Below are 144,179 nucleotides of genomic sequence, written 5' to 3'. Positions count from 1 at the left end.
CTATCTATACCTTCCTTTATCCTTCCATCAATCATACACTGAACAAAAATATAAACGCAACATGCAACAATTTAAAAGATTTTTACTGACTGGCAGTTCATATAAGGAAATCAGTCAATTGAAATAAATAAATTAGAACCTAATCAATGGATTTCCCATGAGTGGGACTACAGATATGCATCTGTTGGTCACAGATACCTCCAGCTTCCAGGAATTGTGTACAGATACTTGCGACATGGGGTCGTGCATTATCATGCTGAAACATGAGGTGGATAAATGGCACGACAATAGGCCTCAGGATCTCGGCACGGTATCTCTGTGCACTAAAATTGCCATCAATAAAATGCAATTGTGTTAGTTGTCGGTCGCTTATGCCTGCCCATACCATAACCCCACTGCCACCATGGGGCAGTCTGTTCACAACGTTGTCATCAACCAACCGCTCGCCCACACGACGCCATACACTCTGTCTGCCATCTGCCTGGGTACAGTTGAAATAGGTATTCATCCATGAAGAGCACAATTCACAGCTTCATCAGCTGTCGAGGGCTGGTCCCAGACGATCCCGCAGATAGAGAAGCCAGATGTGGAAGTACTGGGCTGGCATGGTTACATGTGGTCTGTGGTTGTGAGGCTGTTTGGACATACTGGCAAATTTTCTAAAATGACGGAGGCGGCTTTTGGTAGAGAAATTAACATGAAATACTTTGTAAACAGCTCTGGTGGACATTCCTGCAGTCAGCATGTCAATTCCACACTCCCTCAAAACTTGTGACATGTGGCATTGTGTTGTGTGACAAAACTGCAAATTTTAGAGTGGACTTTTATTGTCCCCAGCAAAAGGTGCACCTGTGTAATGATCATGCTGTTTAATCAGCTTCTTTATATGCCACACCTGTCAGGTGGATAGATTATCTTGGCAATTGAGAAATGCTCACTAACAGGGATGTTAACAAATATACATAACATTTTAGAGAAAAAAGCTTTTTGTGTGCATGGACATTTTTGGGATCTTTAATTTCAGCTCAGGAAACATGGGACCAACAATTTACATGTTGCTTTTATATTTTTCTTCAGTGTACAATACATCCATCCGGATACAGGTGAAGTCAGAAGTTTACATGCACCTTAGCCAAATACATTTAAACTAAGTTTTTCACAAATCCTGACATTTAATCCTAGTAAAAATTCCCTGTTTTAGGATCTCCACTTTATTTTAAGAATGTGAAATGTAAGAATAATAGTATTCTTTTGTTAATTTAAATGGCCTCTAAATTGTTTCTCTTGGGTCAAAAGTTTAGGGTAGCCTTCCACAAGCTTCCCATAATAAGTTGGGTAAATTTTGGCCCATTCCTCCTGACAGAGCTGGTGTAACTGAGTCAGGTTTGTAGGCCTCCTTGCTCACACGCGGTTTTTCAGTTCTGCCCACAAATTTTCTATAGGATTGAGGCCAGGGCTTTGTGATGGCTACTCCAATACCTTGACTGTGTTGTCCATTTTGCCACAACTTTGGAAGTGTGCTTGGGGTCATAGTCCATTTGGAAGACCCATTTGCGACAAAGTTTTAACTTCCTGACTGATGTCTTGAGATGTTGCTTCAATATATCCACGTAATTCTCCTACCTCATGATGCCATCTATTTTGTGAAGTGCACCAGTCCCTCCTGCAGCAAAGTACCCCCACAACATGATGCTGCCACCCCTGTGCTTCATGGTTGGGATGGTGTTCTTTGGCTTGCAAGCCTCCCTCTTTTTCCTCCAAACATAACGATGGTCATTATGGCCAAACAGTTCTATTTTTGTTTCATCAGACCAGCGGACATTTCTCCAAAAAGTACAATCTTTATCCCCATGTGTAGTTGCAAACCAGAGTCTGGCTTTTTTTATGACGGTTTTGGAGCAGTGGCTTCTTCCTTGCTGATCTGCTTCAAGATATGTCGATATAGAAGACTCATTTTACTGTGGATATAGATACTCTTGTACCGGTTTCCTCCAGCATCTTGGGATTGATTTGTACTTTTCCTAACAAACTACCTTCCTCTTTAGAAGACACAACATGTCTCCTTCCTGAGTGTTATGACGGCTGCATGGTCCCATGGTGTTTATACTTGCGTACTATTGTTTCTACGGATGGACGTGGTACCTTCAGGCGTTTGGAAATTGCTCCCAAGGATGGACCAGACTGTGGAGGTCTACAATTCTTTGGCTGATTTCTTTTGATTTTCCCATGATGTCAAGCAAAGAGGCACTGAGTTTGCAGGTGGGCCTTGAAATACATCCACAGGTACACCTCCAATTGACTCAAATGATGTCAATTAGCCTATCAGAAGCTTCGAAAGCCATGACAACATTTTCTGGAATTTTCCAAGCTGTTTAAAGGCACAGTCAACTTAGTGTATGTAAACTTCTAACCCAGTGGAATTGTGATACAGTGAATTATAAGTGAAATAATCTGTCTGTAAAACAATTGTTGGAAAAATGACTTGTGTCATGCAGAAAGTAGATGTCCTAACCGACTTGCCAAAACTATAGTTTGTTAACAAGAAATTTGTGGAGTGGTTGAACAACGAGTTTTAATGACTCCAACCTAAGTGTATGTAAACTTCCGACTTCAACTGCATATTAATCAGAGCTTGAACTCTGCAGTACAGTACATCAGCCTCTAACTATTTACACTACCATAAACAATCGGGAACTTTATATTTTCTTGTAGTCACTTAAAAAATAAAATAATGGCTAACCTGGCGTCCAAACAATTCAAGAAAATACATATTTCTAGATCAATTTGAAAACAACTTGGCTTACATGATGAATAGTTCAAGGTCTGTCATGCGCTTGTCTCTATGAATGCTAAATTGTTTCTTTAAATTGTTTTATGAGCGTGTACGTGTGTGGTGAATGTGTACATGAGGGTGCACCATCAATCGGCGTGTCTCTTGCGTCTGTAATGTCATCCATGAGCACACGTGTTTGAAAAGTTTTCAAAACATATGTATTTGTTTATTTATATTTTGTTTAACCAGAGAAGTCAAATTGAGATTTATATACTTTTCAATTGAGCCCTAGCCAAGAAAGCAGCAAGCACATAGTAACACATGCGTGATGAGTCACAATGCCTGTTTGCCTGTATTGTGTGTATAGAGGTGTATACAGACCGCATCTGTGTGTTTGTGTGTGTGCGTGTTTGTGCGTGTGTGAACAAGTGGTTGACATTCACAAGGGAAATGTACACAGCCGTAAAATGACCTTGGTCTCCAAAGATGTGGGAAAAGAAATATGACCGCGCTTGGTAACCAAGGATATGTGTGCTCCACTCATCTTTAGAACAGTGATATCAGAATGTGCTTGAGCTGTGTTCTGTCCTATTCTCTCGTCTTTCGTGGCCGTCATGAAATCCTATCAAATAATTCACTCAAAAGGGCTTGTTTCGTTACCCATTACAACAAAAATGTTGACAGACAACATATTTATGTTTGCTGCAGCTAAAGCAACTTCTCAACTGCCTTACGTCGATAATATTAAATGATGTTGATATGGAAGGTTGCATATAAAAGGCAAAAGTGGGTGTGTTCGTTTTCAAGAGTCAACACCACACGCTCGTCTTTCCAATTTCCAGTATTCCCGCATGCTCGTCTTCTGACATGCTCGTCTTCCCACTTGTCCAAACAATTTCCGGGAAATCCCATCGGTGGGTTAGAAATCAAATAAAACATGGGGAGGGGTTTCAACTTACTGTTGAGAGTTAGAATAGTAGAATACACAAGGTGGAACGTCAACTTGGTTGTGCATCAGCAGTTTTCTTCTTCTTATATGTCACTCACTAGCTAGGTTTCCATGAACTTGTCCAGTGATTTTTTTTTGGTAAACATTTTGAAAGTTCCAATAGAAAATAGATGTGTGTGCATATGGTTTTGATATGGTTCGTTTCCATTTAACATTCTTGAGTCGATAAAAACAGCTGGAGGCAATGACGTCACACCTATAAAAAAAAATGTTCTCGCAAAAACCTAAAGTGTTGAATAAAAATGTAGTGGTTGAAGTTTTTCCATTACCCATTTATGCAAATTGCGCATGAATAAATTGGTGACAGCCGTATGCCCTCCCCAGGCAGGTCACCTGTGATACAAGTGCATATTTGACGGCACCCTCCCACCTATCTGTTTTATGTCTCAGGTAGCCCACAAAAGCCAGCATGAACAGAATGCCATAATTGACTCACAGTATTTGCCATATTCTAATAATTATCATATGCCAACGTATCGCCAACGTTCCTGCCATGGTGAAAATTGCACTCCTGTAGAGCTGAAATAATTGGATGGTGAATCTTTGTCCTGCAAAAAAACATATTTTTTGTAGTTTAACTTTTTTGTTGTTGCAAGCAGTAGGCATTTAGCATTAAATGTGGAGTGGAGCTTTATAGTTATGTGGTGACATAACGGATAAAAATGTTGTGGATTTTTAGAAAATGTATCCTTTGTCTTTAGTTTCCATTACACGTCACAACGGTTATTTTTGCGACATTTGCATTTGACGAATAAACCTTGGTCAACAGAAACATGCCTACTGACAGTCACTCAATTAGCCCATGTCACCGACCGGTCATGTGTGACACGTGCCCAGGGGCCCTCAGATATCGTAATGGTGTGACATAAGTAATGGCAAAATGTGTAGAATTGCAAGAAATTAGCTTTCAAACGACAAACATTTCTCCCCACTCCATGGCAAAATGTGCATAATTGGAGTATTCGCCTCCCTGCGGACCTGGCATCCTTTCACTCCCTCCTCTCTACATTTTCCTCCTCTGTCTCTGCTGCTAAAGCCACTTTCTACCACTCTAAATTCCAAGCATCTGCCTCTAATCCTAGGAAGCTCTTTGCCACCTTCTCCTCCCTCCTGAATCCTCCTCCCCCTCCCCCCCCCTCCTCCCTCTCTGCAGATGACTTCGTCAACCATTTTGAAAAGAAGGTCGACGACATCCGATCCTCGTTTGCTAAGTCAAACGACACCGCTGGTTCTGCTCACACTGCCCTACCCTGTGCTCTGACCTCTTTCTCCCCTCTCTCCAGATGAAATCTTGCGTCTTGTGACGGCCGGCCGCCCAACAACCTGCCCGCTTGACCCTATCCCCTCCTCTCTCTCCAGACCATTTCCGGAGACCTTCTCCCTTACCTCACCTCGCTCATCAACTTATCCCTGACCGCTGGCTACGTCCCTTCCGTCTTCAAGAGAGCGAGAGTTGCACCCCTTCTGAAAAAACCTACACTCGATCCCTCCGATGTCAACAACTACAGACCAGTATCCCTTCTTTCTTTTCTCTCCAAAACTCTTGAACGTGCCGTCCTTGGTCAGCTCTCCCGCTATCTCTCTCAGAATGACCTTCTTGATCCAAATCAGTCAGGTTTCAAGACTAGTCATTCAACTGAGACTGCTCTTCTCTGTATCACGGAGGCGCTCCGCACCGCTAAAGCTAACTCTCTCTCCTCTGCTCTCATCCTTCTAGACCTATCGGCTGCCTTCGATACTGTGAACCATCAGATCCTCCTCTCCACCCTCTCCGAGTTGGGCATCTCCGGCGTGGCCCACGCTTGGATTGCGTCCTACCTGACAGGTCGCTCCTACCAGGTGGCGTGGCGAGAATCTGTCTCCTCACCATGCGCTCTCACCACTGGTGTCCCCCAGGGCTCTGTTCTAGGCCCTCTCCTATTCTCGCTATACACCAAGTCACTTGGCTCTGTCATAACCTCACATGGTCTCTCCTATCATTGCTATGCAGACGACACACAATTAATCTTCTCCTTTCCCCTTCTGATGACCAGGTGGCGAATCGCATCTCTGCATGTCTGGCAGACATATCAGTGTGGATGACGGATCACCACCTGAAGCTGAACTTCGGCAAGACGGAGCTGCTCTTCCTCCCGGGGAAGGACTGCCCGTTCCATGATCTCGCCATCACGGTTGACAACTCCATTGTGTCCTCCTCCCAGAGCGCTAAGAACCTTGGCGTGATCCTGGACAACACCCTGTCGTTCTCAACTAACATCAAGGCGGTGGCCCGTTCCTGTAGGTTCATGCTCTACAACATCCGCAGAGTACGACCCTGCCTCACACAGGAAGCGGCGCAGGTCCTAATCCAGGCACTTGTCATCTCCCGTCTGGATTACTGCAACTCGCTGTTGGCTGGGCTCCCTGCCTGTGCCATTAAACCCCTACAACTCATCCAGAACGCCGCAGCCCGTCTAGTGTTCAACCTTCCCAAGTTCTCTCACGTCACCCCGCTCCTCCGCTCTCTCCACTGGCTTCCAGTTGAAGCTCGCATCCGCTACAAGACCATGGTGCTTGCCTACGGAGCTGTGAGGGGAACGGCACCTCAGTACCTCCAGGCTCTGATCAGGCCCTACACCCAAATAAGGGCACTGCGTTCATCCACCTCTGGCCTGCTCGCCTCCCTACCACTGAGGAAGTACAGTTCCCGCTCAGCCCAGTCAAAACTGTTCGCTGCTCTGGCTCCCCAATGGTGGAACAAACTCCCTCACGACGCCAGGACAGCGGAGTCAATCACCACCTTCCGGAGACACCTGAAACCCCACCTCTTTAAGGAATACCTAGGATAGGATAAAGTAATCCTTCTCACCCCCCCTCCCCCTTAAAATATGTAGATGCACTATTGTAAAGTGGCTGTTCCACTGGATGTCATAAGGTGAATGCACCAATTTGTAAGTCGCTCTGGATAAGAGCGTCTGCTAAATGACTTAAATGTAAATGTAAATGTGAGTAAATTAGCTATAAAACTGCAAAAAAGATCTGCTAACATATCCCTCTGTATGTATTAAAATATTGTTTTTAATCCCGGTGCTGAGGTAATGTGAGTTAGTGTGTAGCGCCTAATTGTATATCTAATAGGCTATCCATTTTTTGATCGACTGAAATGAATGAAACTACAGCAATCAATGTGTGATAATGGCTGGGTAAATTTTAGCTTGTTTTGCTCTTCTCAATAACAGCATTTTAAAGTTTTTAAATTGCATAGAAATGCCTTGGTAACCCACTGGCTCTGCAAACCATAGCCAAAGTGTTACGGTTGTGTACTGGAGGCAAAGTCAGGTGCAGGAGAGCAGAGTGTAGTTAACAGGTGCACTTTTTATTCCGGTCCAAATAAAAGCACATAAGTACATAAATGTGCCCAAAACACGGAACATAAACAAAAGTCTGCCACATGACAAAACTCACATAACATAAAACAATTTCACACAAAGACATGGAGGGGAACAGAGGACTAAATACATGCAGTGTGATTAGGGAATGAAAACTAGGTGTGTATGGAACAAGACAAAACAAATGAAATATGAAAAATGGAGCGGCGATGGCTAGAAAGCCGGTGACGTCGACCGCCGAACGCCCCCGAACAAGGAGAGGAGCCGACTTCGGCGGAAGTCGTGACACAAAGAACTGCCATGAAAAGGCTTTGTAAAAAAAATAACAAAAAAGGTATATTTGATCACTGCTTCTCTGTTTGAGACATAGGCTATTCATTCTCAACCGTATTGTTTTGAATCTATATGGCAATCCCAAGGAAGCCTCCAAAGTGCCATATTGTATGTTACACCCAACCCAATGTCAGTAGCACACGCCTGAGGAAGACACATGACGATTGCAATCATAACACATTTAACTGAGAATTCCCCCATGAGAACCTAACAGCAGACTAAAAACAAGTCACCCTCTCCCCCCAGTTGAAAAAGGACAGAGGAAAAAGAAGAACATCCCCCTCAATATTATTTATGGTAATGGTGGAAATTCATTCTTAACTGCTGCTATGGTTACCTTCACACATGAATAAAGTTGTTGCTAATGCTTTGCTCTACTTTAAAACGCACAAGTTTCTCCCAACAGACTTAGTTCATTGCTGGAGGTGCTAAATGAGGAGGAGTCAGGGAGGGGGCGGGAGAAAGAATGACGTCAAAGAAATCACCATGTAACATAGCATGTCTTGGATGACGCCGTAGTGCTGTGCTGTAACTATTTACTCACGTCAATATCATGGTGTGTTAAAATCTAATGTAGGCTACCTTGTTGTTTGCCTTTTCATTACTTCTACAGTAGGATATACTGTGGACCGTGGTCACCCACGTCTCTTTCGAAATACTTTTATACTAATATTTAGTGAAAAATGCACTTATCAAACTAGCAATTCAGTACATCAACAATATACAGGTAACTGCAAATATAAAGGAAACACTTGAGTAAATGAGGGATATAAAGTATATTGAAATCAGGTGCTTCCACACAGGTGTGGTTCCTGAGTTAATTAAGCAATTAACATCCCATCATGCTTAGGGTCATGTATAAAAATGTCCAATTAACCATTACTTTGGCTACAAATGGCTAGAAGAAGAAATCTCAGTGACTTTGAGAGGGATCTCAAAAGCCTTTTTCACCCTGCAGGCCTATAGTGCTAAATCTGTTTTGTTTTTCAAATCCGTTTTGCAATACTGACTGTCCAAACAGCAAGTTACAAGGGACCAAATTGGATGCATGTGTTCAGACAGCAGTCATTTACTGACATAGCTATGCTGGTTGCCATAGTAACAACAGGTGTGTGCACTGTGGTGTTAGCTGATTGGTGGTGGTGCTCTTGCTTCCTATCACTCCTTGCCTGCCAATGATGTTTCCCAGTTGCTTTGGATGTTCAAAATCATAGCGTAAGAACACTTTCAAAGCCTCAAAGGATAAGATGATCCAACTTTTTGGCTAGCCACAGCAGTGGTGTGGTCACTTAGCGAGCTAGCTAGGTAGCTGTTTAGCTTTCGGGCACATTCACTCATTTGTTTGTAAACAATTAACAAGCTAGTTAGCTACCACATGTGCTTGTCAAACTGTAAACAGAGTAGCTAGCAAGCAGCAAGATATGCCAAATAACAGTCTAAAAACCACTTGAGGGAAAATACATCAGATTTGACCATTCAGGCAAGTTGCATGGCCAGGAATCAGATTTGTATCTGACTTCAAACCTACAAAGGTGGTTTGAAATGTTGCTTGAAATATCTGATTCCATGTGCTTTTTGGCAGTTCAGACTTGGAGTTGTCAGTTCATTGTTCGCCGATAGGGGATCCTGCGTGTTCTGGGCGTTACCAACACTTATGGGAGATTCTGGAGCACCACCTGAGACAGCGTTTTCCAGTACCATCAACAAAACACCAAATTATGGAATTTCTCTTGAAAGAATGGTGTCAAATCCCTCCAATAGAGAGTTGCAGACACTTGTAGAATCTTGCAACAACAAAAAATATCTGTGGGAAACAGTACGTGTGTAATGGCAGAGATATGTCTAGCTTGTGGGAAGAGCAGAGTTTCATTTCAAATGCACGTGTTTCCAAGATACTGGAGAATGTAAATGTAGATCTCAGCCAAAGACACAACCATTCACACACACAGAGAGAGAGAGAGAGAGAGAGAGAGAGAGAGAGAGAGAGAGAGAGAGAGAGAGAGAGAGAGAGAGAGAGAGATATGAGGCAGTATAATAACCAGAGCCAGAGGCACATATATCATCCAGTATCTTGTTTGGAAAGGCCTGAGGAGTGGATTAATAATTTATTTAAAAAGCAGCGTTGACAAACAGAGCCAACCCTACTGGAGAAATAAAATGGTTGTTTGGATACCTAAGCCGGAAGCTAATGTTTCCAGCGGCATGCGTCAAGAATGTTAGTCTATGTGGCAGGGGCACAACTTTGGTTTAAGAAGTCGTGGGGGAAATAAGATTTTATTTTATTTCCAAACAGCCTACCCGACCGCTCGGAGGCATCCACATGTTCCTAAAGTCCACCGTTGCCTTGTTTTGTATCACATTCCAATGATAAAACTGGGGGGGACCAAAATACAATTTCTGAATGTGGGGGGACATGAAAGTTGTGCCACTGCTATGTGGTGTCCATGACTTTAGAGAACCCCACTCTTCTCAATAATTTTGTGGGATCCACTCAACCATCACTCATTGCGTCAGAGGTTTTCACCCCCCAAGTGGAATATGGTCATTATTACATGACATGAGCCTATGAATTTGAAAAACGTGTTGTTTCATGAAGAGTACTTTGAAAGAGATGGGATTAATTGAAGAGTCTGGCGTCGGACAATAGTGAAGCGGTGCGCACACACTTATCAGTCGCCTCTCGTTCAGACTCTCCCCTGATAACGTCGGTTTGGGAAGTAGAGGCGCGCCGAGGCTCAGTGAAAGAAATGGTGCAAATCAAACAGCAGATCAAGACATCAGAGAAAACATGAGAATGCCCACTCAAGGTTGCCTAGGGAACGCTTTGCCAATTTGATTGGAGCTAATTAAAAATGGGACGACGCATCACATTATCTTCATCCAACATTATTGCTCCAATTTATGTTACGGTCATTCTGTAGAAGGGTATCATTTGATGTGTCATAAGCAAAAACACTCAAATGATGTTTGGGTTAAAGCTGCTTAGAGTTCATTCTCATACGTCATACACGAAAAATCACAGAAGATACAAAGGTTCTGTCTACTAAAAAGCCAATATGGAACAGCGTTAATCGGTGCAAAATAACATTTCTCACAAATCATTTCTCAGGAATAACTGGGGAGTCCATTCACTCACACCTGCCAGATACTCATTCCCACTTTGCATGCTTCTCTGGCAGTCCTTTCTGACAAGACAGAATGTTTCACTAATTTGAAGTATATGCTACTTCTCTGCTCGTGACCTACTTTGATCATCAGATATCGAAGTTATCACATTAACTTCTTGCTTGGATTTACACAATACATTTCGAATAATTAAATGTAATTAAATTAGTATTATTGTTGCTCAATACATGTATTTTGGATTCATGTATTTAAGCATTTTTATGAGGGCCAAGATGCGTAGGCCATTGTAAGACCAAGCATGTTCGTTAACTTTTTACAAAATATATATTCGGGCATTTTATTTTATCATGTAAATATTTCAACAACAAAAAACTATTTTAAATGTGTTCTTGAAATCCTACTACCGAATTTGTCATATTTATTATGGTATTGGTTCAAAATATATATATATAATGAAAAGATAGGCCTATATCAACACATGACAGTCCAATTCAGTTGATGGTCTTCGGGAGTGGTCAGCTGTCCTGAATGTTTGTTACAACTCCAAGGTTTCTCCCCGATTCAAATAAATAATGTGAGGGGAGACCATTCTGCATCCTTGCTCTTTCAATGAGCTCCAATTACCAGGGTGTAATCTTGAAATAAAGCTCATTGTGATTTCTCTATATTGAAGACTTCCTGTTTACACTACTTGACACAAAGAACACATATGCGGTTATGACCATTCAAGAACCCTATTGAAAGTGCAACTCCTCGCAATTACCTATTGTAACCCAATAACCTCTATGAATGTGCTAGAACGTGTGTGATTATTGAGTTGCCAAGTTTCTGAAGCGAATGTTGAGTGGGCGTCAGAAAATAGAGAGGGGGAGGGAGAAAGGCGGTGACGGGCACGAGTGGGCTTATTTGCGCAATATTTATCTCCCATTGGTCACTTAATAGAAGCTATTCTGATGTTCTTCAGTGACACGACGAAGATTCCGTCAATAAAAAGAAAGACGACAAGCCAGTCAAAAGAAAAATAACTTGGGGAAGAACATACACTGACTTGCATTATATGCGTTCCAGTTCCACCTGCACCTCTCCACGCCTGGGTTGAAACAATTATCCAACATTACTGCGGTATTTATATTTTATTTATTATTCTATTTTTGTCAGTCTGGTTATTACCGTGTTGTACTGGCGTTATAATATTTACAAATAATAACATTTGTTAGTCGTGGGATTGCAGCTGTTACTCGCAATTACTGTATTTTATCATCAGTAATGGACTTGCAAATGTCCTGTTTATTAATCGAAATGCTCCCGTGAAGAATTATACTAGCCTATAACAATTTGGTAAACTGTTGGCAGTTAACATCGTAGACTAATTGAATAGCGTGGTGGCCACACCATTACGCATGGTGCTTGATCAATCAAAAGAGAGAAAAGTTGTGCCACTAACATGGAATTGAAACAAAGACTAATCAAAGTTCAAAATAAATACATGCTTATTGTCGAGGGATATTTAAAAACAAATCTGTGATAAGTCTAAATCTCATAGGCAAGTGTTACATTTTCCCTGGCAAGTGAATATGACATTTTCTTCGGGTTTTCTCCTTCATTTCAGGGATTTGGCAAAATGGAGTGGTATGTCCTGGTGTTGATACTGAGCTTGCCATCTTCGACCCAAGCAGACTGCTCTTCCCATTGTCTGCAATGCGCGCAACAAATCCTCAATACAGACATCCCAGTCAACAGTCTGGTAAGATTTGCTTTACATCATGACAAGATAACTTTGCTTTTATCCAATGGAAACAAACAGAAAGTGTTGTTTTACGTTGATGTGTGTTTATGTATTTATGATGGTGTAATTTTTGTTAATCAAAAATCGTAGAGCGTTGAGCTTGTTGTGGCGGTGCGCAAAGGCTCGTGGCCCATTTCAGCACCATGGAGAGCACGCGTGGATTGTGGAAGCGAGTGAGAATTGTCTCCAGACAAACTTGCCATTTATCCCAAATGTGTTCTACAGAAGCCTGTGGGCACAAATTAATGACAAAAGATGAAACGTTTTCTGTAGTAAACAAACAAAGACATAGAACTGAGTGTAGGTAAATATATTATTTTTGTTCTGCCTAATCTTTTTCTTTTCTAGCCTTCTCATAATGTGGTTAGTAAATTGGCCGATTTTTACTCATTGCTCTTTGCATTTTCCTTTCAGACTTGTACCTTGGAATGTGAGGGGACTCTACTGACCACTGCCGAGTTAGACAAATGCGGGAACAGCGTTGAAGATGCGGGTCTGCGGTCCACGCCAGAGAGGGAGGACGACCAAGACGCTTCAATTGCAAACGTGGTCAAGCGTTACGGTGGATTCATTAAACGAATTGACAAAAACAAAAACAAATTGTTAACCTCTCCGTGGCGTGAAAATGGCGTTTATAAAGGAGCATATGCATTCCCTAAGAAATACCAGGACTTGTTTAGAAAATTTGGAGAGAGAGACCTCTCTGAGTTTTCGGAGGACTATCAGGGCGGAGATGTTGATTCTCAAAACGAGATGGGAATGTTCAATGATGATGAAGCTGCAGCAATAAACAAGGTCAAACGTTACGGAGGGTTCTTACGCAAATTTGGTCCAAAGACAAAGTCAAAGAGAAGTGACTCCAGGGAGCAAGGTAGTCGAGAGGAGTTACAAAAGCGATATGGAGGTTTCATGCGAAGGATTCGGCCAAAGTTGAACAACTTGAACACCTTGAAGTGGGACAATCAGAAAAGGTACGGTGGCTTTCTACGTCGCCACTACAAATTGTCCGTTCGTTCAGATGAGGAGCCTAGTTCATATGATGACTTTGGTCTATAGAAAAAAACGAACTTCTTTCGCTAATTCACTTGAATTCTCACGATTATCCGTATGTGTGCTACCTATAGCCTACTGCTTACCTGGTTGCACATTGTTGCGGCAGATTTCATATCTGCAAAGCAAAGGCCAATAGGCCTATCTGCTTGTGTCAGTCATGTTTAAACGCTTTCTGTGTTACGGACTTACCCGTGACGAACCAATTCATTTCTGTGTTATTAGTAAAATATTATTTATTACAATATATGATGCTTGTTTAATAAATCATTGAATAAATACTTTATTTGTCAAAGTCGTAAGTAAAACTTGTTTGTGTCGCTTGAATGAGAAAAAAATGTCGAGGCGAATTGATTATCAAACTCCAAAATGACTCATTGAACGCAAGCACACAACCATCCAGCCACCCACACGCACGCCTGATTTATGTACGTAGGCTACCATACAACCTACTCAATTGAAATTGACATCTTGCCATTCACCTTGTAGCGCCAAAGGTGACCAAACGCGTAAAGACGCAGACACATCCTTGGCCACCACCTGTTACCATTCGGAGAGAAAACAAATGCATATACTAATGAGATAACTGTAATATTTCAACAAACATAAAGAATAACAACAGCAAAAACTAGGCCTACAGCATAGCGTACATAGAGGATGATATGGACCTTACATCAGTGATCTCATTTTTAACATGAAAATACATTTCTTAATTAAAATCAATCACCCTAAATTGAGTCGTGAGGATGAGTGGAAGTGTACTAGCACCATCTTGTGGACGAGTAGCCCAAGAGTAGGAGTTGCCAAGAGGACAGCGCGGAACGTTGAGCATTGGGAGCGCCAATGCTGCAATGGAGTCCGCTCGAATGCTTTACATTGAATAAAACATTGAATAAAATGTTGTAGCCTTTTGAAGTTCACTGATTGCAATTGGCTATTCTAAGAATCCATCAAACATTTTAAGTTGAAGCATAATATTCCCATCAATTTAAATCAATGACATGGATACAAGGACATATCAAACTCACTGTTGAGCGGTCAGCATTGAGTCCAGCAACTGTTATCCAGGTTTGATGTCATCTGACTTCATATGCCGTAGTGCACCCAAAGCCAACGCACCTGCCAGCAGTCGCTGGCCAAACATGAATATACGGAGAAACAAAGTTAAGACTTTAGTGCCCCCTATCGGTAAATTCTGATATCAAGGTAAGGGGCTAGTGGAATAGCGACACGTCTGAGAACTTGTTTAGAAAACGTATAGGCAGGCTATTGTAACATACCGATGAAATAATATAACAGACTTCCAAGCAGGTAACGAAGTTAAAAAATAAATAATATTGACTGTGCTAAAACACGCCATATTTCAACATCAAAACGTCAAGCTTACCTATTTCATTGCAGCACGACTAGCCAGGTAACATTTACGAGTCAAGTATACTAGCTTGCTTGAATGCTTGCCAATCAAGCTGGGGTATGATCATTTGGTGAATTAGAGAAGACAAGTGATGAATTCTCGCACAAAACAGCTCTAAACCCTGTTTCTGGTCAGAAGAAAAATACAGTACCAGTCAAAAGTTTGAAAACACCTACTCATTCAAGGGTTTTTCTTTATTTGTACTATTTTCTACATTGTAGAATAGTGGTGAAGACATTACAACTATGAAATAACACATGGAATCATGTAGTAACCAAAAAAAGGGTTAAACAAATAGATTCTTCAAAGTAGCCACCCTTTACCTTGATGACAACTTTGTACTCTTCAAGCACATCATGGCACTGAAAACAATGGATACACTCTACAAGAGAGCCAAGGAAATGGTTAGGTATGTGAAGGGTCATCAAGTTATAGCAGCAATCTACCACACCAAGCAAAGTGAGAAGAATAAGAGCACCACATTGAAGCTGCCCAGCAACACCCGTTGGGGTGGTGTTGTCATCATGTTTGACAGTCTCCTGGAGGGGAAGGAGTCTCTCCAAGAAATGGCCATATCACAGTCTGCTGATATGGACAGCCCCATCAATATTATCCTCCTGGATTATGTATTTTGGGAGAGACTGGTAAGCAGCCTGAAATTCCTGAAACCTAAAGCAGTAGCCATTGCACGGATTGAGGGAGACAATGCCATCCTGTCTGATGTTTCAACTCTGCTTGCAGATGTAAGAGAAGAAATCCATACTGCCCTGCCCACTTCACTGTTGCTCCAAGCAGAGGAAACTGCAGTTCTGAAATACATAAAAAAGCGTGAAGACTTCTGCCCGAAGCTCATACACACTGCACTGTACATGTTGGACCCCACGTATGCTGGCAAGAGCATCCTGTCTGGTGCAGAGATCAACAAGGCCTATGGTGTCATCAATACCGTGTCTTGCCACCTTGGCCTGGATGAGGGCAAGGTTCTTGAGAGTCTGGTGAAGTACACTTCCAAGCAAGGGCTTTGGGATGGAGATGCAATATGGCAGTCGTGCCAACATATCTCATCAGCCACCTGGTGGAAGGGACTTTGTGGATCTGAGGCTCTTTGCCCTGTTGCCTCCATCATCCTCCAAATCCCACCGACATCAGCCGCCTCAGAGTGCAACAGGTCCTTGTTTGTGAACACACACACACACCAAAGCACGCAACAGGCTGAGCAATACAAGGGTGGAAAAATTGGTGGCCATCGGGGCAAATTTTAGGCTTTTTGAGCCTGACAATGAGCCATCCTCAACAAGGTTGGAAAGTGACATTGAAGATGAGGACTCTGAGTCTGATGTTCAAGAGGTGGACATTGAGGAGGTCCAGGGAAAAGACATGGAAGCCTGAGGGGAAGACAACCAAAGCTTTGTTTTCTAGACTATCATTTTACATACAAATCATTAAAATCCAGAAAGAAAATATTTTCACAAGAAGCAACCTAATATCACACAGTCAAACTCTGTAATTTAGTAAATTCACCATTCTGCGATTCTCACTGTTAAACATCGTGTTCAACACAATGCTCTTTATATCACCATTTGATCTGATCAGTCAATGCCATTTTCTTCTAAAGTAATCTGGTATCATTTCATTTCAACCCAATAAGCCAAAAATAAAACTGCACCAATCTTCATGTTAAACTACTTTTACAAATAAAAAGCAGGAAGAAAAAAACACTATATTTACATGAAACTCCCATATGACTTTGTCGAGTAATCTTCTGAATCGCCACAACAGAATGAATTAACTGTTTATGTTGAATGTCTATGTTTATGTATGTTGAAAACGTTTTTGGGAGATGCGATGGATCAGTGGGGATCATTCAATATTCCCTTCCTTTTGTTGTTCAATGAAATCATCCCATGTGAAGAGTCAACTCATTTAATTAAAGTTCAATTTGTAACTAAATAGTTTTTTTTCTATTGGAAGGATTTCATCATTTGCAATTATGTCTACTTATGATAAGCTAAAAGGTTTATGTTTGTTCCATATGATATGGTAAATATATCCAATGCAAAAAACATCTACAGTGGGGCAAAAGACTATTTAGTCAGCCACCAATTGTGCAAGTTTTCCCACTTAAAAAGATGAGAGGCCTGTAATTTCCATCATAGGTGCACTTCAACTATGACAGACAAAATGAGAGAAAACAAATCCAGAATATCACATTGTAGGATCACTGCCAAAGTTGCTTCAACAAAGTAAAGGGTCTGAATACTTATGCTGATGTTGAGTTCAGTTTTTTTATTTGGAATAAATTAGCAAATATTACTAAACCTGTTATTCTTTGACATTATTGGGTATTGTGTGTAGATTGAGTAAAAAAAAAAAACGATTGAATCCATTTTGGAATAAGGCTGTAACGTAACAAAATGTGAAATAAGGGAAAGAGGTCTGAATACTTTCCGAATGCACTGTAGACTTCAGTCATTTCAGAGCACACTACAGTGGAAACACGACTAACATTGAACTGTTCTAATCGACAAAAACTCATAGCCCTAACAAATTACAAAGATTGAAGAATTTAGCAAATTTATTTACAAAGTGTACACTCTTACAAGTCCAACAAAACAACCAGTTTGTTCACTTTCAATTTGTTCAAAGCTTTAAAAAGTAGACTCAGCGATATGACATAGATGCATTAAGTAAACAGCATTGTGGGTCAATTTCCGCAACCACTAAGAGCGTTGAAGCACGAGGCTCAACTTCTCTTCTGTTTTGGTTCCCTGGCTGCTACGCTCTAACAGCCTGAGGCGAACCCGCGCACATGCGCTGATACTGTGTGTGAGCAAAGTCTTGTATCTCATTTTCAGAAACAAACATAATTAATATTGTAATATTCAACAAAAAGATATATACAGTTAATTCATCGCTGAAATGAAAAATAATTCTGACATTGAAAGATGAGCATTTGTAGAATCTACATTTTTAGCATAATGTAAAGAAATAATGTGAACATGGCACGTACACCCCTGTGAAAATTGACACCTGAGAAGAGCTAAGATCATGACTTTTGAGCAGGGATGGCATCTACTTGCATGTTGGGAAAAAACATACACACGTGATGGTTCTTACGACTAAAACGGGCAGTGCATGTATACGTTGTTAGAAATGTTTTAATTCATCTTTATAAAGTTTTACTGAGATGGGTGCTTCATAGTTCACCACCACTAGACCTACACTGGTTCCAGCACTTAAACCAGTGAGGACAAACGGGGCCTCAGTTCCTGCTGTGTGTGTGTAATAATATAGGAGTAGTACATCTCTCTAACTCTCCACCTCCACCGTCTCCTTGGCTTCCTGCACCTGAACGTCCACCTGTGTATCCAATGCCGTTATTGCTGCCATACCCTGCAGCGCATTGTTACCCATGGGCATTGCCACCATGGTGGGGGTGCCCTGGAGCGTGCCCCCTGCAAAGCCCTGTAGCTGGGTTCCCAGCGCGGCAGGCAGCGTGATTAGCTGGTAGCCCGGGCTGACCATCTTGATGAAGGCCGTTGTGGCGGCGGCGCCCTCCTGAACGGCGGCGGCTGAAGAGAGTACCGTCAGATTGGAGGCATCTGGGCCCAACTCGCCCACGGGGGATGTCAGCACCGTGTAGGTCTGCTGGCCGGCACCAACCGCGCCACCCATCGAGAGAACTTTGCACCCAGCAGGCAGGCCCGTGAGCTGGGTGAGGGGCAGGGTGATCTGGGTTGGGGCGCTGGACATAACGGCGGGGCCTGAGACGGCGCGGGTGAGGCGGGGGCGTTTCGGCGTGGGTGGCGTGGCCACGGGAGTCAGGTTCATGAGGACATTGTTGAGGTGTTGGGATTTGCTTTTCAGCTCCTTGGCACGTTTCCTGTGCTCGTCACACTGCTGCTCCAGAGCTACGGCAAGAGAAAGCGGTCAAACTTAATACACACCTAGGTCAAACAGTAACATTTCCCATTCTTTGCTCAAGGAGCTGCTTCTAAGCCAGTTTCAACAAAAATAATGATGTCTACAAAAAATAATGTAAAGACTGTCTAGAAAACCCCATAAAAACACAAAACAAGGACTCAAAGACACAATAATGAAGAATGTTATTGTGAGCATTTAACTCACCGACAAGACTGCGTGAATACTGCTCCCTATATCGGTCCATCTGGCTCTTGTGACTGGCCAGCACCTTCTTAACCAGGTCGAGCATGCCAAAGTTCTGCACTATGTTGTTCAGCAGCACAGCGTCTGAGAAGTCAAGGTCCAACACAGAGAGTAGGGAGATGAAAAGACAGGATTGAAGTTAGAATGGCATTAGGATCAGCTCCCCCATCAGCTCCCACATGACTATGTTCAATAAATGGGGGAAACATACAAGCTAGTATAGCAATATTACAGAGTGAAATACCGTAATGAATACATTTTATAAAAATATTTGAGTGAAATATCCCTTATGATCATCCAACAATATGAAACTGACCATTAACTTGCAGGGGAGGCTCGGTGATGCGCTCCTGCATGCCCTTTAGCACCTCCTGGATCTCCTTCTGGAAGTCCTCCACCACCTCCTCCAGCAGCCCTGCCTCCTTCAGACCCCTCCAGAACGTCACAGAGTCCTCTGGAAAAATGCAAACACACACCATGGAGTTGCTTCTATACAATCAACTATATAGTCTCAAATAGATATTCAAAGAGTTGGATAAAGCACTGTTTAAACCAGATTGCTAGACTTGTGAATTGCCAGTATATAGAGAGTCAGTGTACAACATGGTCACAATTATAACAGTCAATGGATCTAAGTGCTTTAGCACCGTCTCAGGTGATTAGACAAATAGTTGGTCCATTACCTGATTGCTTGTCTGATTATTGAACTTTGAGCGGTCACCTAGCCTCATTTCTAAGCATAGTGGTAAGTTGGAAGAAGAAGGCAGGCTAAAAACTTTTGACATTTAAAATGATAACTCAGAGTTCAAACTCACCTCCTATGGCCGTGACCCATTCTGTGGTCTCGTCTGATGATACTTCTGTTGGAAACGTGGCCTGTGATCCGTTCACTAGAACAACAAAATCGTAAGCTTTGAATAACTTACAATTTTACACAAAAAAATGCCACACATAGGAGAGTTTGAGGGAATCGAGGCGTGTGTGTGTGCTTACTGTCAGCTGAGGAGGGGGTGACAGGGACGTAGTCGGTGGACTGCTGGCTTCTGAGTGACACTCTGGTCCCCACTAGGTCAATCTTGGTACTGCGGCATGTGTTGGAGCACACTTTGGAGTGCTGGTAGAAATCCAGCTCGCCAGAGTCCATGATTTTCCTATGGGGAATTGTATTATACACCATTATTTAGCTGCAAGACAGCATCAGAGAAAGTATTTTTTCTCCAACAAAGTGCAGTGTCATGTTCATTAGGGAAGGGTTTTCCAAAGTCGGTCATGAGGCACCCCTCGGGTACACGTTTGTTTTTTTGCCCCAACACTACAACGCTGATAAAAAATAAAATAAAACTTGATGATGAGTTGGTTATTCAATCAGCTGTGAAGTGCTAGGACAAAAACCAAAACGTGCAGCCAGGGAGGGGCCCAGGACAGATGTTTGAAGCCCCTGCATTAGGGCACACAACGTTAAATGTTTTAAAAGGTTTTGCAATGGAAAGCGAAAATAAGCATTTCATATTGGATAAGTCCAGGAAGCCCCTCCTCGTTTTAGTCCAATTTAAATGTTTTTCTTCAGTTTGGTGCCCAATGAACACTACCCAGGCCAGCCATACTGAACTAGTGCCCTAAAAATCACCTGATATCATGTTATGGCATAGTGCCATCTTGTGGCACATTTGAGAATTGCACAATGATTACATGCACAAAGGACCATGTTTTGGATAACTTGGGCATGAGTACTTTGAATGCTTCAACTTTTTGATCTACATTTCCACTTTGCTTAGCAGTGGGAACTACAAGAATTCTAAATTACTTGCATGGAGGGCCATGTGATTCACATTATAAATGTATTGTGCAAACCCAAATATGCATCCTTTCAAAGCCACAGACCTGATCATTGTGCCGTTCACTCGGATGGCTCTCTTCCAGTCTTTCAGTGTAGATTTCCCAGCCATATAGACAAACTCCTTGGGACTGATGAGATGCTCATTGAACTGGAACACAGATAAACAGACAGATGTCATCAGAGTTGTTTTCATTAGTGCACATCGTCGCAAAACGGTGTGCACAAAAAAAATTAAAACAAACATTTCTTATTGGATAAGTTCAGGTAGTGTCCTCCGTTTTGTCCCAAATGAACAGGAATCAGTACCTCCACAGGTTCTTTCCTTGGTGTGCACATCAAAGGAATAGGTAACCTCAAAATCATGATCCAATAGGACTGAGTTAAGTTTTAAAAAATTGCTAGAGTTAATCAGACTTACTTGGACACATTTGATGTTGATGCCTGGACAAACAAACTTCTTCCAGACCAGAGTGGCCTTCACGTCCCCACAGGTGACCGGGTAGACCACGTCAGCCTCCACATCCATCTCACCTGACAGCTTCACTGAGAAGACAGACACATAACACTTCAGTCCTTTTATTTGATTGTTTCAAAACACAAATACACTACGGATGTGCGGGTCAGCTGTTTGTTCACACGCACCCACCAGCAATTGCTAATAACCCGTCCACAACTGCCCAAATGTGATAAATTGAAAATCTGAGACCTGCACCCGACCCTTACCTGCGAATTAAAAAAAATGCACTGTACAGTTCCCATTTTTTTCTCTCTTGAACATTTATTGAACAATTAAGTTTTACTTATTTCTTCACTTGTTTTGTTGAAGATTTAGGTGTATTTAACAGTAGCCTAATGTTTTTCTGAAACATAACAATTCTAACAATGACACCTTGTGCATAATTTTGTCTTATTGAACTATACTCCGACATTATCCTTTTTGCCTCAGTGGATCGACGTTAACTTCCCAAAAGCATTTGGTGTGTATTTGGAGTGACTACAGTTAGGACTTAAAGCTTAGGCTTACAGTCTAATGCCAGATAAAGAATAATTCAAGAAAAACTCTACAAAGTCATTGAAGCTTTCCACAGGGCTGCTGGCCCATGTTGACTCCACTGCTTCCCACAGTTGTGTCATGTTGGGTGGTCGACCATTCTTGATACACACGGTAAAATGTTGAGCATGAAAAACCCAGCAGCATTGCAGTTCTTGACACAAACCGGTGCACCTGGTACCTACAAAAGGGATTGAGGGATTTAAGTGCTTTGAACAGGGTATGGTAGGCGCAACGGTTTGTGTCAAGAACTGCAACAATGCTATTTTTTTCACACTCAAGAGTTTCCTGTGTATATCAAGAATGATCCATTATTTACAGTACATTCGTAAAGTATTCAGACCCTTACACTTTTTCCTAATTTTGTCACGTTACAAACTTTATTCTAAAATTGATTAAATAAATGTTTTCCTCAATCTACACACAATACCCTGTAATGACAAAGCGAAAAAAGGTTTTTAGAAATGCTAGAAAATGTTTTTTTTTAATTAAAAATCCTTATTTACATAAGCATTCAGACCCTTTGCTATGAGACTCAAAATTAAGCTCAGGTGCATCCTGTTTCCATTGATTATCCTTGAAATGTGTCCACAACTTGATTGGAGTCCACCTGTGGTAAATTCAATTGATTAGACATGATTTGGAAAGGCACACACCTGTCTATATAAGGTCCCACAGTTGACAGTGCATGTCAGGGCAAAATCCAAGCCATGAGGTCGAAGGAATTGGTCTTAGAGCTCAGAGACAGGATTGTGTTGAGGCACAGATCTGGGGAAGGGTACCAAAGTATTAATGCAGCATTGAAGGTCCCCAAGAACACAGTGGCCTCTATCATTCTTAAATGGAAATTTGGAACCACCAAGACTGGCCGCCCGGCCAAACTGAGCAATCGGGAGTGAAGGGCCTTGGTCAGAGAGGTGACCAAGAACCCGATTGTCACTCTAACAGAGCTCCAGAGTTCCTCTGTGGAAATTGGAAAATCTTCCAGAAGGACAACCATCTCTGCAGCACTCAACCAATCAGGCCTTTATGGTAGCGTGGCCAGATGGAAGCCACTACTCAGTAAAAGGCAAATGACAACCAACTTGGAGTTTTTCAAAAGGCTCTTAAAGGAGAAACAAGATTCTCTGGTCTGTTGAAACCAAGATTGAACTCTTTGGCCTGAATGCCAAGCGTCACGTCTGGAGGAAACCTGGCACCATCCCTACGGTGAAGCATGGTGGTGGTAGCATCATGCTGTGGGGATGTTTTTCAGCGGCAGAGACAGGCAGACTAGTCATGATCGAGGGAAAGATGAAGGGAGCAATGTACAGAGAGATCTTTGATGAAAAACTGCTCCAGAGCACTGGACCTCAGACTGGAGCAATGGTTAACCTTCCAACAGGACAACGAGTCTAAGCACATAGCCAAGACAATGCGGAGTGGCTTTGGGACAAGTCTCTGAATGTCCTTGTGTGGCCCAGCCAGAGCGCGGATTTGAACCCGATCGAACATCTCTGGAGAGACCTGAAAATAGCTGTGCAGTGACACTCCCCATCCAACCTGACAGAGCTTGAGAGTATCTGTAGAGAAGAAATGGGAGAAACTCCCCAAATACAGGTGTGACAAGCTTGTAGGGTCATACCCAAGAAGACTTGAGTCTGTAATTGTAATTGTAAAGGGTCTGAATATTTATGTAAATTTGGTATTTTAGTTTTTTTATTATACATTTTCAAAAATGTCATTATGGGTTATTGTGTGTAGATTAATGAGAGAGAAAAAACGATCTAATACATTTTAGAATAAGGCTGTAACGTAACAGAATGTGGAAAAAGTCAGACTTTATTTTTATTTTTTTTACCTAAGATTGCCTCCTTTGTCAGAGTGGTGGTGGCATCGGTTTCAGACTCAATGCTTCCATCTGCAAGTTCCTCCCTGAATGGCATAGATAGAGAAACTCCAATGAGTCTACAAACCATAGACAAACTTCAGTGAGTGCTAAACCAACAACAATATGCAGCACCCCAGATGAGAGAGTACAATCAAGCGTACCACTACCAAAGACTAGTCTATAACCATCTTTGGTAGTGGTACACTTTATTACAAACCTACTACCACTAGTAGGGTTGAACTTTTGAATATATGTAACCTGACTAGGAATAACTCATCACTAAATAGTGTTATGTAACATAAGGTATCACTGACTCAAATGACTGAGGTGTGTGTATGGTAAACACACAATGAACTAATTAATTGTGTATCAGGCTCTAACACTTCCCTGGCTGGGCTGGAGAAGCGGTCATGGGAATTCACTGATCCTCATACATCGCTCTAGTGTGTCCACCACTCACCCCGGTTGTGTCAGCTCTGTAGCCACCAGCACAGTCTTCACTTCGGCAGCTGAGCCCTCCCCTGCTCCATCCGGCGTTGTCACGACTACCACCTCCTCCACATGAACATTGACCTCAGATGATGCCATGAGGGAGGTTGAGGTCTCACTAAGTGATATGAAGACACAGTTGTGTGCTAATGATAACATTTGTAATTCAAGAGCACATCTCCCTTCAATGTCTTCAAGGCTGGTTTAGCTTGCATGAGATGAGGTGGGCTATTGGCAATTAACAGAAGCTATTGGGCACTTCATTGTGGCTACCACCAACTGGCCTTACAGGGGTGATTATGGCGGTAGGGATCATAAGCTTGGCTTTAATAGGCCCGTTTCAATTGGCTACGTAGCTAAACACGCGCAGTTAGTGATACATGTTGTGGAGAGGGCCTGGCTTACTAATCAATATCACACCAATGCTATTATTGAGCGAGTTAGTTGTTACCTACACAGTTCTCATTGCAGCTTGTTCTGTGCTGTAGCTAGCAATAGCAATATTTATGGCGTAAGAAGTTTGCTAAGTAGCTAGCTAGCTAAGTGTTTAGCAAGCAAACTAGGCCCAAACAGGGCATGCCGATACAGATAGGGAGACGTATTCAGCTGGATATTTTACAACGTTAGATAAACCATACATTAGAAATTCAATTTCACAGGCTGTAGCTACGTTTTTGCTTGGCAGTTCACGTACAGACAGCGAACGCTACGTCGTGGTGATAAAATAACGTAATCTTTACCGAGCACGGCACGCACGTTACGACGACGGACATATTGAAGCATCCAGTGTTTACGGTCTGCTACTAGCTAGCTTGCATAGTGAGGAGCAGTGGGTTGCTTGTTAACTAGTCACAGAGGCACCTATCTGTCTGTTTTTATAGTAGCTAGCGAACGTGATACTTTTTGAATAGATTCTCGTCTTACCTTTTGTTTTCAGATTTCAGAAATGGCTGCTACTGTTGCAGTGCTCAAGAGTAAGGCTAGTTAGCTGCTTTCGCTAACGTTGACCTAACGAGATGTTTACGGGCGTCGGTTTTGCGCAGTCACGGATGGTGCTATCGCAGAGTTCCATAGTCGTGATAGAGAATTTGGCAATCGATTTGGAGTAATATAATTAATTCGATATTGACATATCATATATATTACATTATAATATCACAAGAAACACAATAAATTAAGCAAATATATTTGTCTTTGCCAGTATTGAATATTAACTGGTCTGTAAAATACCATTCAAGAAAATGCCCGTATTTAAGTAATTAATTCATAACAAACACCGTGTGTTAGTTACCACTTTCATGTTTAACTGCAACTTTGACAATATCAATAACTATCTGACAAAGATGGACAGATGGGTCAGTTAGGACAATAGTCAATCATGATTGTTCCTGGTTACAGATTATTGAGCTATTGGCCTAGTTGGTTTATGGGTGCTGCTGGCCTGTCGATTAACCTAGTCCATAAAATAAATAAAATACAATGCATAATGTGCAGACACATTACTCCTCTGTATTGTTGGCTTACAGTGCATTCGGAAAGTATTCAGACCCCTTGACCTTTTCCACATTTTGTTATGTTACAGTCAGTGGTGTAAAGTGTTTCATTAAACATGCTTTAAAGTACTACTTAATTCGTTTTTTGGGATATCTTTACTTCGCTATTTATATTTGACAACTTTTACTTCACTATATTCCTAAAGAAAATAATGTACCTTTTACTCCATACATTTTCCCTGACACCCAAAATGACTGATTGTATTTTGAATTGCTAGCAGGACAGGAAATTGTTAAATTCATGCACTTATCAAGAGAACATCCCTGGTCGCCTCTAATCTGGTGGATTCACTAAACACAAATGCTTAGTTTGTAAATTATGTCTCAGTGTTGGAGTGTGCCCCTGGCTATACTAAATAAAAACAAGAACATTGTGCTGTCTGGTTTGCTTAATATAGGCTATTTTAAATTATTTATACTTGTACTTTTGATACTGAAGTATATTTAAAACCAAAAACTTTTAGACTTTTACACAAGTAGTATTTTACTGGATGACATACACTTTTACTTGAGTAATTTTCTATTAAGGTATCTTTACTTTTACTCAAGTCTGACATTTGGGTGCTTTTTCCACCACTGGTTACAGCCGTATTCTAAAATGTATTAAATCACTTTTTTCCCTCATCAATCTACACACAATACCCGATAATGACAATGCAAAAAAAGTGTTTTAGATATATAGACAGGCACGCACCTTTCTATATAAGGTCCCACAGTTGACAGTGCATTTCAGAGGAAAAACCAAGCCATGAGGTTGAAGGAATTGTCCGTAGAGCTCCGAGACAGGATCAAGGCACAGATCTGTGTCAAGGCACAGATCTGGGGAAGGGTACCTACCCAAAAAATTCTGCAGCATTGAAGGTCCGCAAGAACACAGTGGCCTCCGTCGTTCTTAAATGGAAGAAGCTTGAAACCACCAAGACTCTCCCTAGAGCTGGACGCCCGGCCAAACTGAGCAATCGGGGGTAGGGTCTTGGTCAGGGAGGTGACCAAGAACCCGATGGTCACTCTGACAGAGTTCCTCTGTGGAGATGGGAGAACCTTCCAGAAGGATAACGATCTCTGCAGCACTCCACCAATCAGGCCTTTATGGTAGAGTGGCTAGACGGAAACCACTTCTCAGGACTCAGACCATGAGAAACAAGATTCTCTGGTCTGTTGAAACCAAGATTGAACTCTTTGGCCTGAATGCCAAGCGTCACGTCTGGAGGAAACCTGGCACCATCCCTACGGTGAAGCATGGTGGTGGTAGCATCATGCTGTGGGGATGTTTTTCAGCGGCAGGGACTGGTAGACTAGTCAGGATCGAGCAAAAGATGAACGGAGCAAAGCACAGAGAGATCCTTAATGAAAGCCTTCTTCAGAGCACTCAGGACCTCAGACTGGGGCAAAGATTCACCATCCAGCAGGGCAACAACCCTAAGCAGACATCCAAGACAATGAAGATGTGGCTTTGGGACAAGTCTCTGAATGTCCTTGAGGGGCCCGGACTTGAACCAGATCAAACATATCCATCCTGACGGAGTTTGATAGGATCTGCAGAGAAGAATGGGAGAAACTCCCAAAATACAGGTGATCCAAGCTTGTAGTGTCATACCCAAGAAGACTCAAGGCTGTAATTGCTGCCAGAGGTGCTTCAACAAAGTACAGAGTAAAGGGTCTGAAAACTTGTGATATTTAACTTTTATAATAAATCACCAAAAATGTTTAAAAAATCTGTTTTTGCCTTGTCATTATGGGGTGTGTGTAGATTGGTTAGGGGAAAAAACTATTTAATACATTTTAGAATTAGGCTGTAAGATCAAATAATCAAGGGGTCTGACTACTTTCCGAATGCACTGCATGTGAAAGGAACATGAACAATGTATCATTATGGATAGGCTACATAGTTCTCGAAGGAAGTTATGGATCCCATGAAATCATCATGGAATTGTTATTCAGTGTGTATTTATTCCTTGTGTCACTATTTCTATTTTAGGTAGGTCTATATCTATCTTTAATTCTGCATTGTTAGAAAAGGACCCGTAAGTAAGCATTTTACTGTTAGTCAATTCCTGTTGTTATTCCTCTATGGAATCGGTGTCCTTAAACCGGGACAGTTGTTGCTAACGTGCGCTAATGTGACTAGAATGACATAAGTAACAGCCAACTTTCCAGGACGTAGACATGTCTTATATGAAGATAAAGCTTAAATTTGTGTTAATCATTGAACAAATACCATGCTATTGTTTGAGGAGAGTGCACAGCAACAAAACACATTACAGCAACTGGTTTGATACATTCACCTCTAAAGGTAAATAATGTACTTACATTCAGTAATCTTGCTCTGATTTGTCATCCTGATGGCCCCAGAGATAAAATATAGAGTCGTTTTGTTTGATAAAATCAAATTTCAAATGTAGGAACTTGGTTCTACAGTTTGAACCCCTGCTGTCTCTGGAAAGAAAGAAAGCGCATGTTTTTTGGTTTGTATTATCATTTACCTGATCTAATGTGTCATATTATCCAACATTAATTTCACATTTCCACAAACTTCAAATTGTTTCCTTTCAAATGGTATCAAGAATATGCATATCCTTGCTTCAGGTCCTGAGTTACAGGCAGTTAGATTTGGTTATGTAATTGTACATGAAAATTGAAAGAAATAGTCCGATGCTTATTAAGAAGCATGTGACAAATAAAATTTGATTTGATCTGTTTTTCCTCCCACCATTATGGCATGTATTGTGGCATGCCTGACTGCATGTTTATGCCAAATTTAGCACGAAATTGAAAACAAAGACTAAACGTTGAGAATGTGACAGCAAAGATATTGATAACTAACCACAAATTATAACTATAAATAGGTTTCTCCTATTCATCTGGGGGTGACAGAAGGTCACTAGGTTTACATCCAAACGTTTTATGTGAGGAAAGTACACGTCGGATAAAACATGTCCTTACAGGCCTGATAGAAACGGAACTTTCCAAATGTTGATTAAACAAAATATGCTAGACAAAATTAGATTTTTTTTTGTGCCAGTAAATTAATTCTAAGAGAAATGCTTATGCGCCAATATTGATATAATAACCATCATATAGAAGTAAAGTCACGCAATGACATTTTGTGTGGTCCTCCCACTAAGACTCGTCAGGAAAGCATGCAGTTTATTAAAGTACAGATTGAATAAATCTGGGGGGGAGTACAAGGGGATGAGCTTGATTCTCCTTTCCCACAAGGTGGTGAAAGTGCAAGGGGATGAGCTTGATTCTCCTTTCCCACAGGGTGGTGAAAGTGCAAGGGGCTGAGCTTGATTCTCCTTTCCCACAGGGTGGTGAAAGTGCAAGGGGATGAGCTTGATTCTCCTTTCCCACAGGGTGGTGAAAGTGCAAGGGGATGAGCTTGATTCTCCTTTCCCACAGGGTGGTGAAAGTGCAAGGGGATGAGCTTGATTCTCCTTTCCCACAGGGTGGTGAAAGTGCAAGGGGATGAGCTTGATTCTCCTTTCCCACAGGGTGGTGAAAGTGCAAGGGGATGAGCTTGATTCTCCTTTCCCACAGGGTGGTGAAAGTGCAAGGGGATGAGCTTGATTCTCCTTTCCCACAGGGTGGTGAAAGGGCAAGGTGATGAGCTTGGTGCTCCTTTCCATTAAATATCTAGGGTCTTATTCTGGTGACATGATTATCAATGCTTGATTGCCGTTTGAAAAATGTCAGGGACAGATTATAATGTTTATGCATTATAATATGCATAAACATGCATATTATAATCTCATTATAGACTATAGGCTATGTGTGCTCTAGCGGTTGGCCAACAGTGCACAGATAACGCTGTTGTCTAGAGCGCACTTGCCGGTACCAGAGTGGGGACACACCAGAGTGTGGACACTTGCTATATAACGCAATATTGGATGGAAACATAGCTTCTTTTTTTGTGTGTGGCTATAATAGACTTTCAGCTGTATTAAAGTTATTCTACTAGCGGGTCATGTGGATAGAATAGGGTAATAGGGGGAAAACTAGCTCCCTAGGGTAACTGCCCTCCCCTGTAAATTCACAAAAACATAAATTTAAAAAAAGTTGTAGATATATTCTAGTGAAGGTAGATCTATATATATATATATATATTTAAATATACAAGTAGGAAAGCCTTAAGATAAATAATCCACTTGTTTAAAGAGAAACATTTAGATAACTGGTTATATGTTGGATGAGTGTGTTGGGGCAACCTGCCCCAAGGGGCTAGTTACCCCTTTATGGTTATGAATGTTTTTCTACCTATCATTTAGACAATGACTATCTCAGTTAGCACTCGTTTATGCTAATTTAATAACTAGCAACTTCACAAGCAGTAAATGCTAGCCAGTTAGCTAGTTAGCATAAGCTGCTAGGAATACTAGCTAGCAACCTTCACGTAACTTCATTTCAGTTGTAAATGTTTCAACTAGTGACTGATAACTTTACAGTTAATTTCACTTTATAGCCTTTTAGCTATTTTACACAGCATTTTATGTCAAATAGCTAGATAGCTATCTACATTTTTAAGAGAGAGCTTTTCAATTGGCATCTCTCCCCGTTCTCAGTCACAGGTGGGGCTGGATTAGGTATGAGCAGTGCAGAAGGTGGGCTCATGAGTTGTGCTCCAATTTTCCTGGGGATAACTTTATTTGTGACCTACAGGCACAAATTAGAAGCATAAGAGAGTTGCCACATCAATGTTACACTGAGTTAAATAAGGTATTGTTATTACATTTTATATTCTAATGTTATTATTTATATTCCATTCCAATATTATATTCCAATGAATTATTGTTTTTATTAATTAAAAACAACTATTGAAAACATTTTGCTCTTGAATATAATTTTAAAGACTGCTGTGATTTAAAATATTGCATTATTCCAAACACATTTAGTGGAATTGTACATAATGGATTGTATGGAAAAGTAACAAAGAAACTTAATGTGCAGGTGAGTTAAAAAGAGGGACTTACATCAAATCTCCTCATAGTGCAGATATTAATAGTGACATGTCCCATTTCCCTGCATATTATTTGACAACTAGACTTCGCTTTTAAGTATTACTTTCTAAAGAATTTGTAAATAAAACTGATTAAATTGATTTTAACACACTTGTGTGAAACCCCATGCCATAATCTTCTACCGGGGTAACTTCTAAAAACAACATTTCATGAAATAACTAAAAAAAAAAGTGTAAACTGTAGCCATTTATTTCCCTTTATAGTTTATTTGCCTAAGCATGTCCTTCATCCACATAACAATTTCTTTCCAAACGTAGCTTTTCTTGTGTCAGCAATAAGACATTGTTCTTAGGGGAGAGGGCTAGTTACCTTTCAGTACTTATGTCTTACACCCAAAAGAACATTGACAACATCCAGTACACTCACATTTTATTAGTCTAATACACAATTAGATCAAGACAGACTCCCCTTCAACAATCCATGCCATTTATGTAAAAAGCGATGCATGTCAGTGTTTGAGTTTATATGTGTGTGAATTGTATGTATGTTTGTGTCTGTGCATGTGTGTGTGGGCGTGCGCAGTACATTTGAAATTCCAGCCATTAGAATGTATTCCAACCATTTAGAAATGTTAATATCTACTGTTTGAAATGCTGGTGGTGTTGATGTTTTAGTGAGAAAAAAATGTCATACTGTAGGGATGTGTAGAGAGATGAAGAGCTATGACAGTTGTGATATCTTGCAGGTAAACTTGTTCCCTATTGAATGACAGATGAGATTGCAGGATGTAGAGCAGAATTATGATTTTTGACACAAAAATTCCTCGCTAAAAACACACTTCACATAAGCTGGGGAAATGGGAATTCCTTTCAGTAAAGCCTTCTTATCCAGAAAGGTCTGCTTGCAGCTCCTTGTTCCGGCGCACTTCGGCTGCATGCATCTCCTATGAAAAACCATTAACACCACAAAGAGAAATCTGTCAAGACACAGGTGACAGGTTATGTAGTCTACAGTCTAGAAATATGTCAGAGTACTTAGCTAGTTCTGTTCTGAGCATATATCTTTATTTCTCTGACCAAGTAAAGGTGGGGCGTCAGACTTCGAAATAGAAAGAGAGAGGAGAGAAAACAAAACAGGCCCTCACCTTCTCACGGAGCCGCTGCTTCAGTGAGTTCAGGTATGCCTCCCGGTTCGCTTTCTTCGCCTCCATTTTGGAGTTGAGCTTCTCTTCCGCCATCTTGCTGAAGTTGTTGTTCTCTTCCATGGCCTTGTGCAGCACCTCCTTCTCATGCTCCCTCCGCTCAGCCAAATGCCTCAGCACCTGAGCCTCCTGGGACTAGGGAGCAGAGAGAAAAAGTGCACTCTTTTCATGCACAGATTTTGTTAGCAGTGTATATTTACTGAAAATGAATGTCAGTGTACGGCAGTAGTATGCTAACCCAATGCTAACTTTTATGATTTTCCCTAACCCTAACCTCACTTAAATTAACCTAACCCTTGTCCCTTAACATAACCTTGACCCTAACCATAACCAATTGCTATCCCTATGCTAAAGTGTTTGTTTGCTGGTAAAATATCCAGTTCCTATTATGTTGTAGGAAAGACTGATGATAAAATCATTTCCCCAATATCAGGGAATTGAATCAAAATGCTACTGAGTAGCCTGATCATTTCTTGTCAAAGCATTCAACCACATTTTGCAACTCCAATTTGGATTTCTGTATTAACTGCTTGTCTCGCCCCCAGACTTCCACATACACTTTTCCCTCCTCCCTACGGTATATTCCAGCAGCGATGACAGGCTCTCCCCATTCATTACTTTTCTTTCCCTCAGGGAACCTAGTGACAGGTCTGGCTGGGTCTGTCTGATACGCAGTGATTAAGCATTGAAGCAGTTCTCACCCAACAACGATAATTAGTCATCAGTTTTTCTATGTAAGTGGAAATGCAAGGTAGAAAAAGGCTCACAGAAATCCCAGGAAATCCCCCTAACTGAACTAGGATAATGAAGCGATGGGTTGCTAGTTATTTATGTTTTCATGAAATGTCAGATATCAGTCTATTTTTCAAGGTTGTGTTCATTAGGGCATGCGACAGAAAACGTTTTGAAAAGTTTAGCAATGGAAAAAGACAATAGGTATTTCTTATTGGACAAGTCCAGGTAATTTTCCTTCCATTTGTTGCCTAATGAACACAACCATGTCATTCATGTGTGACAGCTCTGGCATTTCAGTAGAGAGCCTGGATGTCTAGAGAGAGACTGGTATTTGTTTCCCCATCTCATTTATCTTTCTTTCTTCACCTCCTTCTCCCCATTGAGTGATGATCTTTTCCTCATTTCACTTAATCTCCTGTTAATTTCCTGTCTCTTCTTCCGTCTCTCCTCAGCAAATTCAATAGCCCTTTACCTCACCAGCTTTTTATCTCTCTCCTCCTCCTTTTCGTCCCTCCTTTCTCTCCCTCTGTTTTCCTTGCCTTGCCTTGCCTTCCCTTCTCTTCTCTTACCTTAAAAATGTATATAGTTCTGCCTTGAGCTGTTCTTGTCTATTGACCTTCTGTATTATGTTTCATATTTTGTGTGGACCACAGGAAGAGTAGCTGCTGCTTTTGCAACAGCTAATGGGGATCCTAATAAAATACCCAAAACATACCTCTCAGCAAACTAAATTAACATACTTCACATGTTTCTCTCCCCTCCTCCCTGCCTTCCTTCATACACTTGCATCTGTCATCCTCTCTTACCATCCTACTCTCCTCAACAACATCCATGAACTCTATGAACCTGAAATGCTTTTTCCCTCCTCACCCCCCCCGCCCTCACTTCCTTCTCTTGCACTCACCTTCCCCTCTGTTCCCATCTCTTACATTCCGCCTGTCCTCAGCAACCTCATTGAACTTCTTACTCTCTCCCTATCCTCCCTTTTCTTACTCCCTCCCTCCTTTCCCTGCATCCTCTTGTCTTACCTTCCTCCTCTCCTCAGCGGCCTCCAGCCTCCCCTGCAGCTCATCCAGGGAGATGTCCCTCTTGGGGGGTGAGGTCAGGGCGGGGGGAGAGGCAAGGGGACTGGGCCTGTCCGGGGACAGGTCGGTGGGGGACTTCAGGATCACCTCAAAGGACTGGCCCGACAGTCGCTTGTTGATGGGCTTCACCTCCAGGTCTATTGAGAGAGAGACAAGACAAATAAGACACAAAATGGCTGTTGTGCATTACCCTAGATGGGTGGATGCTACACATTGGTGGTAGATAGGATGAATTACCGGCCATACAATGTAAAGTGTTTTGAGACTAAGAACGAATATAAAGCCAAAATACATTACATTAATACAATACACATTAAAAAACAAAGCACACTTTTGGCTGACCTCCAAATTGGTAGTTGGTGGTGGGGTATGATGTCTGGGGGTATAGGCAGGAGCAGATGAGAGACATCATGGACATTTCCTTGATCTTCTCTGTGTAGGCTTTAAGGAACAAAGAAACAGCGAGAGACATGGTAAGATATTCCAATGATATACAGGGTAAAAGAATCGTCCTATTTTTATATATTTATTTGCCATATTCCTTTGTGACCATGGCAACCATGGCCCCAGGTTTTTAGGAGGAAATGTTGTTAAGAAGGCTAGTATTTATTACAAGGCTGTATACAGTGCAGCTGGGATGAGATTGAAGGTGTGTCTGCTATAAAAACATGAGAGTGCAGTAATGGCACTTTCACATCAGATTGAGTTAGAGACTATTGCATTACCTGCCAACTGGACTAGTTTTTAAATTTCAGCACTTTGGCAGAGTCATGTGGGTGGGTGGGTGGGTGTGTGAGAGAGAGAGAGAGAGAGAGAGAGAGAGAGAGAGAGAGAGAGAGAGAGAGAGAGAGAGAGAGAGAGAGAGAGAGAGAGAGAGAGAGAGAGAGAGAGAGAGAGAGAGTGTGAGAGTGTGCCTGGCGCTACCCATACTGTAATATCAATGCTAGAGATACTTCTAATCTACTTTTACCACTATGCATTGTTATGCAAATCCAATAACCAGGGTCGGATTACCGAACGGACACGCAGGGATATGTGTGTCGTCTCCCACCCAGGTAGCATATGATAGCAAAATGTGTAGAATAGCAGGACATTTGCTTTAAAAGGGCAAAATTCTGTCTCAGCCTCAATGCAAAATTGTGCATTCGGAAAGTATTCAGACCCGTTGACTTTTTCCACATTTTGTTACGTTACAGGCTTTTGATAAAATGTATAAAATTGTTTGTTTTCCTCATCAATCTACACGCAATACTCCATAAGGTTTTTAGAAATGTTTTTGCAAATGTATTACAAATACAAAATTGAAATATCACATATACATAAGTTCAGACAATTTACTCAATACTTTGTTGAAGCACCTTTGGCAGCGATTACAGCTTTGAGTCTTGGGTATGACACTACAAGCTTGGCATACCAGTATATTTGGAGTTTCTCCCATACTTCTCTGCAGATCCTTTCAAGCTCTGTCAGGTTGGATGGGGCGCGTTGCTGCACAGCTATTTTCAGGTCTCTCCAGAGATGTTAGATCGGGTTCAAATCAAATCCAGGCTCTGGCTGGGCCACTCAAGGACATTCAGAGACTTGTCCCGAAGCCACTCCTGCATTGTCTTGGCTGTGTGCTTAGCGTCGTTGTCCTGTTGCAAGGTGAACCTTCGCCCCAGTCGGAGGTCCTGAGTGCTCTGGAGCAGGTTTTCATCAAGGATGAAAACATCACCACAGTATGATGCTGCCACCACCATGCTTCACCGTAGGGATGGTGCCAGGTTTCCTCCAGACGTGACACTTGGTAATAAGGATAGAGTTGAATTATGTTTACCAAAAGAAGGCAGTATTGACTGTCAATAGTATTGACTATTGACTGTCCACATGACCGTGCTCGGAAAAAGTCTCAGGTAGCTTACGCCAAGTGCATTCCTGTAATGTTATTCTAGGTTCAAATTAAATACTAAAACGTACTTACGTGTCCGGTGTCATGAATATAAGAAGCATTCTAAGATACTACAGTATCCTTCCCCAGATCTGTGACTCGACACAGTTCTGTCTTGGAGCTCTACAGACAATTCCTTCAACTTCATGGCTTGGTTCATGGCTTGGTTTTTGCTCTAACATGCACTGTCAACTGTGGGACCTTATATAGACAGGTGTGTGCCTTTCCAAATCATGTCCAATCAATTGAATTTACCACAGGTGGACTCCAAACAAGTTGTAGAAACATCTCAAGGTGATCAATGGAAACAGGATGCTCCTGAGCTCAATTTCAAGTATCATAGCAAAGGGTCTGAATACTTAGGTAAATAAGGTATTTCATTTTTAGTAAACATTTCTACAAACCTGTTTTCACTTTGTCATTATGGGATACTATTTGTAGATAGATGAGGGAAAAATGTATCCACTTTAGAATAAGGCTGTAACATAACACAATATAGAAAAAGTCAAGGGGTCTGAATATGTTCCGAATGCACAGTATAGAATAGCAGGAAATTAGCTTTAAACTGAAACATTTTCTCTCAGCCTCATGACAAAATGTGAACAATAGCATGAGATGAGCTATAAAACAGCAAATGTTTCTCTCTGACCCATGGCAAAAAGTATAGAATTGCAGAAAATTGGCTTTTAAACTGCATCCTTTTCTCTTTGCCTCAAGACAAAATGTGTACAAGAGCATTATAAAACTGCAACATTTTTTGCGGTGCTGAAGGTCAGTTCCCCAGGACCCCAAATGCGGTAGTCCGGTCCTGTCAATAACTCTTGTAAGACCAAGCCCAAAGTTAACCCACCAAAGATTAAGATGGCTAGCTTTGATAATAGACAGTATTGGGTTGGGTTGTGTTCATGAGGCACCAAACGGAGAGAAAAAAAACAGACTGAAACAGCGAGGGACTTTCGTTCTAGATTACTATTCAAAAAAATAAAAAATTGCTGTGACACAAAGCAACTGTTTAGCATTCTGTCCCTCTGGGTAATGAAGCTCTGTCTAAGGTTCACACCCAGATCAGTCAGCAGAGGCGAGGGAGAAGACGCAGCCTACAGATCACAGTTACACTTAATCAATACAGGTCTAATTACTATTGTGTTTGTTAAAGGTCAGTGTTCTCATTATCTCTGGTCTGAGATATGATCAGCAATGTGGGGGACATGTAGCTTTTAGGCTTGTTTGTCAGAGGGGAATTTCATTTACGATTTCTAGGCTGAAGGCAGGGTTTGTCTGGAGGTCGCTGATAGGACACATGAAGGGATTAGCCAAGTGCCAGGATGTACTGTAGTCAGGTTTTGGGGAGTGAACTGGGGCTGAATGGTTTTAATACCATTGAGGTAGAAGGTTTGGTAACACTTTACTTAATGTAGCTTCTTATGAAGTGTTATTTTGCCATATGGACATTCACAACACCTTATAGATGCAGTCAACATTATGAAACTGTATAACAAAGCAAACAGGTATGAGAGGCCGTGATATGTTGTGAATATATCACAGCTAAGAGGCCTCTCCTGTAGTTTTATTATCCCGTTCATCTTTAAGGTGTTATATGAATGTTTATAAGGCAATGTATAGTAACACCTCATCAGAAGCCACTTCAAGGAAAGTATGACAGTTTTTCCTTTCACATATTAAAAGGAAAAGTTCACCTGCACTCTCCGTAGCACACCAAAAAAAGGGAAAGACCCACTAGTATGGGAGTGCAACCTAGTATGGAAATATCCACTAACTATCAATCAAATCAACTAATAGAAGACTGGTGACCTTTCACCATTTGAATTGCCTTATTGTGTGACTACGCCACCTTCTCTTCTGATGATGAAGATACTGTACTTTACAGCTGAGTATGTTCCCCTTCCTGTCACTCCTCCACAGCAGCACAGAGACTTAACATGTAATATTAATCTCACCCAAAGCAGTACCCCCGCCCCCTCACCCCTAAGTTTCCACATGGTCCCTCCCTAGCCCCTGTAGGAACCATGCCACTGAATGCAACCACTGAACAAGTACGGGTTACGTAAGTAGCGTGTGCTCCGCAGTCTGTGTTCAGTGGTTTGCATTCTGCAGTGTGACTTGTTTTATGCTTGGCAGGGTGTGTGAGCCATTGGAGTGAATTCACCAGCACCTGTCTCAAAGTACTGCTCAGTTGTGGTGCTTTAAGAAACTCATGCCAACCTACATATTGTATATGAAAGACACCATCTTCTGTAGTATTTCACACCAGTGGTTCAAAACCTGGGGTACGTTTAACCCTAAGAGCAAGGAGAGATAATTGGGACGCACCCTATGACTGCCTGTGTGTTGGTCCTGTCTGAAGTCAGTCTTCCTTTAATGCTAATGAGGCAGGAGCCTGAGCATGTCTAGACGATTAGCCCCCAGAAATACTACTTCCTCTTAAAGATCAATGCCTTTTAAGGTGGCTTGCTGCTGCTGAATAGATAAGCAGGCAGTGGCCCTCATTGTTGGAGCAGATATACCGACCTGCTCTAACTCTCATGGGTACATGAGGAAAGTGGGCACAGCACGCACCCTGGAGTTTAAAAAAAGGATCCTTTATTTAAACATTTTTCAAAGTGCCGTTAATGTTTCAGTTATGTTAGCCTTGCAAACCCATGTAAGGTCCCTTTCCATCGCAGTCGTGTAACACAGTGTCGCAGATGATCAGATCCATAAATCATACTGATGGGCTTCCTGCCATGTTAAACACTGCTTCCACATTTGCAGAGATCTGCTACGAATCTGATTTGTCTCAGATCTCTACTAATTACAACTGGGTGTGATGGATTTCAATGCAAGAGATAATTAAGCATGTGTCTCTAATGTATGTGTGTAGGTGGACAGCACCGTGATGCTGAAAGGGCTTAAGCCCGAATATAGAATATGTGCAGGATAGAAATATTATCCAAATGTGAGAGTCAGCAACTGCGCAACTTTTTCCAATGCTCATTCAATTGTGTAACATTTACAGTGTAAATGGCAAAGCGAGAGGGGTCAGAGCATTGTCAAATCTGAAAAGGGAAAGATTCTGTGTTATACCTTTGCTGTCATCCCTGCTCTCATTGCATAAATTGCTATGTTCTGTGAATATTTTGTAAACATTCTTCCAATGTCATCTCAAAGACAGTGTGCAGTACCTTAGAGCAACTGTACATTTGATGTATTTTGTATCTATTGTATTGTGTTTACCCCAATTGTGAAACTGACTGTATAAATAATGGTGAGAGAGAATGAGAGAAGGAAAAGGGTCTGCAGGTGCAAGTGCCCCCAGACATATTTTACTTGGCAGTTCTATTCAGGAAGAAAACTGCGTCCTGCATTGAGCAGCAGACATCTTATTCACAGCAGGAAGCCTCCATCCTCCCTTTAAAGTTTAAAGTTGCACTGTAAAGGTCTAGGATCAGTTTGCCCTCCCCAAATGCTAGCCTTGTGCATTAGTAGAGGAATTGGACCTTTAAAGAGAAGGCACATTTTCGACAACGAGGCTGGGTCGCTAGGGTAATCTCAGTGGCTGTTTTTTGCCTGGTCATGTGCTGAATTATTGAGGAGTGATGTCAACTTCCATCCTCCTCTTCCTCCATCCATTTGCGTGTGCGCGCACATCACACAGATATACACACACACAGCTAAAGCCTCACACAGATACATGCACACCGCACAGACACACAAAGCTAAAACTACATATACACACACATCAGTATACGCACACCTAACACACACCTTTAACGCACGCACATATAGTATGCACACACACACACACACACACGCAAGCCTCCCTCCTGCTGTGCACACACACGGTCTTCCATGCTGGTGGGCGTGCATTGTAAATTATTCAAATGCTCTTTTTTTAGAAAGGTATCCTTGCTTGGTTTTCTTCTGAATAATAATCCCTGTGGACCCCCCAAAAACCATCAGTCTACTCCTGCAGTGGAGAGCCAACAAACCCTTAGACCCCCATAACATGGCTGACGTTGCAGAGGCTGAGAGTTCATCTCTACAGCAGTGCCAGAGCCCTAAGTGCCTCAGTAGGAAAGGTAGGTTCATCAGAGAATGTAAGGAACTGCTGATATTTACCAAGGTGCTGAATATGTCTATGGAGTGTGGCGCTTATTCCAACAGCTCCATGAAGGGGTTCAATGGAAGCAAAAAAGTCAATGCTCTGTGATCTATTACATGAGCCCCCCCAATCACACACATACGATCACACAAAATAAGTCTATGATGCATAAACGATTGGATTAATCAACCATTTTCACTGTAACCTAGGAGAAAACTAAATCAGACTTTTAGTGGCACAATTTCAGGAAATCCTATTTATTTCACTATATGCCCAATCCACAAAAAAAGAAAACACAAAATATTCCCAATCCACAAAATACTGTGCCAAAAGCCCCCCTTCTACAGTAATAGAATAGTATCTCCTCCAATTACACTGCCTGACTAACTCGGTGTCGCTTGGGAAATTAAGTAGTTTGAGGCCCTCACATATTTCATGTGCATGCTTCCAGTTGAAACCTTAATATGATTTCTCCTTTGGCTCAGCAGCACCCCTCCTCCCTCCCTCTCTCTCTCTCTCCCTCTCTCTCTCTCTCTCTCTCTCTCTCTCTCTCTCTCTCTCTCTCTCTCTCTCTCTCTCTCTCTCTCTCTCTCTCTCTCTCTCTCTCTCTCTCTCTCTCTCTCTCTCGCTCTCTCCTTACCTTAAGCTCTTGTTACCCTGGCAGCCTCTGCAGATTTGTTTATCACTCTATTTCCAGATCTCTCCATCCTACTATATTTCCTCTCTCTTCTTTGTAAACACTTGCCTTTCTTGTCTTGATCTATTCACGGCTACACAATATTTATTTTCAGTCTCTCTTTTCAGTCTCTCCTCACAGGAGACTAGGTACAACTTCAAAAGAACAGACTTTGATCAAAAAAGAGCTAGCATGTAACGACATACCACTGGTGGGAACCCAGCAGACACAGAACACCATAGGGGGTTCACCTACTTTCGAGACCACTTAAGAAACAGATACAGATACACAAGCTGTGATACCTCCCCCAAACATTCCAAGGGAAGGTTCCAATAAAATACCTTGTTCCCTTCCCATCAACATTATGTATCCCTTTGTTATAGATCTCAAACTTTCTGGATAGGCAGATTATGTTGGGTGTAAGCAAACATATGATTATAGCTCCACATAGGCCAGCTAGTCGGCTATATTGCTTAACCCTATTTGATACTTTTAGATCCCCGAAGGAGAATCAACCAGGACAGAAGAGAAGGGGGTGAATAATCAGAACGGAATTGGGCCATTGATTGGAACAGAGCGCAACGGTCAAAGCAGTTAAATTTTGACAGGAACTGCGAGCTTGTTCTTTAACCTCCCTCTTTTGATTCGCTCAATTCTCTTCCAGCCGGACAGAGACAATGGCAGTGACAACAAATAAGGACTGACTCTAGCTAGTCTTGAGTTAGGTTTTAATGTGCATTATCTCTATCTGTCCACCAAAAGTGCAACAGTAAAACCATTGTACAAATGTATATACATTAAGTACTGCATTTGAGAGTATCATCTTTATAGTAGGCTTTCAGTGAAAAATGGGCATAAAGCATGTGTTTAGCTGAGGAGTTAGCTAATTTTTTATTATTATAAGATAATACACTGTACAGAAAAAAATAACCTGTATTCCTGTAATACAACTGAACACATGGACTGCTGTTGTATACCCCCCTGATTCTCTGTCGCTAAGGGTGTGGCCGCTACTGCTCAGCACTGAGCTATTGATCCACAGCAAGACACACACACACACACACACACACACGATATAGGCCAGCTCTACCAGGAAGAGGGGTGACAATGTGTTTAATCTGCAGAATTTAGATATCACACTAGTGTCCAGGTGTCTTTCCTTGAGGCTTTTTATATTAGCTCCAGTTCTCTCTCTCTCTCTCCCCACTGACTAGGGTGGAGGCCTTAGAGGCTTCTCGCTCTCCAATATTTCTCTCTCTCTGTTTACCAGCTGAGCTCTAGTGAGCAGGGTGCTACTGCTGGCCCTAGTGGCTAATGTCTGGTGTCGGTCTGCAGTCAATACACATGTGACATTGGCTAATTGGGACTAGGCCAGGCACAACACACCTGACAACCTTTTACATGACATAGACATAAACCATCCAGATTTCAAACCATTTAAGAATGTAAGAAAGGTTTTCTTTGTTTATCTAGTGTGTGTGTGTGGTTAACCAATATTACTGCTGAAGACTAAAGATGTAGTGGTTTGGTTCCTGTTTTGTTCTATGAAAACCCTGCGACTACTCCTGTGTGTCCTTTAGAGGACAGTTTGTTTGGGTTACTAGAATAATGTTGGTATATGTATAATAGCAATACCAGCTAATCTACAAATTTGACGAATTACTTGTCATTTGTTGCATAGCTGTCTCCTAGTGATTTATCCTTCTGAAGAAGATAATCCTTTATATAATTAAATCTCTCTCTTCACACACACACACACACACACACACACACACACACACACACACACACACACACACACACACACACACACACACACACACACACACACACACACACACACACACACACACACACACACACACACACACACACACACACACACACACACACACACACACACACACACACACACACACACACACACACACACACACAATACAATCATAATAAGACATGTTCAAACTTTGGATGAACATTTACACTCATTTTTGAGTAAGTTGCAAGCAAGAAAACCGATGACCAAAATGTTACCTCCCCACATCAGTAGCCTATTCAGCAATTGTATTGCCACAATTGGCCAAATCTATATCATTGCACGTTTTTATTATCTATGACTCCTTTGCTTACTTTTTTTTATTTAACTGGATAAACATTTCAGTTCTGAGCTTTGATTGGTGCCCATGGGATGCATCCATCAAAGTCTATTCATTTCCTCAAATTAATATTGATCAGAAATTGCTTACTGTATGTCATATTGGGGATCTTACATGATTTGAAATGACGCAAGTTGTGCTGTAAAACATAACTCGCGCTAAGCGACATTGTGACAAAAGGAGTGGTCTCATCTGCATCAGGACCAGTAACCGTTCGTCAATATCACAAAGACTGTCGTTTATACAACGTTTGAAATATTCCATCGAAGGCTTTACTGTTTGAGTGTATATTTTGCGTAATCGAGCCTAATGTTTAGTCGATAGGTAGGCTAGGGGTCTCTATATGGTAGCCTCGTCTGTAACATGAAGTGAGTGCATCCACATGGGTTGCTACTAGTCAGACAGGTCGCACCTCGAGACATCACCAAATCTACAGTAACGCAGCCGACTTTGCTTGAAATAACAAAGATTTTCCCCGACTCTTACCTGATACTGTGCTCGCCATGGTAACTGACGGGAAAGGCGATGAGGGAGAAGAAATGGTTGTGTATCCGTGTGAGGGTGGAAGCTGTCCGCTGCTGCGTTAATGGACAATGAACAACGCACTCTAGTCAGATCTAACGGGCTGCGGTCTGTCAAGAGGAGGGGTTGAAGAAAAGAGGCGGAGGAGTGAGCGCTTGAAGACACATACGCATGCACGCACACAGGATATGGGTGGCTTTTAGGATGGACAGAGGCAGATGGATGGGTGTATAGGATTATTATCTAAGACTAACAGAAAATGGTAGACTTCACTTTTGGCACCTTAAGAGGCATGGGCATAGGTGTGGATTAAGGACACCCCTTCAGCACCACTGGCAGTGCCAACGACCACCAACCAATTTGTAGTCTATTTTCGTGTATTCAAATGGCGAGTTGTTTGCAACTGCTTGTACATCTATAGCCAATAGTAAAGTCAGTAAAATGTCTTTGTCTCTAAGTTCACACTCCTAAAAGCTGTCTTTTTCTTCCCACAAACCAAGTTGCATAACCCAAACAATCTATGCCATACTGTATCTATCTACTTTATATGGGCAAAATAATGTGGACACCTGCTCGTGGAATGTCTCATTCCAAATTCATGGGCATTAATATGGAGTTGGCCAACCCTTTGCTACTATAACAGCCTCCGCTCTTCTGGGAAGGCTTTCCACTAGATGTTGGAACATTGCTGCAGGGACTTGCTTCCATTCAGCCGCAAGAGCATTAATGAGGTCGGGCACTGATGTTGAGTGATCAGGCCGCAGTCGGCATTCTAATTCATCCCAAACTTTGGGGTTGAGGTCAGGGCTCTGTGTAGGCCAGTCAAGATATTCTACACCGATCTTGACAAACCGTTTCTGTATGGACCTCACTTTGTGCACGGGGGCATTATCAGGCTGAAACAGGAAAAGGCTTTCCCCAAACTGTTGCCACAAAGTTGGAAGAACAGAATCATCTACAATGTCATTGTATGCTGTAGCGTTAAGATTTCCCTTCACTGGAACTAAGGGGCCTAGCCCGAACCATGAAAAACAGCACCAGACCATTATTCCTTCTCCACCAAACTTTACAGTCGGCACTATGCATTCGGGCAGGTACCTTTCGCCTGGCATTTGCCAAACCCAGATTCGTCCGTTGGAATGCCAGATGGTGAAGCGTGATTCATCACTCCAGAGAACATGTTTCCACTGATCCAGAGTCCAATGGTGGCAAGCTTAACACCAGTCCAGCCGACGCTTGGCATTGCGTATGGTAATCTTAGGCTTGTGTTCGGTTACTCGGCCATGAAAACCCATTTCATGAATCTCATGACGAACTGTTTGTGTGCTGACATTGCTTCCAGAGGCCGTTTGGAACTCGGTAGTGAGTGTTGCAACCGAGGACCAACCATTTTTAAGCACTACATGCTACAGCACTCGGGTGTCCCGTACTGTGAGCTTGTCTGGCCTACCACTTCGTGGCTGAGCCGTTGTTGTTCCTAGACTTTTTCACTTCACAATAACAACACTTACAGTTGACAGGAGCAGCTCCAACTGAAAGGTGGCATCCTATGATGGTGCCACGTTGAAAGTCACTGACCTCTTCAATACGGCCCATTCTACTACCAATGTTCATCTTCGGAGATTGCATGGCTTTGTGCTTGATTTTATACACCTGTCAGCAACGGGTGTGGCTGAAATAGAAGAATGCACAAATTTGAAGGGGTGACCACATACTTTTGTAGTGTATCTATCTTTCTATCTACAGTTGAAGTCGGAGGTTTACATACACCTTAACGAACTTGGGTGAACTTCGGGTAGCCTTCAACAAGCTTCCCACAATAAGTTGGGTGAATTTTGGCCCATTCCTCCCGACAGAGCTGGTGTAACTGAGTCAGGTTTGTAGGCCTCCTTGCTCGCACACGCTTTTTCAGTTCTGCCCACACATGTTCTATAGGATTGAGGTCAGGGCTTTGTGATGGCCACTCCAATACCTTGACTTTGTTGTCCTTATGCCATTTTTCCACAACTTTGGAAGTATGTTTGGGGTCATTGTCCATTTGGAAGACCCATTTGCGACCAAGCTATAACTTCTTGACTGATGTCTTGAGATGTTGCTTCAATATATCCACATAATTTTCCTACCTCATGACGCCATCTATTTTGTGAAGTGCACCAGTCCCTCTTGCAGCTAAGCACCCCCACAACATGATGCTGCCTCCCCATTTTCTGGAATTTTCCAAGATGTTTAAAGGCACAGTCAACTTAGTGTATGTTAACTTCTGACCCATTGGAGTTGTGATACAGTGAATTATAAGTGAAATAATCTGTCTGTAAACAATTGTTGGACAAATTACCTGTGTCATGCGCAAAGTAGATGTCCTAACCGACTTGCCAAAATATAGTTTGTTAACAAGAAATTTGTGGAGTGGTTGAAACATGAGTTTTAATGACCCCAACCTAAGTGTATGTAAACTTCTGACTTCAACTGTATCTACAGTGAATTCGGAAGGTATTCAGACCCCTTGACATTTTATTACATTACAGCCTTATTCTAAAATGGATTCATAGTTTTTTTCTCTTCAATCTACACACAATACCCCATATTGACAAAGAAAAAAACATTTTTAAAAACTTTTTGTAAACTTATAATGAATAAAAAACTGAGATATCACAAGTATTCAGACCCTTTACGCATTACATTGTTGAAGCACCTTTGGCAGCGATTACAGCATTGAGTCTTCTTGGGTATGTCCCTACAAGCTTGGCACACCTTTATTTGGGGAGTTTCTCCCATTCTTCTCTGAAGATCCTCAACATGCTGCTTGGTATCCAATCTTTGCACACTCTTGGCATTCTCTCAAGCAGCTTCATGAGGTAGTCACCTGGAATGCATTTCAATTAACAGGAATTTCTTTCCTTCTTAACACGTTTCAGCCAATCAGTTGTGTTGTGACAAGGTAGGGGTGGTATACAGTAGATAGCCCTATTTGGTAAAATACCAAGTCAATATTATGGCAAGAACAGCTCAAATAAGTAAAGAGAAACGGCAGTCCCATCATTACATCATTACATAAAGGACAGTCAATCCGGGAAATGTCAAGAACTTTTAAAGTTTCTTCAAGTGCAGTCGCAAAAACCATCGACTGCTATGATGAAACTGGCTCTCATGAGGACCGGCACAAGAAAGGCAGACCCAGAGGATAAGTTCATTAGTTAACTGCATCTCAGAAATTGTAGTCCAAATAAATGCTTCACAGAGCTCAAGTAACAGACATCTCAACATCAACTGTTCAGAGGAGACTGCGTGAATCAGGCCTTCATGGTCGAATTGTTGCAAAGAAACCATTACTAAAGGAATCCAATAATATGACGAGACTTGCTTGGGCCAAGAAACACGAGCAAGGGACATTAGACCGGTGGAAATCTGTCCTTTGGTCTGATGAGTCCAAATGTGAGAATTTTCGTTCCAACCGCCGTGTCTTTGTGAGACGCAGCGTATGTGAACGGTGATCTCCAAATGTGTGCTCCCCACCGTGATGTATGGAGGAGGAGGTGTGACGGTGTTTTGCCGGTTACACTGTCAGTGATTTATTTAGAATTCAAGGCACACTTAACCAGCATGGCTACCATAGCATTCTGCAGCTAAACGCCATCCCATCTGGTATGCGTTTAGTGGGACTATCTGTTTTTCAACAGGACAATGACCCAACACACCTCTAGGCTGTGTAAGGGCAATTTGACTAAGAAGAAGAGTGATGGTGAGGCATCAGATGACCTGGTCAGATGACCACAATCACCCGACTTCAACCCAATTGAGATGGTTTGGGATGAGTTGGACCGCAGAGTGAAGGAAAAGCATCCAACAAGTGCTCAGCATATGTGGGAACTCCTGGGAAAAGGATGTTGGACAATCATTACAGGTGAAGCTGGTTTAGAGAATGCCAAGAGTGTGCAAAACTGTCATCAAGGCAAAGGGTGGCTACTTTAAAGAATTAAAAATATAAAATATATACAGTGATGGAAAAGGTATTGGATCCCCTGTTGATTTTGTAGGTTTGCCCACTGACAAAGAAATGATCAGTCTATAATTTTAATGGTAGGTTTATTTGAACAGTGAGAGACAGAATAACAATTATTATCTACTTCTGTCTGGCTTTTTGAGATCAACTTCTAAAACGAATACATTATGTCTAATTAAGCAATAAGGACCAAGGACTTGTGGTACTGTCTATGGCCAATATACCATTGGGTATACATGACACAATGCAGAGTAAGTACCTGAATGCAGCCATTAGCCTTGGTATGTTGGCCATATACCACAAACCCCGGAGGTGCCTTATTGCTATTATAAACTGTTTACCAAAGTAATTAGAACAATAAAAGTATTGTTTTGTCATACCTGTGCTATAACACTGTTTCAGACAATCAGCATTCAGGGCTCGAACCACCCGGTTTATAAGGCGCTTTTGATCATTTCTGAGTGCTCTGCTAATTTACCAGAGAGAGAAAGAGAGCATACCTCTTAGCATGTTTGTCTGTCTTTGAGTGTGGTTGTGTAGTCTGCAAGTGTGTGTGTGTGCGCAAAATGTCTTTGATTTCATATCAATGACACTGCCGGGAAAATATCACAGACATTATGTTGTGAATAAAGACTATAAGCATTTGCCACTATACAAATTCAATTCAAGCAAACACATCAACAGTCAGAGCACATAATAATCTAATGTCCATCGAGTTAGTAGATGAGCCTATCAAGAGGCAGCAAAGAGCCATGCCTTTGCGCATGTGTGAAAGCACTGAGTTCGCGCCAATCATGAAAGTTGAACCGCACTGACTACTGTCTTTAATTCCGGTGATTTGAATTCGGGGAGATACATCTTCCATACGGCTTTAGTTATGTTTCAGGTGATGACCAGTTCTGTCTGTGGCTTGACAGCCGGTACTTGTTAGGTTGCTTTAGCTAAAGAGCTCGTTTACTAATCTGCTAATGTAGCCAGCTAGCAAGCTGCGCGAGCCTGCTGAAAAACGATGCCTCCCCTGACTTTGAAAGGGATAAATGTGGATTTCCCTTTCACCCCATACGAATGTCAGAAGGATTATATGAGCAAGGTGATTGAGTGTCTACAAAACGTAAGTATTCTTTATGGACCCTCAAACATGCCCATTTTGCTATCAAAGTTTGCAAGCTATCCAGGAAGTGCATTTTTTTGTAAAATGTCATTGGCCGTCGGGACAGATTGAGGTTGGTCAACATGTTCAGATAAATACATTAGCTAGCTATCAACCTGAATTAGTAAATGCAGGAATTGATACAAATGAATACTTTAAAAAAGTCTAATGTAAACAACCTAGCGACAGTGGAAATGTAAACTCTTAATCCCCATGTATGGACAGGTGCCGCTACACAAACCAACAGATTCTCAGCAGTGCAAGGGGAACGCTATTGAAACTTTTTGGTTGAAACACATTTTAATAAATGTATTTCAGAAGGTAAATGGGGTTCTGGAGAGTCCGACAGGCACGGGCAAAACCCTATGCCTTCTGTGTGCCACCCTTGCCTGGAAGGACTACTTCAAAGACACCATTTCTGCCAGGAAGATAGCAGAAAAAATGGGAGGAGCAGAGCTTTTCCCCAACACACCATTGGCATCGTGGGGGACCACTGCAACAGATGGAGACACAACAAGTATGGGCACCACACACATAGCATCTGTTCTGCATGAAAAACGGCTAATCTATCATATAACTGCCATCCCGATGTTGCTGATTGCAAAACTAGGCTAATCCAGCAAAATATGCAGTCCAGTTCACATAATCTGATCAATACTGATACAAACTATGTCGTTTCTCTTAACACGGTTTATACATACTACATTTCGTTTTCTTTAGTAGATCACCATGCTTTTATATTTACACCTGTATGTTAATACATTTTGTAAATCCCTTTTATGATGTCTTTGTCCCTTGTAGCTTATTATACTGATATTCCAAAGATCATTTATGCATCCAGGACACATTCTCAGCTGACCCAGGTCATTAATGAGTTAAAGAACACTTCCTACAGGTAAGGGCCTTCTTGTTAATCCTAGAAGACTCACACCCTCGTGTACGTTGCAATTATCGTCAGTGTTAAAATGGTGTTGTTTTCTGACGTTCAGGCCCAAAGTGTGCGTGTTAGGATCCAGGGAGCAGCTTTGTATTAACCCGGAGGTGATGCGTCAGGAGAGCAACCACCTTAAGGTACAGAAAGGATAGGAATAAAGTTGGAGAGGTCAACACAGCTTGTGATGAATCAACCATATTAGGGTGGACAGTAGAGGTGCAGTGAGCTTCTGTCAATGTGCAATTAGTAGATATCAAGTCTGAATGTGTGAGGCATCAAATTAGTTTGTGTTCTGTCTTTACCAAATCAGTCTATACCCTGTTCTAATCACTTTACCAAATCCATATGTTTTGCTTCTATAATACATGATTTACAGTTTTCAATCTTTACGGTATAAATAACACATTCTGTCCTTTACAAATTATTTTTATCCATAAATATACATGTTAGACATTATTTGGGGATTTCAGAGCCTCAGTTGATATATCCTGAATCTGACTGACATGGTATCCTCTTCCCAGGTTCACATGTGTAGGCAAAAGATATCCACCAGGTCTTGCGTCTTCTACAACAATGTTGAAGGTATGTGTGTAAAGAGATTGAGAGAGGATGGCTCATACCACAGAATTAAATAGAACACTACTATAATATAGTAAACTAGTAATATGTGTATCTTTATGCCTGGTACTGTCTTTAAGCACTGACTTTTATTATCCTCTATGATTGAGGGCATTGACAAAATCTAGTAAAAACAGAAGTTCATAAGCTGTTGTGTACAGCTGTCTTCCCCCAACATAGTAATTGTCATTGACCAATAGTTTAATTAATTAAAATCCCTGCAATTAATTGTGAAATCGGATCTTTGATTTTCTCCCATCTCCAGAGAAGAGCATGGATAAAGACCTGGTGAACTCCATTTTGGATGTTGAAGATCTGGTGAAAGCTGGCAACAAGCAAAGGTATGAAATCTCCCATTCCACCTCTTCTTGTACTATTCCACCCCTTCTTCCACTATTCCACCCCTTCTTCCAAACCCCTAGCCTCACCAGCTTGGCTACAAACCGGTATCATTAGTCTTGTTTGTGGAGGGCATATTGGAATATTAATGTCTCTGGAGCATTTAAGCTGCGAAGGCTGTTTCAGGGGATGCCGGTTGCCAGATATGAAGGCTTTCAGTTATAGCTGGAGCTATCAGTTAGAGTATGGCAGCCTACTGGATTCCCTCTGATGTGCCACCCCCACTGGCAACTAATAGAAACCTGGGAAACAGGAGGATGTATTTTGAGGCATTATGTTTTGTAATTAATTTGTCTTGCAATTCAGATAGGCAGGGGGTGTAAGGACTAGAGGCAAACTTTTGGATGTAGCTATATGGGATTTGTAATTATTCACTCAACTACCGTTTTGCCAGGGAGGTTTAGTTTGAAACTTGTGTTTTTACAAGGTCAATTATTTTCATACTTATTAATGAAGATTCATTGAATTCAGTCTTTAACCTGTGCCTATCATCTTCATTCCAAATCACACTGAACTCATCTGTTTTTTTTCTCTCTGCCATACTCTTTCTTCATGCAATCATTGACTTATTTCTGGAGAGGACTTTTTAATATCCCTTATTTGGAAATGTATTTGTTTCCTGGAGTATCCCATTTTCTTTGTCTCACAGTTGCCTTGTTTCCATAGGGTCTGCCCATACTACCTCTCACGTTCCTTGAAACAGCAGGCAGAAATCATATTCATGCCTTACAACTATCTCCTGGACCCAAAGGTGAGCCAAGTGTTCCTCTGTGATTCTGAGAATGCGAGGCCATATGGGTCGTATTTATTAGTGCACACTGTAGCAAAATGTTTTGCACAAAAACAAAGGTTTCTTATTGGATAAGTTAAGGTAGTCCCTCTCTTTCCAAGTCTGTTGTCTTCTGTTTGGTGCCGAGTGAATACGACCCTGATGTATGAGGAGGCACAATTTCTCCCTGAAAATGGTCTTGACCGTTCTTTAGCTTTATAGTATTAGCAAGTCATTTACTTAATCAAACAAGAATTTAGAGGATCATACAGTATATCCAATGCTACTAAGTTAGATTGGTTGACTTGTCGGTTGACTGGCTTTGTTGAATCAAATATAACTGCTCGTTATGATGTATTATTGTTGAATCACACTAAAGAAATGTGTGGTCTCTTTTCTCTCTCTGCAAAGTTATAATACAATATTTTAGATTTCAGTTTCAGTTAGTTGCTTAATAGTAGTACAAATATAGGCTTTGTTAGAAACTGCTGTGTCATGCCTGCCTTGAAAGAGTCTGTAAGTGCTGCTTTTAGGTACTTGGTCAATCTTACTTACTGCACAGGTTTCTCATGTGCTAGCCATTAAACCCCTGTCAGGCTTATTTTAGACTGCTATATTAGCATGTTTTAGTCATGACATGGATGCATACAGACTACATATTGGCTTTTAAAATCTTGTAAAGTATATTTTCACAAAATTGTGCCCTTTTCACAATTCATTTTACATTTCTTCCTCAATGCTTGACAGAGTCGCAGGGCGCACAACATCGAGTTGAAAGGGGCAGTGGTCATTTTCGACGAAGCGCATAACGTGGTAAGTTGGACTGCAGGTCTCCTTGGTTTATTCATGAGCAATGGAGGTCATTGATAATTGATGATCCCCTTCTTCACCCAACACCATTTTGAAACATCCAAGTTCCATGAAGATATAAAGCATTCTGCCTCTCTTAAAGGAAAATGTTAATACAATTTTAAGGGAGTCGATTATCCAAAGCACTTTTTTTGGCTAAATGCCTTCATCGGGGCACAATAGGAAGATACATTTTTTTATAAGAGAATGTTGATGGGGCACATTGCCACTTGTGCACACAGTTCTGCAAAAAATATATGTAAAACTGCAAGTTGCAAAAAATACCACCAACACATTTCATCAATATACACTCCCCTATGTATTTATTTGGAAAGTAAAGCTAAATAGTTTAATTTGTCTCTACTTCAGCATATTTGATTTGAGATCAAATGCTTCGTGAGTCAACTGTACAGAATGTCACCTTTTTTATTTGAGGGTATTTTAATACTTCTCTGTTTTATCCCAGTTATTTTCTATCCTCTACCTCCAGGGTTGTGTTCACTAAAGCACACTGTAAAACATGAAAATCAAAAAAGTATTACTGGACAAATTCAGGTAATACCTTGCCTTTTTACAACCTTTTCTTCCTACTGAACAACACTATCCTGGTGTGTCCTATTAAACCGCCTCCAGCCAGAGCCAGTGTGGCAGCCTTCCGTGAGAGAGCCTGAGAACAACCTGCTCTCCTCTGGGTGTTATGCAATCTGGCCACTGCCTGATCACACACACCGCACTGCAGTCAGTGTACAGCCTCCCTGCCTGCCTTTTTAGACCACAACCAGATTGGAGTGGGGTACGGAATAGAACATGGGGAGGCGATGTGCAAGTCACGCAAGGCTGTTGTTGCCCAGCCTCCCAGCACTAATAGGAGCTTCTGACTTTGCAATAATAACCCGGCAGTCATATGCTCTAAAACCAACTCCTCATGGCTACCAAGAACAAACGTCGCACAGCACTATAACATTGTGGAACATGGTCATGAATAGAGTCAGAGAGGCATATTTGTTATAAATAGTACATTTCTATCCACAATGTTTGCCTACTGAACGTTGGCCCTGATTGGCTTCTTCCCCTGTGAGAAAAATGTCCATTATCATCATTATAGCCCTCGTCACACAGTTGGCCTTACCTTTACAACTATTGTTTTTCACTGTGTGGATAGAGAGTTTAGATATATTTATTTCAGTAAGGTAGCTGTAGTCTGCTTTTGTGAAACTAAAGAGCAGCCATAAAATGACTGCCAGACAAACAGAAACTGCAGAGCACGAGCATGACTAAGCCAAATAATCGAGATCTGCATCCATAGTGTGTCGACACTGCCACCCTTAGTCCCCCCAAGCCCCAACCTCAATCCATTTTATAGGTTGGAAGAAAAAATGAGAACCAGCCACGTTGATTTATTTATTATGTCTCCATTTTAATTTCAGGCAAAACTGGTTTGCTTTCAGTGGCAGCCTCCTGTCTCTCTGTGTCTTCCTCCAACCCCCCGCCCCGTCCAGGAGTTTGGAGTTATTACAACTTTGTTCTCAATCTGGAAGGCTGCCAAGTGGCTGGCTGCTGGCTGTTGTCTCTACAGTCTCCCAACTCTGATTGCCTACTGCAGTACTATACAGTGCATTTGGAAAGTATTCAGACCCCTTCACTTTTTCCACATTTTGTTACGTTACAGCCTTATTCTAAAATGGATTAAATAAAACATTTTCCTCATCAATCAACACACACAAACCCATAATGATTAATTGAAAACAGTTTTTTTTCTTCAAATTGTTGCCAATTTATTTTTACAAATTATATATTTTTTACATAAGTATTCAGACCCTTTTGCTATGAGACTTTCATTGATCATCATTGAGATGTTTGTACAACTTGATTGGAGTCCACCTATGGTAAATTCAAGTTGACAGTGCATGTCCGAGCAATAACCAAGCCATGAGGTCAAAAGAATTGTCTGTAGAGCTCCGAGACAGGATTGTGTATAAAAACATGTCTGCAGCATTGAAGGTCCCCAGTAAACATGGTGGCCTCTATCATTCTGTCATTGACACTGACCCAACTCCAGCCATTTTAATAATGGGAATTGATGGGAAATGATGTAAATATATCACTAGCCACTTTAAACAATGCTACCTTATATAATGTTACTTACCCTACATTATTCATCTCATATACATATGTATATACTGTACTCTACAACATCGACTGCATCCTTATGTAACACATGTATCACTAGCCACTTTAACTATGCCACTTTGTTTACTTTGTCTACATACTCATCTCATATGTATATACTGTACTCGATACCATCTACTGTATGCTGCTCTGTACCATCACTCATTCATATATCCTTATGTACATGTTCCTTATCCCCTTACACTGTGTATAAGACAGTAGTTTTGGAATTGTTAGTTAGATTACTTGTTGGTTATCACTGCATTGTCGGAACTAGAAGCACAAGCATTTCGCTACACTCGCATTAACATCTGCTAACCATGTGTATGTGACAAATAAAATTTGATTTGATTTGATTTAAATGGAAGAAGTTTGGAACCACCAAGACTCTTCCTAGAGCTGGCAATCGGGGGAGAAGGGCCTTGGTCAGGGAGGTGACCAAGAACCCGATGGTCAACCTGACAGAGCTCCAGAGTTCCTCTGTGAAGATGGGAGAACCTTCCAGAAGGACAACCATTTTCGTAGCTCTCCACCAATAAGGCCTTTATTGTGGAGTGGCCAGACGGAAGCCACTCCTCAGTCAAAGACACATGCCGGCCTGCTTGGAGTTTGCCAAAAGGCACCTAAAGGTCTCTTAGACCATGAGAAGAGGCAGGGACTGGGAGACTAGTCAGGATTGAGAGAAAGATGAAGGGAGCAAAGTACAGAGAGAACCTTGATGAAAACCTGTTCCAGAGCGCTCAGGACCTCTGACTGGGACGAAGGTTCGCCTTCCAACAGGACAACAACCGTTAGCACACAGCCAAGACGTGGCTTCGGCTGCAGGAGTGGCTTTGGGACCAATCTCTGAATGTCCTTGAGTGGCCCAGCCAGTGACCGGACTTGAACCCGATCTCTGGAGAGACCTGAAAATAGCTGTAAAGCGATGCTCCCCATCCAACCTGACAGAGCTTGCGAGTATCTGCAGAAATGATTCACCAACATCCTAATATATTCCTCCATTGGAAAGGTTTAAGCATGGCGGATTACGGTTCAACCGTTACCATGTATTACGAGACCATTTTTCAGGTATTTAGCACTTTGTGCAAAACTCATGAACAGGAAAATATCCATTAGTCACTAAATGGAAGAAAACTGACAAACAGGGATGGACTACCTGGATCTTTTGAAAACAAAGTACTCCTTTTCATTTGCAAAACAAAGGAAACTGTTTCTGTTGTTTACCCTTATGAACATGAACCACTGTAAATTTTTCCTCTGACTGCTCTGACCACGTAAAATGCCCACAGGAAAAGATGTGTGAGGAGTCCACATCCTTTGACCTCACTCCCTACGACCTGGCATCAGCTATTGATGCTGTGGACAAGCTGCTAGCGGAGCAGGCCAAAGAGGCCGGGCGAGGAGACGTCTCAGAGGACTTCAATATGGAATCCATAAATGGGGGTCAGAATAATTATTGTCCACACAATTTGCAAACTCATTGTAAGGACAAGCATTCATGATTCCCCCCCCCCCCCATATTCATATGCAGAGATCAATGAAGTAATGTCCTCCTGGTTCCATTGATTGAGTAATGTGTGAATTGTATTATGACAATAATTTTACTACATTGTTCAATTTGAAACGGAAAAGGTTTTTTTTTATTTGAAAGTGCCACCTTTAATAATTCTTTCATTCCAGGTTTGAAATTGGACATAACCACCATTGCTAAAATAAAACGTAAGTTATTTTATCCTGTTTGTCATGCAACCATCATACACTCCTCTCTTAAAAGGAACATTCAGCAGTTGCTACATCCATTTTTGGACTTATAAATGAATTATATGTACCCAATGATTCATGAAGAATTTAACTTATAAATGCCTTATGAGCTTAGTCGTACCCCATCAGAACCCAAAATATAAGCTTGTTTTATGCCAATGGTTGTAAACAAATAACATTTTAAACAAAAACTATAGATATCTTTTAACGTTAACCTTTATTTATCTAGGCAAGTCAGTTAAGAACAAATTCTTATTTACAATGACGTCCTACCAGGGAATCATGCCTTTGTTCAGGGGGTTATAATGACAGATTTTTACCTTGTCGGCATGGGGATGCGATCCAGCAACCTTTCGGTTACTGGCCCAACTCTCTAACCACTAGGCTACCTGCCGCCCCCTATATAGCTTCAACACATGGTTAAAACTATCTTTTTGATATTGATGGTCAGTTCTTGCATCTCTAGCCCTATGCATTTGAGAGTGGTTACATTTTTCCAGCCCCATCCCTCAGCTTTTTACCAAACCAGGGCAAGGGAGACTGCTTTGTTATTGTTTCTACTGCTGATTGCTGCTTTAAGAAGAATGGGATTTCACCAATGAATGTGTCTAATGTTTTAAATGTGTAGTATCGTAGAGATTGCACTGCACAACTCCCTTCTTACATAAATGGTTTTTGCAGAGATACTTCTCGATCTGGAGGCGGCCATTGATTCTTACGACGTGCCGGACAAGGGGATCACCAAACCTGGAAGGTGTGTGCTTCTGGGTTTTGCAGAGGGTATACGTGATATTAATATTGAGAGGTTTTTGATTATGGCTGTCATCACCGCCCAAAAGAGAATTAAGGATAAATTTGGTGCATTTATTTTGGAACTCACCTCATAGCACCATTGCAAAAGCACTTGACAGGCTACGCATTTGGTTACTGCTGTCATCTCCAAAGATAATGAAGGGTAAAGCACATTTTACACTTCATGCCATTAGTGTATTTTTTTGTAATGCCCTTCAAAGCATCATGCTTGCATTTACAGTGCCTTCAGAAAATATTCACACCCCTTCACTTTTTCCATATTTTGTTGTATTTAGAGGCTGAATTTAAAATGGATTAAATTGAGAGATTATACACGCCATAATATCAAAGTGGAATTATGTTAAAAATGAAAAGGTGAAATGTCTTGAGTCAATAAGTATTTTTTTTTCTGTAGCAAGCCTAAATACAGTGCATTGGGAAAGTATTCCAACCCCTTGACCTTTTCCACATTTTGATACGTTAGTCTGATTCTAAAACTGATGAGAGAATGTTTTTATTTAATCCATTTACACACTACCCCATAATGGCAAAACGAAAACAAGTTTTTAGAAATGTTTGCGAATATAATAAAAAAGCAGAAATAACTTGCATAACTATTCAAACACTGCCAAGTCTGTGCAGAGCTGTCATCAAGGCAAAGGGTGGCTACATTGAAGAATCTCAAATATAGAATATATTTTGATTTAACACTTTTGGTTACTACATGATTCCATATGTGTTATTTCATAGTTTTAATTTCTTCAATATTATTCTACAATGTAGAAAATAGTTTTAAAAAATAATGAAAACCCTTGCATGAGTAGGTGTGTCAACATTTGACTGGCACTGTATACACAGTGCCTTTGGAAAGTATTCAGACCCACTGACTTTTTCACATTTTGTTACATTACAGGCTTATTCTATAATGGATTAAACAAATATACATTTTTACAAATATATTAACATTAAAAAACAAATGCCTTATTTACATATGTATTCAGACCCTTTGCTATGAGACTCGAAATTGCATCTTGTTTTCATTGATCATCCTTGAGATGTTTCTACAACTTGATTGCAGTTCACCTGTGATAAATTAAATTGATTGGACATGATTTGGAAAGGCACACACCTTTTTAGAATAAGGCTGTAACAATGTGGAAAACTTTCTGAATGCACTGAACAATTATCTGTGAGTTCCCTCAGTCGAGCAGTGACTGTCAAACACAGATTCAACAAATGCCTTGCAAAGAAGGGCACCTATTGGTGGGGGGTGGGGGGTGGGGGGCAGACATTGAATAACCCTTTGAGCATGGCGAGGTTATTAACCACACTGGATGGTGTATCAATACACCGTCACTACAAAGATACAGGCGTCCTTCATAAATCATTTGCCAGAATGATGGAAACTACCCAGTGATTTCACTATGAGCCAATGGTGACTTTAAAACAATTAGAGTTTAATGGCTGTGATAGAAAACTGAGGATGGATTGTAGTTACTCCACAAGCTAGCTAAATAACAGAGTGAAAATAACTACAGAATATGAACAGAATATTCTAAAACATGCATCCTGTTTGCAATAAGGCACTAAATTAAAACTTTAAAAAATGTGGCAAAGAAATGAACATTATGTCTTGAATACTAAGCTCAGGCAAAATCCTAGAGGAAAACCTGGTTCAATGTGCTTTCCAATAGACTCTGGGAGACAAAATCAGCTTTCAGCAGGACAAAAACCTAAAACACAAAGCCAAATATACACTGGAGTTGCTTACCTAGATGTCATTGAATGTTCCTGAGTGGCCTAGTTATAGTTTTGACTTGAAAATGGGTGTTTAGTAGTTGCCAACAACCAACTTGGCAGAGCTTGATGAATGTGCAAATGTTGTACATTCCAGTTGTGCAAAGCTCTTAGACTTACCCAGAAAGACTCACAGCTGAAATCTCTGCCAAAGGGGATTCTATCATCTATTGACACAGGGGTGTGAATACTTAATGTAAATGAGATATTTCTCTTTCTTTTTCAATACATTTGCAAACATTTCAAAAAGCATGTTTTCACTTTGTCATGATGGGTTATTGGGTGTAGATTGGTGAGGATTAATTAATTAATCTGTTTAGAATTCAGGCTGTAACACAACAAAATGTTGAATAAGTCAAGGGGTATGAATCGTAGAAAGCGCTCATCCACATTCTGTACACTTTAAACCATCCCTCTCAGCTTCATCTACGAGTTGTTCCAAACGGCTCACCTCACATTTGACACAAGGACGCCCATCTTTGAAGCCCTGGAGCAGATCACTGGATATCTGGCTGGAAGTGAGTCTCTGTTCATATGGCTTCCCCTTTATTCAGCCATTCTGATGTGATATCAAGTTCAAATCTGAAATAACATTTTGAAAGCTAATTCAATAAATTCTAAAACGTTATTATTGAGCTATTGTATGTCCACTTGTCTGAAGTCCTGAATCATTGTAGTTTTAGGATTTAAGTTACGCCTTCCATTATTTGCTTTCACTTTTCACTGCCTTTTCTAGTGCTGTACCTTACATTGCCATTTGAATGTGGAGTGTCTGAACATAGTTAGTGATGGAGGTGATACTATAAGTGTTTATTTCTTTTAACAGAACCAGGCATATTCATGAACACAACTGGATTACAGAAGTTGGCGGACATAATTCAGGTTTGGTGCACTTTTAAATTATTATTTTTTTTTTTCATGTATTTTTTTTTAATAAAATTTTTACACTAAATATGCAGATGTAAAAACTGCATTGGAATTGTTGAGCACTTTTCAGACCTAATGATTTTCAGAGTGTTTCCTGTCCTACAGATGGGACAGAGGGAAGTAAAGAAACGGGATCAGGGAAAGAAAGAAGAGGGGGATGATATAGTGATATAGAGGGATTAGAGAAGGGAGATGTGGTTGAAATAAAGCAAAATACAAAGCATTGGAACAGGAACAATGTCCTTGTTTTAAGTCTATCAATGTATGTCCAATGTGAATACTGTATCATGTTCTTTCTCTTCTTTTATCTCACTAGCTGGTGTTCTGCGTTGATACACAAGAGGGCAACAAAGGTGCAAACATGCCGCTCAACATGCAATCCAGCACCACTAAATTTAAGGTGTGTAATAGTCACTGTAGTCACTATTTCATCTGTATCTGGAAATACAAATGCCAATCAGAATTGTAAATTTGAACCATGGTTTTAATACTGTTTTGGCACATATCCTCTGTCACAGGTCCATATCCATAAAGACACCAGCCATCATAAGAAAAAACAAAATACTGATGTGTGGTCTTCATCTTCCTCCAAAAAACAAGGTAACAGTCTGTGTCAGTCTTTGTTGAACAAATACATTTCTTCAAAAATGGAGAAGAGATTTCATTTTTCACTTTCGCTTACTTGGCGAATGCAGCTAGCTAGTTTAGCCTACACAAACACCCGGCTCAGAGAGAGATGCTATGTTCGCTACCTGGCTATGGCTATCCAAAACTGAAACTCTTCTAAGTCAAGCTGAGCTTTTGGTTTTCTTAATTTATTGCCACAGGCCCGCCGGTGTAAATGCTAAACTGTTTGCCGACTGTACACTCTACTGCATGATTGTATGGGTTTACTAATGCGTCAGTTCTATTAGCTATGCTAACTATGACGTTAGCTAGCTAATATGTTGACAACAATGTAGGCTGTGTAGCAGTTATGATATGAATGTTCGACTTGGAACGTTTTTTTTGTTGTTGCCTGGTCACAGACCACTAATGTGTTGTGCACTGAAGTCCACAAGTGAAGGAAAAATGCGAGAGAGGAGGATAGCGCATAGATGTGAGAAGGAATTGCAATGAGCAAAGTGATCATGCTGTTTGTATGCGGCTGCAATGAAAGTGAACTGTTTGCATGTGATCAGGGGTGTATTCATTCCGACCGATTCTGTAGAAAAACATTTCTTAAACGGAAGAAAACCGAACGAAACAGCCATAAACATACCAGAATTTGTCCAAATGAAACTCCAATGATTAGACTAATGATTACAACTTAGATCAGCAAGAGTGTGCAAGGCAATATAATGTGTCGCTGTCTGTCACTTTGAATGTTTATCTCAACCTGTGCACCTACATTGTAAAATTTCATTCATAGGCTAGGTTGTAGCAACCTCATGATGGCTATAGGGAATATTTGAGTCTCATGTAGTAGCCCAAACATATCGATGTTACATTGAGCTGGGTGAATGGAATATGAATGATATGCTGTACAAGAAATAAGGTCATGCTCATTAAAAAAAATATGAATAATTGTCCTCATCTTAAACAGTACCGACCACCACAAGTAGATATTTCCTTCATTATAACAAAATATTCTTCAAACATAAAGGTAAGTATTTTTATATACATATCCTTTTTTATTTTTCAAAATAATTAACAGGCCTTTTCATAAACTGCTCTAACAGTAACACTATGAACACTGATCTCAAGTTGCCTAGACAAATGGGTTAATACTCCGTAGGACTACAGTATATAGCACTACGCAGTGGTGAATTAGAGATACATCAATGTGAGGTGGCCTCTTGAGGACTCCATTGTAACTTTTGATTGGTAGCTTCCAATCATGATTTACAGTGCATTCAGAAAGTATTCATACCCCTTGACTTATTCCACATTTTGTTGTTACAGCCTGAATTCAAAATGGATAAAGTATAAAAACCCATCTACACATAATGACGCAGTGAAAACATGTTAATTAGCTAATTTATTGAAAATGAAATGGAGAAATACTACATTTGCATAGGTATTCACACCACTTTGCAAATTGAGCTCAGGTGCATCCAATTTCCTTTGATCATGTGGCAAATTCAATTATTTAGACATGATTTTGAAAGAAACACACATGTCTTTATAAGGTCCCACAGTTGACAGTGTGTGTCAGAGCAAAAACTATACCTTACCAAGGAACTGTTCATAGGTCTCAGAGATAATTGTTCTGAGTCATATATCTGGGGAAGGGAATAAATCATTTCTAGTGTTGAAAGTTTCCAAGCGTACATTTACATTTACGTTTAAGTCATTTAGCAGACGCTCTTATCCAGAGCGACTTACAAATTGGTGCATTCACCTTATGACATCCAGTGGAACAGTAACTTTACAATAGTGCATCTAAATCTTAAAGGGGGGGGTGAGAAGGATTACTTATCCTATCCTAGGTATTCCTTAAAGAGGTGGGGTTTCAGGTGTCTCCGGAAGGTGGTGATTGACTCCGCTGTCCTGGCGTCGTGAGGGAGTTTGTTCCACCATTGGGGGGCCAGAGCAGCGAACAGTTTTGACTGGGCTGAGCGGGAACTGTACTTCCTCAGTGGTAGGGAGGCGAGCAGGCCAGAGGTGGATGAACGCAGTGCCCTTGTTTGGGTGTAGGGCCTGATCAGAGCCTGGAGGTACTGAGGTGCCCTTCCCCTCACAGCTCCGTAGGCAAGCACCATGGTCTTGTAGCGAATGCGAGCTTCAACTGGAAGCCAGTGGAGAGAGCGGAGGAGCGGGGTGACGTGAGAGAACTTGGGAAGGTTGAACACCAGACGGGCTGCGGCGTTCTGGATGAGTTGTAGGGGTTTAATGGCACAGGCAGGGAGCCCAGCCAACAGCGAGTTGCAGTAATCCAGACGGGAGATGACAAGTGCCTGGATTAGGACCTGCGATGCTTCCTGTGTGAGACAGGGTCGTACTCTGCAAATGTTGTAGAGCATGAACCTACAGGAACGGGCCACCGCCTTGATGTTAGTTGAGAACGACAGGGTGTTGTCCAGGATCACGCCAAGGTTCTTAGCGCTCTGGGAGGAGGACACAATGGAGTTGTCAACCGTGATGGCGAGATCATGGAACGGGCAGTCCTTCCCCGGGAGGAAGAGCAGCTCCGTCTTGCCGAGGTTCAGCTTGAGGTGGTGATCCGTCATCCACACTGATATGTCTGCCAGACATGCAGAGATGCGATTCGCCACCTGGTCATCAGAAGGGGGAAAGGAGAAGATTAATTGTGTGTTGTCTGCATAGCAATGATAGGAGAGACCATGTGAGGTTATGACAGAGCTAAGTGACTTGGTGTATAGCGAGAATAGGAGAGGGCCTAGAACAGAGCCCTGGGGGACACCAGTGGTGAGAGCGCGTGGTGAGGAGACAGATTCTCGCCACGCCACCTGGTAGGAGCGACCTGTCAGGTAGGACGCAATCCAAGCGTGGGCCGCGCCGGAGATGCCCAACTCGGAGAGGGTGGAGAGGAGGATCTGATGGTTCACAGTATGGAAGGTAGCCGATAGGTCTAGAAGGATGAGAGCAGAGGAGAGAGAATTAGCTTTAGCCGTGCGGAGCGCCTCCGTGATACAGAGAAGAGCAGTCTCAGTTGAATGACTAGTCTTGAAACCTGACTGATTTGGATCAAGAAGGTCATTCAGAGAGAGATAGCGGGAGAGCTGGCCAAGGACGGCACGTTCAAGAGTTTTGGAGAGAAAAGAAAGAAGGGATACTGGTCTGTAGTTGTTGACATCGGAGGGATCGAGTGTAGGTTTTTTCAGAAGGGGTGCAACTCTCGCTCTCTTGAAGACGGAAGGGACGTAGCCAGCGGTCAGGGATGAGTTGATGAGCGAGGTGAGGTAAGGGAGAAGGTCTCCGGAAATGGTCTGGAGAAGAGAGGAGGGGATAGGGTCAAGCGGGCAGGTTGTTGGGCGGCCGGCCGTCACAAGACGCGAGATTTCATCTGGAGAGAGAGGGGAGAAAGAGGTCAGAGCACAGGGTAGGGCAGTGTGAGCAGAACCACCTTCTTTTCAAAATGGTTGACGAAGTCATCTGCAGAGAGGGAGGAGGGGGGGGGGAGGATTCAGGAGGGAGGAGAAGGTGGCAAAGAGCTTCCTAGGGTTAGAGGCGGATGCTTGGAATTTAGAGTGGTAGAAAGTGGCTTTAGCAGCAAAGACAGAGGAGGAAAATGTAGAGAGGAGGGAGTGAAAGGATGCCAGGTCCGCAGGGAGGCGAGTTTTCCTCCATTTCCGCTCGGCTGCCCGGATCCCTGTTCTGTGAGCTCGCAATGAGTCGTCGAGCCACGGAGCGGGAGGGGAGGACCGAGCCGGCCTGGAGGATAGGGGACATAGAGAGTCAAAGGATGCAGAAAGGGAGGAGAGGAGGGTTGAGGAGGCAGAATCAGGAGATAGGTTGGAGAAGGTTTGAGCAGAGGGAAGAGATGATAGGATGGAAGAGGAGAGAGTAGCGGGGGAGAGAGAGCGAAGGTTGGGACGGCGCGATACCATCCGAGTAGGAGCAGTGTGGGAGGTGTTGGATGAGAGCGAGAGGGAAAAGGATACAAGGTAGTGGTCGGAGACTTGGAGGGGAGTTGCAATGAGGTTAGTGGAAGAACAGCATCTAGTAAAGATGAGGTCAAGCGTATTGCCTGCCTTGTGAGTAGGGGGGAGGGTGAGAGGGTGAGGTCAAAAGAGGAGAGGAGTGGAAAGAAGGAGGCAGAGAGGAATGAGTCAAAGGTAGACGTGGGGAGGTTAAAGTCGCCCAGAACTGTGAGAGGTGAGCCGTCCTCAGGAAAGGAGCTTATCAAGCTCATTGATGAACTCTCCGAGGGAACCTGGAGGGCGATAAATGATAAGGATGTTAAGCTTGAAAGGGCTGGTAACTGTGACAGCATGGAATTCAAAGGAGGCGATAGACAGATGGGTAAGGGGAGAAAGAGAGAATGACCACTTGGGAGAGATGAGGATCCCGGTGCCACCACCCCGCTGACCAGAAGCTCTCGGGGTGTGCGAGAACACGTGGGCGGACGAAGAGAGAGCAGTAGGAGTAGCAGTGTTGTCTGTGGTGATCCATGTTTCCGTCAGTGCCAAGAAGTCGAGGGACTGGAGGGAGGCATAGGCTAAGATGAACTCTGCCTTGTTGGCCGCAGATCGGCAGTTCCAGAGGCTACCGGAGACCTGGAACTCCACGTGGGTAGTGCGCGCAGGGACCACCAGATTAGGGTGGCCGCGGCCACGCGGTGTGGAGCGTTTGTATGGTCTGTGCAGAGAGGAGAGAACAGGGATAGACAGACACATAGTTGACAGGCTACAGAAGAGGCTACGCTAATGCAAAGGAGATTGGAATGACAAGTGGACTACACGTCTCGAATGTTCAGAAAGTTAAGCTTACGTAACAACAATCTTATTGACTAAAATGATTAAAATGATACAGTACTGCTGAAGTAGGCTAGCTGGCAGTGGCTGCGTTGTTGACTTTGTAGGCTAGCTGGCAGTGGCTGCGTTGTTGACACTACACTAATCAAGTCGTTCCGTTGAGTGTAATAGTTTCTTCAGTGCTGCTATTCGGGGGCTAGCTGGCTAGCTAGCAGTGTTGTTTACGTTACGTTGCGTTAAGAGAGAACGACAATAGCTGGCTAGCTAACCTAGAAAATCGCTCTAGACTACACAATTATCTTTGATACAAAGACTGCTATGTAGCTAGCTACGATCAAACAAATCAAACCGTTGTACTGTAATGAAATGAAAATGTGATACTACCTGTGAATGCGACCGGGTTGTTGAGTGCGAAGTTCTATTCGGAAGACGTTGGCTAGCTGTTGGCTAGCTAGCAGAGTCACCTACGTTAAGGACGACAAATAGCTGGCTAGCTAACCTCGGTAAATTAAGATAATCACTCTAAGACAACACACTCTAAACTACACAATTATCTTGGATACGAAGACAGCAAAGACAGCTATGTAGCTAACTAACACTACACTAATCAAGTCGTTCAGTTGAGTGTAATAGTTTCTACAGTGCTACAGTGCTGCTAATCGGTGGACGTTTGCTAGCTGGCTATCTGCTGGGCAAATAGCAGTGTAGACTACGTTAGGACGACGAAATACGATAATTACGCAATTATCTTTGATACAAAGACGGCTATGTAGCTAGCTAAGAAGAAATTGCTAAAGATTAGACAAATCAAACCGTTGTACTATAATGAAATGTAATGAAATTTAATGAAAAGGTTATACTACCTGTGGAGCGAAATGCTGATGCGACCGCTCGCTCCAACCCGGAAGTCCATCGTTCCGTACCGTTCCATTGGGAAATTGAAAAAATATGGATCTACCCAGACTCTGCCTAGAGCTGGCCATCCAACCAAACTGACCAACCGGGCAAGAATGACCTTGGTCAGGGAGGTGACCAAGAACCCAATGACAGAACTACAGAAGTTATTTGGCTGAGATGGGAGAACCTGCCAAAAGGACAACGGTTTTTGATTAGAGAAATGTTACACTTTGGCCATAATACAAAGCACTTTGTCTGGAGAAAACCAGGCACAGCTCCATGCTATGGATGCTTTTTAGAGGCAGGGACTGGGAGACTGAAAAGGATAGAGGGAACAAGGGAACAATGAATGTAATCAAATACAGGCAAATCCTTGATGAGAACCTGCTTCAGAATGCAAACAACCTTAGACTGGAGTGAAGATTCAGAACAAGAATTTGAATGTCCTTGAGTGGCCCAGCCAAAGCCCAGACTTGAGTCCTATTGAAAATCTGTGGGAAGACTTGAAGATTGCTGTTCACCACCACTCCCTATCTAATTTAACCGAGCTTGAGAAAATCTGCTAGGAAGATTGGGAGAAAGTCCCCCAATCCAGTTGTGCAAAGCTGATACAGACGTACACATACAAGATGACTCAAAGCTGTAATCGCCGCCTAAGGTGCTTCTACAAAGTATTTCATTTAAAATAAATGTTTCTAATATTTCTAAAAACATGTTTTCCCTTTGTCATTATGGGGTATTGTGTGTAGATGGGTGAGAATGTAATCCATTTTGAAAGCAGGCTGTAATAATAGAACAAAATGTGGACGGGTATGAATACTTTTTGAAAGCACTGGCATTGGGCGATGTTACGATACAATATCGCCCAACCCTTTGAGAGACACCGTCGATGGTAACGTCATTGTGATGTAACAGACGATAGTTTTTATATATTTTATTTTTACAGAAGATATTTAAACCTATTTGTACATGACTGGCACCGCTGGAGCCGGGCAGTGCACAATTCTGACCCAGCCGGGTGACTCGCCAATTCACCTTCCTATTCCCATTTGCCATTCCCTTTTTCTATATATATATATATATATATATTATGTGTGTGTATATGTATGTGTGTGTGTGTGTAGACTTAGCCTACTATTAACATAATGCAAGAGTAGGCCTACAATGTATGTAGATGGAGCGGAGAGTGCCAAAAGCTGCGCAAAATGTCAGATGACATTTATCTCGCTCACCTCCAATGTCGGATGATCATGGGCCTTTTGCAGCAGACACTCCTTTTTAATCTGGCTTGTTTTAAAACACTTCATTTCCCATTTTTGTCCCAATCGCCATTCTGTTTGAATCTGACATGTTGGTCTATGCATATTTTTCATGATTAACTTTAAAACGGACATAGCAGGCCAATACAGAGTTAGAAAGTTATGTTTGTGAATAAAAACATGATATGGTAATGAGAGCGAGCGAGACTACCAACAATTGCAATATTGAATAATTAAATGGGAAGTTTAGACAAACCTTATAAGTTTCTGGCTTCCACCTGACAAGTTGTGTGCCGCAGGAAAATCCTTGCAAAACAACAGCCAATAATATAGGCCTGCACTAAATATAAATTGTATTTAATAAAGTTTGCAGTAAACGTTACATGTACAAGTTAAACTTCGAAATAGATATTTATATTATTGTGGAAGTGTTTATTCATATCCCTGAATTGCGCAACAGGTGTTATGTAAATTCTCACAGCAGCACTTTTAATAACCGGGAACAAAAAAATGTATGTCTCCTATAAAAAGAATAACCCACATTTGGATAGGCTACAAATTAAGCTAATTCGCTCTCCCAAGAAGACTGTCCAGTGATTGTCTTCTATGGTGAACATGTGCTCTCAGTTGAAATCGTCCGAAATCACCATTTGAAAGGGTCTCGTGTCACATCGTAGGGTTGAGTTCCAAATCACCATTCAAAGTTATCGGTACCACATATCACAATATGATTTGGTTTATATTTATTCATTTACACACAAGAAAATACAATATTGGTAAGATGATTTCCACATTGTAGTCTAATGATTAGACTTTCATCGGTGGTTTGTGCATGACACAGGCTGCATTACAGATCGCTTCCTGCAATGCTAGGCAACGCAACGACGCACCCCAGGTAAAAAATAAATAGATGATACAATTGCATATCAGTGATGTCTGGACAGGTTGATGGGACAATGTGTCATGCCAGACATCGCCCAACCCTAGGAGGCACTGTGTCTAATGGAAACAGGATGTTTCATGTATGTATTTTGAACACTGAGATCTGTCTATTCACAAAGCGTGTCAGTGTAGGAGTGCTGATTTTAGGATCAGTTTGGCCTTTTCGATCATAATGAATAAGATTTATATTGATGGGGGACCTGGGGCTTTATGTACCAAGCGTCTCAGTGATCAGCACTCCTACTCTGAGGCAATTTGAGAATAAAGGCCTTTGTACTACAGGTTGACATTGAGATCCCTGTACATTATAGAAGAGAAGTCCACTGCTCTCCTCGAAGAAAATCTGAATCAACTGGTCACTTTAGATCTAGCAACAGGCAGTGTTGCTTGGCCATTCTCCATCTAAATTCTGTCTGCAGTTAACTGAGCTAGACAGAGTGTATTATGGACATCTGCGCTCATGTTTGGACAGAGTTCCCCGGTTGAATGATGTACCATGGTGTTTTACGATTTTAAGAAACCAGTGGGGATGTGGTTTATTCCAGGAAATGTTCTGAGTTACTGGTGCTTCTCGCCTGGGTTCAGCATGCAGGAGCTGGTGAGGCAGGGCGTGCGCAGCATCATCCTCACCAGCGGGACCCTCTCCCCTCTGTCCTCATTTACCTCCGAAATGGAAATGTGAGTGTGTCATTTGTCAACCACACACACACACATGGGGGAAAAAAGCTATAGCAGGATATTAGCCATCAACTTTGTTACTTACCTACTTGTCTTGTCATTCACATGTTGGTCATTTAGCAGATGCTCTTGTCCATAACATAAGAGACAGTTCTGTTTTTGTGTTTTTTCTACTGACCTTTGGTTTCCTTTTTTGGGTTTCACTTCTCTTGACCCCTTGCCTCCCCCCCACAGTCCCTTTCCAGTATGCCTGGAGAACCCCCATGTGATTCAGCATGATCAGATCTTTGTCAGCATAATTGACCGCGGTCCAGACAGCGTGCAGCTCAGCTCAGCATTTGACCGCAGGTGGGCACCTCCACCGCTGTGACTACCCTCTCTGGGGGGGGATATACAGTGCCTTTGGAAAGTATTCATACGCCCTTGACCTTTTCCACATTTTGTTACATTACATCCTTTTTCTAAAATGTATAAAGAAAAATCACTCATCAATCTACACACAATACCCGATAATGACAAAGCAAAAACAGGTTTTTAGAAATGTAAGAATTTATCAAAAATATAAATGTGAATTTCACATACGTATTCAGACCCTTTACTCAGTACTTTGTTGAAGCACTTTTGGCGGCGATTACAGCATCAAGTCTTCTTGGGTGTGACACTACAAGCTTGGCACACCTGTATTTGGGAAGTTTCTCCCATTCTTCTCTGCAGATCCTCTCAAGCTCTGTCAGGTTGGATGGGGAGCATTGTTGCACAGCTATTTTCAGGTCTCTCCAGAGTTGTTCGATCAGGTTCAAGTCCGGGCTCTGGCTGGGCCATTCAAGGACATTCAGAGACTTGTCCTGAAGCCACTCCTGCGCTGTCTTGGCTGTGTGCTTAGGGTCGTTGTCCTGTTAGAAGGTGAACCTTCGCCCCAGTCCGAGGTCCTAACCTGCTCCACAGTGCTTTTCATCAAGGATCTCTGTACTTTGCTCCGCTCATCTTTGCCTCAATCCTGAGTCGTCTCCCAGTCCCCGCCGCTGGAAAACATCCCCACAGCATGATGCTTGCCACCACAATGCTTCACCGTAGGGATGGTGCCAGGCCAAAGAGTTCAATTTTAGTTTCATCAGAGTCTTTAGATGCCTTTTGGCAAACCCCAAGCGGGCTGTCATGTGCCTTTTACTGAGGAGTGACTTCCATCTGGCCTGATTCATGGAGTGCTGCAGAGATGTTTGTCCTTATGGAAGGTTCTCCCATCTCCACAGATGAACTCTAGAGCTCTGTCGGTGAGCATTGGGTTCTTGGTCACCTCCCTGACCAAGGCCTGTTCTACCGATTTCTCAGTTTGGCCAGACGGCCAGCTCTGGGAAGAGTCATGGTGGTTCCAAACTTTTTCCATTTAAGAATGATCTAGATCACTGTGTTCTTGGGGACCTTCAATGCTACAGAAATATTTTGATACCCTTCCCCAGACAATTCCTTCGAACTCATGGTTTTTGATCGAACATGCACTTTCAACTGTGGGACATTCTATTGACCAGTATGTGCCTTTCCAAATCATGTCCAATCAATTGAATTTACTGCAGGTTGTAAAAACATCTCAAGGATGATCAATGGAAACGGTATGCACCTGAGCTCAATTTCAAGTCTCATAGCAAAGGGTCTGAATACTTAAGTAAATAAGCTATTTCTGGGGTTTAAAAAATAATAATTTTGTAACTATTTCTAAAAACCTGTTTTTCGCTTTGTCATTATGGATTATTGTGTATATTGTTTTTAATCCACTTTAGAATAAGGCTTTAATGTAACAAAATGTGAAAAAAGTCAAGGGGTCTGAATACTTTCCAAAGGCACTGTATACATGATAATATCATTCTAGTTTAATTAACACACACTCACTATTTGTTTCAAAGGTTTGTCCCTGAAAACATGGCATCTTTAGGGAACACTGTTGGTAAGATGAATATATCCTACAAATTCATATCTGTGCGTTCTTGATTTGCGGTGGCATTTGTGTATCTTGCCTTTGCAACCATGAGAGAAACTAAGTTACACATCATAGATGTTTTTGAATATATTGCAATGTTTATCAATGTTAAAAACATAATGCTACTCCTTTTTATACTGCAAAACGTTATTTGTGCATTGTTTAAAGTACTTGTGGTAATCAAAATGACTTGTCCCAGTAGTGATGTGTAGTGTTGTAGTGAGATGTTTTGGGGATTTAGAGGGATCTTTCTATTTTTTTTGTTCAATGATCCAAAGTAAACAAAAGTATTTAATGTATTGATTAATAACAACAAAGGCAATTCAAATATATATTTTTTACTAGTGTAATGTGTATCCTTAAATTTTATTTCATTGGTGTAAACACCTTAAATCACTCATTAGAGATATACAAGGACCTTGAGAATGACCTCCAGTGGCAAATTGTTATCGGGGGAGGGGTATATTATAGGGATACAACAGAATTTTAGCATTGATGCCCGTTATCTACTTCCCCTGAGTCAGATGAACTCGTGGATACCATTTGTATCTCTGTGTCCAGTATGAAGGAAGTTAAAGGTAGTTTCACTAGACTTCCATCCATTGCTCTAATGCTAGAGAGCATTGGCTTGAGAAACATACTGGAGACAACCCATTCTACTAAATTACCTAAATTCTCATTATTTTTTCTTTCTGCAGTGAATCTGGGCCGCGTTGTCCCTCACGGTTTGCTGGTGTTCTTCCCCTCTTACCCTGTGATGGACAAGACTCTGGAGTTCTGGAGGGTGAGTGCAGCTCAGGGATCCCTCAGAAAAAAGGTTGTCACCATTTGAACACCAATTCAGCAACTTTTTTGAAATTCCACCCATACGTTGATAACTTTATCTATGAAAGTACTTTTCAGGTTAGGATTTGAATATCAATCCATTTCCTGCAGCGAATGAGTTTGTGTTGAATTGACCAAAGGCCTGACATAGAGGTAGCCTTGTATGTGTACAGTATGTGCTAATGCCAACTCTACACTTCTATGGTTACCTACACATGGCAACAGTCATTGCCATGTGTTGGTAACTGCGTGGATGCAAGGTATGGACAATGACGTCACCGTAATGCATAAATTCAACGCTGGAGCAGGCATAGGACCAGATCCAAAGCGGTGTATGTTGCCTAGACGGCTGAGGACAAGCGGTGTTATAAATCATAAATTAAAAACCTTATCCAGAGCCTTTTGAAAGTATTCAGACCCCTTCACTTATTCCACATTTTGTTATGTTACAGCCTTATTCTAAAATGGATGAAATAAAAAAAATCCTAAGCAATATACACACAATAGCCCATAATGACAATTGTTTTGCTAATTTATAAAAAATAAAACGGGGACCTTATTTACACAAGTATTCAGACCCTTTGCCATGAGACTTGAAATTGAGCTTGGGTGCATCCTATTTCCATTGATCATCCTTGAGATGTTTCTACAACTTGATTGGAATCCACCTGTGGTAAATTCAATTGATTGTACATGATTTGGAAAGGCGCACACACATGTCTATATACTGTCCCACAGTTGAAAATACATTTCAGAGCAAAAACCAAGCCATGAGGTTGAAGGAATTGTCCATAGAGCTCCGAGACAGGATTGTGTCAAGGCACAGATCTGGGCTAGGGTACTAAAAACATGTCTGCAGCATTTAAGGCCCCAAGAACACAGTGGCCTTCATCATTATTAAATGGATGAAGTTTGGAACCACCAAGACTCTTCCTAGAGCTGTCCGCCTGGCCAAACTGAGAAATCGGGTGAGAAGGGCCTTGGTCAGGGAGGTGACCAAGAACCCGATGGTCACTCTGACCAAGCTCTGGAGTTCCTCTGTGGAGATGTGAGAACAACCCTAAGCACACAGCCAAGACAACGCAGGAGTGGCTTCTGGACAAGTCTCTGAATGTCCTTGAGTGGCCCAGCCAGAGCCCGGACATCTCTGGAGAGACCTGAAAATAGCTGTGCAGCAATGTTCCGCATCCAACCTGACACCGCTTGAGAGGATCTTCAGAGGAGAATGGGAGAAACTCCCCAAATACAGATGTGCCAAGCTTGTAACGTCATACTCAAGAAGACTTGATGCTGTAATTGCTGCCAAAGTGCTTCAACAAAGTACTGAGTAAAGGATCTGAATACTTATGTAAATGTGAAGTTTCGTTAAAATTATTATTATTTTTTTAAATTTGCAAACATTAATAAACCTGTTTTTGCGTTGTCATGGGCTATTGTGAGTAGATTGGGGGGGGGGGACAATTGACCAATTTTAGAATAAGGCTGTAACATAACAAAATGTGGGAAAAGTAAAGGGGTCTGAACGCTTTCCGAAGGCACTGTGTGTGTGTAGGGGATCCTCCTGCTTCATTATTGATGCTGAACCTGTGATGAGAATCCTTTGGTCTTACTTAATATAATAACATGCTCTTCTTTGCCTGCTTTTTCCCCAGGCAAACGGGCATGCCGACCGCATTGAAAACATAAAGCCCATGTTTGTGGAGCCCAGGGGAAAGGGGACGTTCACGGAGGTCAGTGCTGCAGACATTCCCATTTAAAACGCTGCATGTACTCTGTCACTACCTGCAGTTTCGTGACCGTAACAGTAAATGACCGTTATCATGGGAATGTTTCTCCTGCACCATCTTTAGTATAGCAAAGCTAACTTAACCCATGCCATTTCCTTTTTGTCTAGATAATTGATGGTTATTATGACAAAGTCAATGACTCGAAATCTAAAGGGGGCAGCTTCTTTGCGGTCTGTCGGGGAAAGGTAAGACCTGTTTGTTTGTTATGGTCAGTCGGTCTTCCCCATATCCTTGCCTGAAGTACTTCCTCTGCTCTGATGGCTTTATAGCACTTACTGGTTCAGATAGTCACCCACACACATACTGTAAATCACTTCTACCAAAAGGTCACTGTTTACCCTCCATGACCTAACATCGTCATGTTAGGGAAACATAGCATGCTACCTCATTTTGAATGTCAACACAGCAGTTCCTGATTTGGCAAAGCAGAATGTCACCAGGCCTCATTGGAAAAACAGCACACTATTATACGAGACCAAATTAACACATTCTTCAGAACAACGACAGAGTCATTTTCTGGGAATGCTTTAAAGTCCAAAAGTTGTGGGCAGAGTTCAAGTTGGCTGTCAGAAGTATTACAATCTAAATTTACTTTCACTCTTTCGGTCTGCATATTTCAAGACATTCCATATAAGGGTGCAGCAATGGTGTGCATTCATGGATGTCAAGGGAAGCCAGGCTTCCTGAAAAAATTAAAAGAAAAAAATAAACACATTATTTCATTTAGTCTGTTTCATAATTTACCCTTTAATTCGCAAGAGGCTAAATGTATCTCGGCAGGAGAAAGCGTCTCTTTATGTGTAGCTCATCTATCTGTTTCTGTCTGGTCAAAAAGAGTACAATTGTTGCTGCAATGGAAGCCAGTGAGCATTTGGCCTCCCTTGATAATAAAATTAAATGAGAGCCAATCAGCGTCGAACTAAACGAGCTCAACTGTGAATGGTCCTGGCACACCCCCAAAATAGTTTAGGGAAGCCAGTTTCGATTTGTCATTGCCACACCAATCACAACAAAAACCAAATGTCATTGACATAATTATTTTTGAATTTTCACTTCTGAGCTCTGGTGGCTGGCTACCTAGCTAAAATTGTCCCTTTCCTAAATTAGGCCTGAATGGAGATAGGGGTTTGGACTTATGGTTTTAGTTAGTTCTCCGTGCTGGCCAATCGATGATTACGCCGATTCTGAACTAACCATACATTCATACATAGTGCCCCTTGCCGGAAGTTCAATATGTAGCTAAATGTAGTAGGCTATTGTTGCCTCTGAAAGGAAGTTAGGCTAGGTAGCAAGAATTTAAGCCAGGTATCCTAGGACAACAAAAACTAAGAGTGTAGGTTACTGTATGACTGATTCATATACCATTTTGGCAACATGAAAGAAGAGGATGGCGTTGGTGGTTATCTACAGGTAGGGTGAGTCGATATGCTTCTTTCTACTAGCAAGCACCCAAACACACACACATATTAACGCAACATGTAAAGTGTTGGCCCCATGTTTCATGAACTGAAATAAAATACCCCAAACATTTTCCATATGCACAAAAAGCTTTATCTAAAATGTGTCTTATATTCCTGTTTATGAGCATTTCTCATTTGCCAAGATAATCCAAACACCTTACAGGCAATTGGCATGATGACTGCAGGAATGTCCACCAGAGCTCTTGTCATAAGCCGCCACCAACATTGTTCAACCATCCTCACAGCCGCAGACCACGTGTAATCATGCCAGCCCAGGATCTCCACATCCGGCTTCTTCACCGGTGGGATCGTCTGAGACCAGCCACCAGGATAGCTGATGAAACTGGGTTTGCACAACCAAAGAATTTCTGCACAAACTGTTATAAACCATCTCAGGGAAGCTCATGTGCGTGCTTGTCGTCCTGACCAGGGTCTTGACCATACTGCAGTTTGGTGTCGTAACGGACTTCAGTGAGCAAATGCTCACCTTCAATGGGCACTGGCACGCTGGAGAAGTGTGCTCTTCATGGAAAGGCATAAGCTACGGTCAATGAACACAATTGCATTTTATCGATGACAATTTGAATACACAGAGATACCGTGATGAGATCCTGAGGCCTATTGTTGTGCCATTCATCCGCCGCCATCACCACATGTTTCGGCATGGTAATGTACAGCCCCACGTCGGAAAGATCTATAAACAATTCCTGGAAGCTGAAATGTCACAGTTCTTCCATGGCCTGCATACTCACCAGACATGTCACCCATTGAGCACGTTTGGGATGCTCTGGGTTGACGTGTATGGCAGCGTGTTCCAGTTACCGCAAATATCCAGCAACTTCACATAGCCATTGAAGAGTGGGACAACATTCCACAGGTCACAATCAACAGCCTGATGAACTCTGCTGCATGAGGCAAATGGTGGTCACACAAGATACTGACTGGTTTTCTCTTACACGCCCCTACCTTATTTTGAAAGTGTCTCTGACCAACACATGCATATCTGTATTCCCAGTCATGTAAAATCCATAGATTAGGGCCTAAGGAATTTATTTAAATTGACTGATTCCTTTTATAGGAACTGTAACTCTAAAATATTTAGAAATTGGTTGCATGTTGTGTTTTTTCTCTCAATGTATTTAGCTTATGTTGATTGTACTGGATTGTTTTTGTATCCAAATCCGGCTTTAAACTTCTTCACAACAGTATCTCGGACCTGCCTGGTGTGTTCCTTGTTCTTCATGATGCTCTCTGCGCTTTTAACGGACCTCTGAGACTATCACAGTGCAGGTGCATTTATACAGAGACTTGATTACACACAGCTGGATTGTATTTATCATCATTAGTCATTTAGGTCAACATTGGATCATTCAGAGATCCTCACTGAACTTCTGGAGAGAGTTTGGTGCACTGAAAGTAAAGGGGCTGAATAATTTTGCACGCCAAATTTTTCAGTTTTTGATTTGTTAAAAAAGTTTGAAATATCCAATAAATGTTGTTCCACTTCATAATTGTGTCCCACTTGTTGTTGATTCTTCACAAAAAAATACAGTTTTATATCTTTGTTTGAAGCCTGAAATGTGGCAAAAGGTTGCAAAGATCAAGGGGGCCGAATACTTTCGCAAGGCACTGTGTGTATATATATATATATATATATATCACGGTGGCAAGTCATATGAACTAACAGGTTATAGAGCAAACAACGCAATTATCACAACACATAAGTTGTAATATGGCTATTTTTCTTCCTAGGCTTGGCTTTCCAAGGGATTTTTAAAATAAATGTAAAAATCTTCCCAAACTCCGCTACTGGGGTGTAGTAAGATATCTGATGGGCTGGATGATACTGTTCTCGTCAATTATCAATTTTATTTTTATTTTTTTAAGTATACCTAAACTGGAAATCAACCAATCCTCCATCGTTAAGACAATGGAAAAATCATATACTTCATTATGTCAATATTGAAAGAGCGCGTGCGATGGAGAGGAACAAAGTAATGCAATTTGAGAACGTTGCAGAGAAAGGGGTGAGAAAATGTGTCTGGGCGGGTATGATGTCGTTGATGTTTGTACCTCAGTATGTTGTCTGATTGTGTAACCAAAAAAAAAAAAAAAGAGGGGAAACGTGCACACGTGCCTCCGAGTCCTAGGCATTGCTCATACCTGAAAAATACTACATTGTTTGAGAACCATTTCCCAGTAGAGAGATCTATTTGAAATGGTGTCTATACAACCAGAAACTGGTTGATACAGTATGACCTCATTATGACTTAATTTCAACCAGTTTTGCCCATTGCATCCTCTCAAGCACTGGCTGCTGTTCTGTTATTATGATTTTTAATTAAAACAAATAATGTACTTGCATTTGTTTCTGGAGTGTGTCCCGTCGTTATCATTTCGAGTTTCACAATGTTGGAAGATGTTGTCCCCCCTTTGTTCAGTCTCAGTGGAGGGAGGGAGCTGCTCTCTACCTCCCTCCGCTGAGACTGACCATTAGATTCCAAAACCTGTCAGACCAGTGAAGAATTGTTTTGGGCTGAAAATATATTTTCAATCGTCAATTTTATGCACACTCAGCTGTGCTTCAACAACTGCTCTATTACTGGTGTGATCATACCTCAAGTTTTGAAATATTCTTTTGAAATGGTCTGAGAAGAACAACATTGGCAGGGCAATTCAAGCATATCCAATATGCAGTAATGTATTGGGCTAAACCTACTGCACAAACCTTGGTTGTTCTAGAACTGTAAAAGGTTAATGTTGCATAGGCTTCATGTTTAAAATACAAAACAAATCTGAGCGGTAGATCTCGGCTTGCATTTTGACTCGAAGTGAAGTTGAACACTACCTCAGCTGTCGCGGCAAGATATCCAAACCTCTTAACAAGGTCGCTAAGTGTTAGGTTAAGGTCTCTACAATTTTGACAACGCATGGAGACATCACTCTGAATTGATCTTAAGCCCATACATGGTATTTTCTGTGTGCCTTGATTGGTTCATTTGTACCTCTGCCAGGCCAGCGAGGGCCTGGATTTTGCTGACACGTATGGCCGAGGGGTCATAATCACTGGCCTCCCGTTCCCGCCCCGCATGGACCCCCGGGTCATTCTGAAGATGCAGTACCTGGACGAGATGTGCAGGAAGAAGACCCCCGGGGTGCAGGTATGGAGGAATCCCCTTCGCTGGTCCTCTGACTGATGATATTACAGGATTTATTAGGACTTCACTAATAGCTACCCTTACAGAAGTGAAGTTCATGTAAATTGTCAATTTGCAACTTTTTTCACTAAAAGCAAAACCAAACATACTTTAAAACATGTTTTTGGCAAAGATGTTCATGCACTAAGGACATCTAGTTAATATTTGTGTTTCTCTTCCTTTCTGTGTGTGTCGGTAGTACCTGTCGGGGCAGAACTGGTATAGACAGCAGGCGTCCAGGGCAGTGAACCAAGCTATTGGAAGAGTCATTCGCCACCGTGATGACTACGGGGCTATCTTCTTGTGCGACCACAGGTCAGTATTGTATGCTGGTCATTTCAGTTGATCATCAGGGGTGCATGCTGGTCATTTCAGTTGATCATCAGGGGTGCATGCTGGTCATTTCAGGTGATCATCAGGGGTGCATGCTGGTCATTTCAGGTGATCATCGGGTACCGTTGGAAGTTTACATACATTTAGGTTGGAGTCATTTAAAACTTGTTTTTCAACCACTCAATAAACCACTCAATAAATTTTGCACACGCTTTTTCAGTTCTGCTCAAAAATGTTCTATAGGATTGAGGTCAGGGCTTTGTGATGGCCACTCCAATAAATTGACTTTGTTGTTCGTAAGCCATTTTGCCACAACTTTGGAAGTATGCTTGGGATCATTGCGTCCAAGCTTCAACTTCCTGACTGATGTCTTGAGATGTTGCTTCCATATATCCACATCATTTTCCTGCCTCATGATGCCATCCAATTTTTGAAGCTGCCACCCCCATGCTTCACGGTTGGGATGGTATTCCTCGGCTTGCAAGCCTCTCCCTTTTTCCTCCAAACATAACGATGGTCATTATGGCCAAACAGTTCTATTTTTGTTTCATCAGACCAGAGGACATTTCTCCAAAAAGTACGATCGTTGGCCCCATGTGCAGTTTGAAAACGGAGTCTGGATTTTTTTTATGCCGGTTTTGGGAGCAGTGGCTTCTTCCTTGCTTGGGAAGTGCTTGGGTTGCATTTCAGGTTATGTCGATATAGAACAAATTTTTCTGTGGATATAGATACTTTTGTACCCGTTCCCTCCAGCATCTTCAAATTGTAGATCTCCACAAGTCTGGTGGTCCTTTGCTGCTGTTCTCAAATTGATTTGAACTTTTCGCACCAAAGTATGTTAATCTCTAAGAGACAGAACGTGTCTCCTTCCTGAGCGGTATGACTGCTGTGTGGTCCCATGGTGTTTATACTTGCGTACTATTGTTTGTACAGATCAAATAACCTTCAGGCATTTGGAAATCGCTCCCAAGGATGAACCAGACTTGTGAAGGTCTCCAATTTGTTTTCTGAGGTCTTGGTTGATTTCTTTTGATTTTCCCATGATGTCAAGCAAAGAGCCACTGAGTTTGAAGGTAGGCCTTGAAATACATCCACAGGTACACCTCCAATTGACTAAAATTATGTCATTTAGCCTATCAGAAGCTTGTAAAGTCAAAATCATTTTCTGAAATGTTCCAAGCTGTTTAAAGACACAGTCAACTTAGTGTATGTAAACTTCTGACCCACTGGAATTGTGATACAGTGAATTATAAGTGAAATAATCGTTCTGTAAACAAGTGTTGGAAAAATGACTTGTGTCATGCACAAAGTAGATGTCCTAAACGGACTTGCCAAAACTATAGTTTGTTAACAACAAATTTATGGAGTGGTTGAAAAACAAGTGTTAATGACTCCAACCCAAGTATATGTTAACTTCTGACATCAACTGTATATTCAAGTAGGAGCAGATCAGCCTATATTCTTCAGGCAGTGTTGGTGACGGAACATGACGTGCCTCTAGAAATAGTGGTTGCCATTGTAAACATCACATGACCGGGACATCAACTAGATTGTCCTATAGGATTCTAGTCATCATCCTTTGCCTGATAACTCCTACAGTACCAGTCAAACGTTTGGACACACCAACTCATTCCAGGGTTTTCCCTTTTTACTGTTTTCTACACTTCAGAATAATAGTGAAGATATTAAAAACTATGAAATAACACATGGAATCATGTAGTAACCAAAAAAGTGTTATAAAATGTATTTGTTTATTTGAGATTCTTTGAAGTAGCACCCTTTTCATTGATGACAGCTTTGCACAACTGGAATGCATTTCAATTAACAGGTGTGCCTTGCAAAAAGTTAATTTGTGGAATTTCTTTCCTTCTTAATGCATTTGAGTCAATCAGTTGTGTTGTGACAAGGTAGGGTTGGTATACAGAAGATGGCCCTATTTGGTAAAAGTCCATATTATGGCAAGAACAGCTCATATACTCAAAGAGAAACAACAGTCCATCATTACTTTAAGACATGGTCAGTCAATCTTTGTGAGACTAAGCTTAGGTGAACGGATGATCTCCGCATTTGTGGTTCAAACCGTGAAGCATGGAGGAGGTGGTGTAATGGTGCTTTGCTGTTGACACTGTCAGTGATTTATTTTGAATTCAAGGCATGCTTAACCAGCATTGCTACCACAGCATCCTGCAGCGATTCGCCATCCTATCTGGTTTAGGCTTAGTGGGACTATCATTTGTTTTTCAACTGAACAATGACCCAACACACCACCACGCTGTTTAAGGGCTATGTGACCAACAAGTAGAGTGATTGAGTGCTCCATCAGATGGCCTGGCCTCCACAATCACCTGACCTCAACCCAATTGAGATGAAGAGTGAAGGAAAAGCAGCCAACAAGTGCTCAGCATCTGTGGCAACTCCTTCAAGACCGTTGCAAAAGCATTCCAGGTGAAGCTGGTTCAGAGAATGCCAGGAGTGTGCAAAGCTTTCATCAAGGCAAAAGGTGGCTACTTTGAAGAATCTGAAATATACAACATATTTTGATTTGTTTAAAACTTTTTCAGTTACTACATGATTTCATAGTTTTGATGTCTTCCCTATTATTCTACAATGTAGAAAATAGTAATAACTAAATTAAACCCTTGAATGAGTAGGTGTGTCAACTTTTGACTGGTACTGTACAGTATGTGCAAGTCATCACTTTACACCATCAATATAAAATATTAATGCTTTCGTGATTTTAGGAATCATCAAATTTTATTTGTCACATACACATGGTTAGCAGATGTTAATGTGAGTGTAGCGAAATGCTTGTGCTTCTAGTTCCGACAATGCAGTAATAACCAACAAATAATCTAACAATTCCAAAATTACTGTCTTATACACAAGTGTAAGGGGATAAAGAATATGTACATAAAGATATATGAATGAGTGATGGTACAGAGTGGCATAGGCAAGATGCAATAGATGGTATCGAGTACAGTATATACATATGAGATGAGTATGTAAACAAAGTGGCATAGCTATTATGTGGAAGTTGAAAACATCAGCTATCTCACCTATGTATGGGTAAGGTAGTGTTAGGTTCCAATTTTGAGTAAGTAACTCACGGACACTAGCAACGCTTAACCGAGTTTAATTCTTCCCAAAGGGTCAGTATCGTCAGACCGACTCTCGAACAGTTTTGGTAACACTTTCTAATAACAGTCAGTAATAAACCAATTATAAGGCACTTAAAGTTTTCTCACCATTTCTCCCATTTGTAAATGTTAGTTTACAAGCTAGTTATTCACAACTTTTATTCATAAATAATTCATAAGACGTTTAATATAGGTCCTTTTAAACTGTTTACTAATCATTAGTTAAGTGTTTTTGTGGTTCCTAATATAAAGTGAGGGCTATCTAGGCTATACTTTAGAAATGTTTTGAGTGACCCGTGTAATTTCTCACAAAAAGATGGACATTGGTAGACATTCCAGCAGTGCCTGATGCATTTTTAAGGTCAAAGGTGGCTTAAATCATATCAATGATAAAGAATAAGCAGTAGCTTACCAACCTTTTCCAATGTGGTAGTAATGAGTTATAAATGGTGAACAAACTGTTTGTAAATGCCTTAAATTATTTATTACTGAACGTTAGTGTTACCAGAGTTTTTCCTATCATGCAACTCTATAGTGTCCGTTGGCTATTTCCTCCAGGTTCAAAAGCACAGACGCACGTGCCCAGCTACCCTCATGGATAAGGCCCTACGTGCGCACTTACGACAACTTTGGAAATGTGGTCCGTGACGTGGCGCAGTTCTTCAGAGTTGCACAGAAACATGTAAGTGGGTCAATCAGAAGAGTACATCTTGAGTGACTTTCTGATTGCTTGAGAGAGAAGCATTAAATTATACATTTGGAATGTACTGTAATAATAACCCTTAAAGGAAAGGTTCACCCATTTTGAATGGTTTTGTTTTTGTGCATCTGAGTAATGTTATATCAATGCCCTGGGTCATTTAAAAAACATGTATTTCACCTTTTATTTAATCAGGTAGGCTAGTTGAGAACAAGTTCTCATTTACAACTGCGACCTGGCCAAGATAAAGCAAAGCAGTGTGACACAAACAACAACACAGAGTTACACATAGAATAAACAAACACAGTCAATAATACAATAGAGAAACTATATACAGTGTGTGCAAATGAGGTAAAATAAGGGGGTGAGGCAATAAATAGGCCATAGTGGCAAAATTATTACAGTATGGCAAATTAAACACTGGGGTGATAGATGTGCAAAAGATGTGTGTGCAAGTGGTGGTACTGGGGTGCAAAGGAGCAAAATAAATAGCAATATGGTGATGAGGTAGTTGGATGGGCTATTTAGTAGTTTTTGATCTCAGCCCCTATCGAATACACAGTGGGATATGGGTTATTATGCACTTCATATGGGTTCCACTAGATGTCAACCGTCTTTAGAACGTTGTTTCAGGCTTCTACAGTGAAGGGGGGCCGGATGAGAGCTGTTTGACTAAGGGGTCTGGCAGCAGCCTCGTTCTCAGTCACGCGCATTTCACATGAAGTAGCTCTCGTTCCATTGCTTTTCTACAGACAATGGAATTGTCCGGTTGGAACATTATTCAACATTTATGATAAAAACATCCTAAAGATTGATTCTATACTTAGTTTGACATGTTTCTTCGACCTGTAATATAACTTTTTGAACTTTTCGTCCGACTGGACCAAACGCCCTAACAAAAGCTATTTGGACATAAATGATTGACAAAACAAACATTTATTGTGGAACTGCGATTCCTGGGAGTGCATTCTGATGAAGATCATCAAAGGTAAGTGAATATTTGCAATGCTATTTTTGACTAATGTTGACTGCGCAACATGGCGGATATTTATTTTGGCTGGTTTGAGTTCTGAGCGCGGTACTCAGATTATGCTTTTTCCGTAAAGTTTTTTTGAAATCTGACACACCTGTTTCATTAACATTAACCTGTTACTCCTACCCCCTACTTTTTCGAACATTCTGTTAAAAATCGCGCAACATTTCAGCACCCTGCTACTCATGCCAGGAATATAGTATATGCATATGATTAGTATGTGTGGATAGAAAACACTCAGACGTTTATAAAACTGGTTAAATCACGGCTGTGACTATAACAGAACGTGCGTTTCATCGAAAAGTGCAGGAAAATCTGATCACTGAAAATGGAAAAATATATCCATGCGCCACTTCAACCGATTGATAAAGGTGAACCACATTAAATGGGGCCGAGGTTGCAATACCTACAGCTTCCACACGATGTCAACAGTCTTGTCATTTGCCTACTATTTGTTTCTTGGTCAAACAGACACAAAGCAGCGCAGTTCTTCCGGTCTCCGACCGGATATTTTGGTTGAGATTTACTTCCAGACGTACAGCTATAGAATATACATCGCCTCGTGATCAATTTGATCGCTTATTAACGTTTACTAATACCTAAAGTTGCATTACAAAAGTATTTAGAAGTGTTTTGTGAAAGTTTATCGTCAACTTTTTTAATTAAAAAAAATGATGTTACGTTATAAAACGCTATTTTTTTCGTTTATCACAGTCTTCATAGATCGATATCTAGGCTATACATGGACCGATTTATTTTTTATTTTTATTTATTTAACCAGGCAAGTCGGTTAAGAACATATTCTTATTTTCAATGACGGCCTGGGAACAGTGGGTTAACTGCCTGTTCACGGGCAGAACGACAGATTTGTACCTTGTCAGCTCGGGGGTTTGAACTCGCAACCTTCCGGTTACTAGTCCAACGCTCTAACCACTAGGCTACGCTGCCGATGTTTATGGGACAACTAGGAGTGCCAACAAAGTAGATGGTCAAAGGTAATGAATGTTTTATATTTTATTTGTGCGTTTTGTGTAGCGCCGACTATGCTAATTATTTTGTTTACGTCCCCTGCAGGTCTTTTGGGGTGTTACATGCTATCAGATAATAGCTTCTCATGCTTTCGCCGAAAAGCATTTTTAAAATCTGACTTGTTGCCTGGATTCACAACGAGTGTAGCTTTAATTCAATACCCTGCATGTGTATTTTAATGAACGTTTGAGTTTTAACGAGTGCTATTAGCATTTAGCGTAGCGCATTTGCATTTCCAGATGTCTAGATGGGACGCCTGCGTGTCAGGTAGGAGCAAGAGTTTAAGGAGAAGTGTATCTAAAGTTCTATGCATAACACTTGAATTTTCATCAACATTTATAATGAATATTTCTGGGAATTCTTGTGGCTCTCTGCAATATCACCGCATGTTTTAGAACTACTGAACTTAACGCGCCAATGTAAAATTAGATTTTTTGAAATAAATATTCACTTTATCGAACAAAACATACATGTATTGTGTAACATGACGTCCTATGAGTGTCATCTGATGAAGATCATCAAAGATTAGTGATGAATTTGATCTCTTTGTGCTTTTTGTTACTCCTCTCTTTGGCTGGAAAAAAGGCTGGGTTTTTCTGTGGCTTAACATAATTGTTTGGAGCTTTCACTGTAAAGCATTTTTCAAATCAGACACTGGCTGGATTAATGAGAATTTTGTATTTAAGATGATGTAAAATACTTTTCTGTTTGAGAAATTAGATTTATGACATTTCTGTTGATTTGTATTTGGCGCCCTGCAATTTCATTGGCTGTTGGCGAGGGGTTCCACTAGCGGAACGGGGTTCCCAGTCCTAGACAGGTTAGTGTGAGTCTGGAAGGAGAGTTTACAGTCTAACCAGACACCTAGGTATTTTTAGTTGTCCACATATTCTAAGTCCCAACCGTCCAGAGTAGTGATGCTGGACGGGTGGGTAGGTGTGGGCAGCGGTCGGTTGAAGAGCATGCATTTAGTTTTGCTTGCATTTAAGAGCAGTTGGAGGCCACGGAAGGAGAGTTGTATGGCATTGAAGCTCGTCTGGAGTTTAGTTAAGTGTCCAAAGAAGGGCCAGAAGTATACAGAATGGTGTCGTCTGCGTGGAGGTGGATCAGAGAATCACCAGCAGCGAGAGCAACATTATTGATGTACACAGAGAAGGAGTCGACCTGAGGATTGAACCTTGTTGGCACCCCAATAGAGACTGCCAGAGGTCCAGACAACAGGATTTGACACACTGAACTCTGTCAGATAAGTAGTTGATGAACCAGGCGAGGCATTAATTTGAGAAACCAATGCTGTTGAGTCTGTCGATAAAAATATGGTGATTGACCGAGTCGAAAGCCTTGGCCAGGTCGATGAATACAGCTGCACAGTATTGTCTCTATTCAATGGCGGTTATGATATTGTTTAGGACCTTGAGCATGGCTGAGGGGTGCACCCGAAACCAGATTGCATAGTGGAGAAGGTACGGTGGAATTCTAAATGGTCGGTGATCTGTTTAGCTTGGCTTTCGAAGACCTTTAGAAAGGCAGGGTAAGATAGAGAATAGGTCTGTAGCAGTTTGGGTCTAGAGTGTCTCCCCCTTTTGAAGAGGGGGATGACCACGCCAGCTTTCCAATCTTTGGGGATCTGACGATACGAAAGAGCGGTTGAACAAGCTAGTAATGGGGGTTGCAACAATTTCTGCATATAGGTTTAGGAAGAGAGGGTCCAGATTGTTTAGCCCTGCTGATTTGTAGGGGTCCAGATTTTGCAGCTCTTTCAGAACATCAGCTATCTGGATTTGGGTGAAGGAGAAATGGGGGAGGCTTGGGCAAGTTGCAGTGAGGGGTGCAGGGCTGTTGACCGGGGTAGCCAGGTATAAAGCACGGCCAGCCGTAGAAAAATGCTTATTGAAATGCTCAATTATCGCAGATTTATCGGTGGTGACAGTGTTTCCTAGTTTAAAGCCATGGACTTTACTGTGTCCCATAACTTTTTGGAGTTAGTGTTGCAGGAAGCAAATTTCTGCTTTGAAGAAGCTAGCTTTTCCTTCCTGACTCCCTGTGTATATTGGTCCTAACTTCCCTGAAAATGTGCATATCGCGGGGGCTATTCGATGCTAATGCAGAACGCCACAGGATGTTTTTGTGTTGGTTAAGGGCAGTCAGGTCTGGAGTGATCCAAGGGCTATATTTGTTCCTGGTTCTACATTTTTTGAATGGGGCATGCTTATTTAAGATGGTGAGGAAAGCAGTTTTAAAGAACAACCAGGCGTCCTCTACTGACGGAATGAGGTCAATGTCCTTCCAGGATACCCGGGCCAGGTCGATTAGAAAGGCCTGCTCGCTGAAGGGTTTTAGGGAGTGTTTGACAGTGATGAGGGGTGGTCGCTTGAAGGCAGACCCAGACAATGAGGCAGTGATCGCTGAGATCCTGGTTGAAGACAGCAGAGGTGTATTTAGAGGGCAGGTTGGTTAAGATGATATCTATGATGGTGCCTGTGTTTACGGATTTGGGGTTGTACATTTGGGGTTGAGTGCATTTGTAATTTGTGAGAGATTGAGAGCATCAAGTTTAGATTGTAGGCTGGCCGGGGTGTTAAGCATGTCCCAGTTTTGGTCACTTAGCAGGACGAGCTCTGAAGATAGATGGAGGGCAATCAATTCGCATATGGTGTCCAGGGCACATCTAGGGGCAGATGATGTTCTATAGCAAGCGGCAATGGTAAGAGACTTGTTTCTGGAGAGGTGGATTTTTAAAAGTAGAAGCTCAAATTGTTTGGGCACAGACTTGGATAGTAAGACAGAACTCTGCAGGTTATCCCTGCAGTAGATTGCAACTCCGCCCCTTTTGGCAGTTCTATCTTGTTCGAAAATGTTATAGTTAGGGATGGAAATTTCAGAGTTTTTGGTGGTCTTCCTAAGCCAGGATTCAGACATGGCTAGAACATCCGGGTTGGCAGAGTGTTCTAGGGCAGTGAATAAAACAAACATTAGAGGAGGCCTCTAATGTTAACATGCATGAAACCAAGGCTTTTACAGTTGCAGAACTCAACAAATGAGAGTGCCTGGGGAATGGGAGTGGAACTAGGCACTGCAGGGCCTGGATTAACCTCCACATCACCAGAGGAGTAGGATCAGGGTACGGCTAAACACTAAAAGAAGTGAACCTCTAGTACGTTCAGAACAGAGTTAAAGGAGTAGGAGATTTCTGGGCACAGTGGAACGGATTCAAGGCATAATATACAGTCAAGGCTATGGTAGGATGTGAATGCAGTGGGGCTAAACCTGTGCATAGAGTGACGATGAAAGTCTCTAGGAATATAATTTAAACCAGGTGATGTCACTGCAAGTGTGTGAGGTGGAACTAAAGTGTTAGCTAAGGCGTATTGAGCAGAGCTAGAGGCTCTACAGTGAAATAAGGCAATATTTACTAACCAAAACAGCAATGGACAAGGCATATTGACGTTAGGGAGTGGCATGCGTAGCAGAGTGATCATAGGAGTCCAGTGTGTGGCTTCTGGCAGCTAGCGGGCCGGGGCTAGCAAGCTAGCAGAAGGGCCTTTTAGGGACGTTGCGACAGGACAAAGTCTGTTGTGGCCCCCTCGTGCTGTTACGTCGGCAGACGGATCAGCAGGGCTCCTTGTGGCAAACCAGGTCCAATGGGCCTCTTAAGCTATCAGTCCATTGTGCTCTAGACAGCTTTTTATTTTTATTTTTATTTCACCTTTATTTAACCAGGTAGGCTAGTTGAGAACAGGTTCTCATTTGCAACTGCGACCTGGCCAAGCATAGCAGTGTGAACAGACAACACAGAGTTACACATGGAGTAAACAATTAACAAGTCAATAACACAGAGAAAAAAAGGGAAGTCTATATACAATGTGTGCAAAAGCCATGAGGAGGTAGGCGAATAATTACAATATTGCAGATTAACACTGAAGTGATTTATGATCATGTACAGGTAGAGATATTGGTGTGCAAAAGAGCAGAAAAGTAAATAAATAAAAACTGTGGGGATGAGGTAGGTGAAAATGGGTGTGCTATTTACCAATAGATTATGTACAGCTGCAGCGATCGGTTAGCTGCTCAGCTAGCTGATGTTTGAAGTTGGTGAGTGAGATAAAAGTCTCCAACTTCAGCGATTTTTGCAATTCGTTCCAGTCACAGGCAGCAGAGTACTGGAACGAAAGGCGGCCGAATGAGGTGTTGGCTTTAGGGATGATCAATGAGATTACACCTGCTGGAGCGCGTGCTACGGATGGGTGTTGCCATCGTGACCAGTGAGCTGAGATAAGGCGGAGCTTTGCCTAGCATGGCCTTGTAGATGACCTGAAGCCAGTGGGTCTGGCGACGAATATGTAGCGAGGGCCAGCCGACTAGAGCATACAAGTCGCAGTGGTGGGTAATATACGGTGCTTTAGTGACAAAACGGATGTCACTGTGATAAACTGCATCCAGTTTGCTGAGTAGAGTGTTGGAAGCAATTTTGTAGATGACGTCGCCGAAGTCGAGGATCGGTAGGATAGTCAGTTTTACTAGGGTAAGCTTGGCAGCGTGAGTGAAGGAGGCTTTGTTGCGGAATAGAAAGCCGATTCTTGATTTGATTTTCGATTGGAGATGTTTGATATGGGTCTGGAAGGAGAGTTTGCAGTCTAGCCAGACACCTAGGTACTTATAGGTGTCCACATATTCAAGGTCGGAGCCATCCAGTGTGGTGATGCTAGTCGGGCATGCGGGTGCAGGCAGCGATCGGTTGAAAAGCATGCATTTGGTTTTACTAGCGTTTAAGAGCAGTTGGAGGCCATGGAAGGAGTGTTGTATGGCATTGAAGCTCGATTGGAGGTTAGATAGCACAGTGTCCAATGACGGGCCGAAAGTGTATACAATGGTGTCGTCTGCGTAGAGGTGGATCAGGGAATCGCCCGCAGCAAGAGCAACATCATTGATATATACAGAGAAAAGAGTCGGCCCGAGAATTGAACCCTGTGGAACCCCCATAGAGACTGCCAGGGGACCAGACAACATGCCCTCCGATTTGACACACTGAACTCTGTCTGCAAAGTAATTGGTGAACTAGGCAAGCTAGCAGGCTTACGGATAGGCGGCACGTCGCAACGGAGGAGCCAGTTGAGAGACCCCCTCGGCCGAATCACGTCAGTAGTCCAGTCGTGATGGGTCGGTGGGGGTCCAGGCCAGTCGGCAAAATAGGTATTGAAGCCCAAGGAGTGGCTGATGGGCCTAGCAGATGAGCATAGCAAGGCTAGCTCCAGGCCAATTGATTCTTGCTTCTGGACAGAGACATTAGCCAGGAGTGGCCACTCGGATAGCAGCTTCCTAGCTGCGATGATCCGGGGGGGGTATTGATTGGAACCATTTCATGTTTTCATGTGTATCTGAGTTATTGGTGTTCAAGCAGCAGCACTGTGATAGTTGCTCTCATTACACTGGAAATGAATAGGAATACGACTTATAGATTGTGAAAACCTCTATCATACATGTTAGATTTCAGTACTGGCTGACAACTCGGGAGTATGTCTTCTCTCTTTTTGCGATATTCCTTCCTTAAGAAATGTGTAATTTAACGGAGGGTCTAGCACATTTTTTAGTCCAGGGTGCGTTGCATGGTGCCGTTGCCAGATATATTATAGAAAGGAGATGTGAATCCAATGAATGGAGGAACGTACAGTGCATTTGGAAAGTATTTAGACCCCTTCACTTTCTCCACATTTTGTCACTCTACAGCCTTATTCTAAAATGGGTTACATTGTTTTCCCCCCCCTCATTAATCTGTGCACACTATCCCATAATGGAATTTTGCACATTTATTAAAAATAAAAACCTGAAATATCACATTTACATAAGTATTCAGACTCTTTACTCAGTGCTTTGTTGAAGTACCTTTGGCAAAGATTATAGCCTCGAGCCTTGGCATGATTGACGGAGTGCTGCGGAGATTGTTGTCCTTCTGAAAGGTTCTCCCGTTCTCCACAGAGGAGGTCTGTCAGTGGTCATTGGGTTCTTGGTCTCCTCCCTGACCAAGGCCCTTCTCCCCCGATTGCCCCATTTGGCCGGGTGGCCAGCTTTAGGAAGAGTCTTGGTGGTTCCAAACTTCTTCCATTTAAGAATGATGGAGGCCACTGTGTTCTTGGACTTTCAATGCTGCAGAAATGTGTTGTACCCTCCCCCAGAAATAAACCATTTAATTCATTTTAGGATAAGGTTGTAACAAAATTTGGAATAAGTCAAGGGGTCTGAATACTTTCCGAATGCACTGCATAACGTCCCACCCAGCAGACTGTCGAACAATTGCGCTCACGTTGTCATACTGCGTCATGTGGTTGCTAAGCTAATCGTCACACAATCCCTTTAAGTCCGTGTATATTTCGAGAAACGTGCCTATTTCCCTTTTAAGTACGTATTGTCATGATTCCAAAGCTATAACATTAACATATTACAAGTTCATTTGTTTTAAAGATTTGTAATATTGTACTTCTTGTTGAAGAAATTTGTGCTAAAGTTTTTGAGCTAGTGCCCGATAGACTCTTTGAAGGAGAGTGCTCCTTATCCCAGAATCATCCAGAATGTGCTGCGCAACCCATTGACGTAGCATGGGCAACATTAAACTGCAGATACTTGTATGCAAATAAAAATTGCACTGTAAAGTAGGAATTGTGTTCTGATATTATGAGGGGGGGTTCCTGATTAATTTGCCATCTCAACAGGTGTCCCAGACACAAACCGGTTTGGGAACCCCTGGCTGAATGTTTTGGCACTTATTTCTTCTAAAACATTGTTGAAATTGAAACATTTCTTTTGGTCTCCACACACTATTTGAACCATTTTAGTTTTTGGTCAAAATTCTGAAAATAAAAACAAATGGCATGGACAAAATGATTAGCACAGAAGAGCTTGTGGTTTGCACGGTCTTTGGCCAAGATACCTGACATGCTTTTCGTAGCCATCAGCTTGCTGCACCTTCTACTGGTGGTTTTGCCCACTCTTCAGCTGCAAACGGCTCCAATTCTGCTATTTTTGAGGGGTGCATTCGACAAACTTCTGTTTTCAGAGCTCACCATGGGATTCAGATGCTGGCCACTCCAGAACAGTCCAGCTACTATCTTGTCTCATCGCTACAACACCTGTACGGGCTCAGGAGGGACGAAGGTTGAAAGTCATGCGTCCTCCGATACACAACCCAACTAAGCCGCACTGCTTCTTAACACAGTGCACATCCAACCCGGAAGCCAGCCGCCCACACCAATATGTCGGAGGAAACACCTTGGTTAGCGTGCACTGTGCCCGGCCCTCCACAGGAGTCGCTGGTGCACGATGAGACAAGGATATCCCTCCCGGCCTAACCCGGACGAGGGTAGGCCAATTGTGCGTCACCCCACGGACCTCAAGGTCGCGGCCGGTTACGACAGAGCCTGGGCACGAACCCAGAGTCTCTGGTGGCACAGCTGGCGCTGCAGTACAGCACCCTTAACCACTGCGCCACCCGGGAGGCCTCTCAGTGTTTATTCTTGAACCATTCCTGTGTGCTTTTTTATGTTTGCGGTTGTTGTCCTGCTGCAAGACCCACCACCTTCAAGGGATGCCCCGTTTTTGGAGACTGGGTTGAATAGTGGACTCAAACACCTTGATAATCTGCTGATTTCATGATGCCTTGCACATGTTAAAGGCCTCCGGTGCTGGCAGCAAAGCAACCCCACAGCATTATCAAACCTCCCCTATGTTTCTTGAATCTTGTTTTCTAAATTAAAATTGTAAACTTAAAGTTTCAAAAACAAAAATGTTTCTGCAATGTTGAGAATCCACATAACTGTGTGTGTGTGTGTGTGTGTGTGTGTTATTTTAAAAATGTGCGAGGGTGCCAATACATTTGGCCGGAAATGTACATCTTTCCTCAGAACTATAACCAAGATTTTTCGTCAGAACTGAAGCCTACATGCAGCCTTTCCTCAGAACAGGGAGTCAATCTCCCTCGATTACACTGTGGGTAGTGTCAATGGGTGATTCATAGTTGCACAACATTTTTGGTTTTGTTGTTTCACTGCAGATGTGAGAATTCTGACCTTAATCTTGACCTCTGAACTCTTTGACTGTTCCAATGTCCCAGAGGCCTCCTCCAGAGAAGAAGCCTGCAAAGGGGAGTTGTGGTGGGGCGGTACACTCTGCAGATGCCCAGTGTGTCAGCGCCGGACCCTGCCACTCCTCCGAGAGCTCCACCAAGGGAGGTTTCGCCCAGAAGGCCAAAGTACTGGACTCCCACGTGCCCAGTCTGAAGAGGCGACGGCTGAGTGAGTATCTACACCGCACATGCAGTGGAACCAAGCATGGTTTAAGTGAACTTTTTAATTGCTTAACAATGTCTCCTTAGGCTTTTGCTTCTCATCAGTTCTCTGTCTTGTGCAGATCTGCGTTAAATACCTATTAAGTACTATTTGAGGTGTACTTAACGCTTCCTGCGGCTGGGGTACAGGTTAGGCGTGGTAATTTGTCCATGTAGTCACTTTAGCCCTACCTACATGTACAAATGACCACAACTAACCTGTACCCCTGCATGTTGACTTGGTACTGGTACCCCCTTCATATAGCCTCGTTATTATTTTCTGTTTTATTTTTTTGTTTAATTAGTAAATATTTTCTTAACTATTTCTTTAACTGCATTGTTGGTTAATAGCTTGTAAGTAAGCATTTCACGGTAAGGCCTATATATAACATCCGGCCCCGACAGAGATGGCTGCCTCGCTTCGCGTTCTCAGGAAACTATGCAGTATTTAGTTTTGTTATGTATTATTTCTTACATTGTTACCTCAGGAAATCTAAAGTTGTATTACATACAGCCGGGAGGATCTATTGGATATAAAAGCAACGTCAACTTACCAACATTGGTTTGGGCCACCACCCAGGAAAATGGATCGGATCCCAGCCGGCAACCCAAAATTACGGCGCCGCAGGAGGGGCAGAAGAAGCGGTCTTCTGGTCAGGCTCCGTAGACGGACACAACGCGCACTGCTTCCGAGTTTACTACTCGCCAACGTCCAGTCTCTTGACAACAAGGTAGAAGAAATCCGAGCAAGGGTTGCCTTCCAGAGAGACATCAGAGATTGTAACGTTCTTTGTTTCACAGAAATGTGGCTCACTCGGTACAGCCACCTGGTTTCTTCATGCATCGCACCAACAGAAACAAACATCTCACTGGTAAGAAGAAGGGCGGGGGTATGCCTTATGATTAATGAGACGTGTTGTGATGATAACAACATACAGGAACTCAAGTCCTTTTGCTCATCTGACCTAGAATTCCTTACAATCAATATCGTCCAAGAGTTCTCTTCGATTATAATAAAATCTGTATATACCCCCCCCCCCCCCCAAGCAGACACATCAATGGCCCTGAATGAACTTCATTTGACTCTATGTAAACTGGAAACCACATATCCTGAGGCTGCATTCATTGTAGCTGGGGATTTTAACAAGGCTAATCTGAAAACAAAACTCTAAATTTTATCAGCATATCGAATGTGCTACCCGGGTGGAAAAAATCCTGGACCATTGTTACTCAAACTTCCGCGATGCATACAAAGCCCTGCTCCGCCCTCCTTTCGGAAAATCTGACCACTACTCAATTTTGTTGCTCCTAGCCTATAGACAGAAACTAAAACAGGAAACGCCCGTGCTCAGGTCTGTTCAATGCTGGTCCGACCAATCTGATTCCACCCTTCAAGATTGCTTTGATCACGTGGACTTGATGAATTGATTGATGGATCAGAATACTCGGATTCGGTGAGCGAGTTTATTAGCAAGTGCATTGGTGATGTTGTACACACAGCAACTATTAAAACCTTCCCCAACCAGAAACCGTGGATTGATGGCAGCATTCGTGCAAAACTGAAAGCGCAAACCACTGCTTTTAATCAAGGCAAGTCGACCGGAAACCTGACCGAATACAAAGTGTAGCTATTCCCTCCAAGGCAATCAAACAAGCTAAGCGTCTAGAGTATAGAGACCAAGTAGAGTTGAAATTCAACAGCACGAGAGCTATGTGGCAGGGCCTACAGTCAATCACGGACTACAAACAGAAAACCAGCCCCGTCGCAGACCACAATGTCCTGCTCCCAGACAAACTAAACAACTTCTTTGCTTGCTTTGAGGACAATACAGTGCCAACGACACGGCCCGCTACCAGAAACCTGCCGACTCTCCTTCACCGCAGCCAACTTAGAAAGCTAAGGAAACTGAGCTAAATGACTATCGCCCCATAGCACTCACCTCCATCATCATGAAGTGCTTTGAGAGACTAGTCAAGGATCATATCACCTCCACCCTACCTGATACCCTAGACCCACTCCAATTTACTTACCGCCCCAATAGGTCCACTGACGACGCAATCACACACCGCACACTGCCCTAACCCATCTGGACAAGAGGAATAGCATTGTAAGAATGCTGTTCATTGACTACAGCTCAGCATTTAACACCATAGTACCCTCCAAACTTGTCATTAAGCTTGAGACCCTGGGTCTCGACCCCGCCCTGTGCAACTGGGTCCTGGACTTCCTGACGGGGCCGCCCCCAGGTGGTGAGGGTAGGAAACATCTCCACCCCTCTGATCCTCAACACTGGGGCCCCACAAGGCTGCATTCTCAGTCCTCTCCTGTACTCCCTGTTCACCCATGACTGCGTGGCCATGCACGCCTCCAACTTAATTATCGAGTTTGCAGATGACACTACAGTGGTCGGCTTGATTACCAACAATAACGAGACTGCCTACAGGGAGGAGGTGAGGGCCCTCGGAGTGTGGTGTCAGGAAAATAACCTCACACTCAACGTCAACAAAACAAAGGAGATGATCGTGGACTTCAGAAAACAGCAGAGGGAGCGCCCCCCTATCCACATTGACGGGACAGTAGTGGAGAAGGTGGAACGTTTTAAGTTCCTCAGCGTACACATCAAGGACAAACTGAAATGGTCCACCCACACAGACAGTGTGGTGAAGAACCAACCTCAGAAGGCTGAGGAAATTTTGGCTTGTCACCAAAAACACTCAAACTTTTACAGTTGCACAATTGAGAGCATCCTGTCGGGCTGTATCACCGCTTGGTGCGGCAACTGCTCCGCCCACAACCGTAAGGCTCTCCAGAGGGTAGTGAGGTCTGCACAACACATCACCCACCGGGGGAAAACTACCTGCTCTCCAGGACACAGACACCACCCGATGTCACAGGAAGGCCGAAAAGATCATCAAGGACAACAACCACCCGAGCCACTGCCTGTTACACCCGCTATCATCCAGAAGGCGAGGTCAGTACAGGTGCATCAAAGCTGGGACCGAGAGACTGAAAAACAGCTTCTATCTCAAGGCCATCAGACTGTTAAACAGCCATCACTAACATTGAGTGGCTGCTGCCAACATACTGACTTAATCTCTAGCCACTTTAATAATAAAAAAGTGCATGTAATAAATGTATCACTAGTCACTTTAAACTATTCCACTTTATATCATGTTTACATACACTACTCATCTCATATGTATATACTGTACTCTGTACCATCTACTGCATCTTAGCTATGCCGTTTGGCCATCGCTCATCCATATATATTTTTATGTACATATTCTTATTCATTCCTTTACACTTGTGTGTGTATAAGATAGTTGTTGTTAGATATTTTCTGCATGGTCGGAACTAGAAGCACAAGCATTTCGCTACACTCGCATTAACATCTGCTAACCATGTGTTCCATTGCGCTTGATTTAGTTTGCCCACCCAGTACATCTGTAATATATGAAAGTCTTTATTTAACCAGGTTAGTCTTGTTGATGATACAAAATCTCTTTTTCAGGAGAGACCTGAACCATTTGCCACAGGTCTGGTCATGTTTGTGGGTCTGGAAGTGACTCGTCTCATCACCTCTTATCACATGTCTCATGACCTGTCTCCTGTTTCTGTTTTCAGATGAGCATGGCGGCAGTGAGGGGAACGGCATGGCTAGGCTGTGCATCGAATACGAAACGGAGATGGAGGTGAGCCGGAGGAGGCCGGCCGGCCTGCTAGACGCCCTGGAGCACAGCGACAGCCGCTATGGAGATGAAGTCGTCGAGGCCCTAGGGGGCGAGGAGAGGGTACACTTGGCTTTACTACAGAAACCTCTGTCTGAACAGATGAGTTGGAGGATGGTGGTCCTTCGAAATAATATCAAGGAATGTTTTACTGATCATGTCTGGTTAAACTGATGCAGAAGGAGAAATGCATGTTGCACTGCTTTGATGCAACTGTCAATATCGTTTTACCAGATCAAGCTGAGTCCTTGACTCACTTAGGGAAACCGTCCTTAAGTGATGAAATACGGAAACTGATTGGTAAATGCTAGGAACCCACAGTATTGAGCAAAAAACATGTTTTAGTTGACTAAATATGAGCTAGCATACAGTTGAAGTCAGAAGTTTACATACACTTAGGTTGGAGTCATTAAAACTTGTTTTTCAACCACTCCACAATTTTTTTGTTAACAAACTATAGTCTTGGCAAGTCAGTTAGGACCTCTACTTTGTGCATGACACAAGTAATTTTTTGAACAAATGTTTACAGATGGATTATTTCACTTAATTCACTGTATCACAATTCCAATGGGTCAGAAGTGTTTATACACTAAGTTGACTGCCTTTTAAACAGCTTGGAAAATTACATTTAGAAGCTTCTGATAGGCTAATTGACATAATTTGAGTCAATTGGAGGTGTACCTGTGGATGTATTTCAAGGCCTATCTTCAAACTCAGTGCCTCTTTGCTTGACATCATGGGAAATCAAAAGAAATTAGCCAAGACCTCAGAAAAAAAGACGTCCACAAGTCTGGTTCATCCTTGGGAGCAATTTCCAAACGCCTGAAGGTACCACGTTCATCTGTACAAACAATAGTAGGCAAGTTTAAACACCATGGGACCACGAGGCCGTCATACCGCACAGGAAGGAGACTCATTCTGTCTCCTAGAGATGAATGTTCTCTGGTGCGAAAAGTGCAAATCAATCCCACATCTACAGCAAAGGACCTTGTAAAGATGCTGGAGGAAATGGTTACAAAAGTATCTATATCCACAGTAAAACGAGTCCTATATCGACATAACTTGAAAGGCCGCTCAGCAAGGAAGAAGCCACTGCTCCAAAAAAGCCAGACTATGTTGTGCAAATGCACATGAAGATTGTACTTTTTGGAGAAATATCCTCTGTTCTGATGAAACAAAAATATAGAACTGTTTGGCCATAATGACCATTATGTTTGGAGGAAAAAGGGGGAGGCTTGCAAGCCGAAGAACAGCATCCCAACCGTGAAGCATGGGGGTGGCAGCATCATGTTGTGGGGGTGCTTTGCTGTAGGAGGGACTGGTGCACTTCACAAAATAGCATCATGAGGAAGGTACATTATCTATGTGGATATATTGAAGCAACATCTCAAGACATCAGTCAGGAAGTTAAAAATTGGTCGCAAATGGGTCTTCCAAATGGACAATGACCCCAAACATACTTCCAAAGTTGTGGCAAAATGGCTTAAGGGCAACAAAGTCAAGGTATTGGAGTGGCCATCACAAAGCCCTGACCTCAATCCTATAGAACATTTGTTGGCAGAACTGAAAAAGTGTGTGCGAACAAGGAGGCCTACAAACCTGATCAGTTACACCATCTCTGTCAGGAGGAATGGGCCAAAATTCACCCAACTTATTGTGGGAAGGTGGTGGAAGGCTACCCAAAATGTTTGACCCAAGTTAAACAATTTTAAAGGCAATGCTACCAAATACTAATTGTGTCTATGTAAACTTCTGACCTACTGGGAATGTGATGAAATAAATAAATCTCTCTACTATCATTCTGACATTTCACATTCTTAAAATTAAGTGGTGATCCTAACTGACCTAAGACGGGTAACTTTTACTAGGATTAAATGTCAGGAATTGTGAATACTTTATTAGATAATATTTCAATGGTAATATAAGCTCTATCTATTTCTGTTACTCCCCTCATCCAATTGTCTACAAAATACTTATACAGTTTTGATTTGATTATTTCAATTTAACATTAAATCAAACGGATTAAATCAAATATAATTTTATACTTGTAATCAATGAAAATGAAATATAATGCTATTGTTTCCCTTATCGCTAGCAAGTATGTGGCGCTTGCTAAACCCTACATACAGTTTCCAGTAATCCGCTCACTTTCCAGTAATCCGCTCACTAAGATTTTGTAACGCCATACAGTCATTTTGTATCAGCACAATTAAAAGGTCACACATTTAATTACAGGGCTTATATTACCCTTCGGATGACAGATTCACAGTGGTTGAGCACCTTTTTATAATGACCAATTGTTTACTCTTTTTTTCTAAATGCCATTTCCCACTTTAACGCTGAGCGATCGAACAAAGGATGTGTGTTTATGGTTTGAATAAAATGCTCTCCGGTTCCAGTTTCGAAAAGCCATGTGGAGGTGGTGGTTGTCTCAATACACATGTTCAGTAAGTTAGGAAATAAATAATAGATACCTACAAGCTTAGGCTAGTTATTGGATGTGGTAACACTACTTTTGAAGTTAGTCAGTCATGCACTATAGACTTTGTTCCTTCAAATATCTTAGCATGCGACTTAGAATGAGCCAAAGTATTGGGCATGTATTCAAAGTGGTGTAGTATGGAGATTGTAACGTAACCATATGATGTCTTTGAGTTGAGGGAGGGAAAACATATCTCGTCTTTTCTTTCACTCAATAGTTTCCTGAAATATCAATGTCCTAAAGTATTTTATTTATTTTTAAATAATTTTTCCTTGGTCACGATGGATCAATCAATAGACCATGATGAGAAAATAATAGACCATGATGAGAAAATAATATAATAAGCTCATGTAAGGTTCTGTTTTTATTATCCAGGGACGCTATGAGCTGAGGTAGTATAAGGTAACGGCTGTTTTACAGCAGATTTAGGAGGACCATACAGTAGGTGATCATAGCAAAAGTGTATGTTTTAGTATAAATGTAGTACTGAATAAAACTGCTGATGATGCTGCTAACGGTTCCATTCTGTTTAGGCTAATCGCATATCCACGCTGTCTCTTCAGTACGACAAGCGTATGGATGACGAATTGCGTGGTGGAAAACGAAAAATCAAAGTCGTCCAAGAACGGGTATGTGAAATACTGCATGTTTAAACACAACTGCTGTTAGTGCGCTATAGAGCTTTTAAGTTTGAGGCCTGTGTGTAACTCATCCTCACGCTTCCCCCAACTCATAGCGGCTTGGTCACAGAGGAAGGACGGCACTAACAATTATTTCAGAAATACCCTATAAGGCTAACGCTAAGACTAGCCCCCAGTTCCAACACACTGTCTTCATACCACAGTCACAAGAGCCTCTCACTCCATTGTTTATGTGTCACCCGCATTGTTGATCCCTATCATCATTGGCACAAGGATGCGTTGGCTGGGGTTTGTGGAACAAAATACAATGTGCGGGAGTTCCATTATTTACTCTGGCGCTGAGATTTCTGTGAGGGATACTGACTCACGGAAAATCGTGCTGTGCATACCTATTGTTGAGTCTTGTCTGTTTGGCCAACTGAACATCCTCATGCTTTGTATTAATATTACCTAGGTACAATGAAATGGCACTGTCATGTTGTGGAAATTAACTTGACGCAATATAAGTTTTGAATCTGTGAAAACTCATTGAGACATTCAAATTGATAAAATTGGCTAAATAGTAGGTTTTCAAGAGAATTTCAGGTCACAGAATGGACTATGAAAAATGTGTAGTTTAATTTTGTCCAGATAGTTTTATCAAATATACTACTGTAAAACTTAAATTAATAGCCTGGGACTTAAATTTATTTGCTTCAGTCACTGAACACAATCGCCGCTTATTAGCGTCAGGCTTCTATATGAGCCAGGCGTCTCTGACTGAGAACTCAATACACTTAAGGATTTTGTCAAGTCAGCCTGCACGAGCAGTGAAATCAGAGGCCCCACTGTCACTCAGTCTCGTAGATCTCCTTTGTGGTCATGACCAGAGCGGTGTCTATTGTAACCTTGTAAACAATTCATTTAGACCCAACAGTTATTTGAAACATACATTTATTTGCTGAAATGTGTGCCAATGCCCAACTTAAAAGTCTAAGTGTTAATTTTGAAAAAGTTTTACGGTAAGTTGTAGGTTTACTTCACACTATGGTGAATCAATCCTGTGGTATGGTGGTTCTTTGAATTGCGGTGGCATTGATTTGGGCAAAGCATTTAGGAAATAATTTACTTAATTTTGAGGGGATTTTTAAATATAATTTGTTTCGATCTTACTATTCTAAATCATCTAAATATTTTAAAGAACTTGTACCATTGTGATAACATTGTGACACCACTAGGAGTAGTAACCCCACTGACACATTGTAGGTCATTGAGGATTTTCCTAAATGGAGGCCACAGATGCATAAAATGAACGATTATTAACCTGTTTAAAAGAACATTTACTAAAGTGATATGATTAATATTTTTGTTCACAAAGTAATTAGCCTTCATTTAAATTGAGTAACACCAATGACACTTTGTATTTAGACGCACTACATGAGCAATGGAATCCTCATATTTTACATACTAAAAGGTTAATTCTTTAATATAGACCCCTCCCACAGTAATAGTTTGCTATTGGAGGGAATACTCAAGGTCCTTGTATATCTTAGTAATTAATTATTTAACACCAATGACACAACTATTGACATAAAACCATTTTGTCACAAATGCGCTGACGGAGGGAAAAGTTTGTCAACACAGGCTTGATTAAATTACATGGAAAAAAATATAAACGCAACATGTAAAGTGTTGATCCCATGCTTCATGGAGCTGAAATATAAGATCCCTGTTTTTGTGCGCTACTTTGTTTGACAAGATAATCCATCCACCTGACAGGTGTGGCATATCAACAACCTGATTAAACAGCATGATCATTACACATGTGCACCTTGTGCTGGGGACAATAAAAGGCCACTCTAAAATGTGCAGTTCTGTCACACAACACAATGCTACAGATGTCTGAGGGAGCATGCAATTGGCATGCTGACTGCAGGAATGTTCACCAGAGCTGTTGCCAGAGAATTTGTTTATGTTCAATTCTCTACCATAAAACGCCTGCAACATCGTTTTAGAGAATTTGACCGTAAGTCCAAACAGCCTTAAAACCGCAGACCACGTGTATGGCTTCGTGTGGCCAAGCGGTTTGATGATGTCAATGTGAACAGAGTGCCCCACAGTGGGGTTATGGTATGGGCAGGTATAAGCTACGGAAAACAAACACAATTGTATTTTGACGATGGCTATTTCAATGCACAGAGATACCGTAACGAGATCCTGAGGCCCATTGTCGTGCCATTCATCCGCCGCCATCACATGTTTCAGCATAATGCACAGCCCCATGCCGCAAGGATCTGTACACTATTCCTGGAAGCTGCCAGTTCTTCCATGGCCTGCATACTCACCAGACATGTCACCCATTGCGCATGGTTTCAATGCTCTGGACCGACGTGTACGACAGCATGTTCCAGTTTCCACAAGTATCCAGCAAATTCGCACAGCCATTGAAGAGGAGTGGGACAACATTCCACAAGCCACAATCAACAGCCTGATCAACTCTATGCCAAGGAGATGAGTCACGCTGAATGAGGCACGTGGTATTCACACCAGATACTGACTGGTTTTCGGAAACACGCCCATACTTTTGTTTTTTAAAGGTGTCAGTGACTAACAGATGCATATTTGTATTCCCAGTCATGTGAAATCCATAGATGGGCGGACTTCCTTATGATCTGTAACTCAGTCAAATCTTTGAAATTGTGGCATGTTATTTTTTACTTTTACTGCATAAGAAAACTTAAGGTGATTGGTTAAAATTGTGTGACACCTCAGAATTTCTAAATCCTGGAGGGACTGCAAAGTATGGAGTAGATTTTGCTCTCTCTTTTGTCCCCTGGTTTTGAATGTTTTCCACAGTACACTCCATGGTGATGACCTCTTACAATTCCAAGCAAAATCTTCCTTCCACCTCGTTTAGGCCCCCTCAAACTGCTCTCACTCAAATGTCATGTATATGTTATGGAGTGGAACTGTATGAGTGGAGTGAGAGACAGGATTATTCTAAAACATTTTTTATTTATTCTAATAATAACAAATCTACACGCAATGCCCCATAATGCAGAAACAGGTTGACATTTCTGCTAATTAATACAATAACAAAAAAACTATCACATTTACATAAGTATTCAGACCCTTTACTCAGTACTTTGTTGAAGCAGCAATTACAGCCTCGAGTCTCATTGGGCATGACACTACAAGCTTGGAACATCTGTATTTGGGGAGTTTCTCCCATTCTTCTCTGCAGATCCTCTCAAGCTCTGTCAGGTTGGATGGAGATTGTTGCTGCACAACTATTTTCAGGTCTCTCCAGAGATATTCAATCGGGTTCAAGCCCGGGCTCTGGCTTGGACACTCAAGGATATTCAGAGACTTGTCCCGAAGCCACTCCTGCATCGTCTTGGCTGTGTGCTTAGGTTTCCTGTCCTGTTGGAAGGTGGACCTTTGCCCCAGTGTGAGGTCCTGAGTGCTCTGGATCAGGTTTTCATCAAGGCTCTCTCTGTACTTTGCTCCGTTCATCTTTCCCTCGATCCTGCCTAGTCTCCCAGTCCCTGCCTTTGAAAAACATCCCCACAGCATGATGCTGCCACCACCATTGTTCACTGTAGGGATGGTGCCAGGTTTCCTTAAGATGTGACGCTTGGCATTCAGACCAAAGAGTTCAATCTTGGTTTCATCAGCCAGAGAATCTTGTTTCTCATGGTCTGAGAGTCTTTCAGTGCCTTTTGGAAAACTCCAAGTGGGCTGTCGTGCCTTTTTTTACTGAGGAGTGGCTTCCGTCTGGCCACTATACCATAAAGGCCTGATTGGTGGAGTGCTGGAGACATGGTCGTCCTTCTGGAATGTTCTCCCATCTCCACAGATTAACTCTGGGACTCTTGTCTGTGATCATCGGGTTCTTGGTCACCTCCCTGACCAATGTCCCTTCTCCCTCGATTGCTCAGCTCTAGGAAGAGTCTTGGTGGTTCTAAACCTTTTCCATTTAAGAATGATTGAGGCCACTACATTCTTGGGGACCTTCAATGCTGCATTAATACTTTGGTACCCTTCCCCAGATCTGTGCCTCGACACAATCCTGTCTCGGAGCTCTACGGACAATTCCTTCGACCTCATGGCTTGGTTTTTGCTCTGACATGCACTGTCAACTGTGGACCTTTATATAGGCAGGTGTGCCTTTCCAAATCATGTCCAATCAAGTTGAAGAAACTTCTCAAGTATGATCAATGGAAACAGGATGCATCTGAGCTCAATTTGGAGTCTCATAGCAAAAGGTCTGAATACTTATGTAAATAAGGCATTTCTGTTTTATTTTTAATACATTTGTAAACATAAAAAATAATAAACAGTTTTTGTCTTGTCATTATGGTGTATTTTGTGTCAACTTTTTAAAATATTTTTAGAATAAGGCAGTAACGTAACAAAGTGGAAAAGTCAAGGGGTCTGAACTTTCCGAAGGTACTGTATAGGGACTTCTATAGTTTTGGGGGGCATACAGTTATCACACGCTAACTCATCATTTCTTGTGACAGTTTTATATGTGCTTCAGCATAAATGCCTTACAGGCACATCTCCCCACAGCGTTGTTCAAATAACTTAGAATAATAGGTAACATTCCATTCGCCAACCAAATGAACACAGTGAAATACCCTTGCATCTGTCATGGCTAGACACACTAAGATATATGACACACTAACAAACCATTATCTCTGCCACCTCTCATAGAAAATCCCTCTGTCTCCTAATGTGTCAGAGGAGGGCAAAGCGGGGAAAGCCAAGTCGTTCCTGACGGAAATGAAAAAGTCGCTGAGTCAGGTGAATTTCCAGCGAATAATGGCGGCCCTGCAGACGTACAAACAGATGGATGACCTTGACAAACTGCTGGCCGAGGCAGCCGACCTCTTCACCGGGGACACAAACACCTACAACCTGCTCCGAGGTGTGTGTGTGTGTGTGTGTGTGTGTGTGTGTGTGTGTGTGTGTGTGTGTGTGTGTGTGTGTGTGTGTGTGTGTGTGTGTGTGTGTGTGTGTGTGTGTGTGTGTGTGTGTGTGTGTGTGTGTGTGTGTGCTTGTGGGTTCAGCTTGTATAGTAATGGATCTCGGCCTTGTGTGTTCACTGCTGGGCTCATGGGAGTCATCAGGTCGCTCTGAATCAGCTAGAGAAAATGGATCCTACTCAATGGTACATTCTAATGTTAAAGGAAAACATTTGCTGTGTGTGTGTGTGTGTGCACAGCCTGTCCAGGAGTGGGGGAGGGCATGATTGAAGCATGGTGTGCCAGTAGGCCAGCAGAGGTCAATGTATTCCCATGTTTTCTTTCCACTGTTCTCTGTAAATAACAACCAATCCATCAGAGGTAACCAGAGTTCTATTTTGAATTTGAGGAAAAAATAACTAGCAATCAGAAGTCTCATCGCTTGAAGTCGCACCCCTCTTGCATACATTGACCCCGGATGACAAAGCCCGGTGAGCTGAAGGTCCGACATCACAGAAATGTGATGAGTCCACCCCCCCCCAAAAAAAACTTTTCTAGAATACAGTACATTGATTTAAACTGGTGTTAAGAACAAAGCGGCGGAGTTGGGAGGGAGTGGAGTGAGGAGATGAGGACACAGCCCTTGTCTTAGAAAAGAGAAGAGCTGAAAAATCACATTTTTGTTATGATAAACTGGATGGCAAATATTGGATAAAGTCAGCAAATGCAATTGAAGTGTGTTATTTCTCTCTTGACTCGCATATAGGCTATATATATATATATATATATATATATATATATATATATATATATATATATATATATATATATATATATATATATATATATATATATATATATATATATATGCTATATCGCATATAGGCCTTATATAATCTATCGAGCTGTTAGTGCGTCCTGTTTTCTGTCTTAAGTAATTTAGCCTACTTAAATATACAGTATCTCAATCAAACATTCATTCATTTCATTACACAGCATACAAGTAATTTATGCCTTTTTTAAAGCTGAAATTCTTAATGGTGAAACTGCCACGTCCGTTTGCAATATTATAACAACATAGAAGTTACTGCAAATGACAGACACCGTCTCTTTCCCTTGGACATCATTGCACTCGCAATTTGGAATATAAAAAATCTATTTCAATTAAACGTTTTATTTAACTAGGTAAGTCCGTTAAGAACAAATTCTTATTTACAATGACTGCCTACTCGGGCAAAACATGGACGACACTGGGCCAATTGTGCGCCGCCCTATGAGGAAAACGGCCGGATGTGATACAGACTGGATTCGAACCAGGGACTGTAGTGATGCCTCTTGCACTGAGATGCAGTGCCAGTGCCACTCGGGAGCCCAATATGTACTGCAATTTCACTTCCACCCTGTCAACAACAACAAAACAAAAATATTACGGCCTTGACGCTGTTTGCCCCTACTATGTATTTAATCTTTAAATACAACAAGCATTTTATTTTTTAAATAAAATTCTTATTCAAATTCTTAAGAGCCTTTAAATATTTTCTGCCATACATCCATTTGAATAATCGCTCAAAATCCCTGTTTTGAATGCATATTTTATTCCGAAATAACTGCATTAAGCCTATGCCTGATTTATGAAAACATTTTGATAAATTATGGGTCTACTTTAAATAGTTTTCAAGGTATTTTGTTTGAATGTGTCGCGTTAACAGATGCCATTGGAATAATGTGGCTGCTGAGACACCGCAGTAGTAAAAGCTGCTAAACACGTATACTTTTTCTTCTTCTCAAACACAGCGTGGCAAGGCCGCAACCCGCCTGACCTGAATCAATTCTTGGAATTTGAGGTCGACCTGGTTTAAGACCATCGGGTTCGGGCTGAGAATGAGAACTGAAGTCCAAACATGAGCCACTCCTGTGTGACAGTCAAAAGACTTTCCTGGTTCTGTAATGTCTACTGTTTTTGGTCATTACTGTCAGTTTTCAAATGACTTCAAGAGAATTACATTAATCAACATTTTGACTGTAACAGGACTTTGAAATCATTGTCACCAGAGAATCCATTAGAAGCGGGATGTTAAGTGATCATGGACAGTCATAGCCAGCACATGAGTAATGCAGTTGATGGTATAATGTAAGTTATGCAGGAAAAGGAAGTTAGTTACACAAGTTCTCTTTTGTGGTGAGTCATGAATTAAGTCACATGTACACAAATGTTACACAAACTTTAGTGTAGATCTTCTCTCTGATAACAGATTCCAAGGAAATTGTGTAAACTATGAACTGGCGTAAACTGCAGTATTGTATTCCTGTTTTTAGGAAATGTATACATTTTCAAGATATACATGGCAAATATCACAGGTTTGTTCATACAGATATGCACTGGGGTTTGACCTCAAACCTTACTGTATTTCAGGATTCTACCAGTTCATACGACCCCACCACAAGAAGAGATTTGATGAGAAGTGTGTGGAGCTGACTGGCCAGGGCTGTGGCTACAAACCCGATCACTCGCTCTCCAAGGAGGAGAAAGAAACGCTGATGCAGAACGGGGGTGTGCAGTCAATTCTTAGTTTCTGACACTGACCACTAGGATGCATTTAGGAACACTGTATTTTCCAGACATGTCAAGAGACTGGATAGTGTGATTGTACATGTGATGCATGAGTCATTTCACATTTAAGTAAGGATACCTTTGTGCAGCAAGATGACACCCACCCAGTGTCTGCTTAATCATACCAGTTCGTGACTCCTGAATCATTACATTCTGACTAGCCGAATCAGGGCCAGCCCTAGCCTTTTGGGGGCCCTAAGCGAGATGTGGTTGGGAGGCCCCACACCTCATGGACAAAACATTGTTGTGGCCCCCTCTTCACGACGGCAAGAGAAAAAATAAATAAAGTGAATTTCCTGCAATTCTACACATTTTGCCATGGGGAGTGGAGAAAATGTTCCAGTTTTAAAGCAAGCTTTCTGCAATTCTCCACATTTTGCCATGGTGTGGGGGAGAAGTTTAGCAATTATATTTAAAAAATGTTATGTAATTCTACACATTTTACCAAGACTTATGACATGTTAATGATAGCCTTATCTAAATGAGTGACTAACAAAATCAATGGGGGCCCCCTGGGGGTCAGGGCCCCTGGGCATAAGCCCTGCATGCCCGGTCGGTATTCGGCTATGATTTATATATCGGGCTAGACGTTACCAATCTAAAAATTGTTAGCTGACACAGCTAATTGAGTGACTGTCAGTGACTGACATAACAAGAGACTCACAGCCAAATGTAGAAATTGCACGTTTTTTCTACTATGCTAATAACTCTCCCAGGGACCCTAAGTGACCGATTATGTCGCATATGACCTGAGCCTAATTGTCAGACATTTATGACCATCTTTGCAGCAAGGCTTCAAAAATGCAACTTCGTGTTTTTGTATTTCACCCCCAGAACAACCCAGTAACCTTGATTTGCTTTTGTTTTAAAGCCAAGCCGGGAAAGCTGACGAGTGTTGCTTCTGATTCAAGCTCCTCCTGCAGTCAGCTCAACGCCAGTCTGCTGCTTAATAAAGGTGGCCATCACCTTGGAATCCACGGATTGACTACAGAGGAGCATTTGCCAAAGAATAAAGTGCTTACAGGTACTGCTAGATACCTGGAGAGTATTCCTTACAGGCAAATCTCCCCACAACGTTGTTCAAACTTTTGCCATGACAGATGTGGTGTTATTGTTCCAATCATTCTCCAACCAAGTTACGCCATGAAATACCACCACATCTTTCATGGCTATGGATGAGCATGACACAAAGATATGGGAGGCCACATTCATGCATATACTGTATAAAAGTTGACATGCTTTTTTTTTACTGGTTTGGCCAAATCCTGACAGGATTGGATGTGTTTGTCTTGTTCTGTGCTCACCAGTTGATGATCCTAAATGCGAAGGCCAAGCACCAGTCCAGTCTGCTCAGAAGAGTCAAATCTACGCCAGTTTCATAGCGGATGTGAAAAAATCCATTGGACTTGAGAAGTCCAACCAACTGTTCTCAGCTATTCAGAGCTATAAGAAGACCGACAACTATGATAGCCTGGTGGGCACAGTAGTGAGTTTGTTAACTGAGAAAACGAAGACTTTAACCTCCTTAGCAGTAAGTTCTTGCCTATTAGAGTTGAGCGTCTTGGCAAGCACAGTTCTTTGCATTCTTACTTAAATCTGAAATGAATTTAAATCAAATCGTAACATTTAAACAAACATTGATGAACCATGAAAGGCTATGGCATAGATGCATATTATTTTTGTCATCCTTTGTGTCCCTAGCATTTGCCCTGTTCATTCGGCCTCACCATAAGAAACAGTACAAAGAGATGCTGGATGCCTTGATAGGTGACTCCACAGGCTCAAGTGCTTCCTCTGGGATTTCAGGCCAACTAATAAAAGGTGAATGTACAATTCTCAAGTGCCTTCAAGAGAGAATAACTTGTAGCAATTCAGGAGAAGTCCTTGTATTGTCAGCACTATTGTAACCACTAGTGAGCATAAAGTCTATATAAGTAATTATTGAACCCATTATTTTTGTTTAACAGGTGTTGTTAATTAACACTTTGGTAGTGTTAAACAGCTGGTTTGCAATAATGACAATTTTAATGTAATAATGTAGTAATGTGATTAAATGTAATTTAACAACGTTAGAGTTGAAAAAGGCATATAAAAGATGTGAACACATTAACAGAATTTTACAGTGTCAACCATTTTTCAATGCACTTTTGGGTCTCTTTCAGTTTCAGCGCCTGGGAAAGCACAAAGGAAGATCTCCTCTTTCTTTCCCAGCAGCCAAAGGAAATGAAAGCTGTTGGAAATGGAGCCTCTAAGAAGAATCCCCCTACTCTGATGCTGCTAGCTTTTTATTGTATGGAAATTGTGGTAAAAACTGAGGGTTTTGTGGTGTTGTAATAAATGCATGCAGATTATGGTAATATTTTCCCAACATATTTTATAACTTTTTTTATTAAACAAATGTTGATGTGATTGTTTCTTTTGTTATTATATCATGTTATTATTATTATTATATTATGTAAGATATTGATCCAAATATGAGGTTATTTACCACACACAGTTGTTTTCTTATCAGAAAGGCTTTGTTGGGTGCTGAGAGCTGCTTTATCAACCTCCTTTACCCATAATCAACTGAAATATGACAGTATTGAAACTGTTAGAGAGAAGTAGTGAACTGTTCAATGAACTGTTAGACATAACATTCTAATTTCTCCTGAAGTATACACTACTTGTTCACACGTGAGCACATCAGGGTGGGATAAATTATTGGCATGCAAACAACCTATGGTCTTGAACATATGTTGCATTTCGTATGGTATATATTAATTTGTGGATATCCATCGTCTATTAAGTATGATATGTTACGAATTTGCAAAACGTACAATGTTACGAAATCGCGAAAATTGCCCGATTTCCAATTTATTGTGACTGAGGTTAGCTAACTGGGGGGAGGGTTCGCATAAATTGTTAAGGGAAGGATTATCTAACATGCTATGGGGTTTAAAAGTAGTAAATAGTTGCAACTGATGAGATTCGAACACAACTTTTGGGTTGTTAGACTTTCGCTTTATACACCCGACCAAATACCCGCCTTTCGTTTTTGCCTTAAGTAACCGGATTTATTTAACCATACCAAACGTAACACATATTAATTTGAGTGTCCAGGATTTATGTTTATGTTACGTCTAGTTTATGTAACACCAAAGACAAAACTGATGTTGCGGAAGCGGTAATTTTGCTCTTGTCATTGGAAAGGGCTTCCCTGAGTATTAGTCATCAGCGATGTAGGCCCTATAAATTCAAAAGACGAACATGTTAACATCAGTTGCTAGCTGACGAGAGAAAAATGCATCCGGTGAGTATTATTTCTCTGCTCGAACATAGCGAGCTCTTCAGTGCCAATGGGAAATAAATGGATATTAGGCTATGGTGTAGGCAAGGCTATTTAAATCTTGAAGCTGAACGCCTCAAATTCAATAGTAATTTGATGGATTTGGACAGTCATATTGAGAGACGTAGACCACACAAAAGTTGATGATTGATTCTAAATGATAACATTACTCTTTCTTCCAATAGCTGACAAATTGTTTTCTGCCTCTCCTGGTATTTGCGCTCTGTGGTGGCAGCGTGCCGGTGTCAGGCGCTCACACACCGACTTATATCTGGAGAGATGACGCGACAGGGGATTCCCTTACGTGCGACCTATGCGCTCCTGGAACATACTTACTGAAGCATTGCACAAAGGACCGCAAGAGCGACTGCGGACCTTGTCCAAAGTCCCACTACACAGAGATCTGGAACTACATCGAGCGGTGTCAATACTGCAATCGTTTTTGCACGGCTGATGAGATTGAAAGCGTACCGTGCACCCAACTGCACAACCGACAGTGCGAGTGCAAGGACGGGTTCTACATGACACATGGGTCATGTTCAAGGCACAGAAGCTGTCCACCCGGGGAAGGGGTCATCTCTAATGGTAGGTTAAGTGATATGTTTGGCTACCTTTCATAATGAATACACCTTTTCCACTGCTATGTTTCCAGTTGGCTCTGCAAACCACTCTGTTTACAGATTAAATACACTTTGTATGATCAATATACTTATTTTCCAGGAACCGCACACACTGATGTGAAGTGTGAACCTTGCCCAATGGGCTTCTTCTCTGCAGTGTCCTCCAGTAGGAAAACCTGTCAGAAGTTTTCTGTGTGTGCCCCAGGTCGCACCACTATACCTGGCAATGACATGAATGATGTTTACTGCTCAGCATGTACGAATGGTTCAGGAACACATGAAGGTGAGAATATTTTGTCGGTTCTGTTTAGTCTTTTGTAGGCATAGGGAAAAACATTTATTCATGATAATTGTTTTATGTTTTCTTATCTACCAGAACTGAAAATGAAAAGCCTTAATTGTGTGTCACAAAAGGTGGAATTATTTATTGCAATGCAGTCAATTAATATGGTCTTGGTTTCTCTCCTTTTCTCTTTCTCTCTCAACCACTCAGGTGAAGCTATCTGTGATGGGGAGTTGATGGAATTCCTGGCACTGCAGATCCTCACACCAAGAAAGGACAAAAGACTGGTGGCTGTGCTCAGGAGGAGTGCTGGGAAAGCCACAACCAATAATGCAACTGTACTAGACCTCCTCAAAACTATTAAAAACAAAGCTGGCAAACATTTTGCTATTCAAATGCGTGATATCCTGAACACAGACAGGCTGCACCATTTAAGAACTAAAGTCAACAAATGGTTTCCTCATATGAATTTATAGGGCTAATAGAAATCACCACATATTGTAAACAGTTTATTTTCTTCAAGTTTTTGTTTTGTATCCATTACCTTATTTTATTCTTATTTATTGCTGTTTATACACCTTGTGGGTGTGGGCAATGTTTTTTTTTTAAATAGGAGAAGACTAGTGTTTTGTCGTTGAATTCCTCATTGTGCAGTATATCAGAATATATCACTATGTTGCCAAAAAAGTTCAAGACATTGTTTCCTTTCAATAAAATGCATTCAAAACGACTATTTCTGCTACTTTCTTAGGCTAAACAAATGTATGTTTACACCTATGCAGTACCTTTAGCAATAATAATAATGAACCTCTACTTTAGTGAAGAAAACAATTATGACAGGTGTGTTGTAATTAAAACGAGTGGTGTCCACTGATTAAATGCAGTCTTCATGCATTGTGAAGAGGGAAAACCCAGATATTCACAATGTTTGTGATGTTTCTTCATGTAAAATAGATTTGTAGTTTAAAATTAGATTAAGCTGCTTTGTTTTAGGGGTTTAGTGAAGGCGGGTCATGTTTTAACCTTAGGACAAGGGCAGTATACAGAATGTCAAGACTACACAAGGGTTAATGTTTCAGAAACACAACCAGTCATGTTTTCATCTGATTGTCAAACAAAGGCGCTCCTGTAAACTACCCTCGCACATTTGTTAATTCACAAAATCATTTCAGCATCCAGACTGTGCACCAGCAATTTGATGAATGGAGAAACATCCCTTACAAAACACCTACGTGTATTTTCATTAGGCCTACACTTGTAGCCTGAATTGATTCATCCACTGTTGTCCACGCGCTCCTCTGTCTCGGTCTCGGCCACTCATCTCTGCCTTGTCCTCAAGCGTCTCGACCACTCATCTCCGTCTTGACAAAATGTAAGTGTTCTTCTCATATCACAATTTGGAGCGAAAACCACCCGGTTTCTAGTCAATTAGCTAATTTGTCATGCGGCTGACATGCAGTAATGTTAATTAATGATGTAAAAGCTTATAGTTTGTTGGGCATGTTGTATTAATTGGGATAGGCTCACATTTTACCGGTATGGCTTACCACCACCATTTATTTTGCTTGGACCCCGTACTGGCCTGTACCGCCTTAGTTTCAAGTGTTTAATGTGACATGCACAATTACAGTGAAATTACTTTTTTTGCAAACTCAAAACCCAACAATGCAATAATCAATAACAATGTATTACTAGAAAAAAAACATGAGAAATAACAATAGGAAATTTGAAATACACAATTAAATATGTATAGTGGGGCAAAAAGGTATTTAGTCAGACACCAATTGTGCAAGTTCTCCCACTTAAAAGATGAGAGGCCTGTAATTTTCATCATAGGTACACTTCAACTTTGACAGACAAAATGAGGGAAAATAAATCCAGAAAATCACATTGTAGGATTTTTAATGAATTTATTTGCAAATTATGGTGGAAAATAATTATTTGGTCACCTACAAACAAGCAAGTGAACAGCAGTGGCTGTTCAATAATTTTGCACGCCCAATTTTTCAGTTTTTGATTTGTTAAAAAAGTTTGAAATATCCAATAAATGTCGTTCCACTTCATGATTGTGTCCCCCTTGTTGTTGATTCTTCACAAAAAAAATACAGTTTTATATCTTTATGTTTGAAGCCTGAAATGTGGCAAAAGGTCGCAAAGTTCAAGGGGGCCCGAATACTTTCGCAAGGCACTGTATATATTTGAATCCCAATTTATAACATAACAAAATATGGAAAAATTCAAGGGGTGTGAATACTTTCTGAATTAACTATATATATCTGTTTATCTGTGTCCGTATTTTCCATGAGTTCCTAGTGGATAGGCCATATGTTTATAGAGGAAATTATCTAATTAACAATTACTTTATATGAACAATTTACTATTTCTCACAACTGCCACCAGTTTGGCACCAAAATATTTACAACAAAGACATATTGGCATAAAAGTGTGTAAAAAATAAGTATATTTCATGCTGAAACCCTCATTTTTACCACCAATGGTATTCTCTAAGTGTTTTTATGACTTATTTTTATGATTATGTTTTACAGCTTTGTCATTACATTTTTTTAAATTTTTAAATAATCTTATTTGATTATTTTATATATTTTACATGTGATAAGGCCACACAGAGAGCCAGAGATAATTACAGACACCTGGGGTGGGTAGGAGAGCCAGCAACATGAGGTTTGCCAGTTTGATTTCTGGGTCCAACGGGAAAAATCTGGTGGGAAGTGGGCTGGCAACCGGAGGGTTGCTGGTATCAAATCTTAGATGCCATTGCCTGCTGTGTGCCTTTGAGCAAGGTAATTAACGCCCAACAACAACAGCTCTCCGGGCACCCAGTGTGGCAGCCTCCTGCACCTCTCCATAACCTGTATATGTACAGTGGTAAGAAAAGTATGTGAACACTTTTGAATTACCTGGATTTCTTCATAAATTGGTCATAACATTTGATCTTCATCTAGGTCTCAAAAATAGACAAACACAGTCTGCCTAAATTAAAAACACATAAACAATTATACGTGTTCATGTCTTTGTTGAACACAGTGTGTAAACATTCACAGTGCAGGGTGGGAAAAGTATGTGAATCCTTGGATTTAATATCTGGTTGACTTTCCTTTGGCAGCAATAACCCCAACCAAATGTTTTCTGTAGTTGCGGATCAGACATGCACAACTGTCAGGAGGAATTTTGGACCATTCCTGTTTGACAAAACTGTTCAGTAATATTCTTGGGATGTCTGTTGTGCACTGCTCTCTTGAGGTCATGCCACAGCATCGCAATCGGGTTGACGTCAGGACTCTGACTGTGGCACTTCAGAAGGCGTATTTTCATCTGTTACTTATACTCAGGCAGACCTACCCGGAAAATACTTTTTCATTTCATAAGCTCCCTAAACAGCAGCTCCCTAAATTCACTCCAAAAAATCCCAACTGTTTCAAATGTTCAAACTCAGGCATCCCCATTCACACCATAAATTCCCACCTGTTTATAGTTGTCAAACTCAGGCCTCCCCATTCACAACATAAATTCCCAAATTTCCCAACTGTTTCACATCTTATTTTAGTTCAACAAGGTCACTACACATCAATCACCAGGACAGCTTTATTGCAAACACATGCTTTACCCAAAACAGCTGCACTATCAGGATACATAAGCACTCACTCGATAGTGTGAGAACATCCGGTCAGGATGTACATAAATGGGCATAACCACGTGACACATAAAATAGGTCATCAATCACTTTCGGACACATGCCGTCTACTATAATTCTTCTGTGGCGGACCTTCATCCTTTTCATAAATGATGATTAGTAAATGCAGAATATGCTCATTGGCAAGCAGCCTTGACTTTGCAATTCCCATGACTTCCACTAGATGTCAACAGTCTTTGTTCAAGGTAACAGGCTTGTTTCAACAACTGAGACATAAACTGAACAAGTTCTACAGACATGTGACTAACATAAATGGAATAATGTGTCCCTGACGAAAGGGGAGCGGGGGGTCAAAATCAAAAGTAACAGTCAGTATCTGGTGTGGCCACCAGCTGCAATAAGTACTGCAGTGCATCTCCTCCTCATGAACTGCGCCAGATTTGCCAGTTCTTGCTGTGAGATGTTACCCAAACTCTTCCACCAAGGCACCTGCAAGTTCCCAAACATTTCTGGGGGGAATGGCCCTAGCCCTCACACTCTGATCCAACAGGTCCAAGATGTGCTCAATGGGATTGAGATCCGGGCTCTTCGCTGGCCATGGCAGAACACTGACATTCCTGTCTTGCAGGAAATCACGCACAGAAGGAGCGGTGGCATTGTCATGCTGGAGGGTCATGTCAGGATGAGCCTTCAGGAAGGGTACCACATGAGGGAGGACGATGTCTTCCCTGTAACGCACAGCATTGAGATTGCCTGCAATGACAACAAGCTCAGTCCGATGATGCTGTGACACACCGCCCCAGACCATGACGGACCCTCTACCTCCAAATCGATCCCGCTCCAGAATACAGGCCTTCGATGACTAAAACTTCTTCGGGATAGGGGGCAGCATTTTCACTTTTTTGATAAATAGCGTGCCCAATTTCAACTTCCTGCTACTCATCCCCAGAATATAAGATACGCATTTGATTAGATTTGGATAGAAAACACTCTGAAGTTTCTCAAATGGTTTGAATCATGTCTGTGAGTATAACATAACTTATGTAGCAGGCAAAACCCAGAGGACAAATCATTCAGATTGTTTTTCAGGTCATTGTGTATTCAATTACTTTTCAGTGGGAAACTAGATTTCTTAGGGACTTGTTTGCAGTTCCTACCGCTTCCACTGGATGTCACCAGTCTTTAGAAATTGGTTGAGGTTATTCCTTTGTGTAATGAAGAAGTACGGTCATCTTGAATGAGTGTCATTTGAAGTCTACTTTTTGAGAGAGGAGCATGACTTGAAAAGTAGTGTGAGTTTGTTGTCTTCCTGTATTGAACACAGATTGTCCCGTATTCAATTTGATCGATTATTAATGTTTAAAAATACCTAAAGTTGTATTACAAAAGTAGTTTGAAATGTTTTGGCAAAGTTTACAGGTAACTTTTGAGATATGTTGTAGTGACGTTGCGCAAGTTGGAAGCTGTGTTTTTCTGGATCAAACGCGCCAAATAAATGGACATTTTGGATATATATCGACGGAATTAATCGAACAACAGGACCATTTGTGATGTTTATGGGACATATTGGAGCGCCAACAAAAGAAGCTCGTCAAAGGTAAGGCATGATTTATATTTTATTTCTGCGTTCAGTGTAGCGCCTGCAAGGTTGAAATATGCTTTCTCTCTTTGTTTACTGTTGTGCTATCATCAGATAATAGCATCCTATGCTTTCGCCGAAAAGCCTTTTTGAAATCAGATGTTGGCTGGATTCACAACGAGTGTAGCTTTAATTTGGTATCTTACATGTGTGATTTAATGAAAGTTTGATTTGTATAGTATTTTATTTCAATTTGGCACTCTACATTTTCCCTGGCTATTGGCCAAGTGGGACGCAAGCGTCCCCCCTATCCCAGAGAGGTTATTAACATGAATCCGAACATCACCCCTGGTGAGACAAAACCGTGACTTGTCAGTGAAGAGCACATTTTGCCCGTGGGTTTGTGCCCATAGGACACGTTGTTGCCGGTGATGTCTGATGAGGACCTGCCTAACAACAGGCCCACAAGCCCTCAGTCCAGCCTCTCTCAGCCTATTGCAGACAGTGTGAGCACTGATGGAGGGATTGTGCGTTCCTGGTGTAACTCTGGCAGTTGTTGTTGCCATCCTGTACCTGTCCCGCAGGTGTGATGTTCGCATGTACTTATCCTGTGCAGGTGTTGTTACACGTGGTCTGCCACTGTGAGGACGATAAGCTGTCTGACCTGTCTCCCTGTAACGCTGTCTTAGGCATCTCACAGTACGGACATTGTAATTTATTGCCCTGGCCACATCTGCATTCCTCATGCCTCCATGCAGCATGCCTAAGGCATGTTTACGCAGATGAGCAGGGATGCAGGGCATCTTTCTTTTGGTGTTTTTCAGAGTCTGTAGAAAGGCCTCTTTAGTGTCCTAAGTTTTCATAACTGTGACCTTAATTGCCTACCGCCTGTAAGCTGTTAGTGTCTTAACGACCGTTCCACAGGTGCATGTTCATTAATTGTTTATGGTTCTTCGATCAAGCACGGGAAACAGTGTTTAAACTCTTTACAATAAAGATCGGAAGTTTTTTATTTTTTATGAATTATCTTTGAAAGACAGGGTCCTGAAAAATGGACGTTTCTTTTTTTGCTGAGGTTATGTTGATTTGTTTCACTGTTAATCACAGTTTTAGTTCTCAAAGAGCAAATTTATGAAAACAAATGCTTGTGCTATCTTTACATAAGGACTTCAGCAGCTAATGGGGATCCTTAATGAATACAAATTACAATGCCTTTTTAATGGCCTATAAGAAGGCTTATTGTACTACTATTGAATGGAATTGGACCCTTTTTCTCCCCAATTCTGTGGTATCCAATTGGTAGTTACCGTATTGTCCAATCGCTGAGACACCCTTACAGACTCGGGAGAGGCATGCGTCCTCTGAAACACAACCCAGCCAAGCCACACTGCCTGCTTAAGCCAGCCGCATCAATGTGTCGGAGAAAACACTGTACACCTGGAGACCGTGTCAGCGTGCATTGCGCCCAGCCCACCACACGAGTCACTAGTGCTCAATGGGACAAGAGCATCCCTGCCGGCCAAACCCTCCCCTTACCCGGTCGGTTGCAACAGAGCCTGGACTCGAACCAGGATCTCTAGTGGCACAGCTAGCACTGCAATGCAGTGCCTTAGACCACTGCACCACTCGGGAGGCCTACTCTCATCTAATTTTAAGCCAAAAATACATAATACACATAGATGGGTTAGCTGACAACCATATGAAAACAATACGCACACTTCAGTGGGGCAGAAGGCTGTGTGTTGCTGTGATTTTGGATGGCCATATCGCTAGCAACAATGACAAGAAGCTACCATGTGGAAAATCATTGTTCAATGTCTTGTTTTGAGGCGTCTATGCTAACATGCCGCAAATTCGATAACTAATTAACCGACAGTAGCAATATATTTGAGAGACAACAAGAGCTCATTTTCAATAAACATTGGAGACGAAGTTTACATGTTGTCAACGATCTAAGCAATATATAATAATAATATATGCCATTTAGCAGACGCTTTTATCCAAAGCGACTTACAGTCATGTGTGCATACATTCTACGTATGGGTGGTCCCGGGGATCGAACCCACTACCCTGGCGTTACAAGCACCATGCTCTACCAACTGAGCTACAGAAGCCAACAAGAAGCCAAGCCAACCCCATCTGTTTAGATCCATACAGTTGAAGTCGGAGGTTTACATACACCTTAGCCAAATACATTTGAACTCAGTTTTTCACAATTCCTGACATTTAATCCTCGTAAAAATTCCCTGTCTTAGGTCGGTTAGGTTCACCACTTATTTTAAGAATGTGAAATGTCAGAATTATTTATTTCAGCTTTTATTTCTTTCATTACATTCCCAGTGTCAGAAGTTTACATACACTCAATTAGTATTTGGTAGCATTGCCTTTAAATTGTATAACTTGGGTCAAACCTTTTGGATAGCTTTCCACAAATTTTCCACAACAGAGCTGGTGTAACAGAGTCAGGTTTGTGTGCCTCCTTGCTCGCACACACTTTCAGTGCTGCCCAATAATTTCCTATAGGATTGAGGTCATGGCTTTGTGATGGCCACTCCAATACCTTGATTTTGTTGTGCTTAAGCCATTTTGCCACAACTTTGGAAGTATGCTTAGGGTCATCTTGACTGATGTCTTGAGATGTTGCTTCAATATATCCACATAATTTCCCTACCTCATGATGCCATCTATTTTGTGAAGTGCACCAGTCCCTCCTGCAGCAAAGCACCCCCACAACATGATGCTGCCACCCCCGTGCTTCACAGTTGGGATGGTGTTCTTCAGCTTGCGAGCATCCCCACTTTTCCTCCAAACATAACGATGGTCATTCTGGCCAAATAGTTCTCTTTTTGTTTCATCAGACCAGAGGACATTAAGTACGATCGTTGTCCCCATGTGCAGTTTCAAACCGTAGTCTGGCTTTTTTATGGCGGTTTTGGAGCAGTGGCTTCTTCCTTGCTGAGCACCTTTCCTGTTATGTCGATATAGGACTCGTTTTACTGTGGATATAGATACTTTTGTACATGTTTCCTCCAGCATCTTCACAAGGTCCTTTGCTATTATTCCGGGATTGATTTGCACTTTTCGCACCAAAGTACATTCATCTCTAGGGGACAGAACGCGTCTCCTTCCTGTGCGGTATGACGGCTTCTTGATCCAAAGGTGTTTATACTTGCGTATTATTGTTTGTACAGATGAATGTGGTACTTTCAGGCGTTTGGAAATTGCTCCCAAGGATGAACCAGACTTGTGGAGGTCTACACATTTTTTTCTGAGGTCTTGGCTGATTTCTTTTGATTTTCCCATGATGTCAAGCGAAGAGGTAGGTAGGCCTTGAAATACAGGTACATCTCCAATTGACTCAAAGGTTGTCATTTAGAAGCTTCTAAAGCCATGACATCATTTTCTGGAATTTTCCAAGCTATTTAAAGGCACAGTCAACTTAGTGTATGTAAACGTCTGACCCACTAGAATTGTGATGCAGTGAATTATAAGTGAAATAATCTTTCCGTAAACAATTCGAAAAAGTTTGAAAAATGACTTGTGCCCAAGCAGTGTTGCAGCGCGAGGTGGAATAGGCTTTATAGAATTCGTAATTATTTGATTTTGTGCGATTAATTTACCAGCTATGAAACAAACAGGCGAAATACTTTGAAAATGGCTACTGCAGCATTTATTTTACTATAAATGTGTTCATACTTGACTATTTTTATTCACAAATTCGAGTGAAATGCTCGCACTGTGGAGCTCTGACCAACCACCAACATCACTCTTGAAATAGACATCTTACCCACCAATGCCAAAATCTACCCGCAGGTGGCAATGTTCATTTTAGGCCCTGGTGGTGGACATGCGCCGGGATTGCCCTGTTAGGGTGAAAGAGGTATATCTTCTTCTATAGTTTACCACCCGTACAGTAGGTGGCGGCATGCACCTAAAACAATTGTTTGCGGACCCCCATAATACCAAACCCAAACTGACTGCAAAATACATTGAGTCAAGTGCAGGAGAGAAAAATATGTTATGCGTCTGAATGCCCTGAGCAGTCGATGGATAGTGAACTGGAAATTGATCCTGACAAAAGTGAGGAGAAAGAAGGGGTGTTGTCAGGTGAGGTGAAGGCTTACAAGTCTAACCCTAAAGATAAGGATCATCTCAGAGAAGACTCTGTTCCAGTGGGAGTATGATTTGTGGAGAAAGTGGATCCATGATTTTTGGCCGATCCATTTGTGGTATCAGCCTGGGTAAAGGAGTTGGGTTCTGTCAATTCGGTCAAAGTATCCAGAGGTGGACTTGTGTCGATTTTTTTTTTGTGTGTCTGCTGCTCAGAGAGGTAGTGCGTTTTGAGACTCGGAACTCTCTAGAGCAGAGCGCAGCTGAAAGGAGTGATACTTGTGGTGGGTTCAAGTGTTATGGTGGATCAACTGAAGTTGGGGATCCCAGGTGTCTGTGATTCACACCGTTTGGTGCGACGCAGACCCGGTGGTGTGTGTGAGACTAAGGAGACCCTGTCTGTTTTGAGTTTTGATGAAGAGTGTTTGCCGGATAAAGTAATGCTAGGGTATATGTTATCCCGTGAGAGCTTTTGTTCTGAACCCACTATGGTGTTTCGGATTGCAAGTTTATGACCATGCTGCAGCAGTATGTAGGAGGGAGATTATGCGGTGTAAGAAGTGTGCAGGAGGGCACGGGACAAAAGAGTGTGTGGTTTCGGTAGAAAAAGTGGAGTTTCAATTGTGGGCGTGGCCATGTTACTGGGGATCAGAAATGTCCTGTGCAAATGAGACCGATGAAAGTTTCCAGGATGAGAGCAGTGCAGAAAGTGTCATATGCTGAGGCAGTGAGGAAAGTAGAGGATGGTGGGAAAAGAATGAGGATCCCTGTGAGTAGTAGGCCAGTACAGAATGACCCGAACAGTTTGTACTTTAGTAAGGTTGGCTTCGTGGCGTTTGTTGCTATGGTTATTAAATTTTACCATTCATGTGGAAAGGAAATCCCAGAATATTGAATTGATGGTAGTAGCAGCAGCAGGTATGTTTTTGGGTATAAGAATTTTATGTTCAGAAGAACTACAGAAGGTTTTGAGAGAAGGGGTCCGCCTGGAGTAGGTTATGTTGGGGGTCAGAGTAGAGGCCAAAGTAGCCTGTTCTAATAGACTAGGAAAAATATAAATCCGCAACACTCAAATTAGTATTACACTTTGTTACGTTTGCTATGGTTGCATAAGACCGAAGGTTACTGAAAGGAAAAGTGGGTGGTTGACCGAGTTGGATTGGTGGGCGTGTAACGCGAAGTCTACTCAAATCTAATCATGGACAACTTTATCATTTTTTCTAATTAGCAACTTTTCAACTACTTACTACTTTTGAACTATTTTGCAACTACTTAGCATGTTAGCTAACCCTTCCCCTAACCCTTTTAGTTAACCCTTCCACTAACCCTTTAACCTATTCTTAACCACTATCTACAACAAGTTGGAATTTGTAACATATTTATCACAGCAAAGTGGTCAAAAACAAAGATGGGCAGCAGTCGTGCCACAAGAAGAGAACCAGAAAGGCCCGATCATGCAACCCTGGGGGTGGCACAATGTCTTTGACTTTCTGAACCGCAAGCTGGGGAGTGGGGACGTCAACCCTAAGGCAGGGGGTACTGGTGGCTTACAAGGAGGGAGGAGCACCAAGAGGAGCCTAAGTGTGAAGCTGTTCCATGCGTTGGAGATCCAGAGGCTAACTAATAATATAACTGAAAACAGAAATATCTCATTTACATAAGTATTTACACCCCTGAGTCAATACTTTGTAGCTGCATCTTTGCAGCAATAACAGCTATGAGTCTCTTTTGGGGTAAGTCTCTAAGAGTGTTCCACACCTGGATTATCCAATATTTGCCCATTTGTATTATTTTCTAAATTATTCAAGCTCTGTCAAATTGGTTGATGATCATTGCTAGACAACCATTTTCAGTTCTTGCCATTGACTTTCAAGTAGATTTAAGTCAAAACTGGAACTCGGTCACTCAGGAACATTCATTGTCTTCTTGTTAAGCAACTCCAGTGTAGATTTGGCATTGTGTTTTAGGTTATTGTCCTGCTGAAAGGTGAATTCACCCCCCAGTCTCTGGTAGAAAGCAGACTCAAGCAGGTTTTAATATAGGATTTTGCCTGTGTTTAGCTTTATTACATAAAAAATGTTATACTGAAAAACGACCTTGTCCTTAACGATTACAAGCATACCCATAACATGATGCAGCAACCACCATGCTTGTAAATATAGAAAGGTAATCCATAATGTATTGGATTTCCCTAAACGTAACACTTGACTTTGTAAAGTGGGGCAAAAAAGTATTTAGTCAGCCACCAATTGTGCAAGTTCTCCCACTTAAAATGATGAGAGGCCTGTAATTTTCATCATAGGTACACTTCAACTATGACAGACAAAATGAGAAGAAGAAAAATCCAGAAAAATCACATTGTAGGATTTTTACTGAATTTACAGTGCCTTGCGAAAGTAAAATGTACCCCATTTAGTTGGGTGGCAGAGGGAATTAATTAGACTTAAAAGGTGGTCAACGATGCAAGAATTGAGCAGCCATATCAGGCCAACTTCCGCAACAACTAAGAGTGCGAAGTCTGAGGCTAAACTTGTCCTCTGTTTAGGTCCCATATTGCATTGTTTACTTCATAGGGCTTTCCATGTACAGTGCCTTGCGAAAGTATTCGGCCCCCTTGAACTTTGCGACCTTTTGCCACATTTCAGGCTTCAAACATAAAGATATAAAACTGTATTTTTTTGTGAAGAATCAACAACAAGTGGGACACAATCATGAAGTGGAACGACATTTATTGGATATTTCAAACTTTTTTAACAAATCAAAAACTGAAAAATTGGGCGTGCAAAATTATTTTATGTTGTTCCACTTTATGATTGTTTTCCTTCTGGTTGTTTTTCCACTGCTGGTCTTGTTATATCTTTTGTTCCTGAAATCCCTCTCTTCTTCAAGTCGTTCCTTCCTGCTCCCAGCTGTTCCTATTCCCTAATCAATCATTTGGTCACCTACAAACAAGCAAGATTTCTGGCTCTCACAGATCTGTAACTTTTCCCCTTTAAGAGTCCCTCTTTCTCCCCTTGTTTTCCGTTTAATGCCCTGTTTGATCTTGTTATATTGTTCACCGTCCTGTGTCTTTGTACACTCGCCACTGTCGCCAAGACGTGTTTCAAAGGACACCAAAAACAAATTGTGGACCTGAGCAGGTGTCTGACTGAATCTGCAATACGGTCAAGTGCTTGGTTTGAAGAAACCAAGTTTGGGAGCAATTATTAGTGGAAGTTCATACAGTGATTACAAAAAAGTATTTAGTTTTTATGCTTTATTTACCACTTCAAAAGATGTCTAGGAGCCTGTAATTTTCATTTCCTTTAACTGACAGATTAAATGACTCTGTTTGCATATAATCACATTGTTGGGTTTTTAATGAATTTATTTGCAAATTATGGTGGAAAATAAGTATTTGGTCAATAACAAAAGTTTATCTCATTACTTTGTTATATACCCATGTGTTATTTCATAATTTTGATGTATAAATTGTACAAAATTAAGAATCTCTTGAATGAGTGTGGAAACCACTGATACAATTTTGAATCAAAATGATTGTAAAATTATTTGTAAAATAAACCTATAAAGACAATGTAGTGTACTGAAAATAAAACATTTTGCCCAAGAAAGTCTTTGTTTTCATATTTGTTTTTCTTACGAAAACTTTGACAGATTTGTAACTGAACCCTTTTCTGTTTCTACTGATGTGCATTAGGGCTCTACCTCAAATGTCATTTTATTTATATTGAAACCATGGTAGTTTGTACACACATCAAGATATTCCGCTTGTCCATCAGTGACCTCTTTGAAGCTACTGCTATTGTCTCTTTATTAAATAATGAAATTGGAGAATGAGTTCTTCTCCGCTTACACAGGCATTGTCTGAAGCAGCCGTGTGATGGGGGTGTGGTGATTGAATCTACTGATCCAGACGGACATTTTTTAGCAATCTCACTCTTGGTCTTTCAATTATTTTATTAAAAGCTGTTGGGTCTCCAATGTTGGTGACTGATGTATTTAGAAAGTACTGATTGGCTGCTTTGGTACAGATGCTTTTGCTATCATCTATGGCACTCTATCCCAGAATAAAAATGGATTTATGTGATTAATGGAGATGTGATTGGAGAATTGATTGGGTGGTTCTTTGACAGATGTTTTAAAGTCCCAGTGCGCTACTTTTGTGAAATATTATATATAACCTTTCCACTACCAACAGACCCAGGTCGATGCTTATTTATAAAACCCTCTTAGGCTCCCCCCTATCTGAGATATCTACTGCAGCGCTCATCCTCCACATGCAACACCCATTCTGCCAGTCACATTCTGTTAAAGGTACCCAAAGCACACACATCCCTGGGTCGTCATTGTAAATAGGAATTTGTGTTCTTAACTGACTTGCCTAGTTAAATAAAGATTCAATAAATAAATATGTAGATTTTCTTTTCTTCTGATTTTTCAGGGGGTCTCGCAAAGACACATGCTAGTGTGGCATTTAAAAAAGAGGTGGAGACAACTTCAACATCGAAGTCAAATTATTAAAAGATTACAATACTATAAAGACAATGTATGTAACGTCGTAAAAATCAACCCTGTCCAGAGACTATTTGGATAAATGCGTTTCGCCTTTCGTAGCCTACTCTGTAACTGAACCCTTTTCTGTTTCTACTGTGTGCATTAGGGCCTAAGTGTCATTTTATTTATACTGTACACTAATTGTATTTTGTACACACATCAAGATATTCCGCTTGTCCATCAGTGACCCAGAGCGAGAATGTGTTTGTGTGTGTATGTGAGCATGTGTGAATGTCTGTGTTTCACACATATTTCTTGGTCCTCATGCTCTAGATTCATTAGCTGTTGTGTCTCCAATGTTGTTCGCCTGATGTATTTAGACTGATTGGCCTTTTCAGCGGTCTTCCCTGCTAAATGGCACTCATCCCAGCTAGGCTTATGTGATTAAGGAGATGTGATTGGAGAATTGATTGGGTGGTTCTTTGACAGATGTTTTACATAGGAATTGCATATAACCTTTCCACTACCAACAGGACAGCCAGGCTACCAGCTAATTGGAATGACTGAGCCTCTGCGTACTCGCTGCGGTGCTCATCTTCACTCTAGAACGTATCGTATCTTCCTTGTCCCCTTGTGTATCTGTTGCTTCTGATTCACACACAATAATATCCCATGCCAATTTTGGCCATTAATTGTTGCAGCATTTTATTTTAGGGATCCGATAAATACTTTCTTAGGGAATTGATTATCCACCAATTCCATTAACCTTTAAGCTATAGGCATTTCAAAGATTTATTGGCTAATCAATTGGAAAATGGGTATCAGAAACCAATGACTTTCATATCCCACTTGCAGTGCATTATCATTTTAGGTGAACCTGTTGAAAGACAGGGAAAATGCATCCTTCCTTCTTTCCTTCCTCCTTTCTGTCCTTCCTCATCCCTTCCTTCTTGCTGTCCTTGCTCATCACTTCCTCCTTTCCGTCCTTACTTGTCACTTTCTTCTGTTGGTCCTTCCTCAGCCCTTCTTTCTGTCCCTACTCATCCCTTCCTTATAAATGTTCTTCCTCATCCCTTCTGTCTCTCCTCATTCCTTCCATCGATCTGTCCTTTCTCATACCATATCTCGTCATTCTGACCCTATCTTCCTCATCCCTTCTGTCTCTCCTCATTCCTTCCATCGATCTGTCCTTTCTCATACCATATCTCGTCATTCTGACCCTATCTTCCTCATCCCTTCTGTCTCTCCTCATTCCTTCCATCGATCTGTCCTTTCTCATACCATATCTCGTCATTCTGACCCTATCTTCCTCATCCCTTTTGTCTCTCCTCATTCCTTCCATCGATCTGTCCTTTCTCATACCATATCTCGTCATTCTGACCCTATCTTCCTCATCCCTTCTGTCTCTCCTCATTCCTTCCATCGATCTGTCCTTTCTCATACCATATCTCGTCATTCTGACCCTATCTTCCTCATCCCTTCTGTCTCTCCTCATTCCTTCCATCGATCTGTCCTTTCTCATGCCATATCTCGTCATTCTGACCCTATCTTCCTCATCCCTTCTGTCTCTCCTCATTCCTTCCATCGATCTGTCCTTTCTCATACCATATCTCGTCATTCTGACCCTATCTTCCTCATCCCTTCTGTCTCTCCTCATTCCTTCCATCGATCTGTCCTTTCTCATACCATATCTCGTCATTCTCACCCTATCTTCCTCATCCCTTCCGGCCATAGCCCTATATAGAGATTGTCTATATATGAATCTGGTGACAACATATTTGACTGGATTTAATAGGTTGAAGGTGATGCATGAGAACAGGGCTGTAAGAAACCAAGCAGAACATTGACTGCCACATAGCGCAATGGATTTTTTCAGATATTTGAAGGTTGACTGTTGCACTGGTTTCGCTCTTGTACCCAGTGTCTATTTGCAGTATCTGTTTGCCTAATCAGATTTGACTCATTAAACTCAAACTATGCTGATATTCTCCATTTTTAATCGGTTATCAAAGGGTTTGAAAATCAAGCTGGAAAAAATAATCACAAAGATAATTAAAGGTCCTTTTCTCAAAGATGAATTGAATAACCTGATATTTTGTGCTAATTATTAAGTTAATTTAGTTCCGTGACCTTTTGTCGCCAACTATTTAAATATTGCAAATGGTGCAAACCAACAAAGAGAAGATTGATATTAGTATACTACAATATGTCATTAACTACTTGAGTTTGCACAGTATGTCCATGTGCCATTGCAATAATGCAGACCATAGTCTTACTCAAAGTCTTGTGTCTTATCCAGACCATCATTATTCCATCAAGACATCGAATTCTACCCACTATTGTGTATCAATGGGAAACAAAAATGTTGTTTTTGTTTTCTTAATTTCCATTTTGATTTGATTATTTCATTGAGCACCGTTGCCCTGAAAGATTCAGACAATGTGGTGTTCTCGACTTATTCTAGAGTGTAACGTAAAGGGCATACTTTCGAATTAATACAATCCAAGTTAACTTTTATTTTGCATTTGCTGAAGTCAGTGAACGCTGCAAGTATTTCACCTTTTAAAAAGTGCTGTTGTTCCATATCGTGCCTAATGGCAATTTTTTTCTGTCTGTGTTTTTCTATACACAGATCAATGCTAGTTCCTGTGCTGAGGCAGTGGAAATACAATCATTGGACTTGAGGTCAGGACTGAGGACATCTGTCTGAGCCTTCAGGTCAAACATTAGATACTTTCATTGAGGCTCTAAACAGCAGTGTGCATTGAGCTGTGAGACTGAAGAAAAATAAAATATAACTTATTTGCCATTGTGTCTCAAGATTAATTTCAGTATTTAAGGTACTCAAAGGATAGGAATGGAAGATTGGTTTATCCAAAAGTCAAGATTCTGAAAGTTTCAATTAAGTTTTTCATATGTTTCTGGAAGTTTTTTTCTTACTGATGTACAGTACCAGTCAAAAGTTTTTCTTTATTTTTTACTATTTTCTACATTGTATAATAACAGTGAAGACATCCAGACTATGAAATAACACATGGAATCATGTAGATACCAAAAAAGTGTTAAACTAACCCAAATATGTTATATTTTAGATTCTTCAAAGGAGCCACCCTTTGCCTTGACTTGATGACAGCTTTGCACTCTTTGCATTTTCTCAACCAGCTTCACCTGGAATGCTTTTACAGCAGTCTTGAAGGATTTACCACATATGCTGAGCACTTGTTGGCTAATGTTCCTTCACTCTGCGGTCCAACTCATCCCAAACCATCTCAATTGAGTTGAGGCCGGTGGTGATTGTGGAGGCCAGGTCATCTGATGCAGCACTCATCACTCACTCTCCTTCTTGGTCAAATAGGCCTTACAAAGCCTGGAGGTGTGTTGGGTCATTGTCCTGTGGACTAACAAATGACAGTCCCACTGAGCGCAAACCAGATGGGATGTTGTTTAGCTGCAGAGTGCTGTGGTAGTCATTCTGGTTAATAAATCACTGACAGTGTCACTAGCAAAGCACCCCCACACCATAACACCTCCTCCATACTTCACAGTGGGAACCACACATGTGGATATCATCTGATCACCTACTCTGCGTCTCACAAAGACACAGCGTTTGGAACCAAAATCTCACATTTGGACTCATCAGACCAAAGGACAGATTTCCACTGGTCTAATGTCCATTGCTCGTGTTTCTTGGCCCAAGCAAGTCTCTTCATGTTATTGGTGTCCTTTAGTAGTGGTTTCTTTGCAGCAATTTGATCATGAAGGCCTGATTCTCCTCTGAACAGTTGATGTTGAGATGTGTCTGTAAAGCATTTATTTGGGCTGCAATCTGAGGCTGGTAACTCTAATGAACTTATCCTCTGCAGCAGAGGTAACTCTGGGTCTTCCTTTCCTGTGGCGGTCCTCATGAGAGCCAGTTTCATCATAGCGCTTGAGGTTTTTGCGACTGCACTTGAAACTTTCAAAGTTCTTGAAATTTTCCAGATTGACTGAACTTCATGTCTTACAGTAATGATGGACTGCTGTTTCTCTTTGCTTATTTGAGCTGTTCTTGCCATAATATGGACTTAGCCCTATTTGGTAAAAGACCATCTTCTGCATACCACCCCTACCTTGTCACAACACAACTGATTGGCTCAAATGCATTAAGAAGGAAAGACATTCCACAAATTCCCTTTTAAAAAGGCACACCTATTAATTGAAAGGCATTCCAGGTGACTACCTCATGAAGCTGGTTGAGAGAATGCCAAGCGTGTGCAAAGCTATCATCAAAGCAAAGGGTGGATATTTGAAGAATCTCAAATGTAATATATATTTTGATTTGTTTAACACTTTTTTGGTTACTAAACTCGACAACAAAAAAAACGTCCTCTCACTGTCAACTGTGTTTATTTTCAGCAAACTTAACATGTGTAAATATTTTTATGAACATAACAAGATTCAACAACTGAGACATAAACTTAACAAGTTCTACAGACAGACATGACTAACATAAATGTAATAATGTGTCCCTGAAGAAAGGGGGTGGGGGGGTCAAAATCAAAAGTAACAGTCAGTATCTGGTGTTGCCACCAGCTGCATTAAGTACTGCAGTGCATCTCCTCCTCATGGATTGCACCAGATTTGACAATTCTTGCTGTGAGATGTTACCCGACTATTCCACCAAGGCACCCTCACCCTCTGATCCAACTGGTCCAAGACGTGCTCAATGGGATTGAGATTCAAGCTCTTCGCTGGCCATGGCAGAACACTGACATTCCTGTCTTGCAGGAAATCACGCACAGAACGAGCAGTATACCTGGTGGCATTGTCATGCTGGAGGGTCGTGTCAGTATGAGCCTGCAGGAAGGGTACCACATGAATGAGGAGGATGTCTTCCCTGTAACGCACAGCGTTGAGATTGCCTGCAATGACAACAAGCTCAATCCGATGATGCTGTGACACACCGCCCCAGACCATGACAGACTCTTCACCTCCAAATCGATCCCGCTCCAGAGTACAAGCCTCAGTGTAAGCACATTCCTTTGACGAAAAACCCAAATCCAATCATCACCCCTGGTGAGACAAAACCTTGACTCATCAGGGAAGAGCAATTTTTGCCAGTCCTGTCTGGTCCAGCGACGGTGGGTTTGTGGCATAGTCGACATTGTTGCCGGTGAATGTCTGGTGAGGACCTGCCTTACAACAGGCCAGCCTCTCTCAGCCTATTGCAAACAGTCTGAGCACTGATGGAGGGATTGTGCTTTCATAGTGTAATTCGGGCATTTGCTGTTGCCATCCTGTGCCTGCCCCGCAGGTGTGATGTTCAGAAGTACCGATCCTGTGCAGGTGTTGTTACACATGGTCTGCCACTATGAGGATGATCAGCTATCCGTCCAGTCTCCCTGTAGCACTGTCTTAGGCGTCTCACAGTATGGACATTGCAATTTCTTGCCCTGGCCACATCTGCAGTCCTCATGCCTCCTTACAGCATGCATAAGGCATGTTCACGCAGATGAGCAGGGACCCTGGGCATCTTTCTTTTCACATTTTTCAGAGTCAGTAGAAAGGCCTCTTTATAGTGTCCTTAGTTTTCATAACTGTGACCTTAATTGCCTACCGTCTGTAAGCTGTTAGTGTCTTAACTACCGTTCCACAGGTTTATGTTCATGAATTGTTTATGGTTCATTGAACAAGCATGGGAAACAGTGTTTAAAAACTTTACAATGAAGATCTGTGATATTATTTGGATTTTTACGAATTATCTTTGAAAGACAGGGTCCTGAAAACGGGACATTTTTTTTTGTTGCTGAGTATGTTTTTAAAAAGTCAGTAAATGAGTCTGAATGAACTGTTTCGCTGCCAGACAAGGCTCCGCTTTTAGCCAGGTCAGTTTCTTTTTTTTTGCTGAGTTTACATGTGTTATTTCATTGTTTTGATGTCTTCACTATTATTCCACAATGTAGAAAAATAGTCAAATGAAGAAAACTCCTTGAATGAGTAGGTGTTTTTAAACTTTTGACTGGTGCTGTCTATGGACTGCTTGGACTGAAATAAACACACATTGGCAACTTTCAAACAAATACTTTATTTTTTTTGAAATAGAAGTCTAATAAATCCCGCTGGTTAAGGGTTGAATAGAAACTACATTCTGGAATGATAAGGAAGACAATATCATGTGACATATCAGCCATCAATGAAAACACCAAACAAGCATATGGGATGAATACAAATCTAAATGCTCTCCAGTTATGCAATTTGTTGTTTTGTGGATTAACACTTGAACTCCAAAATGAACTCTTTTGCATATGTCTTAAATTTCACACCATCTATATTACATGAACAGATGCAGTCACTGCACTGGCACACTGTATTACATTGACTTGTGTGTTTCAACATCATGTAGTTCTTCTACCACTGTTTCTCTTTTGTTTGACAGAAAACTATGGACCCACAGTCTTTGATGAGGCTACTGGTAACCAGTAATGTGTTCATCAAATCCATAGTGGTTTCAAATCTGAATGTAACAACTCAGAAGTTATTCAATAGAGATACATTTGAATAGCAGTGTTACAAGAGAAATACAAAATCATACAGTGAACGACATTTAACCAAGATTTGAACGATAAAACTATTGTCCATGTTTAATAAAAAAATAGACTTTGTGCTCTTTTCATTGACAAGTTACCTTTGTTCCATCATCAAAATCAATATCGAACAGCTGAGACTGCAAATATGGTTAATTAAAATCGTGCTCCTGAAACAGATTGAGAATCAATTTCACTCATCACCCAAACACAGGTAATCAACATTGTGTTGATTCATCAGGTTGTAAAATACATTTGAACTTTATTATGATCTGTGAGTCCCTATTGCTGATTATTATAATTGTCTTAGGATAGTGAACATACTTTTGGTAATTTAGTGTACGTGGACACCTGCTCGTCAAACATTTCATTCCATAATCATGGGCATTAATATGGAGTTGGTTCCCCCTTTGCTGCTATAAAAGCCTCCACTTTTCTGGGAAGGCTTTCTACTAGATGTTGGAACATTGCTGCGGGAATTGCTTCCATTCAGCCACAGCAGCATTAGTGAGGTCGGGCACTGATGTTAGGCGATTAGGCCTGGCTCGCCATTGGCATTCCAATTCATCCCAAACATGTTCGATGTGGGTTGAGGTCAGGGCTCTGTTCAGCCCAGTCAAGTTCATCCACACCGATCTCGACAAACCATTTCTGTATGGACCTCGCATCATGCACGGAGGCATTGTCATGCTGAAACAGGAAAGGTCATTCCCCAAATTGTTGCCAAAAAGTTGTAAGCACAGAATTGTCTAAAATTTCATTCATTGTATGCTGTAGCGTTAATATTTCCCTTCACTGGAATTAAGGGGCCGAGTCCAAACCATGGAAAAGAGCCCCAGACCATTATTCTTCCTCCACTAAATTTTACAGTTGGCACTATACATTCGGGCAGGGAGTGTTCTTCTGGCATCCGCCAAACTCAGATTCGTCCATTGGACTGCCAGCTGGTGAAGCATGATTCATCACTCCGGAGAGTGCATTTCCACAACTCCAGAGTCCAATGACGGTGAGTATTACTGTCCTGTGAAGATCCGAATGGGTCAGCGTCCCGCTGAAAGGCCCAACACCCGTCCTAAGGAGGGAAGGGCGGATTATGTGCAAAATATATGGTTAGAGTAGTTCCTAAAATGTATCAACGATAAGTGTCTCTTTCTCTCCCTCTCCATGTTGTTGTGTAAGAAGCAGCCATATGTTGTGTCAGTCTGCTAGGGACCTTTTCCTAATGTATTAAGTGTGTATGTTTATCCTGTGTTATCATTTAGTTAGCTAGTAAATACATAATTAAACCAATTTGTGCAGTACTGAATCATAAGTAAGGCTGGGTTTTTTGCAGATGCAGGAGGTTACGACTGTTCAGAATGATGATATGATACAAGGTTATGATTAATACGTTGACTGTTTTATGGATGTGATAGGAAAAGTTTCAATTGGGAGATGGTAACTCTTTCAACAACTGCTCTCGTGGTGCCCCAAATTCCTAATGAGTAATTTGTTACATGATTCATTTAATAGGCTAACAATTAAACATAGTTAGTTGATTAGATAAATAACAGTCATCAGATTAATGAGAGTAAAATCACGACACACCACTTCAGCCAAAGCTTGGCATTGCGCATGGTGATCTTAGGTTGAGTGAGGCTGCTCGGCCATGGAAACCCATTTCATGAAGATCCCATTGCTTCCAGAGGCAGTTTAGAACTCGGTAGTGAGTGTTGCAACCGAGGACAGATGATATTTATGTGCTTCAGCAGTTTCCACTTCATAATAACAGCACTTACAGTTGAGCGAGGCAGCTCTAGCAGGGCAGAAACTTGCCGAACTGACTTGTTGGAAAGGTGGCATCCTATGATGATGCCACGTTGAAAGTCACTGAGCTCTTCAGTAAGGCCATTCTACTGCCAGTGTTTGTCAATGGAGATTGCATGGCTGTGTGCTCAATTATATACACCTGTCAGCAACTGGAGTAGCTGAATCGACTAATTTGAAAGGGTGTCCACATACTTTTGTATATATAATTTATGTCATCAGGCAAAATTAAATATCAGATAAACAAACTGTGATAGGGTGTGATTTTTCCTGATGAACCAGAAATTCCTGTTTTCTTTTTACATTACCCTCCATTTAATTGAAACAGATTCATTTAAGTCTCAGAATTTCAAGCTAATGAATCAGAAACCTTCCATGTCACCTCTGACACTGAGGTAGGTAGGTGTGCGTGTGTGCGTGCGTGTGCAGTAATTCGTAATACATTGGTGAGGACTTGGGCTACGCAGATCAATGTCAAAATGGAATTTTGAAGGATGTTTTCACTGTCAGCCTTTTGGCCTCATAAAGAATTCATATGCTCTGTGGAATCAATGAAAGACACACCCCCTCCATGTCTTAGTGAATAACCTCATGATAACCTGTGCCCAATGGCAACCACAAATAAAGACAGTGGCCTACACGTTCAATCTAAAAATCAACAAAAAAGGCATAAAATACCATAAATCAACCACTATTAGAAAACCTAGAAATATATTGGCCTAGAGAGACTCACAGGTAACTTTGCATTGTAACTCTGTGTCGCTTGTCTTTAATCTCTCTCGGAATCGGACATCCACGCGGTTTCACTGTGTCTGGAATCTAGGTTTCTAGATCATTCCAGCCAGCCAAGGAGGAAGGAATAGTCCCAGTGTTCCCAGTATACACACTAGTACAAACATCCACAGAAATATCCTGTCAATGACCATGGCCACATACTTCCAGTCCTCCTTTACCTGATGGAGAAGAAGAAAAGAGATGAGATGGTCATTTCGAATATCCACACCACACATACATTTTACAAGCTGTCAATTTCTGCACATACATTTTACAAGCTGTCAATGCCCTTGATTGATTTCTCGTGAATGGATGATTTTTTTCAGTACAAGTGGAAGCTATCCCTTCAATGTCAGTCATTCCCAGCTTGCTTATGAAATATTCAGGACAACATGGTAAAGCCTTATTTGTTTCAAAGCGAAGTATACACTGGCTAGAGCTCCTGGCCATATACTTTAGCTACATTGTGCTACTATCTTTTGCAGAGACCACCAATCTTTGCCTGGGAATTGACCTGGCCTGTTTATTCAGCAGCTTCTCTTCACAGTAGAAACAATCCTCAATTGCTAATCAAAGCTTGTCTGTGTCACACCTGTTTGCCTATGACTCTCATCTATCGATATATCTTTACCAAGGACTTCAAAGTGGTTTGCTGCCTATTGGTTTTCTGCTTGCAATACCACAACCCTTCAAAAGAAAACACAGGAACTTTATCTCAAGGACACCTGGAAAGACTTGTATTGTCAAATTTAGGGGAGCGGCCATCCATTAAATATGAAGGAATGGATTTGGCAAGGTAGTGAGAAAAGTCTCAAATGTCATTTTTTTCTGAATACCCCAGAGCTAAACCTTACTTTTACCGAAAGCCTTTTCATGTGGATCATGACTACAATATACAGTATATCAGGGGTCTCCAACCTTTTCTAGCATTACTTTTAAAAAATGAAACGTGTTGCGAGCGACTTGTTTTTTGCTAGTTTTCAAATAGGTACATTCTTCTCCTCTCCCCTGCAACTCTTCCCCGGGTCTATAGTGTACAAGATAAAGTAGTGCCCTATGTTTTCTATACCTTGTAGAATACTGGTTAATAAACAACTCTTAAGGGGGGCCCCATAAAATCTGTTTTATATTTTCCCAAATTTCTGCCCTTGATTGAATTATTATTATTTTTTTACTCTCAAAATTACAATTGTTCCTAGAGAAACAACTAAATTGGATGTTCTGAGTCCTTGTCAATGCTTAAATCACATAAGACAATTTCTTTTGAAAACGAACAAATAGATTTTTAAGTGTAATTTCCCTTAAATTGTGCATCTAACCCTATTACAGAGGCTGAGTCACTGGCTTACTTGGGCTCTTCCATGCCATCTAAGGGGTGGGTTGAGTCACTGACGTGATATTCCTGTCAGGATTGGCGCACCCCTTGGGTTGTGCCGTGGAGGAGATCTTTGTGGGCTATACTCGGCCTTGTCTCAGGATGGTAAGTTAGTGGTTGAAGATATCCCTCTAGTGGTGTGGGGGCTGTGCTTTGGCAAAGTGGGTGGGTTTATATCCTGCCTGTTTGGCCCTGTCCGGGGGGTATTGTCGGACGGGGCCACAGTGTCTCCCGACCCATCCTGTCTCAGCCTCTAGTATTTACGCTGCAGTAGTTTGTGTTGGGGGGCTAGGGTCAGTCTGTTATATCTGGAGTATTTCTCCTGTCTTATCCGGTGTCGTGTGAATTTAAGTATGCTCCCTCTAATTCTCTCTCTTCTTTTTATCTCTCTCTTTCTTTCTTTCTTTCTTTCTTTCTTTCTTTCTTTCTTTCTTTCTTTCTTTCTTTCTTTCTTTCTTTCTTTCTTTCTTTCTTTCTTTCTTTCTTTCTTTCTTTCTTTCTTTCTTTCTTTCTTTCTTTCTTTCTTTCTTTCCTTCTTTTCTCTCTCTCGGAGGACCTGAGCCCTAGGACAATGCCTCAGGACTACCTGGCCTGATGACTACTTGCTGTCCCCAGTCAACCTGGTCATGCTGCTGCTCCAGATTCAACTGTTCTGCCTGCGGCTATGGAACCCTGACCTGTACACCGGACGTGCTACCTGTCCCAGACCTGCTGTTTTCACCTCTCTAGAGACAGCAGGAGCAGTAGAGATACTCTGAATGATTGGCTATGAAAAGCCAACTGACATTTACTCCTGAGGTGCTGACCTGTTGCACCCTCGACAACCACTGTGATTATTATTATTTGACCCTGCTGGTTTTAGGCTGGGTTTCTGTGCAGCATTTTGTGATATCAGCTGATGTAAGAAGGGCTTCATAAATACATTTGATTGATTGATCAAGCGTGTGAAGAATGTGCCGGTCTAGCAATGGTTCTGTACTGCTGCTGCTCATTTCATGGCAAAGTTTGCAAATAACATTGATATTGTGTTTAGGTTTGGCTTTTTAAGCCAATAGTGGCAAACCAGGGGTGGGAGAATGTCAATGTTTTGTTGATTTGATAGTAGCTGGGAGCTTGCGGTGTCTGATACTTGTGAGATTTGTTTATGACAGATTGCAATGGAAAGCGTGACAATTGCATGTATTTTCAGAATTGTTTGGCGAGCTACTCATATGTGGGCTGCAAGGTACAGTACTAGTGGCTTGCGATTGACCTGTTGGAGACCCCTGCAGTATATCAAGTCATAGGGCTACCTTGCAACAAGATCTTCGTAGAAGACAATGCTACTTTCAACATTGAGAGAATGTTATAAAAAACATTTATGGTTCATAAGGAAATTAAGGACCTCTGACAGAAAAGGTAATGTCAACAAACTCACTGAGAAGTCGGCGTCCTCTGCCCTGAGGTGGTCAGCGATGTACTGCACACTCTCTATGGCCCTTCTCATCGACGGGGATATTCTGTGGACCATGGTTTTCCGGATCACTAGGTCAACAGTGGGCTCTGTGGAGGAGGCTCTAGCTAGTTGGTCTAGTAGGACTTGTCTCTTTAGCCTTCCTTCACCTACAGCCTCTCGGCCCTTGCCACCACCAGCAACCCCACCCCCTTCCTCGTGCAGGCAGCAGTACTGGAAGCTGTGGGAGCGGCAGCGGTGCCCGACCCTTTGGGGGGGCTCCCAGTTAGACTCCCTCTGGTGGTCAAACACATGCTCTACACTGTGGCTCCGCCCGTTGGGGGACAGTATTTGTGGCTCGTCCCGGGGAAGAGAGTGGACTGGACCCAGGGGACCCAGCGGACCCAGCGGCAGAGACGGGGGGGAAGAGCATGGAGTGGAGGAGTGGGTTGAGCAGGACAAAGGGGAGGCGGTGTTCCCGAGCTTGCCAGGCTCCTCAAGGAGGATGGAGTACTGGCTGGAGGGGGAGCGGCAGAAGAGCTGGGGGGCCTTGATGGGGTGCTCCTCCAAGGGCAGGCCCTGGGTAGGAGAGGGAGATGGTGAAGGGGAAAGGGCCAGGATGTTGGAGCTGTCAGAGGGGGTGGCAGGAATTGTGTGTCCAAGCTGTCCTAGCCCCGTTTCCACCCCGGCCCAGAAAGACTGCGACTGACTGGCTGCTGTCGAGGAGCTGGTCCGGTGCATCATCTCAATCAGCTTCCGGCAGTTCTGCTTGGCGGTGGCCGGTGGCCGCTTCATGAAAAGCACTCGAGGCACCAGGTCCAGGAAGACCCGGCGCACCCAGTGCGGCATGCCGTGGGTGCGCGGCGAGCGATGGTGGACGTTGAGCACAAAGACGGTGATGATGATAGATAGGGTGACAAAGATCATTGTGAAGAGGAGGTACTCGCCGATGAGCGGGATGACCAGCGAGGTGGACGGGATGATCTCGGTAATGAGCAAGAGGAAGACGGTGAGAGACAGCAAGACAGAGATACACAGGGTGATCTTCTCGCCACACTGGGAGGGCAGATAGAAGACCAAGACCGTCAGACAGGAGATCAACAGACATGGTATAATCAGGTTGATGGTGTAGAAGAGCGGCAGCCTGCGGATGATGAAGTAGTAGGTGATGTCGGGGTAGATCTCGGTGCAGCACTCGTACTTCTTGGTGTTGTACTTGCCTACGGCGTTGATGATCACCCACTCGCCGCTCTCCCAGTAGTCCATCTGGTCCACATCACTGGCTATGCTGATCAAGTCGATCTTGGCACGGTCGTAAGTCCACGAGCCAAACTTCATCTTGCAGTTCTGCTGGTCGAAGGGGAAGAAGGTGACGTCAATGCTGCAGGAGGACTTGTAGATGGCCGGCGGCATCCACTTGATGCGTCCGTCGTAGAACAGGTGGGCCTTGGTCAGGTGGGTCACCGCGAAGTCACCATCAGCACTACAGAGGAAATACATTAGAGAAGTAGCAACCCCTTGAATGTGTTATTCATGCAATATCATCATTGGAAACATGGCAGTTACTTTAAGGATTTCTTAAGTCAGCATTGGTTTCCAGACTTATATTAGCACTAAGCATTTGTGAAGAATTTAACAGATCAAAACCCAGCGTTATTCATGAACAATTTTACACAATACAACATATTAACACTGACTGCATGTTCGGGTACAATAAGGAACACACCAACAAACACAATTTTTGAGCAACAACTGCCATTTAACTACAAAATGCATGTACTCATGTACTGAGTTTGCAAAATTCCCCAATGCATTTTGCCTGCCTGCTGCCAACAGTAAATGTAATTTGTGTACTACTAATAATTGACTGAGCTTTGAACTCATGCTTCCATGTTTGCTTGGACTATTTTCACATTAGACCACACATGTTCATTTGTTGATTTCACGAAACTAAATGTCTGGATGCAATGAACTGCGAAAGGTGATGAAGTTTCTTTGTGATATCCAATCATTCACAAATGTCTGTATGGTTTACCGAGCCACCAGCCCAGTTATGAAAACCCAGCTGCAGGTTAGAAATCCAATCTAGCTATCCTTATCAACTTACTGTCCTCTTACAGGATGTAAAATGTGTCCACCAGTGGTGGATGTTGTCTTTGACCTCCCAAAGCACATCCAATCACATTTTGTCCCCTATTCCCCTCCTAGTGTATTGCATTGTGCAATTTAATACATCAAATACGTTTTGTTTATGACCAGGCCCATTTTGACTGACTTCTCTCTGATCTATTTTAGCCAAATTAAGTAATGACAAAGGACGAAAGATTTGGCTCGATGCTTAAATGCTTCCAGCTGTTCTTAAACTCATCCCATTTGTTGTGAAGGGATTTCCCCAACCGCAATCGTTACTCACCAACACAGTGGTCTATATAAGACAATATACATAAGACGGTTCTGGTTTTAACTTTTCGTTCAGTCCACGCATTCGGTTCCACTCCATAACGGTGACAAACGTTAATGATCAGTCTACTCTGGAGAACACTTGAGGGGGCAAAAGCGAGGGGCTGAGGGCATGACTACTAAATCCCCCCCATATGTTCACTATTGGAATGACCTTTGAGATGGGGAAGCTGACTCATGCAGGTCCCAATGGGGATTCCCCAGAGTGGAACTGAGGGACAGACTAAGCAAAAAAGGAGAATTGGAATTTCGAGTCGAAAATCGGAATATGCATCAGTCAATATTGAAGTCTTTGATAAGGACTTGTTGCCCAGCTGTCAAACTATTACACTAGTTAGTTTCGGTACACCTTAGGCAACTTGTTTGAAGTGAAGGATTGCCTAAAAACAAGTACTTTACTTGTTATAAAGCACAATATCAGGCCTCCAGATGATTTCCGACGGGATGCGGATGGAGGTGACATTCTCGTACTCCTCTGGGTTCCAGCGGAGTTTATAATCATTCCACTCCTGCGGGGGAATGAAGATGAAATGTTCTATTCATGCAGGCACGTTACATTACAAATAATATATGTCAAAGGTAAATGTGCAGTACTATTATGCCAATTGCTCTTGCCGTGACCGCACTCTCCGAGGGTGTGTTGGGATATGTAAAAAAGACATTTTCATTTCACACATGCATATAATACACACTTAGATAAGCACCCACCTAATTATAATTCTTTTTTAATTATAGTTCATAGAGATCAATTCTATTCTATTTGTGTTCTATTGAATTCTGTGGTCCAGTTAATGTAAAATGGAGCTCTGCATTTGATTCGAACATACTTGTTTCACCCAGACGTTGGTCGTCATCATCTGGTTCTTCTCATCCTGTTTGCACAAAAAAAAGGATGGAGTTGAAGGGTGTACCGTAAAAAATAAAAAATATATACTGTGCCTTCGGAAGGTATTCAGACCCCTTGACTTTTGTTACACTACAGCCTTATTCTAAAATGGATTAAGTAAAAAATAAATCCTCAGCAATCTACACACAATACCCCCATAATGACAAAGCATAAACAGGTTTTCAGAAATGTTGCACATTCATTCAAACTAAAATTCCCATTTACATTAGTAATCAGACCCTTTGCTATTTAGACTCTAAATTGAGTTCAGATGCATCCTGTTTCCATTGATCATCCTTGAGATGTTTCTACAACTTGATTGGAGTCCACCTGTGATAACATTGTATTGATTGGACATGATTTGGAAAGGCACACACCTGTCTATATAAATTCCCACAGTTGACAGTGCATGTCAGAGCAAAAATCAAGCCATGAAGGAATTGTCCTTAGACCTCCGAGACAGGATTGTGTCGAGGCACAGATCTGGGGAAGGGCACCAAAAAATTAAAGGTCCCCAAGAATACAGTGGCCTCCATCATTCTTAAATGGAATAAGTTTGGAACCACCAAGAGTCTTCCAAGAGCTGGCTACCTGGCCAAACTGAGCAATCGGGGGAGAAGGGCCTTGGTCAGGGAGGTGACCAAAAACCCTATGATAACACTGACAGAGCTCTAGAGTTCCTCTGTGGAGATGGGAGAACCTTCCAGAAGGACAACTCTCTCTGCAGCACTCCACCAATCAGGCCTTTATGGTAGAGTGGCCAAACAGAAGCCACTCCTCAGTAAAATGCACATAACAGCCCGCTTGCAGTTTGCCAAAAGGCACCTAAAGTATCTCAGACCATGAGAAACAAGATTCTTTGGTCTGATGAAACCAAGATTGAACTCCATGGCCTGAATGCCAAGCATCATGTCTGGAGGAAACCTGGCCCCATCCCTACAGTGAAGCATGGTGGTGGCAGCATCATGTGTGAGGATGTTTTTCAGCAGTAAGGATTAGTCAGGATCGAGGCAAAGATGAACGGAGCAAAGTACAGAGAGATCCTTGATGAAACTCTGCTCCAGAGTGATCAGGACCTCAGACTGGGTGGAAGGTTCACCTTCCAACAGGACAACGACCCTAAGCACACAGCCAAGACAAAGCAGGTGTGTCTTCAGGACAAGTCTCTGAATGTCCTTGAGTGGCCCAGCCAGAGCCCTGACATGAACCCGATCAAACATCTCTGGAGAGACTTGAAAAGAGCTGTGCAGCAATGCTCCCCATCCAACCTGACAGAGCTTGAGAGGAACTGTAGAGAGGAATGGGAGAAACTCCCAAAATACAGGTGTGCCAAGCTTGTAGCATCATACCTATGAAGACTCAATACTGTAATCGCTGCCAAAGGTCCTTCAAGAAAGTACTGAGTAAAAGGTCTGAATACTTACGTAAATGTGATATTTTTAATTTATTTTTTATAAATTGGCAAAAATGTCTAAAAACCTGTTGTTGCTTTGTCATATTAGGGGTATTGTGTGTACGTTGATGAGGAAAAATAATCGATTGAATCAATTTTAGAATAAGTCTAACGTCACAAAATTAGGAAAAAGTCCAGAGGTCTGAATACTTTACCAAGGCATTGTGTGTATATGTATATACAGTGGGGAGAGCAAGTATTTGATAACCTGCAAAATCGGCAGTGTTTCCTACTTACAAAGCATGTAGAGGTATGTAATTCTTATCATAGGTGCACTTTAACTGTGAGAGACGGAATCTAAAACAAAAATCCAGAAAATCACATTGTATGATTTTTAAGAATTAATTTGCATTTTATTGCATGACATAAGTATTTGATCACCTACCAACCAATAAGAATTCAGGCTCTCACAGACCTGTTAGTTTTTCTTTAAGAAGCCCTCCGGTTCTCCACTCATTACCTGTATTTGTCATGTTTGTCATTTATTGTCATGTCTTGTCCCTGTGCTCCCCATGCTATTCGTTTCCCTCTGCTGGTCTTGTTTGGTTCTATCCCTCTCTCTCCCCCTCCCTCTCTCACTCTCTCGCTCTCTCTTCTCTCTGTCGTTCCGTTCCTGCTCCCAGCTGTTCCTATTCCCCTAATCATCATTTAGTCTTCCCACACCTGTTCCCGATCCTTTCCCCTGATTAGATTCCCTATTTATTCCTTTGTAATCCGTTCCTGTTCCGTCGGTTCCTTATATTGTATTCACCATGCTGTGATTGCGTTTCGCCCTGTCCTGTCGTGTTTTTTGCCGTGATTGTGTATCACCCTGTTCTGTCGTGTTTTGTGCCTTCATCAGACGCTGCGTGTGAGCAGGTGTCTCAGTCGACTACGGCCGGCGCCTACCCGAAGCGACCTGCAGTCTGTGGCCGCTTCTCCAGTTGTTTTCCCCTCTACAAATCTAGAGGATGTCAGTTATTCCGTTTTGAACATTATTAAACTCTGCTTCTGTTAAGTCGCTTTTGGGTCCTCTTTTACCAGCATGACAGAAGGAACCGACCAAGGAATGGACCCAGCGACTTCAGACGCTCGTTACACTGCCGTCGAGTTCCAAGGAGCCATGCTCGGCAGACACGAGCAGGAATTGTCTGCTGCTCGCCATGCCGTGGAGAACCTGGCCGCTCAGGTTTCCGACCTCTCTGGACAGTTCCAGAGTCTACGTCTCGTGCCACCTGTTACTCCCTGGCCTGCCGAGCCTCCAGAACCCAGGGTTAATAACCCACCTTGCTACTCCGGGCAGCCCACTGAGTGCCGCTCCTTTCTCACGCAGTGTGAGATTGTGTTCTCTCTCCAACCCCACACATACTCTAGAGAGAGAGCTCGGGTTGCTTACGTCATTTCACTCCTTACTGGCCGGGCTCGAGAATGGGGCACAGCTATCTGGGAGGCAAGGGCTGATTGCTCTAACAGATTCCAGAACTTTAAAGAGGAGATGATTCGGGTTTTTGACCGTTCAGTTTTTGGTGAGGAGGCTTCTAGGGCCCTGGCTTCCTTATGCCAAGGTGAACGGTCCATAACGGATTATTCCATTGAGTTTCGCACTCTTGCTGCCTCTAGTGAGTGGAACGAGCCGGCGCTGCTCGCTCGTTTTCTGGAGGGACTCCACGCAGCGGTTAAGGATGAGATTCTTTCCCGGGAGGTTCCTTCAGATGTGGACTCTTTGATTGCTCTCGCCATCCGCATAGAACGACGGGTAGATCTTCGTCACCGGGCTCGTGGAAGAGAGCTCGCATCAACGGTGTTTCCCTGCTCCGCATCGCAACCATCTCCCTCCTCTGGCTTTGAGACTGAGCCCATGCAGCTGGGAGGGATTCGCGTCTCGAATAAGGAGAGGGAACAGAGGATCACCAACCGCCTGTGCCTCTATTGCGGAGTTGCTGGACATTTTGTTATTTCATGTCCAGTAAGAGGCCAGAGCCCATCAGTAAGCGGAGGGCTACTGGTGAGCGCTACTACTCAGGTCCCTTCATCTAGATCTTGTACTACTATGTCGGTCCATCTACGCTGGACCGGTTCGGGTGCTACATGCAGTGCTTTGATTGACTCTGGGGCTGAGGGTTGTTTCATGGACGAAGCATGGGCTCGGAAACATAACATTCCTTTCAGACCGTTAGACAGGCCTACGCCCATGTTTGCCTTAGATGGTAGTCATCTTCCCAGTATCAAATTTGAGACACTACCTTTAACTCTCACAGTATCTGGTAACCACAGTGAGACTATGTCTTTTTTGATTTTCCGTTCACCGTTTACACCTGTTGTTTTGGGTCACCCCTGGCTTGTATGTCATAATCCTTCTATTAATTGGTCTAGTAATTCTATCCTATCCTGGAACGTTTCTTGTCATGTGAAGTGTTTAATGTCTGCCATCCCTCCCATTTCTTCTGTCCCTACTTCTCAGGAGGAACCTGGCGATTTGACAGGAGTGCCGGAGGAATATCATGATCTGCGCACGGTCTTCAGTCGGTCCCGAGCCAACTCCCTTCCTCCTCACCGGTCGTATGATTGTAGTATTGATCTCCTTCCGGGGACCACTCCTCCTCGAGGTAGACTATACTCTCTGTCGGCTCCCGAACG

General features: G+C 41.9%; 6 protein-coding genes across 9 annotated transcripts; 3 read left to right on the top strand and 3 right to left on the bottom strand.

Moving 5' to 3' along the window:
- The first annotated feature begins 11,578 nt into the window (after nt 1-11,578).
- On the top strand, nt 11,579-13,743 carry pdyn (prodynorphin). The gene is made up of 3 exons (XM_046336862.1): nt 11,579-11,731; nt 12,219-12,353; nt 12,810-13,743. Exons 2-3 carry the CDS (start codon nt 12,231-12,233, stop codon nt 13,449-13,451), a joined length of 765 nt encoding a protein of 254 aa, XP_046192818.1. The 5' UTR covers nt 11,579-11,731; nt 12,219-12,230; the 3' UTR covers nt 13,452-13,743.
- A 3,382-nt stretch (nt 13,744-17,125) lies between these two features.
- LOC124031861 (glucocorticoid modulatory element-binding protein 2-like) lies at nt 17,126-25,341 on the bottom strand. Of its 2 annotated transcripts, XM_046343635.1 has the most exons (10): nt 25,198-25,341; nt 24,245-24,391; nt 23,755-23,828; nt 21,282-21,406; nt 20,908-21,011; nt 20,020-20,177; nt 19,842-19,916; nt 19,343-19,480; nt 18,988-19,110; nt 17,126-18,770 (listed from the first exon to the last, which is right to left on the bottom strand). In XM_046343635.1, the coding sequence occupies exons 2-10, from the start codon at nt 24,370-24,372 to the stop codon at nt 18,169-18,171; spliced, it is 1,527 nt and encodes a 508-aa protein (XP_046199591.1). In that variant the 5' UTR covers nt 24,373-24,391; nt 25,198-25,341; the 3' UTR covers nt 17,126-18,168. The 2 variants fall into 2 exon arrangements, with proteins under 2 accessions (XP_046199591.1, XP_046199590.1); XM_046343634.1 differs by lacking the exon at nt 25,198-25,341 and having other exon boundaries at nt 24,245-25,005.
- Nucleotides 25,342-31,034: 5,693 nt separating this feature from the next.
- LOC124021724 (stathmin-3-like) lies at nt 31,035-43,314 on the bottom strand. The gene is made up of 5 exons (XM_046336849.1): nt 43,153-43,314; nt 34,148-34,246; nt 33,749-33,942; nt 31,929-32,120; nt 31,035-31,727 (listed from the first exon to the last, which is right to left on the bottom strand). Exons 1-5 carry the CDS (start codon nt 43,169-43,171, stop codon nt 31,668-31,670), a joined length of 564 nt encoding a protein of 187 aa, XP_046192805.1. The 5' UTR covers nt 43,172-43,314; the 3' UTR covers nt 31,035-31,667.
- A 4,642-nt stretch (nt 43,315-47,956) lies between these two features.
- Nucleotides 47,957-109,157, top strand: rtel1 (regulator of telomere elongation helicase 1). 3 transcript variants are annotated; one of them, XR_006838176.1, is made up of 33 exons: nt 47,957-48,299; nt 48,657-48,855; nt 49,140-49,233; nt 49,328-49,409; nt 49,794-49,854; nt 50,156-50,231; nt 50,956-51,040; nt 51,806-51,871; nt 55,366-55,519; nt 55,757-55,795; nt 56,519-56,591; nt 58,847-58,944; nt 59,253-59,308; nt 59,670-59,753; nt 59,872-59,953; nt 68,417-68,549; nt 68,784-68,897; nt 70,448-70,488; nt 71,220-71,305; nt 72,999-73,076; nt 73,241-73,318; nt 77,608-77,754; nt 77,990-78,105; nt 81,819-81,942; nt 92,124-92,304; nt 95,962-96,128; nt 99,081-99,176; nt 103,887-104,100; nt 106,551-106,688; nt 107,620-107,772; nt 108,056-108,234; nt 108,450-108,569; nt 108,911-109,157. XR_006838176.1 is itself a non-coding variant. In XM_046343633.1 (32 exons), exons 1-32 carry the CDS (start codon nt 48,198-48,200, stop codon nt 108,653-108,655), a joined length of 3,651 nt encoding a protein of 1,216 aa, XP_046199589.1. In that variant the 5' UTR covers nt 47,957-48,197; the 3' UTR covers nt 108,656-109,157. The 3 variants fall into 3 exon arrangements, 1 of the variants encoding a protein (XP_046199589.1); XR_006838175.1 differs by having other exon boundaries at nt 108,056-108,279; XM_046343633.1 differs by having other exon boundaries at nt 108,056-108,283; nt 108,450-109,157.
- A 316-nt stretch (nt 109,158-109,473) lies between these two features.
- On the top strand, nt 109,474-111,709 carry LOC124021720 (tumor necrosis factor receptor superfamily member 6B-like). Its single transcript, XM_046336837.1, has 4 exons — nt 109,474-110,040; nt 110,262-110,661; nt 110,797-110,979; nt 111,190-111,709. Exons 1-4 carry the CDS (start codon nt 110,032-110,034, stop codon nt 111,453-111,455), a joined length of 858 nt encoding a protein of 285 aa, XP_046192793.1. The 5' UTR covers nt 109,474-110,031; the 3' UTR covers nt 111,456-111,709.
- Nucleotides 111,710-133,297: 21,588 nt separating this feature from the next.
- On the bottom strand, nt 133,298-140,096 carry chrna4b (cholinergic receptor, nicotinic, alpha 4b). Its single transcript, XM_046336828.1, has 4 exons — nt 140,052-140,096; nt 139,624-139,733; nt 136,750-138,247; nt 133,298-134,136 (listed from the first exon to the last, which is right to left on the bottom strand). Exons 1-4 carry the CDS (start codon nt 140,079-140,081, stop codon nt 134,011-134,013), a joined length of 1,764 nt encoding a protein of 587 aa, XP_046192784.1. The 5' UTR covers nt 140,082-140,096; the 3' UTR covers nt 133,298-134,010.
- Between the last annotated feature and the right edge of the window lie 4,083 nt (nt 140,097-144,179).

The sequence above is a fragment of the Oncorhynchus gorbuscha genome, linkage group LG03, assembly GCF_021184085.1.
Source record: "Oncorhynchus gorbuscha isolate QuinsamMale2020 ecotype Even-year linkage group LG03, OgorEven_v1.0, whole genome shotgun sequence".
In the NCBI taxonomy this organism is placed as follows: Eukaryota; Metazoa; Chordata; class Actinopteri; order Salmoniformes; family Salmonidae; genus Oncorhynchus; species Oncorhynchus gorbuscha.
The sequence above is the reverse complement of the archived record's forward strand: the minus strand, read 5'-3'. Positions and strand labels throughout refer to the sequence as shown.

Bases quoted from the DNA above. Each gene is read 5' to 3' on its own strand.
- LOC124021720 (XM_046336837.1), top strand. The intron at 110,662-110,796 runs GTAGGTTAAGTG...CTTATTTTCCAG, and splicing joins GGAAGGGGTCATCTCTAATG to GAACCGCACACACTGATGTG. The intron at 110,980-111,189 runs GTGAGAATATTT...TCAACCACTCAG, and splicing joins TGGTTCAGGAACACATGAAG to GTGAAGCTATCTGTGATGGG.
- pdyn (XM_046336862.1), top strand. From the start codon at position 12,231: ATGGAGTGGTATGTCCTGGTGTTGATACTGAGCTTGCCATCTTCGACC. The intron at 12,354-12,809 runs GTAAGATTTGCT...TTTTCCTTTCAG, and splicing joins ACATCCCAGTCAACAGTCTG to ACTTGTACCTTGGAATGTGA.
- rtel1 (XM_046343633.1), top strand. From the start codon at position 48,198: ATGCCTCCCCTGACTTTGAAAGGGATAAATGTGGATTTCCCTTTCACC. The intron at 73,319-77,607 runs GTAAGACCTGTT...TACCTCTGCCAG, and splicing joins TTGCGGTCTGTCGGGGAAAG to GCCAGCGAGGGCCTGGATTT. The intron at 92,305-95,961 runs GTGAGTATCTAC...TTCTGTTTTCAG, and splicing joins TCTGAAGAGGCGACGGCTGA to ATGAGCATGGCGGCAGTGAG.
- LOC124021724 (XM_046336849.1), bottom strand. The intron at 32,121-33,748 runs GTAAGACAAGAG...TCTGCTCCCTAG, and splicing joins CCGCTGAGGAGAGGAGGAAG to TCCCAGGAGGCTCAGGTGCT. The intron at 31,728-31,928 runs GTGAGGGCCTGT...GGTTTTTCATAG, and splicing joins AGCAGCGGCTCCGTGAGAAG to GAGATGCATGCAGCCGAAGT.
- LOC124031861 (XM_046343634.1), bottom strand. From the start codon at position 24,432: ATGTTATCATTAGCACACAACTGTGTCTTCATATCACTTAGTGAGACC. The intron at 19,111-19,342 runs GTCAGTTTCATA...TTGACTTCTCAG, and splicing joins GCCTCCCCTGCAAGTTAATG to ACGCTGTGCTGCTGAACAAC. The intron at 18,771-18,987 runs GTGAGTTAAATG...CTCTTGCCGTAG, and splicing joins GTATTCACGCAGTCTTGTCG to CTCTGGAGCAGCAGTGTGAC.
- chrna4b (XM_046336828.1), bottom strand. From the start codon at position 140,081: ATGATGACGACCAACGTCTGGGTGAAACAA. The intron at 139,734-140,051 runs GTATGTTCGAAT...ATTCCCCCGCAG, and splicing joins CCAACGTCTGGGTGAAACAA to GAGTGGAATGATTATAAACT. The intron at 134,137-136,749 runs GTGAGTTTGTTG...CTTCTCCATCAG, and splicing joins CAGAGGACGCCGACTTCTCA to GTAAAGGAGGACTGGAAGTA.